We start from the raw sequence: 144179 nt of genomic DNA on the forward strand, positions 1-144179 counted from the left end.
AAGAAATTAGGGAAATGACCCCCTTCACAATAGCCACAAACAGTATAAAGTATCTTGGGGTGAGTCTTACCAAACATGTGAAAGATCTGTATGACAAGAACTTCAAGACTCTGAAGAAGGAAATGGAAGAAGACCTCAAAAAATGGGAAAACCTCCCATGCTCATGGATCGGTAGAATCAATATAGTTAAAATGGCCATTTTGCCTAAAGCACTATACAGATTCAATGCAATACCCATCAAAATCCCAACTCAATTCTTCACAGAGTTAGAAAGAGCAATTATCAAATTCATCCGGAACAACAAAAAACCCAGGATAGCTAAAACTATTCTCAGCAACAAAAGAAAATCTGGGGGAATCAGTATCCCTGACCTCAAGCAATACTACAGAGCAATAGTGTTAAAAACTGCATGGTATTGGTACAGTGACAGGCAGGAGGATCAATGGAACAGGATTGAAGATCCACAAATGAACCCACACACCTATGGCCACTTGATCCTCGACAAAGAGGCTGAAAACATCCAATGGAAAAAAGATAGCCTTTTCAACAAATGGTGCTGGTTCAACTGGAGGTCAGCATGCAGAAGAATGCGAATTGATCCATCCTTGTCTCCTTGTACTAAGCTCAAATCCAAATGGATCAAGGACCTCCACATAAAGCCAGACACTCTGAAGCTAATAGAAAAGAAACTGGGGAAGACCCTTGAGGACATCGGTACAGGGAGAAAGTTTCTGAACAGAACACCAATAGCGTATGCTCTAAGAGCAAGAATTGACAAATGGGACCTCATAAAATTACAAAGTTTCTGTAAGGCAAAGGACACCATCAAGAGGACAAATCGGCAACCAACAAATTGGGAAAAGATCTTCACCAATCCTACATCAGATAGAGGGCTAATATCCAATATATATAAAGAACTCAAGAAGTTAGACTCCAGAAAACCAAACAACCCTATTAAAAAATGGGGTACAGAGTTAAACAAAGAATTCACACCTGAAGAACTTCGGATGGCAGAGAAGCATCTTAAAAAATGTTCAACTTCATTAGTCATTAGGGAAATGCAAATCAAAACAACCCTAAGATTTCATCTTACACCAGTCATAATGGCTAAGATTAAAAATTCAGGAGACAACAGGTGTTGGAGAGGGTGTGGACAAAAAGGAACACTCCTCCACTGCTGGTGGGGTTGCAAATTGGTACAACCACTCTGGAAATCACTCTGGCGGTTCCTCCGAAAACTGGGCACCTCACTTCCAGAAGATCCTGCTATACCACTCCTGGGCATATACCCAGAAGACTCCCCACCATGTAATAAGGATACATGTTCTACTATGTTCATAGCAGCCCTTTTTATAATTGCCAGATGCTGGAAAGAACCCAGGTATCCCTCAACAGAAGAGTGGATGCAAAAAATGTGGTATATATACACAATGGAGTACTATTCAGCCATTAGAAACAATGAATTCATGAAATTCTTAGGCAAATGGATGGAGCTAGAGAATATCATACTAAGTGAGGTAACCCAGACTCAAAAGGTGAATCATGGTATGCACTCACTAATAAGTGGATATTAACCTAGAAATCTGGAATACCCAAAACATAATCCACACATCAAATGAGGTACAAGAAGAAAGGAGGAGTGGCCCCTGGTTCTGGAAAGACTCAGTGAAACAGTATTCAGCAAAACCAGAATGGGGAAGTGGGAAGGGGTGGGTGGGAGGACAGGGGAAGAGAAGGGGGCTTACGGGACTTTCGGGGAGTGGGTGCCTAGAACTAAAAAATGTCTCAAAGCAGAAAATTACTTTTTTAGAATGTTACTTATAATGTTTCTTTTCTTTTTGATTGAAAATAGATGTTTCAATATAATATAAGTTATAATTTATTGATTGTATGGATATAATATCATTATAATAAAATATATTTAGATTATGATTTTTCCTTTCCCCATCTTTTCTATAATTTTTCCTACTTCCCCAACCACACAGATTCACACTCTAATGTTCACTCTCTCAGGATCCAGTCATCTACAATAGATTGATGATGATGATGGTGATGGTGATAGTAATTGTGACAGTGATGGCGACAGTGATGATAATAATAGTGATAGATGTAATTCAAACAAAGAAACAAATATAACAATGCAAATCGACAAAAAGCTCTGCTGGGTACATGTTAGTAGGTACTGTTCTTAGAAAGCTGACTTTGTGGTAAATTCTTTCTTTTGTGAAACAGTGTGCTATATTTCCAAAAAGCACCTTTCAAAATGGACCTGACAGAGGCATCCTGACCACCTGACAGTCAGTGGTCCACATAGCACATGTGTGGGGTTTGTAGTCTGTCTCTTCCTTGAAATCTACTTTGTCCTAGATCTCTAGCCCTCATTTAATGGATCTCACTTATTGATACTAAGGTACGCGAGTCTTGGAAACACATATTTTTTAATCTTTTATAAGATGTTTGCTTTATTTACATTTCAAATGTTATCCCCTTTCCTCATTTCCCCTCATAAAACACCCTATCACATCCCCTGTCCACCTGCTCACCAACCCCCCTCCCACTTTCCTGTCCTGGTATTCCCCTACACTGGGGCATCGAGTCTTCACAGGACCAATGGCCTCTCCTCTCATTGGTGACTGAAAAGGCCATCCTCTGCAGCCAGAGCCATTGGTACTCTAGTGTGCTCTGTGGTTGGTAGTTTGGTCCCTGGGAGCTCTGGGTTTCTGGTTGTTTCATATTGTTGTTTCTCTTATGGGGCTGCAAACACCTTCAGCTCCTTGGGTCCTTTCTCTAGCTGCTCCACTGGGGACCCCATGCTCAATCTATTGGTTGGCTGAGAGCCATGGGAATTTTGATGCCCTTTCTAAGAAGGACAAAAGAATCTACACTTTGTTCTTCATTCTTCTTGAGCTTCATGTTGTCTGTGAATTGTATCTTAGATATTCTGAGTTTTGGGGCTAATATCCACAAATCAGTGATTGCATACTATGTGTATTCTTTTGTGATTGGCTTACCTCATTCAGGATGATATTTTCTAGCTCTATCTATTTGCCTAAGAATTTCATGAATTCTTGTTTTTAATAGCTGTGTAGTCCTTCATTGTATAAATGTACCACATTTTCTGTATCCATTCCTCTGTTGAAGGACATCTGAGTTCTTTCCAGCTTTTGGCTATTATAAATAAGGCTGCCATGAACATAGTGGAGCATGTGTCCTTGTTATATGTTAGAGATTCTTTTGGGAATATGGCCAGGGCTGGTATAGCAGTGTCCTCAGGTCCAATTTTCTGAGCACCCACTAAACTGATTTACCAGTTTACAATCCCAACAGCAATGAAGGAGTATTATTCTTTCTCCACATCCTTGCCAGCATCTATTGTCCCTGAGTTTTTGATCTTAGCCATTCTTACTGATGTGAGGTGGAAACTCAGGGTTGTTTGGATTTGCATTGCCCTGATGATTAAGGATGTTGAACATTTCTTTAGGTGCTTCTCAGCCATTCAATATTCCTCAGTTGAGAACTCTTTGATTAGCTCTGTACCTCATTTTTAATAGGGTTATTTGGTTCTCTTGAGTCTAACTTCTTGAGTACTTTGTATATATTGGATATTAGCCCTCTATCAGATGTAGGATTGGTAAAGATTTTTTTTACCAATCTTTTGGTTGTTGTTTTGTCCTGTTGACAGTGTTCTTTGCCTTACAGAAGTTTTCCAATTTTATGATGTCCCATTTGTCAATTCTTGATCTTAGAGAATAAGTGTTCTGTTCAAGAAATTTTCCGCTGTTTCTATTTTTTGAAATAATTTGAAGAATATTGATATTAGCTCTTCTTTGAAGGTCTGATAGAACTCTGCATTAAACCCATCTGGTCCTGGGCTTTTTTTGGTTGGGAGACTATTAATGACTGCTTCTATTTCTTTAGGGGTTATGGATGGTTTAGATCATTTTTCTGATGCTGATTTAACTTTGGTACCTGGTATCTGTCTAGAAAATTTTCCATTTCATCCAGATTTTCCACTTTTGTTGAGTATAGGCTTTTCTAGTAGGATCTGATGAGTTTTTGGATTTCCTCCATATCTACTGTTATGTCTCCCTTTTTGTTTCTGATTTTGTTGATTTAGATACTGTTTCTGTGCCCTCTGATTAGTATGGCTAAGGATTTATCCATCTTGGTTTTTTTTTTCAAAGAACCATCTCCTGATTTGGTTTATTCTTTGTATAGATCTTTTTGTTTCTACTTGGTTGATTTCAGTCCAGAGTTTCATTATTTCTTACCATCTACTATTCTTGGGTGTATTTGCTTCATTTTATTCTAGAGCCTTCAGATGTTCTGTCAAGCTGTTAGCATATACTCCTTCCAGTTTCTTTTTGGAGGCCCTCAGAGCTTGAGTTTTCCTCTTAGCACTGCTTTCATTGTGTCCCATAAGTTTGGGTATGTTGTGCATTCATTTTCATTAAATTCTAAAAGTCTTTAATTTTTCTTTATTTCTTCCTTGACCAAGTTATCATTGAGTAGAATGTTGTTCAGTTTCCATGTGTATGAGGGCTTTCTGTTGTTTTTGTTTTTATTGAAGACTAGCCTTATTCCATAGTGATCTAATAGGATGCATGAGATTATTTCAGTCTTCTTACATCAGTTGAGGTCCATTTTGTGGCCAATTATATGGTCAGTTTTGGAGAAGGTACTATTATGATGAGAGGAAGGTATATTCTTTTGTTTTAGGATGAAATGTTCTATAGATTTCTGTTAAATCCACTTGGTTCATAACTTCTGTTAGTCTCACTGTGTCTCTGTTTAGTTTATGTTACCATAATCTTTCCATTGATGAGACTGAGGTGTTGAAGTCTCCCACTATTATTGTGTGGGGTGCAAAGTGTTCTTTGAGCTTTAATAAAATTTCTTTTATGAATGTGGTTGCCCTTGTGTTTAGACCATAGATATTCAGGATTGAAAGTTTTTCTTGGTATACTTTTCCTTTGATGAGTATGAAGTGTACTTCCTTATCTTTTTTGGTAACTTTAGGTTGAAAGTCAATTTCATTCAATATTAGAATTGCTATCCCAGTTTGTTTCTTCAAACCATTTGCATGGAAAATTGTTTTCTAGCCTTTTTACTCTGAGGTAGTATCTGTCTTTGTGCCTAAGGTGAGTTTCCTGTATGCAGAAAAATGTTGGATCCTGTTTACATATCCAGTCTGTTTGTCCATGTCTTTTTATTGGGGAATTGAGTCCATGATATTAAGAGTTATTTATGAAAAGTGACTGTAGTTTCCTGTAATTTTTGTTATTAGAGGGGGAGTTATGTTTATATGGCTCTTTTCTTTTTGCTTTGTTAAAAGAAGATTATTTTCTTGCATTTTCTAGGGCGTAGTATCCCTACTTTTGTTGTTATTTTCCATTATTTATCCTTTGAAGAGCTGGCTTTGTGTAAAGATATTGTGCAGCTTTGTCTTTGTCATGGAATACCTTGGTTTCTCCATCTATGGTGATTGAGAGTTTTACTGGGTATAGTAGCCTGGGTTGGCATTTGTGTTCTCTTAGGGTCTGTATGACATCTGCCCTGGCTCTTCTGACTTTCATACTCTCTGGAGAGAAGTCTGGTGTAATTCTGATAGGTCTGCCTATATATATTACTTGATGTTTTCCCCTTACTGCTTTTAATATTCTTTCTTTCTTTGGTGTATTTGATGTTTTGATTATTATGTGACAGGAGGAATTTCTCTTCTTGTCTAATCTATTTGGAGTTCCGTAGGCTCATTATATCTTGATGTGCATCTTTTTCTTTAGGTTAGGGAAGTTTTCTTCTATAATTTTGTTGAAGATATTTACTGGCCCTTTAAGCCAGAAACCTTCACTTTCTTCTAAACCTATAATCCTTAGGTTTGGTCTTCTCATTGTGTCTTGGATTTCCTGGATGTTTCATGTTGGGAGCTTTTTGCATTTTGAAATTTCTTTGACTGTTGAGTTAATGTTTTCTATCATATCTTCTGCACCTGAGATTCTCTCTTCTATCTCTTGTATTCTGTTGGTGATGCTCGGATCTATGACTCCTGATTTATTTCCTAGGTTTTCTATCTCCATATTTGTTTTCCTCCGTGATTTCTTTATTCTTTCTACTTCCATTTTTACATCCTGGATGATTTCATTCTGTTCCTTCACCTGTTTGGTTGTGTTTTTCTGTACTTCTTTAAGGGACTTCTGTGTTTCCTCTTTAAGGGCTTCTACCTGTTTACCTATGTTCTGTTTTTCTTTAAGAGAGTTATTTATGTCCTTCTTGAAGTCCTCTATCAGCATCTTGAGCTGTGATTTTAAATCCAAAGCTTGCTTTTCCAGTTTATTGGGGTATCCAGGACTTGCTCTTGTGGGGAACTGAGTTCAGGTCATGCCATGTTGCCTTGGTTTCTGTTGGTAATGTTCTTGAGCTTGTCTCTCACCATCTGGTTATCTCTGGTGTTAGTTGCCCCTGCTGTTTCTAGTTTTAGCTTGTTCCTCCTATGTGCCTGCAAGCCTATCTCAGCACCCCTGGGAGACCAGCTCTCTCCTGGAGCAGAGGACTCTGGTTATGCAGATGGAGTCCAGAAGTACCCTGTCCCAGTTGCTACCACTCCTGTACTCCTGGCAGGATCTGCCTTGGACAGTCACCAGAGAGAAAATGGTGGTCTCACCTCCAAACCCAGGAGTCAAAACACTCCCTGGAGAGTAGGAACTGTTCCTGGCAGGAACTGTGCACAGGTGGCCGTGGAGCAGCTCAGCTTCTGGGTGCAGACAGAGTCCAGAAGGACCCTGTCCCAGCTGCTTTGCCATACCTGTGCTCCCTGTGCTCCCTGTGTTCCTGGCCAAGCCTGTCTTGAACAGTCACAGTAGAGAAAATCAGAAATACATATTTTGAATATTCTGTGTGGCTTTGATGTTTTATGTCAAGTCAATAATGTCTATTGAGAATCATTGTAATATACAACCCTTTCTGTTCTTTCCTTTTAAAAGACCTGTGAATATGTAAAAGCAATGCAGGCGAATGAAGATTCTAGATCATTCCTAATCAGTCCCTAAATGAACACAGCTGCTGATGATTAGGATAAAAGGGAATTAGTTTCAAATTAAGAAATAATTATTGAAATAATTAAAATAAGAGTCCTTAATATTTAGTAGTTAGTGTCAGCAGCAATGAATAAGAGAGCAGTCCACTCTCCTCTGCTCTACAATTCTTAAGAAAATTAACATTTTTTTCACTTCTTCCTTCAGAGAAAAAGAAGAAAAATAAGAGATAAACTTATTCAGAATTCTGTGTACTTTGCCCTTTCAAAGTAGATGATGTTACTGGAAGAAATATGGGTCCCAACATATTACAATATATAAATATCAGGACCTGCATATCAATGTGCCATGTATCTTTGATCTTTGGGATATTAAAATCCTTGATAAACCACAGACACACACAAAGTTAAAAATAAGAAAAGAATAGTCCTTCTAAGTTATGTCTTGAACTTCCACACAGAAAGAACAATGTCTTACTTGATGTCATTGACAGCTAGCTATTCAATAAAACTACTGACAGCTTTTATTATTATGAGTTAATATTTGATGAAGTTAGCATTTTAGTAACAAGTAATAGGTATTTTATAGGGAAGTACAAATAGTTTTCACCACATACTATTTTAAACATAATGTACTTTTGAGGTATCTCATCTATTTTCATTAGTACTTGGTTATATAATGAACTCAACGAATCTTTTACTGCATTTTATCTATATTTTACTTCATTTAACTTAAGTTTTTATATTAAACTCAAATATTGTAGTTGTTTGAATGAGAATGTTCCTGTAAGCTTACATTTTGAATATCTGTAAACTCTAAACTACTGCTCCAGCCCCTTGCCTGGCTACCTGCTCTCAGGCTTCCTACTATGATGGTCATGGCATCTAACGGTATGAAACTGTTAACCCCCCAACTTCTATAAGTTACCTTGGTCATAGTATGCCTTCACAGCAATAGAAAAGTAATCAATATGTATATGAGGTTAGTTGCTTAATTTTAGAGAATCCACTATGTGCAATGCACTTCCTTGTCAGGTTAAATAGAAGGCACCACCTTCTCTTTCCTTATAACTGTCCTCATTTCTTTACGTTGTTCTTTGATTATTTGAACTGTTTTCATTAAATGTGCATAGTGCTTTTTCTGATTGACAACTCTTTTCTTAGGACAAGAAAACTGAATCTGCAGGTCTAACAGATGGCTGTCATATATTGACACAACAGTTATTTCTATCACCACAATCATGTCTGTATGTACTGCTGCAGATCTGCTTTGTGCTGTGTTTCTAATACTGTAGGAATTTATTGCCCCCTAAATTTTCTAATACTTCTGACAGCTCTAGTTACAACAAGCTCACTTTCAAGCAAACGTCTTCAACTAGGAGAGCCAAACTTAGGTTAACAACGGTATTAATGCAACCTTGTTCATTATTACTGAGAGTTTACTGTATAAAACATTGTCAGAATCTGAGAAATCCAAGAGGAAAAATGTAATTTCGACAGTCTGTTGTGATTAGAAAATGAGTAAAAAACAATGATACAGAGCACAGCACAGGCTGGACCTAAGCTAGCAGACTAGGATATGTAGCACACAGAACATAGGCTGGACCTAAGATAGTAGACTAGGATATGTAGCACACAGAGCACAGGCTTGATCTAAGCTAACAGACTAGGATATAGCATGCAGAGTACAGGCTGGACCTAAGATAGTAGACTAGGATATGTAGCACGCACAGCATGCTGAAGGTAATAGGATATGTGGCACAGTCAAGACAAACTCTAAACACCCGAACCTGGGACACATTACAAGCCATTATTTTCTTCTATTTCATTATGTTCCTGTGTTTCTGTGTGTGCTGTTGTTTTTCACTCTACACAGTTCTGGTTATCCAGAAACTCACTACATACACCAGGCTGAAACTCACTACATACACCAGGCCGAAACTCACTATATACATGAGGCCGAAACTCACTACATACACCAGGATGAAACTTACTACATACACCAGGCTGAAACTCACTACATATACCACGCCAAAACTCACTACATACACCAGGTGGGCTTGAACACAAAGATATTGTGAGGCCTTTGTCTCTTGAGTGAGGAGATTATTGCATGTGACATTTTCGCTTAGTACAGATCCGTTAAAAACTTCTAGGCATTAAGCATAACTAGGTTTTTTTGTGATTGAACAGTAGGCAAAGGCTATTTGAAGGCACTGCTATGTAGGTATGGAGGTTTTTTCTTCTTTCTTTCCCCCTAATAATATCTGTTCAGAAAAGATTTTTCAATTGTATAGCAATAAAGTGACTCAAAGTTTCATGTGAATTTATTGGTACACAACTTCATCACTTCTGTCTTAGATGGATTTGCTGCCCTAATTAATTGGTTTTGGGAAACTAAGCCATCTTCTCTTTTAAACTGGTGCCATCCTTGGCTTTTGATGACAAGACATGTAAATGTCTTCTTACTTTCTTTTCTAGGTAGTATACTTTAAACAATGAAAAACTAGTCCTTTATTTACTTTTATATATATATATGTATATATATATATATATATATATATATATATATATATATATATATATATATATATATATGTACATTATCATTCTCTTCAGACATATCAGAATAGGGCATCGGATCCCATTACAGATGGTTGTGAGCCTCTGGGATTTGAACTCAGGACCTCTGGAAGAGCAGTCCGTGCTCTTAACCACTGAGCCATCTCTCTAGCCCAAATCTAGTCCTTTAATTGTGAGGTGATCTTTGCATAGGCACACCGACTTAATATCAGAAAACTTTTGTGTCCAAACATGTTAACATTCTGAATAGCTATGAAACCTAGAAAAAGGCAGAGGGAAGCCTAATTGTATGAACTAGAAAGAGTTTAGTTCTTGTCTTATGGAGTTAGAAGGAAGAAATGATAAGATTTCAGGTTAGAGTGTTGAGTATGAGTAATTACTGAATGATAAAGACACAGGATGTCTCTATCACTTCCTCCAGCACTCAGTGAACATCACAGAAGAGGGAGTAAAACATGTAGGAGCTGTAGGATGCAGAGAATGTTATGAAGCACTCTCGTCTGTGTACAACATGCCTGTTAAACTCATTTACTCATAGCAGCAGTAGCTACATTCACAAGATTGGAGCTATTAACTTCTGTAGGTGAAGTTCCACTCAGCCCTTAATGAGTACTTGGGAAGGATACAGAAAAGGAGCATATCTATATCTCTATCATCTCTATCTCTATCTCTATCTCTATCTCTATCTCTATCTCTATCTCTATCTCTATCTCCATCTCCATCTCCACCTCCACCTCCACCTCCACCTCCACCTCCACCTCCACCTCCACCTCCACATTCACATCCATATCCATATGTAACACACACACACACACACACACACACACACACACACAAACACACACACACACACACACACACACACACGAATATATGTATTCCTCAGTGGTATAGACACTGTTAAGTTGTCTTTGCTCAAACAAGCAATGCTAATTAAATGTAGGGGGGCACAAAAAAAGCCATTAATTCAGAAAGATACTGAAATAAACTGGAGTTTGGTGGGAGAAGAATGAGATAAGATGATAAGATGGAGGAACAGGGGGAGGGAAGAGGGCTTATGGGACTTGCGGTTAGTGGGGACCCAGAAAAGGGGAAATCATTTGAAATGTAAATAAAAATATATCAATAAAGAAAAAAACGTAAAAAAAGAATATGATGAAAATATTTTTAGATGTGAATGAGATTGCAAAATAATATGTGAATCTAAAATAAATGCAATAAAAAAGATGTGACTATTGCTATTCTCTGTTAGTGATGTTAGAATTAGTCCCAAATACCATGATTCCTAACAAGAAATGACATTTCCCAGCACAGAAGGGAAAAGTAAAGTTCAGCATCACAAATATGAATTGTTAATAGAGATTAGGAGGTCTGAAGTGAGAGGGACCTGGAGGTGTTCTGCCTCACTAGGACACAGGAGTTGTGGAACCTCCTCAGGAGAGAGGGAGGTGCTGAGACTCTTCAAGACACAGAGAGATGCTCCACTTCATCAGAACACATGGAGGTGCTCCACCTCATCAGAACACAGGGAGGGACTGCACCTCATCAGGACAGAGAGAGGGGCTCTACCTCATCAGAACATATGAAGGTGCTCCCAGGACACAGGGAGGGGTTCCACCTCATCAGGACACAGGGAAGGGTTCCACCTCATCAGGACACAGGGAGGGGCTCCACCTCATCAGGACACAGGGAAGGGTTCCACCTCATCAGGACACAGGGAGGGGCTCTACCTCATCAGGACACAGAGAGTGGCTGTACCTCATCAGGACACAGAGAGGTGCTCCACCTCATCAGGACACAGAGAGGTGCTCCACCTCATCAGGACACAGGGAGGTGCTCCATCTCATCAGGACACAGGCAGGGGCTCAACCTCATCAGGACACAGAAAGGTGCTCTACCTCATCAGGACACAGAAAGGTGCTCCACCTCATCAGGACACAGAGAGGTGCTCCACCTCATCAGGACACAGGGAGGTGCTCCACCTCATCAGGACACAGGGAGGTGCTCCATCTCATCAGGACACAGGGAGGTGCTCCACCTCATCAGGACACAGGGAGGTGCTCCACCTCATCAGGACACAGGGAGGTGCTCCACCTCATCAGAACACAGGGAGGGACTGCACCTCATCAGGACAGAGAGAGGGGCTCTACCTCATCAGAACATATGAAGGTGCTCCCAGGACACAGGGAGGGGTTCCACCTCATCAGGACACAGGGAAGGGTTCCACCTCATCAGGACACAGGGAGGGGCTCCACCTCATCAGGACACAGGGAAGGGTTCCACCTCATCAGGACACAGGGAGGGGCTCTACCTCATCAGGACACAGGGAGGGACTCCACCTCATCAGGACACAGGGAGGGACTCCACCTCATCAGGACACAGGGAGGGACTCCACTTCATCAGGACTCAGGTAATGGCTGTACCTCATCAGGACACAGAGAGGTGCTCCACCTCATCAGGACACAGAGAGGTGCACCACCTCATCAGGACACAGGGAGGTGCTCCATCTCATCAGAACACAGGGAGGTGCTCCACCTCATCAGGACACAGGGAGATGCTCCACCTCATCAGGACACAGGGAGGGACTGTACCTCATCAGGACAGAGAGAGGGGCTCTACCTCATCAGAACATATGAAGGAGCTCCCAGGACACAGGGAGGGGTTCCACCTCATCAGGACACAGGGAGGGGCTCCACCTCATCAGGACACAGGGAGGGACTCCACCTCATCAGGACACAGGGAGGGGCTCCACCTCATCAGGACACAGGGAGGGGCTCTACCTCATCAGGACACAGGGAGGGACTCCACCTCATCAGGACTCAGGGAATGGCTGCACCTCATCAGGACATAGAGAGGTGCTCCACCTCATCAGGACACAGGGAGGTGCTCCACCTCATCAGGACACAGGGAGGTGCTCCACCTCATCAGGACACAGGGAGGTGCTCCATCTCATCAGGACACAGGCAGGGGCTCAACCTCATCAGGACACAGAAAGGTTTTCCACCTCATCAGGACGCAGAGAGGTGCTCCACCTCATCAGGACGCAGGGAGGGGCTCCACCTCATCAGGACCAAGGAGGGGCTCCACCTCATCAGGACACAGGGAAGGGTTCCACCTCATCAGGACACAGGGAGGGGCTCAACCTCATCAGGACACAGAAAGGTGCTCCACCTCATCAGGACACAGAAAGGTGCTCCACCTCATCAGGACACAAGGAGGGGCTCCACCTCATCAGGACACATGGAGGTGCTCCACCTCATCAGGACACATGGAGGTGCTCCACCTCACCAGGACTCATGTCCATTGAATAATTCAGTGAGTGAATAAATGAATTAATATATAAATAATAACATTCCACTCATATTTATTTATTTTTCAATGTTCATGTCTATATCTACATTAGTATTTCTTTTAATAATTTCATACATAAACACTGTATTTACATTTCCCTATACACATATTTTATTTGCCCCTCCAACTCCCCCTCAGGACTGCCCCATTTCCACTTCTTGACATTTAATGATTTCTGGTACATTTATACATAAATACAACCTGTTGAATCCATTGAGCATCATTCTTTTTCTCCACTTAAGTCTCAAGGAACATCATGGAAATAGGGACAAGCAGATTTTTCAGAGCAAGAGGATTGGATAGTGTCTCCTGTATATGATAGGAAATTGCATCCATGAAATCTTCACAATTTGGTAATCTAAATAAGACTTGCACATTGACAGCACTAGTTCGTATCCTAACATGGATGTGGTATACCTCATAAAGCCTTATCCTTAGATGAAGCACTGTAGGCAATTAATGGCTGCTAAAAAAGAAACATCTGTCTTCTCCAGGGATAAGCCCCCCTGGTAAGTTACCCTACCCTAAGTGATAATCTCAATATTTTAACAGATATCATCCACTCATATTTTTAAGAGATTCCCTTAAGGAATTGGGCTCTAAATACAACAACAGTAAAATTTAAGAAATAAGAAAAAATTCACAGTTATGCCATGACTAATGTAGAAATGCCTTGTTTGTATTTCAGGATGAGGGACTGAGTGGTTGCAGTTCTAAGGGTGGGAGGCTCTGTGCTGTATGTGAGAATCTGGAGGTTAATTGCTGCCAGTTGACACACGGGATTTATTGATGCTGTTGGAGGATGCAGCTGCTCGGCTCCGCAGAGGAGCCAGCAATTGTCATCCTAAAGTATGAATTCCATGCACTACACATAGGTCTCTGTAAAGCAAGAGTGTATAAAAGTTCCTCTACTGCCACTGAAATTCTGTGATCTTCAGTGTCATTGGTTTTTGTTTTTTATGCTGAGAGAATTTCAGTTTGAAGAAGTTAGAGACATATCTGTCATGTTTGTATCAGAATGTACAGGGACATCTAATCTTATTTAGATTTATTTTTAGACTTAATTAAAAGTTTAAGAATTGAAAAGAATTAAGTACTAGCAAAATTCATTACCATCAGTGGCTCATAGGTGTCTAAATTATGATGTTCAGCATGAAACATTACAAATCCATCTCAGAGAGTACAGAACACTTTTTTTTTTCTGTACTGAGAGCTTGATACTTTCTTTTTTGAGATTATAATAAAATTACATCTCTCTCCTCTTCTTTTCCTCCATCCAATCTCTCCAATACACCCATTTCCTGGATATTTTTTCACTAATTATTATGGAATGGATATTGTCTGGATAATGGTATTTGTATGAGTGTCTTCAGGGCTGAATGTTTGGCAATCAACTGATATGCTCTCCTTGTCTCTGTTGCAGCAGCCTATATAGTGGCTATTGTTTCTTCTATTTTATGTTTGACAAAAATCCCTAGAATAAGCTTGAATATATATATATATATATATATATATATATATATATATATATATATATATATATATATAATTTTTTCCAAAGTCTTTCTCGTGAAAAGTTTGTAGTCTGTCTGACTTGAAAGATCTTGTCCTACTTATGGCAGCCTATAAGCAAACCCTTAGGTCACTTGCTTGGTCAGGTGTCATCTTTATTGCTTACTTATTATTATAAGGACAACTGTTTTCTGTGGTGTGCATCTGTATCCATTTGCTTTTACGTTTTGTTCTGAAGGTCTAAACATGGATGATATCCATAAGAGATGAGCAGAGGATTAGAATTCAAATGTAACTGCTTTTTCCTGTCCAGGGAGAGCAAAAATTTGGGAGTGTAATAATGAACTGGAATACCTAAGCAAAACAAAACCAACAAACCAACAAAACAATAGGTATAAACTACTGCTTTTCTCATATTGGTTTAAGTCAGGGAAGCCAGTCCAAGCCACAAATGGTAAGAATTTTGCTATATCTATCTTACTAGTGGAAGCCAGTCACATAGAAAGCTCATCTTTTCCAAGTCTTTTCAAGTTGCTTCTTTCACTAATATTAATTTTGCAGTGAGTTATATCCTATTATAAAATAGGATCATATTTAAAGGGTAAAATGTCGGCAAATAAAGCATATTATTCTTTTTAGAGATAAGTTATAAGTTTAATGTTCAACTAAAGCTCCTCTCTTAGGAAGAACAACCTATACTAGCTATGAGCTATGCAGGAGCCCACAGCTCTCCAAAACATACCAAGAGCCCCAAGGGATCTGACCATACAAGATATCTAAGCCTTTCCTGGCTAAGCATTTTGGGTACAGGTACCTTGGGACGTATCCCAGCTTGGTTAGAGAACACGTAGTCATGAATGAAGGAACATTTGACTTTATGGATATCCATTAGCCAGATCTCAGTATCAGCCACACAAAGCCTGAGATGGCTGTCATTTCAGGCAGCAAACATAACTTTATTGCTCTTCCCTTTTCACTCTTTGTTTTCACGTTCTGTTTTCAGATAGTCCAATCAGCGTTTCCATAAACCTACCTTCTTCAGAAAATCATCATCACTAGCCTTTCCACAAAGGCACTTGATAGGCTCAGTCCTGGCCCAATCAGCTGTAAGAAGGTAGACAGGATAAGGAACAGACCACTCAAACTAGCAGCAATCTAGCCTTGAGGTGTCCACACATCTACCAAATCCTGGGGGTCCTTCCTCCCTCAACGGGCGATGCATTTATATGCCAAATTAATTTTCTCGGGCATAGTTCTGATTAAGCTATGCTGTAATTTATTTCTGATACTCAGAAAAAGTATTTAATGATTTGCATTTTTTTTCAAATCTCTCCAAAGCAAAGCATTCATGTTAGCTCAGTTTTTTTTTTAAGGATTCATACAACTCTTCACTCCCACCACACAGTTTCCCCACCCTCCTGCATGTCTGCCACATCCCCTGCAGCACACATCAGTGATAACTGTAAACACAAGGAACTATCATTGGCTTGATGGCAAGGCGAGATAATAATACCTCCCTCCAGCTTTCTTCAGAAGGATGTTGTTGACAGGGAAAACACTACTGTTTGTTGAGTACTCTGGGTTTCTCAGAGACAGTCCCTGTATAAATACAAGGTATTATTACTATTATCACCGTGTTTAACATTTGGCTAATAGTAGGAAATTCTTTCATAACCCTAGCTGTAAACCGTAACTGTAATTTTTCCCCTCTTCTTTAAAGCTGTTGCAGAGGCTTTGAACAATGATACTAAAGTAACAATTCAAGTGCATCACTGTGTCTAATGAATAACAGAGTTCTTGATTAATGGCACTTGTTCAACATCACACTGCCAGGACTGTGTGTGTGTGTGTGTGTGTGTGTGTGTGTGTTTTAAAGAAATTTTTGCCTACTGGGATTTTTTTCCTCTATTTAATAAAAAATATAGGCATCATTGGAGCTGATTCTTTAAAGCTGGATTTTTTTTTATTACCTTTTGCTCTATTCAACTGCTGCTGAATTTTTTATTGGACAAGTGTCGTGCTTTTGTCTCATGCTGATGCTGGCTACCAGACTGTCCTCACTCAGGAGATGTGCTGTAGCACCCCAGCAATCAGCTAGCTCACTGCTGCACTAGCACAAAACCTCTTCCCAGGTGGGAGAAGAGAAGGGTTGGGGAAAGGCAAACTTTGCTGAAAGGGACACATAGGTCACAGCTGACAAAAAACACAGCCAGGTGCTGGGATATCTATCACAAAGCCATTGGTGAATTGAAGTTGACTGCAGGCATACTTCACAGTGCTGCTTCAGAGTTTATGTATTTTTCTAACCTTATTTCACAGGGTTGAAGCTATACAGCTTTATACCCCCACCCCCACCCTAATACTCTACTAGTTGGAAATAAATTCCTCCCTTGGCTATATATCAGAGAATGACACTGGCTGTTGGCCCATCTCTATGGGCAAATGCACTGTCTGTATTTCTTTTTCTTTAGTAGCAGAGATAGGGTGCAGGGCCTTCTATGTGTCATGCCAAGAAGGAACAGGCTTGCAGTTCAAGGGGAAGGAAGAAGCCTTCCAACTGAAATGCTGGCTTCAGCCTCTTGTTATATTCGCGTCATGCAAATTGATCAATCCAGTGGTGATTTAAATGGCTAACTGTGTTGTCAGCTATCTCTGTACTCCAGCTTTTCTCTCTCCTGGCAGGAGCATCGGAGACACAGACTTTACAAACAGTAATAATAACCCTACTTCAGCTCTCACATTTTTTGCAGCTGTTATGTCATCATGGTAAATGACCATAATTGACCCCACAATGAAATATTGCCAGCATTCACATGAAGAGGAGCTGCAATCTCACAAGCTAGCAGACATGTGCTTTGCAAATAAAATTTTTGCTGAATTGCTAAAATCTCAGGTACCTTCAGGAACCTTGGTATTTCTGAATTATAATGGAAAACAACTTGTTTCTGAAACAGAAGAATAATGTGTACAGGAAGGTAAACAGACGGTCAGGGATGTCTTAAACAGAGATTTCCAGGATTTTTAGCTCCCCTTGCATTCTTAGGTAGTAAACTAAATACAGGGTGATGGCTCATGAGACTTTCACCTGGGCACAAAGAGTTTGTATCTATTTTTAATCTAGGACACACACACACACACACACACACACTCACACACACACACAAGGCATGGAGAGAGAGATACTCTCACACACACACATTTACACTCACATGTACTTTCACTCTCTCTCTCACACACACACAAGGCATGGAAAGAGAGATACTCTCTCACACACACATTTACACTCACATGCACTCTCACACATGCACACACACACACACACAAGGCATGGAGAAAGAGATACTCTCTCACAAACACATTTACACTCACATGTACTCTCTCTCACACACACACACAAGGCATAGAGAGAGAGATACTCTTTCACACACACATTTACACTCACATGCACTCTCACACATGCACACACACACACAAGGCATGGAGAGAGAGATACTCTCTCACAAACACATTTACACTCACATGCACTCTCTCTCACACACACACAAGGCATAGAGAGAGAGATACTCTTTCACACACACATTTACACTCACATGCACTCTCACACATGCACACACACACACAAGGCATGGAGAGAGAGATACTCTCTCACAAACACATTTACACTCACATGCACTCTCTCACACACCCACACACACAAGGCATAGAGAGAGAGATACTCTTTCACACACACATTTACACTCACATGCACTCTCACACATGCACACACACACTCACACACAGACACACACAAGGCATAGAGAGAGAGATACTCTCTCTCACACACACATTTACACTCACATGCACTCACACACACACACACACTTTCTCACACACACACAAGGCATAGAGAGAGAGATACTCTCTCACACACACATTTACACTCACATGCACTCTCACACACACACACACACACTCACACACACACACACACACAAGGCATGGAGAGAGAGATACTCTCTCACACACACATTTACACTCACATGCACTCTCACACATGCACACATATTATCTCCTCTCCTCTCTATTTCCCTGTCTCTCTGTCTCCCTGTCTATTTCCCTGTCTCTCTATTTCCCTGTCTCTCTGTCTCCCTGTCTCTCTGTCTCCCTGTCTCTCTATTTCCCTGTCTCTCTGTCTCCCTGTCTCTCTCTGTGTCTGTGTCTGTGTCTGTGTCTGTGTCTGTCTCTGTCTGTCTCACCCTCACCCTTTCAAAGGTAGCATTGGCATTTCCTAGCATTCAATAAAAACACAGCACGATAGGAAAAAGGCAACTGCAAGTCAGCCCTGTACCTGTGCCCGTTAATACTGTGCTCAGAAGGAAACTATCCAAATTAGACTCCACAATTTTAAGGTGACTGGCTGAGAAAACAGCACAATTTCAAGATGGTTGTTTGAGTGGGAAAAAAATGGGTGGGTAATTAAATGGAATCTTTTGCTTCTATTTACCGAGAAACCTGCTCGGCTCGGTTACACACTTTTGGATTTGCTTTTATTTACTTTTTACTAAACTGGGCATACTACCTTAAACACATCTCCCATTGGATTAGTACAGATTCCTACAATCTTTCCAAGTTCTGCTGTTTCAGCCATTACTGTCCAGATCTAGTCTCACAGAGGATTCCAAGTGCACATCCAAAGCTTTCTACTATTTCCTGCTCATATTCTAGAAGCAAGCTTGTCTCCAATTCTGCTCCTCTCCCCATCAAGGATGACTTTGGGGAGAATAACAAGCAATGTTGTTATAGTGATGATATAGACAGGAAAGGAAATCCTTTAACTTTCATTATAGATAACTTATAATGGAAAGGGCTTGTTTATTTCTGTGATTCTCAGCAGTAGAGGAACTGAGAAAGCTCCCTGTCTAGCTAGTCTTCACAATTACAAATATAAGTTTCCTTTGGCCCAAAGATCCATATACAGAGGAAGACCTTAAAAAATTACTTATTAACCCAAATAGATTGGTAAATCAACCAAGACAAACACATCTACAAAATTTGCTCCTGATACCACTCTATGTGGGAAAATCAACAATCTATTTATGCAAATTTCATTGGCTTCCATATGCAGCTGAAATCCCAAATTAAAATGTCCAAGCTTTTGTTTGGGTTTTACTCAAATGATAATTTGAAACAAATTGAGAGTAAAGGTAAAGTCACATCACTTTTAAAGACTGTATTTATGCTTCTGTCATTTCTAGCTTTTAGCACAACAAAAGGGAACTAGGAAGGGCAGCAACTGTGTGTTGGGTTAGGGATTGACTTACTACTTCCCAGGCAAGGCTGACTTACATGTCCCTTCCTGAATCAGTGCCTCTTACCTTAGTTAGTTACTAGGGTAACTAGTTAGTAGCTAATTAGTTACATTACAATTTAAAAATGTACAAATTAAACATTTTACTTGATATTTGAAAGTGTCTATTAGTCCAAGTTAGTGGTTATTTTTAATAAATTAATCATACTTGTAAAAGACCTGCTTTATAAGATAAACTCTATCTCATTATCTTTAAGCTTGATATTAACTTTCATTTCAAAGTTGTCTGCATCTGGCACACAATGTCTTTAGAGTTATTCTTTCACCTTGAAGTAATCCAAAGACAACACTAGTCTATATAGGAGTATACATTTGGGATAGTGTGTGCAGACTGTAGAAGGGGAAAGAATGTTTTAGTTTCTTATTTTATAATCTGGATTTTAGAAGAATTTGGTTGAAAGGTCTAAGAAAGTCTAGTCACCTTGGTGGGTTAAGGAAACACACCTCCATGGAAGGCAGGTTACTGTTCAGTTCTTCTGAGCTTAGATTCTAAAATCTTCATGATCAGTTCTTCTGAGCCACGGGCCTCTAACAGTTCATTATCTTAGTATATGCACTTTCATCACCAGGATGGACAATACTTGTTTGTGTTTTATGTGAAGCCTTGAGAAGTTTATGGTTCTATGTCATATCCATTTCTATCAAGGCCAGAGGTATGACTCAATGGTTATGAGCAGTCACTATCTTACACAGAACCTGAGTAAAGTTCTTCCACATTGTGGAACACAACTGCCCATGATGGTCCAGATGATCTGGCACATTCTTCTGACATCTCCAGGCACCCACATACATGTAATACATATAAACTCAGTCAAGAGTTTATATGTATATTTATATGTCAAGAGACATACACATAAAACTAAATGAATAAAGACACAAATAAGCATACATACCATCCTTTGTGGGGGTGAAAATTGCTCTGAGATAAAAGAGAGAAGAGGATGAGGAAGAAATGGTAGTGGCTTAGATCTGGATGTCAGTGGTGAAATGGCTCTTAGACTAGTGGGTAGGCTTTCAATCTACCTGTGGATAGATGATATCTCTGGTGTGTTGGAGTCGCAATATAAGGGGTGGAAATAAAAGATGATGTAAAGTGTCTAAGTTAAATCGATCTGGACAAGTCAGAAGACTGCTGTAACAGATATAACAGGAAATGTCAGGTATCCAGACTTAGATGATATCACATTCTTGTGAAGTAAATTTCCAGAGAAATAGAAATTGAAATAAAAATATTTTAATACTGGTAACAATGGGAAAACATTTGTATGATTAAAGTTTTTACATAATTCTAGACCTCTTATGTAAATTCCTAGTTAGAAAATGCATTTTGGTTGAATATAAATGTGCTATGTTGCCAAGCTGGAGCTGATGGACTGTGAGCTGAAGTGATTTATATAAATTTTGTGTCATCTCCAATATGTGGACATTTTGCTTCTCTTGGACATTGGCTTGTATGGCTATAGGCAAGATGATATATCAAACAACCTAAACTTCAAATTTTCAAATGATGGTTAGGATACAGGATGAAAAAAGAACACAGATCCAGAAAATGTTGTGGGACACTAATCTTCCCTTTTTACATTCTAAAACGTAGATCAAAATAGTCTATTTAAAGTTATGTGGCATCTTTTCGCTTTGAACATCTAGTGTTATTAATACCCAGTGTTCTAAGATAAAATTTTGGTAGTGTAATCCACAAACACAGGCTTTACTTTGGGTATCAACCTGTAGATTTCTTAACTGCACTTTGGTAGGTATTTTGATGTCTGAATCTTGCTTACAACCATCTGTCCCCATCTCTCCCGAAGCTATAAAACAGGCTGGTCAAGGGTTACTGTGTGATCTGTGTTGCTCCAGTGGAGAACACATTAGCATCCAACACACCAGATTCTAGAGCAAAGTGACATTTTCCAGTTTTGATTCTCAGTCTCTTCCCCTGACTGTGAAGCGTGAGTTACACTTTGTCATCTAGCTCTTAAAACATTAACCAGTAAAGGATATTTTTGCTTCATTAGACAAGTTTTTTTTTTAATCTTCTTGTTCCTCCTGAGCTGCATTGCAAAGAACAACCTGTAATAAATTGCTCCCACTTCACAACCAAAAATAAAATCTTTTTAAAATCAAGTACTTTCCTTTCAACTGGGATAATGCCATATTTGGTACAAGACTATGATAATTTATATATCATCCTCAAAATCCCCAAAACACTGGACTCCAGTGGATTTTTACAATTCAGGAAGGATTCTTTCAGGGAAAATAGTCATAAAGTTAGGAAGACCTTTAGGGATGAGGGGCATAGCTGCTCGTTTTCACTGCAACACCCAACTCTACATTCTCACTTTCAATCTTTGGCTTCTCCATGAATTTTGCTTGCTTGTTTGAAACTGGACATTTGATTAATGTTAATGAATGTAGATCTGTATTCCCATTAAACTTGTAAACACAATCACATCCTGGCCTGGATGCACTGTCTTCAATCAGGGTAGCACTGATGATGGTAATATATAACACGGTAGACTCACATTAAGAAAAAATAGTCAAAAGTCAAAATGCAGAGCTAGCTTAATGCAGGCTCCTGCTTCTCTCACCATGAACTACATGTCTTCTCTGCTCCAATCATGTGCCCCATGCTCCTTCTTCATCTTGAGATGAAGCTGAAAGAAAGACCTGGAAAAGCATTGGTAGTCATGTGCAGAAAAGCATTCCTGTGCAGAAAGCTAACTTGCCAGGAGAGGGAAAGGGTAGCGCTGGTATGTGGTGGAGTGCAGCCTGGGAAACGTTAGAATACTGATTCCACAGAAACTTGATTTGCAGGAAGTGGGCAGAGCATGTAAAGGGGGAATCACAAGCAAAGCTTTCATTATTCTCACTGCATGAAGCGTCACTCACCCCCCAATCGCACATCCTGTCTTTTCAGCTTCTCTCTGAACAGATATTTTGAGAAGATATTCTATAGCCACTGTTCTTATACAGATTTGCATGAACTTCCCAAAGATACTTCTTGATGTGATGTTATCTAAAGCCCACGCGTCTTACTGCATTTTTGTGGATTTCTTAGACAGCACATGGTAGGAATCTATTCCATTCTCTAGAATGTATGCTATTGATTTTAAGCTATTAATGCTAGTGAGCTACTGATGAGAGCCAGTGGCTAAATGTTTTTTAGGTTTGTATTCAGGTATACTACATAAAGATTCTATTATCGCAGAGGGCTTAGACTCCTACCATCTCAACTCTTGGTACAAGATAGGATGAGTAACCTTGTATTGTGTTTCTCTCCTTTCTTGATTCACTTACTCTTCTCAGACTTCTCTGGAATCCTCTTCTAAAATAAACTCTGAAAACCTTTTTGTTAGGCTCTGATTTTGAATGAGCCTAGGTTAAGATACTCAGTAACCTTAATACAAGTTTCTTTTTATTATAACAAGCTGGAAAAGATTTATTTCTGGTCTGAGCTAAGTTACTGTGACCTTGGAATAATTAGTTAGTCTCTGAATTTATTCATTTATTGAATGATAGCATGTAGCTGTTGCTAATATTTAGTCAATGTCTAAGAGCCTATGACTAGATGAGAATTAGGCCTGTAGGTTACAGTGAAGAGACCATGTAACACTAGTCTACAAGTACTAATATGTTTATAGGGTCTCATTTCAGTGTCTTGGAGGTCATTTAGACTTGCAAAATGTCCACAAAGATATTAATCTGGTGTTGCTCTTCTACTCACATATCAATAGCTCAGCAGGGTCAACCCTGATTTACATGTGCCTCTTAATTCACAACACTGGATAGTCCATAATTGTGATGGTTTCGCCTGGGATTGTCTAATAAGCTAATTTCCTAGTACATCTGAATCCACCATTTCCAAAGAAGCATTGAATTGTAATTTGTTAAACTTAATTACATACACTTCAAAAATGTCATAATTTTGTGATATTATGAGAATACGTTTTATTTTTCAAAACTCGTTTCATAAGACTATGGAAGGCTCACTCTAATCCTTAAAAACTGGATGGTTTTAAGGTCTTCAAGATTAAGATTTTTACTTATATTTTGTCTTTGTCTTCCCTTATATCACTCACAGACTCAGTCTAGGAGACAATGAATAAGTTTATCCATTCTCTGGCAGGCCTGTCAGCTTCCAAATGCTGCACTGTAGAGCAGCCCCTGACCTCCATGGCCTTTCTGGACACTGGATGAATATCCAGTACTTTCTGCTTGAACATGTCGACTAAGATATACTCTTGCCAAGAAAGGTACAGAGTTCAAATAACTAGATGGCATAACAAATAAGTAAAAAAAAAAATCAAAAAACAAAAAACCTTCCATTTAAAAAATTTGTTAATGATGAAAATAAGAAGGAGTGTTCTGAAGAACAAACTGGAGATGTTGCTGAAAGAAATGATTAGTATTTTAGGACATCTTGAAGAATGGATATGCTCATCATGCATTAATCACAGCAAGGAATAGAAAACAAAAAGTAGACAAAGTATTTATCTCCACCTAATACAGAAGAAAGGGGAGATTATGGAGGTCTGGACAATGAGACAGACAGAGAAAGATGTTAAGAGTAAAGGGTGTGCATATGATCAACATTTTAAAAATCTTCTTCTAAGATGTATTTTATAGTCACACATGGGTGCATGCATGTAGGTGCAGATGGCCATAAACACCTGCATGCTAAATTAACTGCATCTGAAATTACGAGTGCTTATGAGCTACCTCACATGGACTTTTAGAACCAAACTCATAAGGAGCAGTATACACTCTTAACCACTGGGCCATTTCTCCTATGTATCAGAGACTTCAAACAACAATAACTTCCAAGTGTTCTGCTTGTCTCACCTAAAAATTACAGGTATTTATAGAGTCCTCACTAATCGGTGACATTGAAAGGATAATTTGTGGCACACATTTTTTAGAGATGTTTATATTTTCAAAACTTACACTGCCAAATTTGTTAAGGATCTGCTAAAATCAAAATAAATACAGACACAATAAGAAAGGTACACGTGCAGTTAAACAGATGTGCTTTAGAAACTAAACAAAAACAGACATGAAACACTTCTGTAAAGCATGGATCTCCTTGATTTTTTTAATGGTCATTGGATTTAATTCAAAAGAAAATATACTGCTGCTAGGCCCAGGCAGTGCTGGTTTGCCCAACAACAGGCCAACCATAGGCTTAGCATCTCAGGCACTCAGGGAGATGAAAATAGAATTTTTAATAGATTAAAAACCTGTTATTAATAAAACAGGTTTCATTATGATAGGCTTACTCAGCATTTCCCAAAGACTAGAGCAAGCAAGGAAAGATATGTGCTTGTGAAATTTATGCAGCAACTGTGTGGATGTATTCAGCTTCTTTTCTGGTCCTTTCTGTAAGGTATGTCCCAGGAACTATATGAAATTGGAATCCAGTGGATACCATAGAGGTCTGTAAATTGGGGAAATGGAATCAAAATAAGGCAACCTCCTTTCCCCAAGCCAACACAGACTGGACAAACAAGAGAGGTTTCTATCATCACACTTGATAGTTTACAGTAGATGATGAAAATGAGATGTATTCTTTTGTGATATTCTATGTTTACTGAAGAAAAAAGAAATAATTTTTAAATATATAAGTAAATGATAATTTGATCGTTCCTTGTGCATAGGAATTTCATATTCACAGACATAAAACCTAAATATTGGCTGCTGGTGGGATTCCAAGTTGGTACAACCACTCTGAAAATGAGTTTGGTGGATCCTCAGAAAATTGGACATTGTATTACCAGAGGACCCAGCTATACCACTCCTGGGCATATACCCAGAAGATGCTCCAACTTTTAATAAAGACGCATGCTCCATTATGTTCATGGCAGCCATATTTATAATAGCCAGAAGCTAGAAAGAACCCAGATGAACAGAGGAATGGATACAGAAAATGTGGTACATTTACACAGTGGAATACTACTTAGCTATTAAAAATAATGAATGCATGAAATTCTTAGGCAAATGAATGGAACTATAAAATATCATCCTGAGTGAGGTAACCCAATCACAAAAGAACACACATGGTATGCACTCACTGCTAAGTGGATATTAGTCCAGAAGCTTGGAATACCCAAGATACAATTCACAGACCAAACAAAGCTCAAGTAAAGGATGGTCTTGTTGGTCATCAAAAGGAGGAGAAGCCCCTGGTCCTGAAAAGTTTGGATGCCCCAGTATAGGGGAATGCCAGGACAGGGTAGAGGGAGTGAGTGGGTTGGTGAGTAAGGGGAGGGGGGATGGGATAGGGAATTTTTGGAATGGGAACCAGGAAAGGGGAAAACATTTGAAATGTAAATAAATAAAATACCTAATAAAAAGAGGAAAAAAAGACCTTTTATTTCAGTGTGTTTGCATTTCCATATTTCTATATACAAAAATGTTACAAACAATCATTTCCCTTTAAAACAAAAAAGAACTAGTAGAATATAACCCCAAATATATTGCAAAACCTTCCTATTTTTCTATCGAATATTAGGCATTTCCCTTCCAGGGAAAGAATAGTGGGCTAAGGCATCCAATCCAGTATGACTAATCCTATGTCCTTTTGTTACTGAATTTAGCTCCTGAGAAATCCTTTTGTGTGGTAGTTTGGAGAAGCCTGCATATCTCATTCCTTTTGGGGATTGCTCTCTCGGCTTCCTGCTGAGTTACATGTTGGCTGTAAATTGTCCCTTACTGGAATGGCAGTCTTTGAAAACAAGAATGTTCCTTTAAATGATTGAAATAATTATAGGCAATGGTTAAAACTATTAATAACATGTCAGAGGAGTTTACATCATGTACTCTACAAAAAAAATGGTTCCTCCAAAGGCCAAAAGATTGAGTACTAAAATTGCAATGACATTTGATGCTGAGCTTAATCCTCTCAGGAACCAAGGACTGGCTTATTCCATAGCCCACAAAATTTATCACACTCCGGGGTGTAAAGCAAGGCAAAGAACTTTATTTTCAGTGTTATATTTTTTCAGTAAATATGTCAATGTCCCTAAAAGAGTATTAGTTTTAGAGGCCCCAAAGACTGAGTTCCTGAAGACTTTTACATTTCAAGGTAGTTTCAGCTTGCCTATAGATGCTGGACAAAAAAAAAAAATCTCCATTTTTCTGCAGAGTTTTAAATCTACTATTTTACCAGTTTTCCAGGTTGAAATGAACAATATTAATAATAACATTTATATAGGTGTTATGACACTACAGCTATGCCTCTTTCTTCCTAATATTTCTTATTTTGAAGAAAAGGGGGATTTAAAAGTAAGAAATGGGACTCCACTCAAAAGAGATTTGACTAAAATAAGCCTTAAAATTCTATTTATGTATTAGGCTACCACACCCTCACTTAAGTGGCAATTCAGAGACTTAACTGTGAGGTTTTTCAAATATAAAAGAATCATTTCTGGCATTATTTTTCTAAAATGTTTGGTGACATTGTCCAGTCAGGCAATTTGAATCTTGTTTGACATGATCCTGAGGAAGTAAAGGAGAGTTAGCTAGTGAAAAAGTGACCAAGCATCTCTGTTTCTCTGAGCCCTCTGCTGGGATATTGAAGGGAACAGCCATAGCACTTCTCTTGCCATTCAGAATTGAGGTAGGACCACCTGGGGTTTCCAGTTTTAGAATACAACTCTTTGAGCAATTAGCAAAATGTTGAGCATCTGTCTCCCATGATATTTAGGCAAATTAATAATTTTAAGCATTTCTAAAATAAGAAGTGGGTTAGAGGATCTGCCACTATACCATGAGCTTAATTTGTTCTGTTACTTTTTCCCTAAAGGAGTCTCACCTAGGTATGGGCCTACAGCAGTGTGTGTCAGTGAGCTCACTGCCCTGGAATATCTCTTCTAACAGTCAAGCACTCTTACTTAACTACAATCTCTGAGACAACAATTTGTTTTAATGTTCTAGGGTAAAATTCCCTCAACAATATATTTTCTTTCAAGTAATAGCTTCCAGTCACGAGGCTAGGAGCTCTTGAATTCCCCAGGCAGTTTGGCAGTTAAGAAACTCTTCTTGGACATCTCATGCTGTATACCTTACCACATGCAGTCCAAACAGAATTAACTAATAAAGCACAACTGTGACATGTGGCCCTAGAGATTATTAGAAAACTTTAAATGTGATCAACAAGAGCTTTGCCCTAGAGATTCATGTATTTCTTCTGAGTTTTCCACAAGCAGAAATGAAAGAACCTTGTTAAAGTTTCCACATTTCAGATAAAACTCTTTTCATCTATGTTTGATAAGAGATTCCGTTCCTAGAAGATGAAGTTATTTATTTATCCTTTTGAGGCCTTACACTTCTCACTAGGTTCTTTTACAACACAAATAATATAAACCAGAAAGTCTACAAGGGGTTCCGAGAGTAGATCAGATAACCTTACAGTTATCTGATGATGTAGTATCATAGGTATGTAGTAAAATAAGATGTGGTTACAATGGATTTGGATTGGAACTTCAAATTATTTCACACAAACTGTCAAAAAATATGTCACATTAAAATAGGGTATTATTACTTCATTCCCAAAACTTCTGTGAGGATTTGTGCAGGCTTTGTTGCTATGTATCTGGAATTCATTAATCATTTCCTTATGATTTCTTTTTCGGGCCTGCATGGCTCCAGGGAATGAGATATTCTTGGGAATCTGAGCTGTGCTCAGCAGTCAGTCTATGTTCCCGTCCACAGATAGTTTCACAGGTGGACTGCAGAATGCTCAAATGGGGGCGAAATGCCAGGACAAAGAAGCTCTTTCTAACTAGACAAGAAACAGAAGATATGTAAATTGACTACTGTTGACAACCATCTTTGAACCACTTGGAAACCTACAAATGGCTTAATTCACCAGGTCCTATGATTTCAATACATCATCTCCTAGATCATTCAGATAATTTTTACTTGCCCTTTGTTTAAGTCAATGTATAGACAGTTTTCTTTTGGTTGCTTTTGTAGCTAATATGCTAAAGACACATGATATATAATTAAATATAATTTTATGCTGCTTATAAGTTTTTACAGAAATAGCCTGTAAAAAAAATTATCAAGGGCACTGTGTGAAAATCACTCCCAGCACAACAACAAAAATATCTCATTTATCTTGTTATGAAGCTTGGTTACTTTTGAAAATCATATAATCTCAGGAGTTTAAGACAGTGAGTAATCATTCAGCTATCATTCTTTTTTTATTTTATTTTTTCTATATTCTTTGTTTACATTCCAAATGATTTCCCCTTTCCTGGTTCCTCCCTCCCCATATGTCCCATAAGCCTTCTTATCTCCACCCATTCTCCAATCACCTCCCTCCTTTTTCTCTGTCCTGGTACTCCCCTACAATGCTAGATCAATCCTTTCCTGGATCAGGGCCCTCTCCTTATTTCTTCATGGGAGTCATTTGTTATACTAATTGTGTCTTGGGTATTCAGAGCTTCTGGGCTAATTAATATCCACTATTATTGATACAAAGATACTAAATAAAATTTTTGCCAACCAAATCCGAGAACACATCAAAACAATCATCCACCACGATCAAGTAGGCTACATCCCTGGGATGCAGTGATGGTTCAGTATAAGGAAATCCATCAATGCAATCCTCTACATAAACAAACTCAAAGAAAAAAAAACCACATGATCATTTCATTAGATGCTGAAAAAGAATTTGACTGAATTCAGCATCCTTTCATGCTAAAAGTCTTGGAAAGAACAGGAATTCAAGGCCCATACCTAAACATAATTAAAGCAATATACAGCAAATTGGTAGCCAACATCAAATTAAATGGAGAGAAACTTGAAGTTTCTCAGCCTGCTTCTCCTTTGATTATAGGAAGGCAACTAATTTGCTTGAGTTGATTTTATAACCAGCCACTTTGCTGAAGTTGTTTATCAGCTGTAGAAGTTCTCTGGTGGAGTTTTTTGGATCACTTAAGTATACTATTATATCATCTGCAAATAGTGATAATTTGACTTCTTCCTTTCCATTTTGTATCCCTTTGACCTCCTTATGTTGTCTAATTGCTCTAGCTAGGCCTTCAAGAACTTATCCTAAGTAACTTACAAGTTGCTTAGGAAACTTAGCAAATCCCACTAAAATCAGGGACTAGATAAGGTTGGCCTCTCCATATCTTTTCAATATAGTTCTTGAAGACCTAGCTAGAGCAATTAGACAACATAAGGAGGTCAAAGGGATGCAAAATGGAAAGGAAGAAGTCAAATTATCACTATTTGCAGATGATATAATAGTATACTTAAGTGATCCAAAAAACTCCACTAGAGAACTCCTACAGCTGATAAACAACTTCAGCAAAGTGGCTGGTTATAAAATCAACTCAAGCAAATCAGTTGCCTTCCTATACTCAAAGGATAAGCAGACTGAGAAAGAAGTTAGGGAAATTACACTCTTTACAATAGCCACAAACAAGATAAAGTATCTTGGTGTGACTCTAACCAAACAATTGAAAGATCTATACGACAAGAACTTCAGGTCTCTGAAGAAGTAAATCAAAGAAGACCTCAGAAAATGGAAAAATCTGCCATGCTGGTGGATTGGCAGGATTAATATAGTTAAAATGGCCATCTTGCCAAAAGCAATATATAAATTCAATGCAATCCCCATCAAAATCCCAACTCAGTTCTTCACAGAGTTAGAAAAAGCAATTCTCAAATTCATCTGGAATAACAAAAAACCCAAGACAGCTAAAACTATTCTCAACAGTAAAAGAACTTCTGGGGGAATCAGTATCCCAGACCACAAGCAATACTACAGAGCAATAGTGTTAAAAACTGCATGGTATTGGCACAGTGACAGACAAGTGGACCAATGGAATAGAATTGAAGACCCAGAAATGAATCCACACACCTACGGTCACTTGATCTTCAACAAAGGACCTAAAAACATCCAGTGGAAAAAGAGATAGCCTTTTCAACAAATGGTGCTGATTCAACTAGAGGTCAGCATGCAGAAGAATGTGAATTGATCCATTGTCCTAGTACTAAGCTCAACTCCAAGTGGATCAAGGACCTCCACACAAAACCAGACACACTGAAACTAATAGAAAAGAAACTGGGGAAGACCCTTAAGGACATGGGCACAGGGGAAATGTTCCTGAACAGAATACCAATAGCTTATGCTCTAAGATCAAGAATTGACAAATGGTACCTCATAAAATTACAAAGTTTCTGTAAGGCAAAAGACATTGTCAAAAGGGCAAAAAGGCAACCAACAAATTGGGAAAAGATCTTCACCACCTCTACATCAGACAGAGGGCTAATATCCAATATATACAAAGAACTCAAGAGGTTAGACCCCAGGGATCCAAATAACCCTATTAAAAATGGGGTATAGATCTAAACAAAGAATTTTCACCTGAAGAAATTCGGATGGCAGAGAAGCACCTTAAGAAATGCTCAACATCATTAGTCATTAGGGAAATGCAAATCAAAACAACCCTGAGATTTCACCTTATACCAGTCAGAATGGCTAAAGTTAAAAACTCAGGAGACAGCAGGTGTTGATGAGGATGAGGAGAAAGAGGAACACTCCTCCACTGCTGGTGGGATTGCAAGATGGTACAACCACTGTGGAAATCAGCTATCATTCTTAAGGAAGATGTTGCCTATTCAGCAGGCAGTTGTCAGCCAAGTCACCCACCTTCTGCACTCAGCTTTCGTGCAACCTTTTCCCAGTCTCTTTTGGGTGACTGGGGACTGGATACAGACAGAAGATTGCTATTTGGCTGGAACCTGGTAGCCTGGTTTCCGGTTGCCCAGTTTGTGGATCTCACATTCAGATAGCCTCACCTGTGGACACAGCAGGCATCTCTTTAGGAAGCCATGTTAGACTCCCCTTTGCCCAGCTTCTCAGACATACAAAAAGGGGATTTTGTTTGGTTCAACTTCTCTGTCCTCAATCAGCATTTTTCCATTGATCATCTTCACAACAGTGAGTAATTCACTGCTGAAATTCCTTCATTATGTGGTGGGAATTTTATTGCATTTATCAGACAAATTCTGTTTTCTACACTCACCCTCAAGTGTGCAAACTTTTAAGAACATAAACACATATTAGAGAACTTTTATTTAGAACTTATTTTTTAATCTTCAAAAACTATTAAAATATACAAAGCATGTCTATAGGGCTTGTAATTTCGTTGAAATGACAAAGAAACATGAAAAAATAAAAAGCAAAAGCAAACAAAAACATGGCTTGTGTGAGGAGACAACTTAATTAGTAAAACATTTGCCTTTTAAGCATAAGGACCGCAGTCCAAGCCCAGCCCTAGAATCCACACAAAGAAAGTGGGCTAGAAAGAGTGTGCACTCCTAATTCCAAACTTGGGAAGGTAGAGGCAGGCAGACCCCTGGAGCTCACTGGCCAGCTGGCCCAGCCTACTTGGTGGATCCAAGGCCCATGAGAGACTTGTCCTCAACAAATAAATGAATAAATTTTTTTGCGTGTGAATGGGGTTTATTTCATTTTACAGCTTACAGTCTATCATAAGAAGAGAAGAAATCAGAGAAGGCAATCAAGGCAGGAACCTGGAGTCAGGAACTAAAGTAGAGACCATTAAGAACTGCTGCTTATTGGCTTGCTCTCTTTGCTTGTTTAGGTTGCTTTCCAAGTCTACCTGCTTGGTGATTGCACCACCTATAGTGTGCTGGGTCCATTGCATGTCAGTCATAATTCAGGGAAAATATTCCAGAGACCCACCTAGAGGCCAATGAGATAGAGTTATTTTCATCATTGAGGTTCTTTTTACACAACCCTTGTTTTGTCAAATTGAGATAAAAAAATGACCAAGATAGTTGACTCCTTGTTAACATGACAGAAAAGCACATCCCTATTGAACTATAACTTTTTACTTTTCTTACCATCAAGACTTGATGCTAATATTCACATCACAATATAAACTACAGTCCAACTTGTAAAAGCTCAATCATCTTTAAAAATTCAACTGTAGGTAAAGTTGAAAATTTACATGGAAAATATTTCTGATAAAATTCAAGAAATATATAGAAAAACACGTTAAAATTGACTACTTCATGGAAAATGATACAGATAAAATGGTAGACCTGAAAATGTTAATAACTCCACTTTCAATCAACTTAGAATTATTTTTATGCTTACCATTTTATATGTACAATTTTCCAAGATAATCTTTAATTTTAACATGTTTTTCTATATATTTTTTCAATTTTATCAGAAATATTTTCCATGTAAGTCTTCAGCTTTATCACAAAATCTTCATACTTCCACTTTCAATCAACTTAGGAATACTTTTATGCCTAGCATTATTATATCTATATAAAATTGTCCATGATAATCTTCAATTTTACAATAGTTTTCTACATTTTTCTACAATTTTATCAGAAATATTTTCCATGTGAATCTTCAATTCTATCATAAAATGTTTCTACTTCTTTTTTCAATTAATTTAGGAATGTTTTTTATGTCTACTCTACCACTTTTCTCTTTAATTTCCCATGAAAATTGTCAATTTTAATGTGTTTTTCTATAGATCTCTTCTATTTTATCACAAATATTTTCCATGTTAATCTTCAATTTTATTAAAAATGTTTTTACTTCCTTTTTCAATAAAAGAACATGCTTTTCAAAAAATTCAAATTTAAATTGCATCTTTTTAATATCCAATATTTGTTTAAAAGTCTGACGTTTCTCAACTGATACATCTTGGACAATGAAAACCAGGTTATCTCTTATTCCAGGATATGGGAACCAGGGATCAGTTACAGTCAGACTAAAGAAAATCTAAAAATCTATAAATCTAGTAACTTAAGACAGGAACCACAAGCAGGAACTGAATCAGAAGCCATGGAGGAACTCTGCATACTGGAGTGATCCGTCATGTCTTTCTCAGCTTGCCCTTGTTTTTCTTTTCATTCTTTCTTTTTTTATTTCTTCAGAATAAACTGGTATTTAAGGTTTCTTATTTTTTTTCCATTTTTTTTGTTAGATGTATTCTTTAGTTACGTTTCAAATGTCCCCTTTCCTGGTTGCCTCCTGGGAAATCCCCTAACCCATCCCCCTTCCTCTGTTCACCAATCCACCCACTCCCACTTCCCTGTCCTGGTAGTTCCCAACACTGTGGCATCAAGCCTTCTCAGGACCAAGGGTTTCCCCTCCATTTGATGTCCTACAAGGACATCTTCTGCTGCCTATGCATCTGGAGATACGGGTCCCTCCATGTGCTCTCTTGCTTGATGGTTTAGTCCCTGGGAGCTCTGGAGGGTACTGGGTGGCTCATATTGTTGTTCCTCCTATGGTGTTGGAAACCCCTTCAGCTACTTGGGTTCTTTCTCTAACTCCACCATAGGGGACCCTGTGCTCAGTTCAATGTTTATATAAAAGTGTCCCCCCAATAATTGTCATGCACTGGCAGAGCCACCCAGGTGTCAGCTATAATAGGCTCCAGTCAGCAAGCACTTGTTGGCATCCAAAATAGTGTCTGGGTTGTGTAACTGTATATGAGATGAATCCTTATGTGGGACAGTCTCTGGATGGTCTTTTCCTCAGTCTCTGCTCCACACTTTGTCTCTGTATCTCCTTTTGTGGGTATTTTGTTACCCCTTCTAAGAAGGACAAGAGTTTCCATACTTTGTTCTTCCTTCTTCTTGAGCTTCATTTGATCTGTGAATTGTGTCTTGTGTATTCCAAACTTCTGGGCTAATATCCACTTATCAGAGAGTGTATACCGTGTGTGTTCTTATATGATTGGGTTATCTCACTCAGTATGATATTTTTTAGTTCCATCCATTTGACTAAAATTACATGAATTCATCATTTTTAATACCTGAGTAGTATTCCATTGTGTAAATATACCAGATTTTCTGTATCCATTCCTCTGTTGAGGGACATGTGGGTTGTTTCCAGCTTCTGGCTATTATAAATAAGGCTGCTATGAACATAGAGGAACATGTGTCCTTATTACATGCTGGATATATGCCCAGGAGTGGTATAGCAGCGTTCTCAGGTAGTATTATGTCTAATTTTCTGATTTCCAGAGTGGTTGGACCAGCTTGCAATCTCAGCAGCAAAGTATTTCTCTTTCTCCACATCCTCTCCAGCACCTGCTGTGTCCTGAGTTTTTAATCTGAACTATTCTGACTGGTGTGAGGTGAAATCTCAGGGTTGATTTGATTTGCATTTCCCTGATGACTAAGTATGTTGAACTTTTCTTTAGGTGCTTCTCAGCCATTCAATATTTCTTAGTTGCAAATTTTTTTATTTAGCTCTGTACCCCATTTTTATTAGGGTTATTTGGTTCTCTGGAGTCTAACTTCTTCGGTTCTTTGTATATATTGGATATTAGCCCTCTGTCAGATATAGGGTTGGTGAAGATCTTTTCCCAATTTGTTGGTTGCTGTTTTGTCCTCTTGACAGTGTCCTTTGCCTTACATAAGTTTTATAATTTCCTGAGGTTCCATTTGTCAATTCTTGATCTTAGAGCATAAGCTATTGGTGTTCTGTTCAGGAAATTTCCCCCTGTGTCCATGTGCTTGAGGCTCTTCCCCGCCTGCTTTTCTATTAGTTTCAATGTATCTGGTTTTATGTGGATGTCCTTTATACACTTGCACTTGAGCTTTGTACAAGGAGATAAGAATGGATCAATTTGCATTCTTCTGCATGCTAGACAACCGTTGAACCAGCAACATTTGTTGAAAAGGCTATCTTTTTTTCCAGTGGATGGTTGTAGCTCCTTTGTCAAAGATCAAGTGACCATAGGTGTGTGGGTTCATTTCTGGGTCTTCAATTCTATTCCATTGATCTCCCTGCCTGTCACTGTATGAATACCATGCAGTTTTTAACACTATTGCTCTGTAGTACTGCTTGAGGTCCTGGATACTGATTCCACCCAAAGTTCTCTTACTGTTGAGAATAGTTTCAACTATCCTGGGAATTTTTGTTATTCTAGATGAATTTGAGAATTTCTCTTTCTAACATGAAGAATTGTGTTGTAATTTTGATGCAGATTGCATTGAATCTGTAGATTGCTTTATGCAAGATGGTCATTTTTACTTTATTAATTCTGCCAATCCACAAGCATGGGAGGTCTTTCTATCTTCTGAGATCTTCTTTGATTTCTTTCTTCAGAGACTTGAAGTTCTTGTCATACAGATCTTTCATTTGTTTGGTTAGAGACACACCAAGATACTTTATGTTGTTTATGACTATTGTGAAGGTTGTCGTTTCCCTAATTTCTTTCTCAGCCTATCTATCCTTTGAGTATAGGAAGGCTACTGATTTGTTTGAGTTAATTTTATATCCAGCCACTTTGCTGAAGTTGTTTAACAAGTTTAGGAGTTCTCTAATGGAGTTTTTTGGGTTACTTATGTATACTATCATATCATCTGCAAATAGTGATAATTTGACTTCTTCCTTTCCAATTTGTATCCTTTTGACCTCCTTTTGTTGTCTAATTGCTCTAGCTAGAACTTCAAGTACTATTTTGAATAGATATAGAGAGAGGGGGCAGCCTTGTCTCATCCTTGATTTTAGTGGGATTGCTTCAAGTTTCTCTCCATTTAGTTTGATGTTGGCTAGTGTTTTGCTGTATATTGCTTTAATATGTTTAGGTATGGACCTTTAATTCCTGATCTTTTCAAGACTTTTAACATGACAGGATGCTGAATTTTGTCAAATGCTTTTTCAAGCATCTAATGAAATGACCATGTGGTGTTTTTTTTTTTTTTTAGTTTGTTTATGTAGTGGATTACATTGATGCATTACTGTATATTGAACTAGTCCTGCATTCCTGGGATAAAGCTTCCCTGATTGTAGTGAATGATCATTTTGATGTTTTTCAAACTGTAAAACTCAAGACCACTTGGTGTGTGGCACCATCTCCAACAGTGGTCAGAACCTTCTCTCATCAATCATTAATCAAGAAAATGCCTCTACCTGTATGCCAACATGATGGAGGCATTTTCTCTCTCTCTTTATTAATTTGATATTTTGTTTGTTTACATTTCAACTGTTGTTCCCTTTTCGGGTTTCCCCTCAGCAAACACCCTATCCCATACCCCCTTACTCTTCACAGGACAATGGGCCTCCCCTCCCCCTTGATGCCAGAGAAGGCCCCTTCAACTCCTTAGTCATTCCCCTAACTTCTCCATTGGGTCCCTGTGCTCAGTCCAATGGTTGGCTGAAAGCATCCACATCTGTATTGGTCAGGATCTGGCAGAGCCTCTAAGGGACAGCTCCTGTTAGCTAGCACTTCTTAGAATCCACAATTATGTCTAGGTTTGATATCTGTATGTGGAATGGATCCCCAGGTGGGGAAGGCTCTGAATGACCTTTCCTTCTGTCTCTGTTCCACTCTTTGTCCTTATATTTCCTTTAGACAGGAGCCATTCTGGGTTGCAGTTTTGGAGATGGGTATGTGGCCCGTACCTCAACAAGGTGGTCATGTCTAACCTCTGAATATGTTCTTGATAGGCTCTCCCTCCCCTTTGTCTGGTATTTCAGCTAATATCATCCCTGTGGAGTCCTAGGAGGCTTTTACTTTCCTAGCATCTGGGACTTTCTGGTTACTACTCGAGTTCCGCATCCCCCATTGCTACACACTTCTGTTCAATTTCCTGAGTCTCTGCACATCTTCTCCATCTCCTCCACTACCTAATTCTACCCCTCTTTCCCCCTCCCCCTCTTCTCTTTCTCTCAAATCACTCCCACGCTCTACTTCCCTTGATTATTTTGTTCCCCCTTCTCCACAGGACTGAAGCATCCACTCTTTGGTCATCCTTCCTCTTGAGCTTCATGTGGTCTGTGACTTGGTTTGTGGTTATTCCATGCTCTTTGCCTAATATCCACTTCTCAGTAAGTACATACTATGCATGTTCTTTTGTGACTTAGTTAACTCACTCAGGATGATATTTCCTAGATCTATTCATTTGCCTGCAAATTTAGTGAAGTCATTGTTTTTAATAGCTGAGTAGTACTCCATTGTTTAAACCCATTCCTCTGTTGAGGGACATCTGGGTCATTTTCAGCTTCTGGCTATTATACATATATGGCTGCAATGAACATAGTAGAGCATGTGTCCTTATTTCATGCTGAAGCATCTTCTGGGTATATGACCAGGAGTTCTCAGGCGGTACTATGTACAATTTTCTGAGGAACTGCTAGACTGATTTGAGAGTGGCTGAACCTGCTTGGAATCCCACCAACAATGGAGGAGTGTTCCTCTTTCTCTACATTGTTGCCAGCAACTGCTGTCACCTCAGTTTTTGATCTTAGTCATTCTGATTGGTATGAGGTGGAATCTCAGGGTTGTTTATGATTTGCATTTCCCTAACAACTAAGGATGCTGAGCATTTCTTTTGGTGTTTTTGTTTGTTTGTTTTTGTTTGTTTTTGTTTTTTATGGGTTTTTTGTTTTTTTTTTTAAATCATTTGAGTTTCCTCAGTTTAGCTCTGTTCTCCAATTTTTGACATGGTTATTTGGTTCTCAGGAGTCTACCTTCTTGAGGTCTTTTTATATATTGGATATCAGCCCTCTTGTATGTTGATGGACATCTCTTCCTTTAGGTTAGGGAAGTTTTTTTCTATAATTTTGTTGAAGATATTTACTAGCTCTTTAAGTTGGGAATCTTCACTCTCTTCTATACCTATTATCCTTAGCTTGGTCTTCTCATTGTGTCCTGGATTTCCTGAATGTTTTGGGCTAGAAGCTCTTTTAATTTTGCATTTTCTTTGACTGTTGTGTCAATGTTTTCTATGGTGTCTTCTGTCCCTGATATTCTCTCTTCTATCTCTTGTATTCTGTTGGTGATGCTTGTGTCTATGACTCCTGATCTCTTTCCTAGGCTTTCTATCTCCAGAGTTGTTTCCCTTTGTGATTTCTTTATTGTTTCTATTTCCATTTTTAGATCCTGGATGGTTTTATTCTATTTCTTGGCCTGCTTAGTTGTGTTTTCCTATAATTCTTTAAGGGATTTTTGTGTTTCCTCTTTAAAGGCTTCTAACTGTTTACCTGTGCTCTCCTGTATTTATTTTTAACAGATCCAAAACATTAATATTTTATTTATAAAAACTTTTCCTTGTTGTACAGAACATAAAAAATGTTTTTACAATCGCAATGTAACTCACAGCAAGCATGACCAACTCACCAATCACAGCTGTCATGATACAGCAAGAGTCTTACGCAAAACCCTAACAATGTTTGTAATTTTGTTGGAGGGAAATCCCCAGGCTTAGTGGTAGATTATCAAGGAGGCTAAATGGACGAAGTCAGAATGTAGTGGAAACTATTCTTGGGATCTTCCGGTGGGGGTGTCCTGGGGCTTGTATCACAACTATCTTTTTAAAACATCTACCAAATCCATGAGCAATCTAGCAAATACTCAACAGTTCTGTTTCTTGCAGGTTGTTTTGGGTCTTAATCATCTCCGTTGTCATCTGATTCTCTCTTTCTCTTTTCACCCTTTCTATTTTCTTCCTCCTTTCATCCTCATCTTTATTGTCATCTTCTTCATCTTCATCACTTTCTCCATCATTCCAAATTCTTCTTACTCTATGCTGACTTCATCTTCATCATCTTCTCCTTCTTCATCCTCATCTTCATCTTCATCCTCTTCTTCGTCACCACCCTCATCTTCCCCTTTCTTTTCTTCTTTCTCTTCCTCTTCTCCTTCTTCATCCTCTTCCTCTTTATCCACACCATCCACCTTTCCATCTGAGTTAAGAGCTTCCTCTACACTATCCACCTCCACATCTGAATCAGGTGCTTCCTGGTCCTCCTGGTCATAACCATCCAGAGAGAACAGCTGGAGCAGGAGCCTGAAGACAGTTTCTTGGTAGTCACTCTTAGTGACCTCACAGCCAAACAGATCCATGCTTTTGAGACAATCCAACCTTTCCAATGGCTCCAAGGTGCTATTATCTTTCAGATTAGTTCCACTTAAGTTCACATGTATGAGGCGTCAAAGTTCTTCTGTTAGTCTGTCCAGACCTCCCAAGATTCTATTTTCACTGAGCTCAAGCTTTAGCAATTTAGGTAGCTTCAGGAGATCTGAACCTGAGAACAAGTCTACACTTATTAAACTGAGGAACTCTTAAGTTCACAAATTCATCTGTTAACCCCTCAGCTTTTCCACTCATTGCTTTGCAATTGTCCAAGACAAGTTCTTAAACAGCTGCTGGTGTCCTGGTCCTCAGCTCCAAGTGGATCCTCCTCTTCATGTCCATGTTCCCCTTGTCCCCCCTTTCCAAACTTAACTTTCCATGGTGGAGGGAGGGAGGCACTGCTCTCTCCTGTATTTATTTTTTATTAGATATTTTCTTTATTTACATTTCAAATGTTAACCCTTTCCTCGTTTTCCCTCTGAAAGTCCACAATCCCATCCCCCCTCTCCCTGCTCATTAAACCAACCACTCCTGCTTCCATGTATACACATAGAGGGACCAATAGCTCCAGCTGTATATTTAGCAGAGGATGACCTTGTTGGATATCAATAAGAAGAGAATCCCTTGATCCTGTGAAGGCTCAATGCCCCGTGTAGGGGAATGCCAGGACAGGGTGGTTTCTTTAAAAGAGTTATTTATGTCCTTCTTAAAGTCCTCTATCATCATTATGAGATGTGATTTTAATCAGAATCTTCCTTTTCCAGTGTGTTGGGGTATCCAGGGCTCGCTGTGGAAATAGAACTGGGTTATGATGATGTCAAGTAGCCTTGATTTCTGTTGCTTATGTTCTTGCACTTGCCTCTTGATATCTGATTATCTCTGGTGTTAGTTGGTCTTGCTGTCTCTGACTATGTCTTTTCCCTCCACACCCTCACACCCCTGTGTAAGCCTGTGTGTCAGTACTCATGGGAGACTAGCTCTCTCTGGGCAGAATTTTGGTATGGAGAGCTGTGGCACAGGGTCAGCTCTGGGCACAGATGGAAACCAGAAGAATGAACAAAAGTTTAAAAGGTAGATGATTCCTGAACAATTACACCTGAGGTTCATTTCCTACTTCTACATGCATTTACATACACATACATATACCAGGTGTACACATGTTCACACATACATATTAAAAAGGAAAAACAGATCATAAAATAATTTAATGTGTATTTCAAATTAGTTAAAACTTTTTGCAATAGCGCAAAGGTCACTTGTTATTATTTTAATCTAGACAGTAGTTTCAACTGGCTTTGAATGAAACACCTTCTTCCCTTTTTGCCTGACCTTGGACTGGTGGCCCTGAAGTTCTTCTCTTAAGTTTTCCTTAGTTCATCATGCTCCTCCATGGGCCTCTATCTTTGCATCTTCTGGTGTGTTTTTTAAGACAAAGTTCTTCCTCTCTGCTGGGACATGTCAGGTAGTCAGAACTAACTTTGCTAAACACTCCTTCCATTTACTTTCATTATTTCCCAGCTTGATAGTTACAATTCTCCTTTATCAGTCTACATGAATGCCAGACTGTTCCTGAAGTATATTTGCATCTCTTGTTTGGGTATCATGACTTCTTTCTGTACACTAAACATGTGACACCTTTTACTCCCCATCCATAATGGAATGTGGGATCATGAACATCAAACTTTTCTGAAGGCAGGCACACAAACATTATTTAGTTACCTTGCAGTAATATCTTTCAGCAAGAGTATGCCTAACATAAACATTCCTCTAACTCCTAAGCCTGTACTTCCCCAGAGACTTTAGATTTTCAAGCACATTCTTGTTGAAGATCCCATTATCAACATGTAACTTGACAGACCACCTAGGACCTCCATCTGATGGGCCCATCTCACTGGGAGATGCTTTTCAAAGAAATACCAGTGCAGTGCCTGGGCATTCTGAAGCTGTATCTCCCTCTGCTGCTTCCTGAGCATCTGCTGTTTCCTGGCAGGTTTCACAAAGGGCTGCACACCAGGAGAGGAAAGGTAATGATGTGTGTTTGTCTTGCCAGTGCACTCACATTTCAAACTTGTCTACCATTCCAATAAATGAAAGGCATTGTTAAACCATAACAAGGGCTAAATAGAAAGAAATGTTAAACTATACAATGAATGAGAAACTGTCATTAGGTGTAAACTAGACAGTCTGTGTGTGGCTTCGCAGAATGACAGGTAAACAATAAACACTAAGTGTTGTCAAGTAGCTTCAACAAAAAGTGTTTCCATGCATGTGCAAATGGGAGATGTGCTGCTGCCAGCTCCAGATCACAGAAGCTTTCTGGCCAATCACATGGCTAGTGAGTAGAAAGCCTCTACCTGACATGGTGGCCCCTTTCCCTCCTTCCAGCAGAGTGGCAGAAATGCTTTCTGCCTAATTAAATATCCTGTGGTCCTTTACTCTTTTTCCACTCTTCTTTTTCCCTGCTTATTTAAGCAGTTGAGGGAATTGTTGTGAAAATCTGCCCCATTTAGATTATGTTACTGACAAAATGTTCTGAAATCCCAAACTGCAGTTCTAGCATTCCTAGCATTTACTTATAATAAAAAGAAGAGGGTTTGCCATGCACTATACAACTTGTTTTGGTCTTGCAAAAAATAAATAGCCAGGTTATCTGTTTGTTCCCTTTAATCAGAAACCTTAATTCCAATGGTCACCCAGGAATAAATGAGGCCAGATGGATATCAGTTAAAATGTGGTGCAGAGGTGGGCCCTTGGGATAGTGGAGCATGTACATCCCTCTAAAAGTTACATCCATCTTCTTACCTTCAAAGCTCAATGTTGCCCAAATAATATATAGCTCTATACTGATTCTGCCCATGTGTTATATTTGCAAAATAATTTTTATTGTGATATATTAAAATTAATTATATCAGCATGTCAGAACTGATATTCTACCAATCAGAAAAGGTTAAAAGACTGTGTTATGAATACACTAAATGAAATAAAGACCTTCCTACTCAAGCCTGGCACATTGGTTTATGTTTCATCCTAGCATTCAAGAGACTGAAACAGGAAGAGTTTTACTAGTTTGAGGTTAGTCTAGTGAGCTCCCTCTGGGCATGGACTATACAAACACACAAAGAAAAAACTTACTTTGCTCTCTACTTCATGCAAATCATACACTAATCTCCTATTGAAGTCACCAAATGTTTTACTAATAAAGATAATACTTGAATACTTATGTATTTCATTTATTTGTGACCTTTTCAATAACTCTGATAATATGGTATTTTGCTCCTGTGCTTTGGTCACTTTGGTTTATAATAGACTACTTCCATGTGTTGTACATGTGCAGCATCTTTTCATGTAGACTAGTAAGAAACTTTTCTGACTTCATGCTGCAGTCAATGTAATATTCATTCATCCCACTTGGAATCAACTATCCAATAGCATCTGTGTCAAAAGCTAAGTAGGCTCCATTGACTTAACTGTTTGCACTGATCTTAATACTGAGTATCTAGCAAATATAACCTTAGTATTTGGTTCTAAAGATGTATGTTTTCCAAATGAAGAGATATCGTGAGTTAGTTTGTTGTAAGGCATCATGGCAGATCATTCCTACACACTACTATCATTATTGTGATGTTTTGCTTATTGTGGTGAGTCTTTGAAGACGTTGAGGCACTGAAAGACTAGCTGAGGGAGATATGGTGACTTATGGGTGATCGTTTCTAAACTTCATTAATATCCATACAGATTTTTCTTTCCTTAAACAGTTGATAAGAAAAAATGCATTTATGGTATTTTGTGTATTTTATTTATAAAGTCATCATTGTGATCACTATCTGCCACAAATCAGTATGTGTACAGAAACTCACAGCTAATTGTCACCCTCTTGTGAATTTCTTTCAGCTCAATTATATTTTAAGGAATTCATCAGGAGACAAGTGAATGGTTTCCTTAGGTCCTTTTTACAGATTAGGGATTGTAGAAGAAAGTGACTATTGAGGAAAAAGAAATATCAAGCCTGGGATCAGCGGAAGAATTATCAAAGGCTCTGTTGACTAGTGAAAAGGATAGCAATCAAATGAGCATCCACTTCAGATATTTAAGAGAACAATAATGGGAAAAGCTTCTGCTGTGAATTCTTGCCTGCAAAAAGCTTATACTCTAGCTTACAGCATAAGAAAAATGTAATCATTCTCACAAAGAACTCAAAGTGCCCATTTTACTCAGTGGGAAAATGTGACTGAAAAGTTATGGGTAGGAAAAAAGTAACCAAGACTCTCTTCACAAAGTTATAACATTTGATCATCTCCTTCTGTGTTACTATTTTTTCTACTCTTCCATGTACCTACTTCAAATGGTGTGTTGTATTTTCTACTGATATAATATGAATTTCAGTTCTATTTCTTCTATGTCATTTTGTCTAAATTTACTTTTACACAGTTTGAGATCTTGATTAATATTCTTAGAAGACAGATTTTCAAAAAGTGTCAAATACAATGTCTTTTAAACGTCCTTAAATCAGGGTTACTTCTCGTGGGCAAACACAAGAGGTTTTTAGTAACAGCAGCTATGGTAGGCAGGTAGATATGTTCTCTATGTCCTAGTACTTGCTACACAATAAAACTGCTAAATATCTACTAAAATGTTTGTGTTTCCTCTTGAATGTTGTGATAAAAATTTTAAATGATTTTATCAACTCTTAAAACTTTGACGGTGGGCTGAGGCAATACTCAAGAGGAGATCAATTTTCTAACAGGTGGAAAGCTCCCAGTAATTCCATAGTATTAAACAATAATGAAGTAAAATAAAATAAAGTACATAGAATATAACATTCTAAATAAATGCCTGATACAGGAAATTACTATGGCACATGTTGTTTCTGTTAATATCTACATATGACTTTAAGCAAGTTACTCAAAATTTCTAAGATTTTATTTTTTCATCTGAAATTTGGAATACATACTGTCTTCATAGGTATGTTATTAATTCTATATAACCTGTATTAATCTAGACAGTACAATCAACAAGTACCAACCATAAACCTTGGCCCTGTCTCCAAGCATGTCTGTCTCTAATTTATCACATCAATTGTTGATGTGTTCATCCTCTCTGGCTCTTGTCAAGACCTGTAAAAGAGGAGTCAGTAAAGTTTTAATTATTCCCTTCCCATTCTAACCATAAATTTCTCTGGCCTGTTATTGCTGTAAGTTAGCAAAACCTTATCTTGGATCTAGTTATCACCTTTCCTCCTCTCACATCTGGGCAACTTTACTAGTCAGGGTTCCCTAGAGTCACCGATCTTATGGGTAGCCTCTATATAGTAAGGGAATTTGTCAATGACTTATAGTCTGTAGTCCAATTCCCCAACAATGGTCAGAAGAAGCTGTGAATGGAAGTACAAGGATCTAGCAATTGCTCAGTCCCACAAGGCAAGAAGCAAAGAAGAGAGAAAGCAGATCTTCCTTCTTTCAATGTTCTTATGTAGGTCTCCAGTATAAGGTGTGGCCAAGATTAAAGGTATGTGCCACCATGCCTGGATCTGGGACTTGCTTTGTCCCAGATTAACTTGAACTCTGTGATCCACCTGTCTTAATCTTCTGAAATTCATATCAACTATCCCTCAAGATCTCCATGCCAAGATCCAGGTCAAAAAACTTGTATCTTCTAGCCTCCAGATTAAGATTACAGGCAAGGCTTCCAATTCTGGATTATTGTTCATTCCAGATATAGTCAAATTGACAGCCAGGAATGGCCACTACAATCCACCCCTTGTCAACGTGACACAAATAATATCTTATGTCCACGTGGAACAATAACAAGGTGATGAATACGCCTAACATGATATAACTATTCCTCGTACAATTACAAACTCATTTGTAAATTTACAATGGAGCAATGTCCCTTGGGAACATTCTTTTAGTATCTCAAATTAAATTCCAATTGATGTTAAAGAAATTGGAAGAAAAATAAATATGTCCTTAACAAAATAAAACTGAAGCATTCATAGTACTTTATAATCCTTGTTTCTGTAACTGGTTACATAGCCTTAGCTGGTATTCATAACTACCTTCCTCTACTACCCATTCTGCATTTTCTCTACCCTCTGCAAGGACCTCATCAGGTCTTGGCTGTTTTCCTGGACGAGTGACCCGTCCAGTGACCTGATGGGTCTGCATCCTTTGTCATTCTGCTTGGATTAGGCTGTTGTAGTTTCCCATTGACTTTAATCACAGAGCAGGGTAGTACTAAGGGATCTCCTGCACTCCAAACATAGGCCTTCTTACCTCCATTGTGGAGAGGCAATCCAATTTCCCCATGGTAATATCACCCCTCCTAACACTGTTATTCCTTTCTCAGCCTGTTAGTTTTAGGGCATTAGAAGCCCAAAATGATCTGTAGCCAGGTCAGCCTTGGTGAGTGGAAGTCTGTGTTGTTGAGACCAAGAATAATCTCCATCTCAGCCACCATGTTCACTTCGTTCATGTGGCCATTGGGCAATGACAGGGATGGCTGTGGAAAGAGGCTGACTGTCCACAGAATGAGTCATCTTATCCACTTGATTATTGAACTCCTCCTCAGCTGAAGTCACCTTTTATTGAGCATTTACATGGAACACAAATATCTTCATGTCCTTTGCCCATTTTTAGAGATCTATCAGCACACTTCTTCCTCGGTTGTCTTTCTCACCAATTTTCCAATTGTGAACTTTCCAAGTTCCTAACCATCCAACCAATCCATTGGCTACAGCACACGAGTCAGTGAACAATCATACATCTGGTCATTTCTTTTTCCAAACAAACTGTAATACCATATGTACTGCTCAAAGTTCTGCCCACTGTGAAGATTTTCCTTCACCTGTAACTTTCAGGGTTTTCCCAAAAAGGTGTTGTAATGCTGCAGTTGTTCACTTCTGGGTGGTACCTGTATAATGTGCAGAGTCATCAGTAAACCAGGTCCTAATCTTTTCTTCTTCTTCAGTCAACTGATCATAGGGAATACCCCATGAGGCTATAGGTGAATGCTTGGCAGCAGATGGCATTGTAATAAGAGTAGACCATAGGTATTTGAGCAAATTCTTCATGTAACTTGCTTGTACCTTCAGGACCTGCTCTGGCTCAATCATGTATATACCACTTCCATTTGATAAGAGACTGTTGCTGTGCACATCTTAATTTATGATGTAGAGAGCTGGGTCTGATAATATACCCAGCTCATGATGGGTAGTCCAGGTTGCATAGTAACTTGGTGTCCTCTTGTCAAACTTCAGTTTCCACTAAGGCCCAATAGCAGGTCAAGAGCTGTTTTTCAAAGGGACAATAGATGTCTGCATATTATTGTAGAGCTTTGCTCCAAACTCTCAAAGGTCTCTTCTGTGATTTACCTACAGAAGCTTGCCAGAGGCACCAAACAACATCTCTATCTGCCACCAACACCTCAAGTACCATTGGGTCTGCTGGATCATATGATCCAAGTGGTAGAGCAGCCTGCACAGCACCTTGGGCCTGTTAAAGAACCTTTTCCTGTACCAGGACCCACAGCTAGCAGCTTTCCAAGTCAAGTGGTAAATAGACCTGTGCAACACACCCAAGTGAGGAATGTACTATCTCCAGAATCCAAATAGACCCACTAAACATTGTACTTCTTTCTTGGTGATAGGAGGGGCCAGGTGTAATACTATCTTTCACTTTAGAAGGAATATCTCTGCATCCCCTACACCACTGGACTCATAAGAATTTCACTGAGGTAGATGGTCCTTGAATTTGGGTTGGATTTATTTCCCATCCTCTGATACGCATATGTGTTACCAATGAGAGCAAGGTGGTTGCTACTTCTTGCTCACTTGGTCCAATCAGCATAATGTCGTCAATATAGTGCACCAGTTTGATAATCTGTAAAAGAAACAAACAATCAAGATCCCTTCTAAGTTATGACACAGGGCAGGAGAGTTAATATATCCTTGAGGCAAAACTATAAAGGTATACTGTTGGCCTTGCCAACTGAAAGCAAATTGCTTCTGGTGGTTCTTATAGACAGATACTGAGAAGAAGGCATTTGCTGGATCAATAGCTGCATACCAGGTGTCAGGAGATGTGTTAATTTGCTCAAGTAACAAAACTACATCTGGTACAGCAGCTGCAATTAGAGTTACTACCTGATTTAGTTTTCAATAGTCAACTGTCATTTTCCATGATCCATCTGTCTTCTGCACTGGCCAGATAGGAGATTTAAAGGGAGATGTGGTGGGAACTACCACCCCTGCATCTTTCAAGTCCTTGATAGTGGCAGTAATTTCTGCAATTCCTCCAGGAATATGATACTGCTTTTGATTCACTATTTTCTTTGGCAGAGGCAACTCTAAAGGCCTCCATTTAGCCTTTCCAACAATAATAACTCTCACTCCACAGGTCAGGAAACCAATGTGAGAATTCTGCCAATTTCTGAGTATATCTATCCCAATTATACATTCTGGAACTGGGGGAATGACCATAGGATGTTTTCAAGACCTATAGGACCTCGCCAGGTGGTGGTGGCACACGCCTTTAATCCCAGCACTTGGGAGGCAGAGGCAGGCAGATTTCGAAGTTTAAGGCCGGCCTGGTCTACAGAGTGAGTTTCAGGACAGCCAGGGTTATACAGAGAAACCCTGTCTCGAAAAAACAAAACAAAGCAAAACAAAAAAACAAAACAAAACAAAAAGATCTATTGGACCAACTGTGAGACAGACATCAGTCAAAACTCCATTGATCACCTGTCCTGCATAAACCCCTCTAGGTTATCTGGGATAGCAATCAAGAGCTGCATGGAGATGCCCTAGAGTTGCAAAGACTTGCATCACCAAAAGTAATAATATGCAGCAGTTACTAGTAGCATTAACAGTCATTAATAATCTTTTAAATTTACATTCACATTTTGCTACTCTTCTGTGCCCTTTTTATATGTATTTTATATGTATTTTAGTGGTATTCAGGCTGTCTCTTCCTTCCTTAGGCCTAACTGTGTTCCTCTCAGAGCATCACATGTTTAACAAGGACAGTGATGTTTCCATATAAGAGCTCTACAAGTATGAGCACTGCTAAGCAGGCAGGCACTCAAGTAATTTTCCAGTGGAAGTGACATCTCCATCTTGTTCTGTGCTTGTCACTCCCTTCCCTGAGGCCTTGATTATGGAGTCTAGGCTTCTTCTCAGTCTCAAATGTGCACTCAGTGCCTGCTTGTCATCGAGGAAATGCCTCTCATCTGAGAATAATGAACACGACTCCCTGTTCCTCATCTCAATGACTCCTCTGCCTTAACAACTGCCTTATTTGACATTTTGTCCCTCTTTTTATGGCTGGTCCTTTCTACCATAGGAACAGACTCAAGTCTCTGATGGCAACAAAAGAAAAGTTGTTCTTTTCAAATTAAAGATAACAACAAATTCTGTTCCTTCACGGGTCTCTAGGTCATCTTAATTCTATGCCATTACTAGCTCTAGATTTCAATCAAGTAAGTCCATATTTACTATAATTGCATCACTCCATCACATCTACCAAAACTACTACCTGATGGATACATCCAAAATTATCTTCTGTAACCAGATTTATCCAACACATCTGAATACTCTATGAAAATATTTTAACATGTAATATAGTCATATGGCAAGGTGTAGCCTCATACTCTTTTAATTCCATCAATTGCAAATTTGTGTGAGTCCAAGGCCTGCCAGCCAGGACTATACTGTGACTCTGTCTCTGTCTCTGTCTCTGTCTCCACTCTCTCTCCTCCTCCTCTGTCCTCTCTCTCTCTCTCTCTCTCTCTCTCTCTCTCTCTATATATATATATATATATATATATATATATATATATATATATATATATATATATATATGTGTGTGTGTGTGTGTGTGTGTGTGTGTGTGTGTGTGTGTGTGTGAGTGTGTGCATGCATACAGTGAGATAATCATATCTGATATAGTTATATCATTCTTTTTGTAAAAACATGCTTTCTTTGCCTGCTAAAATACAGTTCAAAAATCTCAATGTGCCAAACAAGTCTTTCATAGAGTTTGTCTTCTTTACAACTGTCATTTCTCATGTGTCCATTCTCATGTGCTTGACCTCTATGTGACTCATCCATTTTCTCCTTGTTGAATGCATCCTATTATCTATGAAAGTACCTGTGTACTAACAATTTGTCCTACTCAATGCACATTTCCAACAGCAAGCCAGTCTGTCTTACTTGTCTTTCTGTTCCCATAATAAACTCCCTCATTTACTTTCTATGACTGAGTGCTATTACAGAGGTATGTTCGAACTTTATCTTCTCTGAAACACCATTACTAATACTATAAAAGAAAATGGAGGGAAAAAGAAGAGGAAGAAAGAGGAGGGAGGAAGAAGACTTTCATAACGACAATGTTAGGAACTCAAGAACCTTTCACCACAAGAAAACTAAAATTGAAAATTCATCAATACTTTATGAATGTACACAAAAACAGATTTGAGAAGTGGAAAAGCATTCATTCAAAAATCTAACAAATATCATCAAGATTATTAAGAAATTGTCATCTGAAACATCCTTCTTTCTATCACCCTTACTATCTAAGCTCCATGTAAAATAAGTCAATACCCCAAATAAGCCAATGTTAGACACATGCATCCATGAAAGAGGATATTTTGACTCTCAGTGTGGAAATGTACACACAGTAGCTCTGTTCTAGAAGCCATATGCTGGATATGCATAGAAAAGACTAGTCTGGTTTCGTCCACCCAGTCTTTTTTGCTAAGGAAGGAGGCCTAACCTATCCTGGAAGATGCTTACTTCTCTGTTCACTGTCAATGTAAAAAATGTGGTATCATTATAGGTCCCTGTTTCCAGTTCTAGTACAAAGGTGCTCCCCATAAATAAAGACAAGTGCTAATGATGAGAAAGTACTTAACTCTACCAAAGTGCTTTATTTAAAATAGGAAGTGGAAAAATAGTAGTAGATGAGATGGTACTGTGGGAAAAGATGCTTGTTGCCCAGCATGACAACCTGAGTTAGCCCCAGGCCCTGCATAGTGGAAAAAGAGAACAAACTTCCAAAACCTGTCCTCTAACTATTGTGTGGCCATCATGTATGCGTGTATGTGTCTAAAAGTAGACAAGTATCAATTCCATCAGAGACAAGTTAAAAAGTTAAAATTTAAATAACAAAAAGGATAAAGATCAAGAAGTTAAAACAGTATGAATATCTATGGACCTAGTAACAGAATCTTACATGTAAATCCTAAAAGGATAAGAAGTGAAGGGAAGGACACAGAAATGAATTAGCAGTAATAACCAGAGACATCAGCAGTCTGCTTTCAGGTAAAGAAGTAGCAACTGGTAGAAAGCTAGGAATAAAATAGTGATTCTGAAAATTACTGGAAACCAAAAAGAGCTTACTAACATCTATCTGTATAGCATTCTACTTCTTATTAACAGAATTCACATTTATTTTCATGCACATGTCCCACCCTCCATAATGGAAGCTGTGCTAGACCACTGGACCATAACCAGTATCAGTAAATTTAAAAGGAATAAAATGCATCATTGCTGGAATGGAGTTAGAAGTCAAACAAGATTCTAGGGAAAATAATAAATACATGGAAATTAGGCTGTATACTTCCAAGAAACATATTGAATAAGATATTGGAAGGGAAATTTAACTAAAATATAACTGAATCAGTAATCAGAAGAAAACCATGAAGAACTGTGAACAAAGAAATATCTCAAAGGGTTTTTGATTTGCTTTACTTATTTTATTTTTTTATTTTATTTTATTGAGGTTATCGTTAATGGGATTATTTTTCTGCTTTCTTTTAAAGTTTTGTTTTCTTTGGTCTATAGGAAGTCTAGTGATTTTGATATGTTAATTTTGTACCTCTTAGACCAACAGTAGCAATGGTTAGCTGTACAAGAATAGGCCAGTCAATATTCTCACGCAAACAGGGGGCTTTTCCAAGGACTAGGTACAGTTAAGGGCTTGGGGGGGGGGGGTCAGAGTTCCTGGTAGGTGATTCAATGGACAGCCCCACACAAATGAGTATATGGGCAAAATAAATTAGACTCCATGGGTTATTTAAGCAAAAATGTAAGCAATAAAGTTAAGGACAGAAGAGAGATGAAGGTAGATCTTGGAGGAGTTAGGCTACTAGTATGAGGTGAATATGATCAATACATTGTATGCCATTTACAAAGGATTAATAAAATTATTATAGTTTAAAAACATCTTCGAAGAGGGGCTTCCAGGAGGTCTGCTGGGAGAAGTCAGTGTGCTCTGGTGATCCCAGCAGGGCCGGACAGGAGCCTTCAGGTGTCTGCTTTGGGATCTGAACAGCCTGGGCCACAGCACTCTGTCTCCAGGAACAGCAGCGGGAGACCCTGTGTGCACCCAGAGCACACAGCTTGCTCCAGTGGCACGGAGCTTAGGTTCCAGTCCTGAGGCCTCAGGCGGGAGCCCTCAGATCTCTCCGCTTCTGGATCCAGATCAGCCTGGGCTACAATGGCACATCTCCAGGTCCTGCAAGAGGCAAGAGGGGCTTCCGGGATGCTGGTTGGGAGAAGTCAGTGTGCTCTGGTGAATCCAGCCGGCCCCAGCGGGAGCCTTCAGGTGTCTGCTTCAGGATCTGAACAGCCTGGGCAACAGCACCCTGTCTCCAGGCAGTGCAGGAGGTAAGCTGTGCACCAGAGGCCACCTGGAAAGAGGCAGCTAGCACTGGTGAGTCCAGCATTGAAAAGATCAACTAACACCAGTGAGAACTAGATGGCAAAAGGCAAACGCAGGAACGTCACTAACAGAAAGGCAATATGGCAACATCTGAACCCAATTCGCCTTTACAAGCATGTCCTGGATACCCCGTCACACCAGTAAAACAAGATTTGGATTTAAAATCACTGGTCATGATGCTGGTACAGGAACACATGAAGGACATACTTAAAGAAATTCAGGAGAAAATGGATCAAAAGTTAGAAGCCCTTGCAAGGGAAACACAAAAATCATTGAAAGAAATCCAGGAGAATACAAAAGCCAATAATGAGGAAACACAAAAAAAAAAAAAAAAAAAAAAAACACTTAAAGAAATACAGGAGAACTTTGGTTAACAGGCTGAGGTCATGAAAGAGGAAACACAAAAATCTCTTAAAGAATTACAGGACAGCACAAACAAGCAAGTGAAGGAGCTAAGCAAAACCATCCAGGATCTAAAATCAGAAGTAGAAACAACTAAGAAAACTCAAAGAGAGACAACTTTGGAGATAGAAAGCCTTGGGAAGAAATCAGTGGACATAGATGCAAATATCAGCAACAGAATAGAAGAGATAGAAGAAAGAATCTCAGACGCTGAAGATACCATAGAAACCATGGACTCAACAGTTAAAGAAAATGCAAAAAGCAAAAAGCTTGTAACCCAAAATATCCAGGAAATCCAGGACACAATGAGAAGACAAACCTAAGGATTATAGGCATAGATGAGAGTGAAGATTTACAACTTAGAGGGCCAGCAAATATTTTCAATAAAATTATGGAAGAAAACTTCCCTAACCTAAAGAGAGAGATGCCCATGAATATACAAGAAGCCTACAGAACTCCAAACAGACTGGACCAGAACAGAAATACTTCCCAACACATAATAATCAAAACACCAAATGTACTAAACAAAAAAAGAATATTAAAGGCCAAGTAACATATAAAGGAAGACCTATCAGAATCACAGCAGACTTTTCACCCGAGACTATGAAGGCTAGAAGATCCTGGGCTGATCTCATGCAGACTCAAATAGAACACAAATGCCAGCCAAAACTACTATATCCAGCAAAACTCTCAATCACCGTAGATGGAGAAACTAAGATATTCCATGACAAAACCAAGTTTACCCAATATCTATCCACAAACCCAGCTCTACAAAGGATAATAGGAGGAAATCACCAATACAAGGAGGGAAACTTCACCCTGGAAAAAGCAAGATAGTAACCTTCTTTCATCAAACCCAAAAGAAGTTAACCAATCAAATTTTAAAAAATAACGTAAAAAATGACAGGAAGTAACAATCACTATTCCTTAATATCTCTTAACATCAATGGACTCAATGCCCCAATAAAAAGACATAGACTAACTGACTGGATATGTAAACAGAACCCTACATTTTGCTGCTTACTGGAAACACACCCAAGGGTCAAAGACAAACAATACCTTAGAGTAAAAGGCTGGAAGACAATTTTACAAGCAAATGGTCTCAGGAAACAAGCTGGAGTAGCCATTTTAATATCAGATAAAATTGACTTTCAACACAAAGTCATCAAAAGAGACTCTGAGGGACACTTCCTGCTGGTCAAAGGAAAAATACAATAAGAAGAACTCTCAATCCTGAACATCTATCCTCCAAATGCAAGGGCAACCTCTTTTGTAAAAGAAACTTTATTAAAGCTCAAAGCACACATTGAACCTAACATAATAATTGTGGGTGACTTCAACACTGCACTTTCCTCAATGGACCGATCAGGAAAACAGAAACTAAACAGGGACATAATGAAACTAATTGAAGCTTTGGACCAATTAGATTTAACAGATATATATAGAACATTCTATCCTAAAGCAAAAGAATGTACCTTTTTCTCAGCACCTCATGGTACCTTCTCCAAAATCGACCATATAATTGGTCACAAGACAGACCTCAACAAATATAAGAAGATTGAAATAAACCCATGCTTCCTATCAGATCACTATGGAGTAAAAGTAGTCTTCAATAGCAACAAAAACAACAGAAAACCCACATATACGTGGAAATTGAACAATATTCTACTCAATGATACTTTGGTCAAGGAAGAAATAAAGAAAGAAATTAAAGACTTTTTAGAACACAATGAAAATGAAGACACAACATACTCAAATCTATGGGACACAATGAAAGCAGTGCTAAGAGGAAAACTCATAGGCCTGAGTGCCTCCAAAAAGAAAATGGAGAGAGCATACACTACCAGCTTAATGACACACCTGAAAACCCTGGAACAAAAAGAAGCTATTTTAACCAAGGAGGAGTAGAAGGCAGGAAATCATCAAACTCAGGGCTGAAATCAATCAAGTAGAAACAAAGAGAACCATACAAAGAATCAACAAAACCAGGAGCTGGTTCTTTGAGAAAATCAACAAGATAGATAAACCCTTAGCCAGACTGTGCCAAAGGGCACAGAGAAAGTATCCAAATTAACAAAGTTAGAAATGAAAAGGGAGATATAACAACGGAAACTGAGGAAATCCAAAAAATCATCAGATCCTACTACAAGAGCCTGTACTCAACACAACTGGAGAATCTGGAGGAAATGGACAATTTACTTGACAGGTACCAAATACCAAAATTAAATCAGGACCAAATCTAAACAGTCCAATAATGCCTAACGAAATAGAAGGAGCCATAGAAAGTCTTCCAACCAAAAAAAGCACAGGATCAGATGGTTTCAGTGCAGAATTCTATCAGACCTTCAAAGAAGAGTTAACACCAATACTCTTCAAATTATTCCACAAAATAGAAACAGAAGGAACACTACCCAATTCCTTCTATGAAGCCACAATTACACTGATACCAAAACCACACAACGATCCAACAAAGAAAGAGAACTTCAGACCAATTTCCCTTATGAACATCGATGCAAAAATACTCAATAAAATTCTTGCCAACCGAATCCAAGAACACATCAAAACGATCATCCACCATGATCAAGTAGGCTTTATCCCAGGAATGCAGGGTTGGTTCAATATACGGAAATCCATCAATGCAATCCACTACATAAACAAACTCAAAGAAAAAAACCACATGGTCATTTCATTGGATGCTGAAAAAGCATTTGACAAAATTCAGCATCCTTTCATGCTTAAAGTCTTGGAAAGAACAGGAATTCAAGGCCCATACCTAAACATAGTAAAAGCCATATACAGCAAACCGGTAGCCAGCATCAAACTAAATGGAGAGAAACTTGAAGCAATCCCACTAAAATCAGGACAGGGCTGCCCCCTTTCTCCTTATCTTTTCAATATTGTACTTGAGGTACTAGCTCAGGCAATTCGACAACATAAGGAGGTCAAAGGAATACAAATAGGAAAGGAAGAAGTCAAACTATCATTATTTGCAGATGACATGATATTCTACCTAAGTGACCCAAAATACTCCACTAGAGAACTCCTACAGCTGATAAACAACTTCAGCAAAGTGGCAGGTTATAAAATCAGCTCAAGCAAATCAGTGGCCTTCCTATACTCAAAGGATAAGCAGGCTGAGAAAGAAGTTAGGGAAATGACCCCCTTCAAAATAGCCACAAACAATATAAAGTATCTTGGTGTGACTCTAACCAAACATGTGAAAGATCTGTATGACAAGAACTTCAGGTCTCTGAATAAGGAAATGGAAGAAGACCTCAAAAAATTGGAAAACCTCCCATGCTCATGGATCGGTAGAATCAATATAGTTAAAATGGCCATTTTGCCAAAAGTAATCTACAGAATCAATGCAATACCCATCAAAGTCCCAACTCAATTCTTCACAGAGTTAGAAAAAGCAATTCTCAAATTCATCTGGAATAACAAGAAACCCAGGATAGCTAAAACTATTCTCAACAACAAAAGAAATTCTAGGGGAATCAGTATCCCTGACTTCAAGCAATACTACAGAGCAATAGTGTTAAAAACTGCATGGTATTGGCACAGTGACAGACAAGTGGACCAATGGAATAGAATTGAAGATCCAGAAATGAATCCACACACCTATGGTCACTTGATCTTCGACAAAGGAGCCAAAAACATCCAGTGGAAAAAAGATAGCCTTTTCAAAAAATGGTGCTGGTTCAATTGGAGGTCAGCATGCAGAAGAATGCGAATTGATCCATTCTTATCTCCATGTACTAAACTTCACTCCAAGTGGATCAAGGACCTCCATGTAAAACCAGTCGCACTGAAACTAATAGAAAAGAAACTGGGGAAGACCCTTGAGGACATGGGCACAGGGGGAAAGTTCCTGAACAGATCACCAATAACTTATGCTTTAAGATCAAGAATTGACAAATGGGACCTCTTAAAATTACTAAGTTTCTGTAAGGCTAAGGACACTGTTAAAAGGACAAAACGGAAACCATCAAATTGGGAAAGGTTATTCACCAACCCCACATCTGATGGAGGGCTAATATCCAATATATACAAAGAACTCAAGAAGTTAGATCCCAGGGAAACAAATAACCCTATTAAAAAATGGGGTACAGATCTAAACAAAGAATTTTCACCTGAAGAAATTCAGATGGCCGAGAGGCACCTTAAGAAGTCCTCAACATCATTAGTCATTAGGGAAATGCAGATCAAAACAACCCTGAGATTTCACCTTACACCAGTCAGAATGGCTAAGGTCAAAAACTTAGGAGACAGCAGGTGTTGGCAAGGATGTGGAGAAAGAGGAACACTCCTCCACTGCTGGTGGGGCTGTAAGATGGTACAACCACTGTGGAAATCAGTCTGGCGGTTCCTCAGAAAACTGGACATGAGACTTCCAGAGGACCCTACTATACCTCTCCTGGGCATATACCCAAAGGATTCCCCGGCATGCAATAAAGACACATGCTCCATTATGTTCATAGCAGCCTTATTTATAATAGCCAGAAGCTGGAAAGAACCCAGATGCCCCTCAAAGGAGGAATGGATACAGAAAATGTGGTATATTTACACAATGGAATACTACTCAGCAATTAGAAACAATGAATTCACAAAAATTTTAGGCAAATGGTTTGATCTGGAAAATATCATCCTAACCGAGGTAACCCAATCACAAAAGAATACACATGGAATGCAATCTCTGATAAGTGGATATTAATTAGCCCATAAGCCCTGAATACCCAAGGCACAAATTGTATAACAAATGACTCCCATGAAGAAGTATGGAGAGGGTCCTGATCCTGGAAAGGGTTGATCTAGCAGTGGAAGGGAATATAAGGACAGAGTAAAAGGAGGGAGGTGATTGGAGAATAGATGGAGAGAAGAAGTTTTATGGGATATATGGGGAGGGGGGATCCGGGAAAGGGGAAATCATTTGGAATGTAAACAAAGAATATAGAAAATAAAATATTAAAAAAACATCTTCAATCAACAACCTTAGCTTTTCTTGCTAAAATATTGAGAAAGGAACTGCTTATTGAATACAAAATGTGTAATACAAAAAAGGAAGAAGAAATGAAAATAGAGATACAAGAGTAGAGCTAAACAAAATAAGCTTAGAAAAATCAGTAAAACCACAAGCTGGTTATGTCCAAAGAACAACAAGACTGATGAACCATAATTACATTTATCACAAGAAAAAAATCTTCAGTTACTAAAACTGGGGATGTAAAGGAAAGATAATTATTATACAGAAACAAAGATAGCAGAAGAACTCTAAGGGTAATTTCATATCAACAAATTAAATGAAGTGATCAAATTCCTAGAAAGATAACAATTACTGTGAAATATTAAGTAAAAGAAAGGAAGGAAGGAAGGAAGGAAGGAAGGAAGGAAGGAAGAAAGAAAGAAAGAAAGAAAGAAAGAAAGAAAGAAAGAAAGAAAGAAAGAAAGAAAGAAAGAAAGAAAGAAAGAAAGAAAGAGTAGGCTTCTAACAAGTAAAGAGGTTAAAAGAACTGTGCCAGCTGATGTGTCTTACCAAATATTCAATAAATAATTGTTTTGTTTTTTCTTTTTTTTTATTCGATATATTTTTATTTACATTTCAAATGAATTCCCCTCCACTCCCCGAAAGTCCCATAAGCCCTCTTCCCTTCCCCTGTTCTCCCATCCACCCCTTCCCACTGCCCTGTTCTGGTTTTTCCCTATACTGCTACACTGATTCTTTCCAGAACCAGGGGCCACTAATCCATTCTTCGTGCACATCATTTGATGCGTGGATTATGTTTTGGGTATTCCAATTTTCTAGGCAAATATCCACTTATTGGTGAGTGCATACCATGATTCACCTTTTGAGTCTGGGTTACCTCACTTAGTATGATGTTCTCCAGCTCCATCCATTTGTCTAAGAATTTCATGAATTCATTGTTTCTAATGGCTGAATAGTACTCCATTGTTTATATACACCACATTTTTTGCATCCATTCTTCTGTTGAGGGATACCTGGGTTCTTTCCAGGTTCTGGCTATTATAAATAGGGCTGCTATGAACATAGTGGAGCACATATCCTCATTACCTGCTGGGGAATCATCTGGGTATATGCCCAGGAGTGGTATAGCAGGATCCTCCAGAAGTGACGTGCCCAGTTTTCTGAGGAACCGCCAGACTAATATCCAGAGTGGTTGTACCAATTTGAAACCCCACCAGCAGTGGAGGACTTTTCCTCTTTCTCCAAATCCTCGCCCACACCTGCTGTCTCCTTAGCCATTCTGACTGGTGTAAGGTGAAATCTCAGGGCTGTTTTGATTTGCATTTCCCTAATGATTAATGAAGTTGGGCATTTTTTTTAAGATGCTTCTCAGCAATCTGAAATTCTTCGGGTGAAATTAACCCCATTTTTAATAGGGTTATTTGTCTTTCTGGGGTCTAACTTTTTGAGTTCTTTGTATATATTGGATATTAGCCCTCTATCTGACTTAGGGTTGGTGAAGATCTTTTCCCAATTTGTTGGTTGCCAATTTTTCCATTTGATGGTGTCCTTTGCCTTACAGAAACTTTGTAATTTTATGAGGTCTCATTTGTCAATTCTTGATCTTAGAGCATACACTATTGGTGTTCTGTTCAGCAGCTTTCCCCCTGTACCGATGTCCTCAAGGGTCTTCCCTAATTTCTTTTCTATTAGCTTCAGAGTGTTTGGCTTTATGTGGAGGTCCTTGATCCATTTGGATTTGAGCTTAGTACAAGGAGACAAGGATGGATCAATTCGCATTCTTCTGCATGCTGACCTCCAGTTGAACCAGCACCATTTGTTGAAAAGGCTATCTTTTTTCCACTGGATGTTTTCAGCCTCTTTGTCGAGGATCAAGTGGCCATAGATGTGTGGGTTCATTTATGGATCTTCAATTCTGTTCCATTGATCTGCCTGCCTGTCACTGTACCAATACCATGCAGTTTTTAACACTATTGCCCTGTAGTATTGCTTGAGGTCAGGGATACTGATTCCCCCAGAATTTCTTTTGTTGTTGAGAATAGTTTTAGCTATCCTGGGTTTTTTGTTATTCCAGATGAATTTGAGAATTAAAAACTCCACCAGAGAATTCCTACAGCTGATAAACAACTTCAGTAAAGTGTCAGGTTATAAAATCAACTCAAGAAAATCAGTAGCCTTCCTATAATCAAAGGATAAGCAGGCTGAGAAAGAAATTAGTGAAATAACACCCTTCACAATAGCCACAAACAGTATAAAGTACCTTGGTGTGACTCTAACCAAACAAGTGAAAGATCTGTATGACCAGAACTTCAAGACTCTGAAGAAGGAAATGGAAGAAGACCTCAGAAAATGGAAAAATCTCCCATGCTCATGGATTGGCAGGATTAATGTAGTTAAAATGGACATTTTGCCAAAAGCAATATACAGATTCAACTCAATACCCATCAAAATCCCAACTCAGTTCTTCATAGAGTTAGAAAGAGCAATTCTCAAATTCATCTGGAATAACAATAAATAATTAATGTCAACCATTCAAAAACAATGGTCTTTCTTTAGCATCCAAAAATCAAGTAGTACAATATTACATGGTTGTCTGCAAAATGAAGAAAAATTGACAGAATCAAAAGCCCATTTCTAATAAAAAAAAAAGGTAATTTTCCTATTAGGGTAACTTTCCTATTATAATAAAAAGTACCCACAAATTTCCACTCTTGATGTCATACTTTGTGATGACAGTTGTCTTATTCAGGGTTTCTATTCCTGCACAAACATCATGACCAAAAAAGCAAGTTGGGAAGGAACTTACACTTCCACATTGCTGGTCATCATCAAAGGAAGTCAGGACTGGAACTCAAGCAGGTCAGAAAGCAGGAGCTGATGCAAAGGCCATTGAAGGATGTTTTTTACTGGCTTGCTTCCCCTGCTCTCTTATCGAACCCAAGAGTACCAGCCCAAGGGTTGCACCAGCCACAAGGGGCCCTCCCCCCTTGATCACTAATTGAGAAAATGTCCCACAGCTGGATATCATGGAGGCACTTCTACAACTGAAGCTCCTTGCTCAGTGATAACTCTAGCCTGTGCCAACTTGAAACAAAAAACCAACTAGTACAACTGTCTAAATATTTTTCTTCAAAATTAGTAACAATACAGAGGGGAGCCTCACACCTTTAAAAATTATAGTAGAGGCCCTATCAATAAGGAATGACACTTGTCGAGGACCCTGTTATACCACTCTTGGGCATATACCTAGAAGATTCCCCAACATGCAGTAAGGACACATGCCCGACTATGTTCATAGCAGCCTTATTTATAATAGCCAGAAGCTGGAAAGAACCCAGGTGTCCCTCAATGGAGAAATGGATACAGAAAATGTGATATATTTACACAATAGAATACTACTCAGCAATTAAAAACAATGAATTCATGAAAATTTTAGTCAAATGGTTGAAACTGGAAAGTATCATCCTATGTGAGGTAACCCAATCACAAAAGAACACACATGGAAAGAAGTCACTGATTAGTGGATATTAGCCCAGAAGCTCTGAATACCCAAGATACAATTCACATATCAAATCATTCCCAAGAAAAAGGAAGGAGAGGGCCCTGGTCCTGGTCATGGTCCTGGAATGGCTTGATGCAGCAATATTACAATAATATTATAATATGGTACAAAAGTCCCATCAAGTAATTGAAGACTGGACTCTAAAATGAATGAAATTATTTACAAATAATACATCTGATAATCGACTTATAATTGGGATATATCCATATGCATACATATTCAGTAACACATAAATTAATACAATAGATACAGATGCAGATTTCTGTAAATGAGCTTAACCAAGAGCTGATAAACACAAGAAGACATCAACATTATTAGTTATTAGGTGAATGCAAAAAAACAGAAATCTCAATGAAGCACAGCTTCACAGCTACTGAGACTGCTGTGACTAAAAAGAGATAAGATACAAGGGTTGATTTGCTTCACATTATAAAAATTAATGATATAATTACCAAGTGTCAGGAATTTTGAAAAATTAAGAAATTTCAAATAGCATTCTAACAAAAGAGTATGAGAGTAACTAAAGTTAGGTTTCTAAATACGAGGGTGAAGATTATACTATGTAAAAGTGATCTGATGAACTCGGTCAGTTAGGTAACATAACAGAACTGTACGCATCTACGTAGGGTAGTTACAAACTCTTGAAGACTTTAAAAAACAGAAAAATGTTTTAAAAGCCATATATTAATGATATAAATATATAAAATCAATTAAGCTATATTTATCATAGCATAATGAATAGCATTTTATATTCCTTGTGTGTATCCTTTAAACAGCACAATAAACAGAGAGGCAAAAATAACTTCATGACTATATTATCTCCCATTAGCCACAGAAAGACTGTAAATTGAAAAGGCATTAGCAAAGACGATTGAACCACTATAGGATGTAAGTGGGAAAGCATGTTGTTGACAGCACCCTGTACAGAAGCCATATGTGTATATCTCATGGCTTGGTACCAATTGCAAATGGTTTTTTCAGTAAAGTTAATATAAAGCCAATTTGTATAAAAATTTCTGCTTGCTATTTTGTACTTACCATCCTTAGAAACACTTAAAGGAATAGAATTCTTTGAAAAAGATACTATTTATGAAAATACATTATCAGGACTAAAATCATTGGTAGTAAGTTTCTAAGCAGGATTGCTAGAACACAGGAAGACACTTTAGCTACATAGTTTTCAATTATTTTATTTGTAAGTATGTGTGTGTGGGGTGTGTGTGTGTGCACACTCATGAGCATGCGTGTATTTGTGTGTGGGTGTGCATGTGTTTGTGTGATGCAGGTACTGGCAAAGTCCAGAAAAGGGTGTGAGATTCCCACAATCTAGATTTACAGATAGCCATAAGCTGTCCAACTTCCCTGCTGGAAACTGAACTTAGGTGTTCTGGAAGAGCTGTATAAGATCCTAACCACTGAACTATCTGCCAAGTCCCTTAACTATATATTTTAATACCCATTTATGTTTGATCTGAAACTTAATTTTAAGGTAAATTTGTTTTCCATATTGGATAAATGATATTATTTAAAAAGTTTATGATTATGATAAGAATATTCTCACTTCCCATCATCCCAAATATCATGGAAAAGTTTAGGGGAATATGAACTTCTGGACTATGATGCACAGGGTCACATCTAAAGGGACAAACACAATATGATTGGGGAACAGGGGGAGGGAAGAGGGCTTATGGGACTTTCAGAGAGTGGGGAGCCAGGAAAGGGGAAATCATTTGAAATGTAAATAAAAAATATCTAGAATTAAAAAAAGATTGCATTTGTGATGTACATGACACATCATTTTGTGAATTCATTGATGTCTAGTGGCCTTCTGCATTTGTTCTGGCTAGTTTTGGTTTGAAGTTTGCTATTTCAGATATGAGATTATCTGCACTAGCTTTTGATTATAGCTTCTATTAGATCAGTTGATTTATAACCTTTGACTCAATTCCCAGGTATGTTTTAAAAAAAACAGAGTTGCCATGTGATCCAGCTATTCCACTCATTGTGGGAGTCTAAGTCAACATACTACAGAGGCACATTATAGTCATGCTTCTTACAGGACTGTGCATTTACGCATTCGTGCATTGTGCCATGGAGGCAGAAGGAAAACTAGGGGAAGTGGAAGGGGAGAGGGAGACAAGAGAAAAGGTTGAGGATAAAAGGAGGAAAGGGAGAAAGGAGATGGGATGGAGTAACTATGGGCCAAATATATGGTTTTCAAAGAAATTATTCATAAAACCCAACATTTTGTACAATGAATATATATCAATAAAAATGTCTTAAATCTAATTTCCATTGCTAAAATATAAATCTGGTGAGATAAACATTATAGCTATCACAGAGACCACTATCCATGAAATTGTGTAACTATTTTAGGATTATTATGAAATTCTAGAGATGTACTAAGAACTTTGACTTTTTGATTTTACAATTTCATATTTGAAAACCTATATATATTTATTTATTTCTTATGCTTAGATACAGGTTCTATTCCCTGATTTCCTCCCAGTCCCTTTCCTCACCTTCCCTTCCCTCTGCCCCCCCCCATCCTCGCTTCTCTGTTTCTCTTCTGAAAATGGTAGGCTTGCAATGGTTATCAAGAAACCGTGGCATATAAAAATGCAGAAAGACTAGTTACCTCCTCTTGAATTGAGGCAGGATGAGGGAGGCAACTGTAGAAGAAGTGCTCCAAATGTAGGCAAAGAGTCAGACACAGCCCCTGCTCCCATTATATGGAATCTCACAAACAGATCAAGCTACACAACTGTAACATATATGCAGAGGATCTAAGTGAGTCCTTGCAGGCTCTCTGTCAGTTCAGTCTCTGTGAGCCACTTTGAGCCCATCTTGGTTGATTCTGTGGATTTCCTCGCTGTATCACTTCTCTGTCTGTCTTCTACAATCCCTCTTTCCCTCTTCAGTATTCCCTGAGCTCCACTTAATGTTTGCCTGTGGGTCTTTGCATCTAGTTCTATCAGTTGCTATGTGAAGACTTTCTGATGACTAATCTATGAAAGTAGCAGAATATCATTACAAATCATTTTTTATCCTGGATCTGTAGGCTATCCAGACTCTGAGTCCTGGCTGAGTGTCATGGCATGTGTCTCAATCTCAACCAGTCATTGTTTGTCCAATCCCTCAATTTCTGCACTGCCTTTACCTTACCACAGAACATCTTGAAGACAGGACAAATTGTAGGTCAAAGATTATGTGGCTGGGTGGGTATCCCAATTCCTCTACTGGAGTCTTTCCTGTTTACAGATGGCCAGTTGAGCCTCTGTCTGCCATTGTTAGAAGTCTTAGCTGGGGTCCCTTTTGTAGGGATTACAGGGAGTTAATCATTGCATTGAATTTCTAGCTCATCCAAGAGATGGCCCCTCATTCCAGTTGTCTATCCCAGTACTTGATCTCTCCATCCTTCCCCCACTTCATCCCTCCTGTTCTCAAACCCACTCAACCTCCAGTACAACTGCAAATTATATTACCCGTTACCAGGGAGATCTTTCTTTCCATTTTAAGCCCGCCTTATTACCTCTCCTTTCTGTGTCAGTGGACTGAAACATGATTGTATTTTCCTTACAGCTAATATCTACTTTTAAGTGAGTACATGCCATGTTTACTTTCTGAGTCTGTGTTACCTCACTTAGGATGTTTTTCTAGTTCTATCCATTTCAAATCTCATGTCATTTTTTAACAGCTGAATAATACTCCATTGTGTAAGTATACCATATTTTCTTTATCCATTCTTTGGTTGCAGGACATTTATGCTATTTCCATTTTCTGGCTAATCTGAACAAAATTTCTAAGAATATAGTCGAGAAGGGGTCCTTGTAATAGGATGGAACATCCCTTGTGTGTACAGCCAGGAGTGGTATAGCTGTGTCTCGAGGTAAATCAATTCTAAATTTTCTGAAAAACCATCGTGTTCATTTCTAAAGTGGCTATACAAGTTATGCTTGCTACACATCATCACAAGCATGAACTGTTACTTGTCTTTTTGATTTTGATCATTCTAACAGGTGTAAGATGTAATCTCAGAGTATTTTAATTTGCATTTTGTGATGGCTAAAGATGTTGAATATTTCTTCAAGTGTTTCTGGGCCATTTTGAGATTGCTCTGTTGAGAATTCTCTCTTAGGTCTCTACCCAATATCTGCAATTGAATTATTTGATTGGTGGATGTCTAGTTTCTTGAGTTCTTTATGAACTTTGGATATTAGGTGTCTGTCAGATGTAGAGTAGGTGAAAATCTTTTCCCATTCTGTAGGCTGACATTTTGTACTATAGATGTTTTTCTTTGCATTACAAAAAATTTGGAGTTGTATGAAGTAACATTATTATCAGCCTTAGTGCCTGCACTGTTGGTGTTCTATTCAGAAAGTTGTCTCTTACACCTTTCAGCTTTTTGTGTTCAAAGCTATCCACACTTTCTTTTTTTATCAGGCTTGGTGTATCTGATTTTATGCTGATGTCTTTGATCAACTAGGACTTGAGCTTTATGCAAGGTGATACATGGGACTCTAATTGTATTCTTCTACATGCAAATACCCAGATGCACCAGCAATCATATGTTGAAGGGGCTTTCTTTTTTTTTTTCCATTTTATACTTTTGGCTTCTTCGTCAAAGGTCAAGAATCCATAGCTATTTGTGTTTACTTCTGGGTCTTCAATTACATTGCACTGATCAAATTCTGTTTTGATGCCAATTTCATGTGGTTTTCATTACTACAACTCTGTAGTACAGCTTGAAATTAAGAATGTGGATACCTCTGAACATTCTTTTATTTTACAGGGTTGTTTTTAGCTCTCTTGGGTTTTTTGTTTGTTCACGTGATATTGACTATTTGTTTTTGAAGGTCTATAAAGAATTGTATTGTAATTTTGATGGAGATTGCACTGAATCTCTAGATTGATTTTGGTAAGATAGCTTATTACTGTGTTAATTCCACTCATCCATGAGCATGAGAGATATTTTTCCATCTTATGATATCTTCTCCAATTTGTCTATTCAAAATCTTGAATTTTTTGTTATACAGGTCTTTCACTTGCTTGGTTAGAGTTAAGCCAGGTATCTTTTTTTATTATTCATGGCTATTGTAAAGGATTATTTCTTAGCCCATCTATTGTTTGTATAAAGGAGGGCTACTTATTTCTTTGGTATCCATCCACTTTGCTGAAGGTGTTTACCAGATGTAGGAGTTCTCTGGTAGAATTTTGGGGGTTATTTATATCTGCAGGTAGTGATACTTTCCAGTTTTTATTCCCTTGATCTTCTTTAACTGTCTTAGTCTTCTAGCTAGAACTATAAATACTAGATTTATTGAATAAAATGAGTTGATGTTCTTGCCTTATTTCTGATGTTAATGGAATTGCTTTGAGTTTCTTTACATTTAATTTGTTATTGGCTATATGTCTGCTATGTGTTGCCCTTATCTTGCTTATGTATGTCTCTTGTATTGCTCACTTAATAGTACATGGTTCACAAGTATTTTATTGAGTACTTTTACATGTATGTTCATGAGGGAAATTGGTCTATAGATTTTTTTTCTGTGTGGTTTGGATACCAGGGTGACTACAGCCTCATAAACTGAACTTGGCAGTTTTCCTTTTGGTTCTATTTTGTGAAATAATTTAGAATTACTAATATTAGCTTTTCTTTGAAAGTCTGATAGAGTCCTGTGCTAAAATTCATTCACCCTGGGATTCATAATGTTGGAAGATTTTAATGACTATTTCTCTCTACTTTTTCCTAAGTTGAATAAGAGTTTGAATATTTTGTTGATTTTCCCCAAAGAACAGTTTTGTTTCATTGATTCTTTGTATTGTTTTCTTTGTTTCTATGCTATTTCCTTAGGGATTACAGGTCTATTTAAATTGTTTATCTGATATTAATTTAGCTTAGATAGATGGTATCTGTGAAAAATTGTCCATTTCTTTTAGATTATCCAATTTAGTAGAGTATAAGTTTCTGAAGAATGACCTGATGATACTTTGGATTACCTTGGTTTATGCTGCAAAATTTGTTTCTGATTTTGTTAGTGTGTATATTCTCTCTCTACCTTTTACTAAGTTTGAATAAGAATATTTTGAATATTTTGTTGACTTTTCCCAAAGAACAAAGTTTTGTTTCATTGATTCTTTGTATTGTTTGCTTTGTTTCTATCCTATTGAATTCAACTGTGAGTTTGTTTCCAGCCATGTATTTTTCTTGAGTGTCTTAGCTTCTTTTTGTTCTAGAGCTTTCAGGTGTACACTCAAGTAACTAGTAAGAGAGCTCTCCAATTTCTTTATGAAGGACATTGTTGCTGTGAACTTTTCGTTTAGTACAGATTTCTTTTTTATATTAGATATATTCTTTATTTACATTTCAAATGTTGTTCCTTTTCTTATGTCACCCCCCCTGAAAATCCCATAACCCATCTCCCCTCCCACTATTCCTCAATCAACCCTCTCCTACTTCCCTGTCCTGGTATTCCTCTACACTGCAGTACTGAGCCTTTCTAGGACCAAGGGCCTCTCCTCCCTTTGATGTCCAACAAGACCATCCTCTGCTGCCTATGCATCTGGAGCCACAGGTAACTCCATATGTACTCTTTTGTTGATGGTTTTGTCCCTGGTACAAAACTTGGTGACTCATATTGTTGTTTCTCATATGGCACTGCAAAACACTTCAGCTACTTTTGCCAATTCTTGATTGTAGAACATAAGCTACTGGTTCTCTGTTCAGGAAATATTCCCCTGTGCCCATGGCTTCAAGACTCTTTGGCACTTTTCTTTTCTATTAGTTTCAGTGTGTCTGATTTTTTTGTGGAAGACATTGATCCACTTGGACTCGAACTTATTATAAGGAGATAAGACTAGATCGATTTGCATTCTTCTGCATGCTAGTCATCAGTTGAACCAGCACCATTTGTTGAAAAGGGTATCTTTTTCCACTGAATCATATTAGCTCATTTGTCAAAGATAAAGTGAACATAGGTGTGTGGGTTTACTTCTGGGTCTTCATTTCTATTCCATTGATCTACCTGCCTGTCACTGTACCAATACCATGCAGTTTTTAACACTGTTGCTCTGTAGTACTGCTTGAGGTGCCAGATACTGATCCCCCAGAAGTTCTTTTACTGTTGAGAATAGTTTTAGCTATGCTGGCATTTTTTTTGTTATTCCAGATGAATTTGAGAATTTCTCTTTCAAAGTTTATGAAGAATTGATTTGGAATTTTGATGAGGATTGCATTGAATCTGTAGATTGCTATAGGAAAGATGGACATTTTTATTTTATTAATCCTGCCAATCCACAAGCATGGGAGATCTTTCCATCTTCTGAGGTTTTCTTTGTTTTCTTTCTTCAGAGACTTGAAGTTCGTGTGATACAGATCTTTCACTTCTTTGGTTACGGTCACACCAAGATACTTTATGTTGTTTGTGACTATTGTGAAGGGTATCATTTCCCTAATTTCATTCTCAGCCTGTTTATCCTTTGAGTATAGGAAGACTATTTATTTTTTTGAGTTAATTTTATATATGGCCACTTTGCTGAAGTTGTTTATCAGCTGTAGTTCTCGATTGGAGTTTTATGGGTTGCTTAAGTATACTATCATATCATCTGCAAATGGTGATAATTTGACTTCTTCCTTTCTAATTTGTATCCCTTTGATCTCCTTTTGTTATTTAATTGTTCTAGTGAGAATTTCAAGTACTATACTGAATAGATATATATAGAGAGGGAATCCTTGTCTGGTCCTTGATCTTAGTGGGATTGATTAAAGTGTTTCTCCATTTAGTTTGATGTTAGCTACTGGTTTGCTGTATATTGCTTTTATTAGGTTTAGGTATGGGCCTTGAATTCCTGATCTTTCCAAGATTTTTAACATGAAAGGATGCTGAATATTGTCAAATACTTTTTCAGCATCTAATGAAATGACCATGTTTATTTCTTTCAGTTTGCTTATGTAGTGTATTACATTGATGGATTACTGTATATTGATCCATTCCTCCATTCCTGGAATGAAGCCTACTTGATCGTGGTGAATGATCATTTTGATGTGTCCTTGGATTTGGTTGACAAGAATTTTATTGATTAATATTGCATAGAAATTCATAAGGGAAATTGGTCTGAAGTTCTCTTTCTTTGTTGGATTTTTGTGTGGTTTTGGTATCAGCATAATTTTGGCTTCATAGAATGAGTTGGGAAGGGGTGGTGGTGGCAGCGGCAACAGCAGCAGCAGCTGATCCAGAGGAAGGGCCATCAGCAGTGGAACCAAGGTGTCAGGGTCCAGGCAGGCCCTGCGCCCACGACCACTGACCATCACTGGCCAGCCAGGCTGCAAGCAGTGGCGGATTTACTGCACAGAAGCCACTTCAGAACTCTGCCTCCCGCCAGTCAGTTATGAGAGACTCATCTCCATCTTGGTTCTCGGATGCCAGAGAGATCAGACAGCCTGAGGTATGCAAACATAACCTGCGGGGGACTAAGCCCTACAGGCATTGACCTGCACCCAGGCCCTGGGCTGTTGGGGGGGCATCGGGGTGCCAACCCAGCCAGGAGGTTTTTTGCTGCCATTTTGCTTACAGGATGCCAGAGAGTTCTAGCAGGCAAAGCCAGCTAACAGGTATAGCCCAAGGCTAATATAGCAGGGGTCTAGGCCCTGACAGGCCCTGGACTGCCCCCAAGATCTGGCCTGCTCGGTGGACCATTTGTGTGCCAACCAGGCCAGGAGGTTGTTAGCCCAGCAGACTCTCCCAGCACTCTCAGGGAGCGCGCACACACCGCCATCCTGGCCACCTGACAGACCCAATTAACACTCATAGCCCAAGGGGAACTTTCTTTAGACCTTGGCCTGCCAGGCTTTTGCCTAGACTCAGAGCCTGAGCAGCTAGGCTAGCCTTGTGTGCACCAACCTGGTTGGGAGTTTGGCTGCCCAGCAGAGTGATCAGCACTCGGAAAAGGTCCTGCAGCATATACCATCAGCACTCCCTGAAGGAGCAAACGGGCACCATCTGGTTCACAGACATAATCTGGGGCAAAGCACACTAGGGCTGCAAGGGCACCCAAGAGGAGGACAGTACATCAGCAATCTGCAACAGGGGAAACCCAGCCATCCAGTGTTGCAGAAATAGCCCTAGAGCCTCTCAGAAGGCTCAAACACCAGCCAGAGACAAGACCAACTAATGCCAGAGAACAAGATGGCAAAGGGCAAACGCAGGAACACTACTAACAGAAATCTAGGCAATATGGCAGCATCTGAACCAAACTCTCCAACATCAGCAAGTCCTGCTTATGCCAACACACCAGAGAAACAAGATTTTGATTTAAAATCACTGGTCATGATGATGCTATAAGACCACAAAAAGGACATAAGTGAATCTCTTAAAGAAATACAGGGGAACATGAATAAGCTAGAAACCCATATAATGAAAACACAAAAAACACTTAAAGAAATGCAGGAGAATAAGGCTCAAGAAATAGAAGCCAATAAAGAAGAAACACATGCACACACACATACACACACACACACACAAAAACTTAAAGAAATGCAGTTGGACTTGAGTCAACACGCAGAAGTCATGAAAGAGGCAACACAAAAATCTCTTAAAGAATTAAAGGAAACACAAACAAACAACTGATGGAACTGAGCAAAACCATCCTGGATCTAAAAACAGAAGTAGAAACAATTAAGAAATCACTAAGGTAGACAACTTTGGAGATAGAAAACGTTGAGAAGAAATCAGGGGCCATAGATGCAAATATCAACAACAGAATACAAGAGATAAAGGAAAGAATCTCAGATGCCGAAGATACCATAGAAACCATTGATTCAACAGTCAAAGAAAATGCAAAATGCAAAAAGCTTGTATCCCAGAACATCCAGGAAATCCAGGATGCAATGAGAAGACCAAACCTAAGGATTATAAGTATAGATGAGAGTGAAGATTTAAAACTGAAAGGGCCGACAAATATCTTCAACAAAATTATGGAAGAAAACTTTCCCAACTTAAAGAGAGAGATGCCCATGAATATACAAGAAGCCTACCTAACTCCAAACAGACTGGACCTGAGCAGAAATACCTCCTGTCACATAATAATCAAAACCCCAAATGCACTAAACAAAGAAAGAATATTTAAGGTAGTAAGAGAAAAAGGCCAAGTAACATATGAAGAAAGACCTATCAGAATCACACCAGACTTCTCACCAGAGACCATGAAAGCTACAAGATCCTGGGCAGATCTCATGCAGACTCTAAGAGAACACAAATGTCAGTCAAGACTACTATACCCAAGAAAACTCTCATTCACCATAGATGGCAAAACCAAGATATTCCATGACAAAACCAAATTTACACAATATCTCTCCACAAACCCAGCTCTGCAAAGAATAATAGGAGGAAAACTCCAATACAAGGAGGGAAACTACACCCTGGAAAAAGCAAGATAGTTACCTTCCTTCATCAAACCCAAAAGAAGACAACCACTCAATAAAAATAACATCAAAAATGATAGGAAGTAATAGTCACTATTCCTTAATATCTCTTAACATCAATGGACTCAATTCCCCAATTAAAAAGACATAGACTAACAGACTGGATAAGGAAACAGGACCCTACAATTTGCTGCATACAGGAGACACACCTCAGTGTCAAAGACAAAAACTACCTTAGAGTAAAATGCTGGAAGACAATTTTATAAGCCAATGGTCTTGGGAAACAAGCTGGAGTAGCCATTCTAATATCAGATAAAATTGTCTTTCAACCTAAAGTCATCAAAAGAGACACAGAAGGACACTTCTTGCTGGTCAAAGGAAAAATCCAAGAACTTTCAACTCTGAACATCTATGAGCCAAATAGGGCACCCTCATTCATAAAAGAAACTTTACTAAAGCTCAAAGCACACATTGCACCTAACACAATAATTGTGGGTGACTTCAACACTCCACTCTCCTCAATGGACACATCAGGAAAACAAAAATTAAGCGGGACACAATAAAACTAATTGAAGCTTTGGACCAATTGGGCTTGACTGATATTTATAGAACATTTCACCCTAAAACAAAAGGATATACCTTTTTCTCAGCACCTCGTGGTACCTTCTCCAAAACTGACCATATAATTCATCACAAGACAAACCTCAACAAATATAAAAAAAATCGAAATAATCCCATGCCTCCTATCAGATCACTATGGCATAATAGTGGTTTTCAATAGCAACAAAAACAACAGAAAGCCCACATACACATGGAGGCTGAACAATACTCTACTCAATGACACCTTGGCCAAAGAAGAAATAAGGAAAGAAATCAGAGACTTTTTAGAATTTAATGAAAATGAAGGCACAACATACCCAGATCTTTGGGACACAATGAAAGCAGTGCTAAGAAGAAATCTCATAGCCCTGAGTGCCTAGAAAAAGAAAATGGAGAGAGCATACACTAGCAGCTTAACGACATACCTGAAAGACATGGAACAAAAAGAAGCCAATTCACCACGAGGAGTAGAAGACAGGAAATAATCAAACTCAGGACTGAAATCAATCAAGTGGAAACAAAGAGAGTCATACAAAGAATCAATGAATCCAGGAGCTGGTTCTTTGAGAAAATCAACAAGATAGATAAACCCTTAGCCAGACTGACCAAAAGGCACAGAGAAAGTATCCAAATTAACAAACTTAGAAATGAAAAGGGTGATATAACAACGGAAACTGAGGAAATCCAAAAAATCATCAAATCCTACTACAAAAGCCTATACTCAACACAACTGGAGAATCTGGAGGAAATGAACAATATCCTAGACAGATAACAAATACCAAAATTAAATCAGGACCAAATAGACCATCTAAACAGTCCCGTAACACCTAAAGAAATAGAAGGGGTCATAGAAACTCTACCAACCAAAAAAAGCACAGGACCAGATGGTTTCAATGCAGAATTCTATCAGACCTTCAAAGAAGACTTAACACCAATACTCTTCAAACTATTCCACAAAATAGAAACAGAAGGAACACTACCCAATTCCTTCTATGAAGCCACAATTACGCTGATACCAAAACCACACAAAGATCCAAAAAAGAAAGAGACCTTCAGACCAATTTCCCTTATGAACATTGATGCAAAAATACTCAATAAAATTCTTGCCAACCAAATACAAAAACACATAAAAAACAATCATCCACCATGATCAAGTAGGCTTTATCCCAGGGATGCAGGGTTGGTTCAATATACGGAAATCCATCAACGCAATCCACTACATAAACAAACTCAAAGAAAAAAAAACACATGGTCATTTCATTGGATGCTGAAAAATCATTTGACAAAATTCAGCATCCTTTCATGCTTAAAGTTTTGGAAAGAACAGGAATTCAAGGCCCATACCTAAACATAGTAAAAGCAATATACAGCCAACCGGTAGCAAGCATCAAACTAAATGGAGAGAAACTTGAAGCAATCCCACTAAAATCAGGGGCTAGACAGGGCTACCCACTTTCTACTTATCTTTTCAATATTGTACTTGAGGTACTAGCTTGGGCAATTAGACAACATAGGGAGGTCAAAGGGATACAAATTGGAAAGGAAGAGGTCAAACTATCATTATTTGCAGATGAAATGATAGTCTACCTAAGTGACCCAAAAAAACTCCACTAGAGAACTCCTACAGCTGATAAACAACTTCAGCAAAGTGGCAGGTTATAAAAATCAACTCAAGCAAATTAGTAGCCTTCCTATACTCAAAGGATAAGCATGCTGAGAAAGAAATTCGGGAAATAACACCCTTCACAATAGCCACAAACAGTATAAAGTACCTTGAGGTGACTCTTACCAAATATGTGAAAGATCTGTATGACAAGAACTTCAAGACTCTGAAGAAGGAAATGGAAGAAGACCTCAAAAAATGGGAAAACCTCCCATGTTCATGGATCGGTAGAATCAATATAGTTAAAATGGCCATTTTGCCAAAAGCAATATACAGATTCAATGTAATACCCATCAAAATCCCAACTCAATTCTTCACAGAGTTAGAAAGAGAAATTATCAAATTCATCTGGAACAACAAAAAACCCAGGATAGCTAAAACTATTCTCAGCAAAGAAAATCTGGGGGAATCAGTATCCCTGACCTCAAGCAATACTACAGAGCAATAGTGCTAAAAACTGCATGGTATTGGTACAGTGACAGGCAGGAGGATCAATGGAACAGGATTGAAGATCCAGAAATGAACCCACACACCTATGGCCACTTGATCCTCGACAAAGAGGCTGAAAACATCCAATGGAAAAAAGATAGCCTTTTCAACAAATGGTGCTGGTTCAACTGGAGGTCAGCATGCAGAAGAATGCGAATTGATCCATCCTTGTCTCCTTGTACTAAGCTCAAATCCAAATGGATCAAGGACCTCCACATAAAGCCAGACACTCTGAAGCTAATAGAAAAGAAACTGGGGAAGACCCTTGAGGATATCAGTACAGGGAGAAAGTTTCTGAACAGAACACCAATAGCGTATGCTCTAAGAGCAAGAATTGACAAATGGGACCTCATAAAATTACAAAGTTTCTGTAAGGCAAAGGACACCATCAAGAGGACAAATCGGCAACCAACAAATTGGGAAAAGATCTTCACCAATCCTACATCAGATAGAGGGCTAATATCCAATATATATAAAGAACTCAAGAGGTTAGACTCCAGAAAACCGAACAACCCTATTTAAAAATGGGGTACAGAGTTAAACAAAGAATTTTCACCTGAAGAACTTCGGATGGCAGAGAAGCATCTTAAAAAATGCTCAACTTCATTAGTCATTAGGGAAATGCAAATCAAAACAACCCTGAGATTTCATCTTACACCAGTCAGAATGGCTAAGATTAAAAATTCAGGAGACAGCAGGTGTTGGAGAGGGTGTGGAGAAAGAGGAACACTCCTCCACTGCTGGTGGGGTTGCAAATTGGTACAACCACTCTGGAAATCAGTCTGGCAGTTCCTCCGAAAACTGGGCACCTCACTTCCAGAAGATCCTGCTATACCACTCCTGGGCATATACCCAGAGGATTCCCCACCATGTAATAAGGATACATGCTCTACTATGTTCATAGCAGCCCTATTTATAATTGCCAGATGCTGGAAAGAACCCAGGTATCCCTCAACAGAAGAGTGGATGCAAAAAATGTGGTATATCTACACAATGGAGTACTATTCAGCCATTAGAAACAATGAATTCATGAAATTCTTAGGCAAATGGATGGAGCTAGAGAACATCATACTAAGTGAGGTAACCCAGACTCAAAAGGTGAATCCTGGTGTATGCACTCACTAATAAGTGGATATTAACCTAGAAAACTGGAATACCCAAAACATAATCCACACATCAAATGAGGTACAAGAAGAAAGGAGGAGTGGCCCCTGGTTCTGGAAAGACTCAGTGAAGCAGTATTCGGCAAATCCAGAACGGGGAAGTGGTAAGGGGTCGGTGGGAGGACAGGGGAAGAGAAGGGGGCTTATAGGACTTTCAGGGAGTGGGGGGCTAGAAAAGAGGAAATCATTTGAAATGTAAATAAATTATATTGAATTTAAAAAAATTTAAAAAAATTTAAAAAAAAGAAGGAAATAGAAGAAGACTTCAAAAAATGGCAAAACCTCCCATGCTCATGGATCAGCAGGATGAATATAGTTAAAATGGCCATTTTGCCAAAAGCAATATACAGATTCAACACAATACCTATCAAAATTCCAACTCAATTCTTCACAGAGTTAGAAAGAGCAATTCTCAAATTCATCTGGAATAACAAAAAACCCAGGATAGCTTAAACTATTCTCAAGAACAAAAGAAATTCTGGGGGGAATCAGTATCCATGACCTCAAGCAATACTATAGAGCAATAGTGTTAAAAACTGCATGGTATTGGTACAGTGACAGGTAGGCAGATCAATGGAACAGGATTGAAGATCCAGAAATGAACCCACACACCTATGGCCACTTGATCCTCGACAAAGAGGCTGAAAACATCCAATGGAAAAAAGATAGCCTTGGTGCTGGTTCAACTGGAGGTCAGCATGCAGAAGAATGCGAATTGATCCATCCTTGTCTCCTTGTACTAAGCTCAAATCCAAATGGATCAAGGACCTCCACATAAAGCCAGACACTCTGAAGCTAATAGAAAAGAAACTGGGGAAGACCCTTGAGGACATTGGTACAGGGGGAAAATTTCTGAACAGATCACCAATAGGGTATGCTCTAAGATCAAGAATTGACAAATGGGACCTCATAAAATTACAAAGTTTCTGTAAGGCAAAGGACACCACCAAAAGGACAATTTGGCAACCAACAAATTGGGAAGAGATCTTCACCAATCCTACATCAGATAGAGGGCTAATATTCAATATATATAAAGAACTCAAGAAGTTCAAACCCCAAAAGACAAATTACCCGATTAAAAATGGGGTACAGAGTTAAACAAAGAATTTTCACCTGAAGAACTTCGGATGGCGGAGAAGCATCTTAAAACATGCTCAACTTCATTAGTCATTAGGGAAATGCAAATCAAAACAACACTGAGATTTCACTTTACACTAGTCAGACTGGCTAAGATTAAAAAGTCAGGAGTCAGCAGGTGCTGGCGAGGATGTGGAGAAAGAGGAACACTCCTCCACTGCTGGTGGGGTTGCAAATTGGTACAACCACTCTGGAAATCAGTCTGGCACCTCACTTCCAGAAGATCCTGCTACACCACTCCTGGGCATATACCCAGAGGATTCCCCAGCATGTAATAAGGATACATGCTCCACTATGTTCATAGCAGCCCTATTTATAATACCCAGAAGCTGGAAAGAACCCAGGTATCCCTCAACAGAAGAGTGGATGCAAAAAATGTCGTATATATACACCATGGAGTACTATTCAGCCATTAGAAACAATGAATTCATGAAATTCTTAGGCAAATGGATGGAGCTGGAGAACATCATACTAAGTGAGGTAACTCAGTCTCAAAAGATCAATCATGGTATGTACTCACTAATAAGTGGATAGTAACCTAGAAAACTGGAATACCCAAAACATAATCCACACATCAAACGAGGTACAAGAAGAACAGAGGAGTGGCCCCTTGTTCTGGAAAGACTCAGTGAAGCAATATAGAGCAAAATCAGAACAGGGAAGTGGGAAGGGGTGGGTGGGAGAACAGGGGGAGGAAAGGGGGCTTATGGAACGGAGGAGTGACCCCTTGTTCTGGAAAGACTCAGTGAAGCAGTATATGGCAAAACCAGAACAGGGAAGTGGGAAGGGGTGGGTGGGAGAACAGGGGAAGGGAAGAGGGCTTATGGGAATTTCAGAGAGTGGGGGACTAGAAAAGGGGAAATCATTTGAAATGTAAATAAAAATATATCAGATAATATAAGAATGAGTTGGGAAATGTTCCTTCTGTTTCTATTTTGTGGAATAGTTTGAAGAGTATTGGTGTTATGTCTTCTTTGAAGGTCTGATAGAATTCTACATTAAAAGCATCTGGTCCTGTGCTATTTTTTGGTTGGGAGATTTACTATGACTGCTTCTGTTTTTTGGGGGATTATAGAATTGTTTAAATGGTCTATCTAATCCTGATTTAACTTAGGTATTTGGAGTATGTCTAGGAAATTGTCCATTTCATCCAGATTTTCCAATGGTGTTAAGTATAGGCTTTTGTAGGAGGATCTGATGATTTTTTGAATTTCCTCAGTTTCTGATTTTCTCTTTTCATTTCTTATTTTGTTAATTTGGATACTGTCTCTGTACCCTCTGCTTAGTCTGGCTAATGGTTTATCTATCATGTTGATTTTCTCAGAAAACCAGCTCCTGGTTTTGTTAATTCTTTGTATAGTTCTTTTTGTTTCTACTTGGTTGATTTCAGCCCTGAGTTTGATGATTTCTTGACTTCTATTCATCTTGGGTGTATTAGCTTCTTTCTGTTCTAGCACTTTCAGGTGTGCTGTTAAGCTGCTAGTGTATGCTTTCTCCAGCTTCTTTTTGGAGGCACTCAGAGGTATGAGTTTTCCTCTTAGCTCTGCTTTCATTGTGTTCCATAATTTTGGGTATGCTGTGCCTTCATTTTCATTAAATTCTAAAAAATCTTTGATTTCTTCCTTATTTTGTCCTTGACCAAGGTATCATTTAGTAGAGCATTGTTCAGCTTCTATGTATATGTGGGCTTTCTGTTCTTTTTGTTGCTATTGAAGAACACTCTTACTCCATAGTGATCTGATAGTAGGCATGGAGTTAGTTCAATCTTCTTATATATGTTGATATCTGTTTTGGGACCAATTATGTGGTCAGTTTTGGAGAAGGTACCATGAGATGCTGAGAAGAAGATATATTCTTTTGATTTAAGATGAAATGTTCTTTTTTTTTGTTTGTTTTATTTTTCTTTTTTTTTATTCGATATAATTTATTTACATTTCAAATGATTTCCCCTTTTCTAGTCCCCCCCCTCCCCGAAAGTCCCGTAAGCCCCCTTCTCTTCCCCTGTCCTCCCTCCCACCCCTTCCCAGTTCCCCGTTCTGGTTTTGCCAAATACTGTTTCACTGAGTCTTTCCAGAACCAGGGACCACTCCTGCTTTCTTCTTGTATCTCATTTGATGTGTGGATTATGTTTTGGGTATTCCAGTTTTCTAGGTTAATAACCACTTATTAGTGAGTGCATACCATGATTCACCTTTTGAGTCTGGGTTACCTCACTTAGTATGATGTTCTCTAGCTCCATCCATTTGCCTAAGAATTTCATGAATTCATTGTTTCTAATGGCTGAATAGTACTCCATTGTGTAGATATACCACATTTTTTGTATCCACTCTTCTGTTGAGGGATACCTGGGTTCTTTCCAGCATCTGGCAATTATAAATAGGGCTGCTATGAACATAGTAGAGCATGTATCCTTATTACATGGTGGGGAATCCTCTGGGTATATGCCCAGGAGTGAAATGTTCTATAGATATATGTGAAATCCATTTTGGTCCAAAACTTCTGTTAGTTTCACTGTGTCTCTGTTTAATTTGTGCTTCCCTGATCTGTCCATTGATGACTGGTATGTTGAAATCACCCACAATTATTGTGTGAGGTGTAATGTGTGCTTTGAGCTTTACTAAAGTTTCTTTTATGAATGAGGGAGTCCTTGCATTTGGAACTTAGATGTTCAGAATAGAGAGTTCTTCCTGGTAGATTTTTCCTTTGATAATTATGAAGTGTCCTTTGTGTCTTTTTTGATGAGTTTTTGTTGAAAATCAACTATATCCTATATTAGAATGGCTACTCCATCTTGTTTCCTGGAACCATTTGCTTGGAAATTTTTTTTTACAGTCCTTTACTCTGAGGTAGTGTTTGTCACTGAGGTGTGTTTCCTGCATGCAGCAAAATGTTGGGTCCTATTTACATATCCAGTCTGCTAGTCTATGTGTTTTTATTGGGGAATTGAGTCCATTGATGTTAAGAGATATTAAGGAATAGTTATTGCTGTTTCCTGTTATTTTTGATCTAACATTTATGTTTGTGTTGTTATCTTCTTTTGGGTTTGATGAAAGAAGATTACTATCTTGCTTTTTCTAGTGTGTAGTTTCCCTCCTTGTGTTGGTGTTATCCAGCTATTATCCTTTTAAGGGCTGGATTTGTGGAAAGTTATTGTGTAAATTTGGTTTTATCATAGAATATTTTGGTTTCTCCATCTATGGTTATCAAGTGTTTTGCTGGGTATAGTATTCTAGGCTGCATTTGTGTTCTCTTAGAGTCTGTATGAGAACTGCCTAACATCTTCTGGCTTTCATTGTCTCTGGTGAGCAGTCTGGTGTAATTCTGATAGGTCTTCCTTTATATGTTACTTGGCCTTTTTCTCTTACTGTTTTTAATATTCTTTCTTTACTTAGTACATTTGGTGTTTTTATCATTATGTGACAGGAGGAATTTCTGTTCCGCTCCAGTCTGTTTCAAGTTCTATAGGTTTCTTGTATGTTCATGGGCACCTCTCTCTTTAGGTTAGGAAAGTTTTCTTCTACAATTTTTTGAAGATATTTGCTGGCCCTTTAAGTTGCAAATCTTCACTCTCTTCTATACCTATAATCCTTGGATTTGGTCTTCTCATTGTGTCCTGAATTTCCTGGATGTTTTGGGTCAGGAGCTATTTGCATTTTGAATTTTATTTGACTGGGTGTCAATGCTTCCTATGGTATCTTCTGCAACTGAGATTCTCTCTTCTGTCCCTGGTATTCAGTTATTGATGATTGCATCTATGACTCCTAATTTATTTCCTAGGTTTTCTATCTCCAGAGTTGTCTCCCTTTGTGATTTCTCAGTTGTTTCTACTTCCGTTTTTAGGTCCTGGGTAGTTTTGTTCAGTTTGTTCACTTGTTTGTTTGTCTTTTCCTGTAATTCTATAAGGGATTTTTCTGTTTCCTCTTTAATGGCTTCTGCCTGTTGACCCATAGTCGCCTGTATTTTTTTAAATGGTTTTTGTATTTCTTCTTTATGGGCTTTTACCTGTTGACCCATGTTCTCCTGTATTTCTTTAAGTGATTCTTGTGTTTCCTTTTTAAGGACTTCTACCTGTTGACTCATATTCTCTTGTACATCTTTAAGGAAAGTATTTATGTCCTTCTTGAAATCCTCTATCAGGACCATGAGATGTGATTTTTTCAATCCAGATATTGCTTTTCTGGTGTGTTGGGGTATCCAGGACTTGCTTCTGTGGGAGAACTTGGTTCAGATGGTGCCATGTTGCCTTAGATTCTGTTGGCAATGTTCTTGCCTTTGCCTTTTGCCATTCAGTTATCTCTGGTGTTAGCTGGTATTGTTATCTCTGATTGTGGCTTATCTATCATGTCTGTTCTCCTGGGAGAACTGTTCTCTCTGTGTACACATGTGGGTACTTCTGTGAGAAGTATTCTTGTGGTTGTATTTTGGTATATAGCTCTGTATCCATGATCAACTCTAGGTGTAGGCAGGAATCAGAATGCTCCTGTCCTAGGCTGCTCCTAGGCTATTGTGTTCTCAGGGTTTCTGACAGTTTCCTCTGTGCAGCAGGGCTGGTTCTACCTGTGCTGTCTGGACTTTCTGCACTCCTGAGTGGTTAGCTACCTCTGTGCACCACTTGGATATGGATGCACAATGGCAGAGGGTAGTCCAAGCTGTAGACAGAAAGCGGAGGTCTTCAACCTGAAAGTTCTAAGCATGATCCTCTGAGTGGCTGGCATGGTTCTACTTATTTAGTCAAGCCTCTCTGCACTACTGGGTGGTCAAGCTACTTCCCTACACCACTTGGTTATGGCACACTGTGGGAGAGGATGGGCCAAAGCCAGAGACAGAAACTGGAGGGCTTCTGCTAGAGGGTTCTGGGTGGGCATTAGTACAGCCTTCATTGTGTCCCATTAGATTGGGAATGCTGTGCCTTCATTTTCATTGAGTTCTAGGAAGTCTTTTCTTTCATTTATTTTTTTTTCCTTTACAGTTGTCATTCTATGAGAACTTTTCTGTTTTGATTAATTTGTAGGGTTTTTTTTTTTGTTTCTGTGTTTGTTTAAATACATCTTAAACTATACAAGGAATTATTTAAATTTTCTTAAATATGTTGAGACTTGCTTTGTGACCAAGAATGTGGTCAGTTTTGGAGAGGGCTCTGTGAAATCCTGCAAAGAAAGTATATTCAGCCCAGGAGCTGACCCTATGCCAAGCTACCATACTCAAATCTTGCCTGGAGAGAGCTGGTCTCCCAGGGATGCTGACACTCTTGAGAGCACAGGGAAGACTGCCACTCCTGCCCCAAGGGACCCAACTAGAGCCCTCCAGATGCAGGAACCAAGGAGAAGCATGGGACAAAATCCTTCCAGTTTCTATTTGCACCCCAGAACTGATCCTGTGCCACAGCTCTTAGTACCCAGATCTCACTGGGAGAGAGCTGGTCTCCCAGGAGTGCTGACATAAAGGCTTACAGGAGGGACAAGCCACAGTCAGAGGCAGCAAGACCAGCTAACACCACAGATAACCAAATGGCAAGAGGCAAGTGCAAGAACATAAGCAACAGAAACCAGGGCTACATGGTATCACCAAAACTGAGGTTTCCCATGACAGCAAGTCCTGGAAACCCCACACATTGGAAAAGAAAGAATCTGAATTAAAATCACATCTCATGGTGGTGATAGATGACTTTAAGAAGGATATAAATAACTCACTTAAAGAAATGCAGGAAAACACAGGTTAACATGTAGAATCCCTTAAAGAGGAAACACAAAAATCCCTTAAAGACTTACAGGAAAACACAACCAAATAGGTGAAGGAATTGAATAAAACAATCCAGGATCTAAAAATGGAAATAGAAACAATAAAGAAATCTCACAGATAGACAACCTTGGAGATAGAAAACCTAGGAAAGATATCAGGAGTCATAGATGGAAGTATCACCAATAGAATGAAAGAGATAGAAGAAAGAATCTCAGGGACAGAAGATACCATAGAAAATATTGACACAACAGTCAAATAAAATGCAAATTGAAAAGTGGTCCTAAACTAAAACATCAAGGAAATCCAGGACACAATGAGAAGACCAAACTTAAGGATAATAGATATAGAAGAGAGTGAAGATTCCTAACTTGAAGGGCTAGTAAATATCTTCAACAAAATTATAGAAGACAACTTACCTAAACTGAAGTATGAGATGCCCATCAGCATACAAGAAGCCTACAGAACTCCAAATAGATTAGACTAGTAAAGAAATTTCCCCATCACATAATAGTCAAAAGACCAAATTTACAACACAAAGGAATAAATTAAAAGCAGTAAGGGGAAAAGACAAAGTAATATATAAATGCAGGCTTATCAGATTTACATCAGACTTCTCACCAGAGACTATGAAAGCCAGAAGATCCTGGGCAGGTGTCATACAGATGCTAAGAGAACATAAATGTCAGCCCAGGCTACTATACCCAGCAAAACTCTCAATTACCATAGATAGAGAAACCAAAATATTCCCAGACAAAACCAAGTTTACACAATATTTCTCCACAATTGCAGCCGTACAAAGGATAATAAATGGAAAACAACCCAAGGAGGGAACGACATCCTAGAAAAGCAAGAATGTAATCTCCTTTCAACAAACCCAAAATAAGATAGCCACACATAAATAACTCCACCTCTAACAACAAAATTAACAGGAAGCAATTATCACTATCCCTTAGTATCTCTTAATATTAATTGACTCAATTTCCTAATACAAAGACAAAGACCAGGACAAACATTTTGCTGCATACAGGAATCACACCTCAGTGGCAAAAACAGAAACTATGCCAGAGTAAAATACTGGAAAAAAATTCCAAGCAAATGGTCCCAAGAAACCAGCTGTAGCAGCCATTCTAATATTGAATAAAATTGACTTTCAACCAAAAGTTATCAAAAAAAGATAAGTATGGGCACTTCATACTCATAAAAGGAAAAATATACCCAGATGAACTTTCAGTTCTGAACATCTATGCTCCTAGTGCAATGGCACCCACATTTATTTAGTAAAGAAACTTTGCTAAAGCTCAAAGCACACATAGCACCTCACACAAAAATAATGAGAGACTTCAATATCCCACTCTTATTGATTGACAGATCATGAAAACAGAAAATAAACAGAGACACGGTGAAACTAACAGAAGTTTGAACCAAATGGATTTAACTCCACTCAGAGCAGTTTACACAACAGCTTGAAGACATGCAAGCCAATTGACCTGAGAGACTGAAAGCTTCTTTGGAGTTCTGCTGCACACAGGAAAACAGAAACCACATTCGGTAGACCCCCCTCCCACACACAACCCAGAACATCTTCACACAGGGAAGCAGATTGACTGCTACATTGAAGACCAGAGTCTGAAGGCCTCCCAGGAGATCTACCTCAGCCAGGACAAAAGATCAGCAGCTTTTCTACCCCTCTAAAGAGCCCCAGATGGAAGGTCCCACAAGTGGAGACCTAAGACAACCAAGGGGCAAAAGTGGCAGACTCCAGATCAACAAACACCAGGGATATCCAGATGGCAAAAGGCAAGGACAAGACCAGAAGCAACAGAAGCCATACATGTGGTAATCATCAGAACCCAGGTCTCCTACCACAGCAAACCCTGAATTAAACAACATACCTGAAAATCAGGAAGCTGACCTAAAATCCTATCTCATGAAGATAATAGAGTCCTTTAAGGAGGATACCAATAACTCATTGAAAGAAATATAGGAAACCACAGGTAAACAGGTGACGGAATTGAATAAATCAATCCAAGACCTAAAAGTGGAAGTAGAAACAATAAAGAAAATACAAATGGAGGCAAACCTGGAAACGGAAAACCTAGGAAAGAGGTCAGAAATTATATATGTAAATATCATGAATAGAATACAAGACATAGAAAAGAGAATCTTAGGTATAGAAGATACCTTAGTCAATCTACAGATACAGTGCAGTCCCCATTAAAATCCCAAAACAATTCTTCAAAGACATAGAAAGAGAAATTCTCAAATTTATCTGGAAAGTCAAAAACCCAGAATAGCAAAAACAGTTATTAACATAAAAGAACTTCAGGGGGGAATCACCATTCCTGACATCAAGCTTTACTACAGAGCAATAGTGATAAAAACTTCATGGTATTGGTACAGAGACAGACAGATTGATCAATAGAATAGAAATGAAGACCCAAAAATAAAACAACATACTTATAGATACTTGATCTTTGACAATGACACCAAAAATATACAATGGAAAAAAGAAAGTATCTACAATAAGTGGTGCTGGTCTAACTGGATTTCTGATGTAAAAAAATAAAAATAGACCCATGTTTGTCCCATTCCACAAAGTTCAAGTCCAAGCAGATCAAGGACCTCAACATAAAACCAAATGCCCTGAATCTAATAGAAGAGAAAGTGGTAAACACAAGCAGGATGATATTTTCTGAATCCATCAATTTGCCTGCAAAACTCAGGATGTCATCTTCCTTAATAGCTGAGTAGTATTCCATTGTGTAAATGGACCACATTTTCTGTATCAATTTTTCTGTCATGGGGCATCTGGGTTGTTTCCAGTTTCTGGCTATCACAAATAAGGTTGATGTGAACATAGTGGAACATGTGCCCCTGTGGAATGGTGGGGTATCTTTTGGGTATATTCCCAAGAGTGGTATTGCTGGGTAGATCTACCTCCACTTTTCTAAGGAACCTCCAGATTGATTTCCAGAGTGGTTGTACTCATTTGCAATCCTACCAGTAATGGAGAAGTGTTCCTGTTTCTCCACATCCTCACTAACATGTGTTATCCACTGAGGTTTTGACCTTAGCCATTCTGATGGGTATGAGGTGGAATCGCAGTGTCATTTTGATTTTCAATTCTCTCATCAAGGGCATTGAATACTTCTTTAGGTGCTTCTCAACCATTTAAGATTCCTTTGTTGTGAATCCTCTGTTTAGTTCTATACCCCAGTTTTTGATTGGGTTGTTTGGTTTTTGGTTGTGAGCTTCATGAATTTTTTATATAGACTGGATATTATTAGATGTGGGGTTAGTGAAGATTTTTTTCCCAGTCTGTAGATTGCTGATTTGTCTTATTGACTAAGTCCTTTGACTTTCAGAAACTTCCTACTTCCATGACTTTCCATTTATCAATTCTTGATGTTAGAGCATAAGTCATTGGAGTTCTGTTTAGGAAATTTCTCCCTGTGCCAAAGTGTTCAAGGCTCTTTACCAAGCTAACGACCAAAACCCAAACAACCCAATCAAAAACTGGGGTATAGAACTAAACAGAGGATTCACAACAGAGGAATCTTAAATGGCTGAGAAGCACCTAAAGAAGTATTCAAAGCCCTTGATCAGAGAATTGAAAATCAAAATGACACTGCGATTCCACCTCATACCCATCAGAATGGCTAAGGTCAAAACCTCAGGGGATAACACATGCTAGTGAGGATGTGGAGAAATAGGAACACTTCTCCATTACTGGTAGGATTGCAAATGAGTACAACCACTCTGGAAATCAATCTGGAGGTTCCTCAGAAAAGTGGAGGTAGATCTACCCAGCAATACCACTCTTGGGAATATACCCAAAAGAAACCCCACCGTGCCCCAGGGGCACATGTTCCACTATGTTCACATCAACCTTATTTGTGATAGCCAGATGCCCCATGACAGAAGAATGAATACAGAAAATGTGGTCCATTTATACAATGGAATACTACTCAGCTATTAAGAAAGATGACATCCTGAGTTTTGCAGGCAAATGGATGGATCCAGAAAATATCATCCTGCTTGTGCCAACTCAGACCCAAAAAGACATGCATTATATGTAGTTACTGATAACTGGATATTAGCCAAAAATGTACAGACTACCCAAGATATAGTCCATGGAACACAGAAAGTTCAACAAGCCGAAAGGCTCAAGTGAGAATGACTCAGCCCCACTTGAGAGGGAGAAGAAAGCAGTCACAAGCGGGGAGGAAGGGAGGGATCTGGGAGGGAAAGTGGATGGAGCAGGGTAGAGGAGGGAGAGGGGAACCTGATCTGGTATTAGGTGAGGGAAAAGTACTGAAGCCCTGAGGGCCAGCAGAAAGAATGAAAACAGGAAACCTCTGAAGATAGGAGGTTGGGTGGGACCCTCCAGAATGAACCAGAGACCTGGGAGGTGAGAGACTGTCAGGACTCAAAGGGAGGAACCTTAGATGAAATGGCCAACAGTAGGGAGAGGGAACTTGTAGAGCCCACCTCCAGAAGGAAGACAGGACATTAAATGAGGGAGGGGGTTGACATCCCACAGTCACAACTCTCACCCATAATTGTTCCTGTCTGAAAGAACTACGGGGATGAAAATGGAGAGAAGCCTGAGGAAAATAAGGTTCAGAGACAGGCCCAAACTAGGATCTAGCTGAAGGGTAGGTCCCAAGGCTTGACACTATTACTGAGGTTATGGAGCACTCACAAAAATGCACCTTGTGTGACAGCACTAAGGAAGACCCAACAAGCAGCTCGCAGAGTCAGATGCAGATACTTCCACCCAACCAATGGACAGAAGCTGCTGATTCCTGTGGTTGAGTTAGAGAAATCTGGAAGAGGCTGAGGAGATGGGCAATCCTGTAGAAAGATCATCAGTCTCAATTAATCTGGACCCCCAAGATCTCTCAAAGACTGGACCACCAAACAGGTAGCATACACCAGCTGATATGGGGGCCCCAACACATATACAGTAGAGGATGCCCCTAACCCTCAAGAGAATGGAGACCCCAGGGAGTTTAGAGATCGCGTGGGGTAGGGGTGGAATGTGGGGAGATCCTTGTAGAGACAGGGTGGTGGGGAGGAGGTATGGGTTTAAGGGTGGAACAGTGGGCAAATAGAATCTGGAGTGTACAAAAATAAATAAATTCAAAAAAATAAAAAATAAAAACATGCATTTGTATTTTTCCCATGTTCCACTGGAGAAAACAATCCATTTTGGTTGTCTATGGTTACAATAACAAAGCTGAGTTGCTTACTACAACATAATTTTGTGATTTTATAGTGTTTTTGTACAAGAAGCTGACTTCCCTTCTAGAAATCCAGGGAGAAGATTCTTTCCTTGTGCTTCCCAGTTTGAAAAGTTTTTCATGGTTTAGTTTCTTCCCTTAATAGCAGATCATCTTTTTAAGGATGTGGAGGTTAAATTAGCCACACACTGACTATTCATAGTTTCTCTCTATCTCAAGGCTTGTGATTATAATTAAATCATAATATCACGGGTTCCATGGATTAGAAAACAGAGACCTTTGAGTCGGATCATATCTTTATCTACCATTGACACTTTCTTTGCACTTTTTGAAAAATTATTTGGCTGTATGCAACTTTGGAATAACTCATACACATAACTAACTATAGCTACTATTTAGATCCACACTATCTAAACCCCCAAAGATGTATGTGTTAAAAAACATGAGTCACCAGTTTGACACAACTGAGGAATGATGGAAAGTTCAAGGTTGGGGCCAGGTAAGAGATTTATTCTATTGTGGACATGCTCTCAGGTGGAACTGTGAGACCACTGGTTCTTTCTCTATTCTTTAATCTTCCCAGTGGTAAGATGAGTGGTTTGAGTCTGCAATCTTGTGTCATGATCTTGCTTTACCATACACACAAAGTTAAGCTGCCAATTTATAATGGAACCAAATATTCAAGTTCATCACCCAAATGACCCTTTTAGGTTGATTATCACAGGAATCTGTCATAACCACCAAAAGGCATCTGGTTTGTTGCAAAATGTAAAGATCTACAAAATCTTGTCAACCTAAATACTTTTCTGTAAGCACACATTTAGCAGATCTTGTTAGTGATTTTTATTTAGAAGAGAATAAAAATCATAGCTCCAGTTTGGTGTAAAATAATTTCAAGAGGTCTTTGCTTCTTTAAAACTCTCCAGGACTATCCAGAATGCTCAGGGGCTACGTTCAGGTAGACCCTGGCTTGTGGAAATAGATGTGATACAATTGGGTCACCTTACTAAATAAACATCTAGGACTGACCTGCCCATGAGTACAGACTCATCTAAAGTGGGTGTTCTTTGTGTTCTCTGAGCAAGGCATCTCCTGGAGGAAGAATGTATCTGAGAAAAATCTAATTTGCCTCCATAAAAATGTCTCTTAGGCTTTAAAATTTGTGATATTTAGCATTATGAAAAGAAAAAAAACACATTGATTAGACCCAGCTTATTCTTATCTGATATTTAGGAGTATAATCACTTCTTCTAGATGGTGTTCATGAAAGTTGATGAGCAAATCTGTTCTGGATATGAGATGCAGCCAAAGACTGTTAGAAACAGCAGGTGGGAAAAGAAAAATATTAAGTCCAAAGAACAGAATTTCTCAGTTTGGTCTTGAAGATTCTTCTAGTTTCTGTTGACCTCAGTCATTTTGGAGGCAGCATATCCTCATTCCGTGTAACAAAATGAAGCACAACTCCAATAGAGGCAATTTAAAATTTTACAAAACACATTTTAAAGATCAGCAATCTGGTGTTTAATACAAATATGTGGCCACTCTCCTTTTCTCAAAAAAAAAAAAAAATCTCCCTCCAGAGGCAAAGCTAAACTATCTCACCTCAGATCCTATCTGTTCCTCTTATACAACCTGTTATACTATTACAACATCTTATAGCTCATCAGAATTCATAGTCATTATTGGCAAGCAGATACAGGTGCCCTAAGGAGTTTCCAAGCACAGTAAACTACTTGTTGTGTGCATTAAGGCCAAGCTTTATGTTTATTCTGCTTCCCCATTAAAAAGAAGTAAAATTGCACTCTATCATAGCCAAATAAGTCTACAAGTAAAAGCAAAAACATAGCATCATGCATACTTGCAGATGGGGGATTACAAGTGGAAAAATTTTATATAAGGGATACAAACAATAATGCTCTTCTGGGGAATTTAGAACATATTATTTAAAAAGCTCCATTCCAGAGTCCAGAATATAAATTTTACTACATAATCTATTGTTTATGAAAAAATGGATTAGGCCTATTGATACCTACCTGATATTTAGGAGTATAATGATTTTTTTTGTAGATCTGTTATTGGACTTCATGCCACCACCTTCTCTCCCTGAAGGAGCAGAAGGGCAGTACCAGGTACTGAGATGTCCTGAGCTTAAGATCTCTGGGGGCACAAACCTCTGGGGTCTGCCTACACCCAGGACCTGGGCAGATCAGCGGTTCATCTGTGTGCCAGCTGGTCATGGGTTCTGTGCCCTACGTAGAGATCACAACTTGGAGTGCCTCTTTGCCACCATATTTGCTCCATGACAGAGCAGACGGGGAGCACCAGATTCACTGAGACAACCCAAATATAACATTGCTTGGGGCAAGACACAGCAGGGCTTCAATGGCACACAAAATCAGGGCAGCACATCAGCAATCTATGCAGGGGAAACCTAGTCATCCAATGTTGCATAAATAGCCTTACAGGCTCACAGGAGGTTGAAGCACCAGCCAGTGACAACAAGACCAACTAACACCAGTGAGAACTAGATGGCAAAAGGCAAACGTACGAACATTACTAACAGAAATGAAGACACTATGGCAGCATCTGAACCCAATTCTCCAACAACAGCAAGTCCTGGATACCCCAACACACCAGAAAAAGAAGAATTAGATTTAAAAGCATGATGCTGTTGGAGGAATACATGAAGGACATAAATAAATCGTTAAAGAAATTCAGGAGAAAATGGATCAAAAGTAAGAAGCCCTTACAAGAGAAACACAAAAATCATTTAAAGAAATTTAGGAGAATATGGGTCAAAAGTTAGAAGCCAATAAGGAGGAAATGCAAAAATCACTTAAAGAAATACAGAAGAACTTTGGTCAACAGGCAGATGTCATGAAAGAGATAACACAAAAAACTCTTAAAGACTTACAGGAAAACACACGAGCAAGCAAGTGAAGGAACTGAGCAAAACCATACAGGATCTAAAAACAGAAGTAGAAACAACTAAGAAAGGGAAACAACTTTGGAGATAGAAAATCTTGGGAAGAAATCAGGAGCCATAGATGCAAATATCAACAACAGAATACAAGAGATAAAAGAATCTCAGATACCATAGAAACCATGGACCTAACAGTCAAAGAAAATGCAAAATGCAAAAGGCTTGTGACTCAAAACATCCAGGAAATCCAGGACACAATGAGAAGACCAAACTGAAGGATTATAGGCATAGATGAGAGTAAAGATTTACAACTGAAAGGGCCAGCAAATATCTTCAACAAAATTATGGAAGAAAGCTTCCCTAACCTAAAGAGAGAGATGCCCATGGATATACAAGAAGCCTACAAAACTCCAAACAGACTGGACCTGAGCAGAAATACCTCCCGTCACATAATAATCAAAACCCCAAATGTACTAAACAAAGAAAGAATATTAAAGGCAGTAAGAGAAAAGGGCCAAGTAACATAAAGGAAGACCTATCAGAATTACACCAGACTTCTCACAGGAGACCATGAAAGCTAGAAGATCCTGGGCAGATCTCATGCAGACTCTAAGAGAACACAAATGCTAGCCAAGACTCTCAATCACTATACCCAGCAAAACTCTCAATCACTATAGATGGAGAAAACAAGATAGTCCATGAAAAAAACCACATTTACACAATATCTTTCCACAATCCCAGCCCTCCAAAGGATAATAGGGATAAAACACCAATACAAGGAGGGAAACTACACCCTGGAAAAAGCAAGATAGTAACCTTCTTTCATCACACCCAAAAGATGATAACCACTCAAATATAAAATTAACATAAAAAATGACAGGAAGTAATAATCACTATTCCTTAATATCTCTTAACATCAATGGACTCAATTCCCCAATAAAAAGACATAGACTAACAGACTGGATACTTAAATAGGACCCTACATTTTGCTGCATACATGAAACACACCTCAGTGTCAAAGACAAAACTACCTAGAGTAAAAGGCTGGAAGACAATTTTATAAGCAAATGGTCTCAGGAAACAAGCCAGAGTAGCCATTCTAATATCAGACAAAATTGACTTTCAACCTATAGTCATCAAAAGAGACAAAGAAGGATACTTCTTGCGGTCAAAGGAAAAATCCACCAAGAAGATCTCTCAATTCTGAACATCTATGCTCCAAATGCAAGGGCACCCTCATTCATAAAAGAAACTTTACTAAAGCTCAAAGCACATATTTCACCTAACACAATAATTGTGGGTAACTTCAACACCCCACTCTCCTCAATGGACCGATCAGGAAAAGAGAAACTAAACAGGGACACAATGAAACTAATTGAAGATTTGGACCAATTGGATTTAACAGGTACATAGATAGATAGATAGATAGATAGATAGATAGATAGATAGATAGATAGATGTAGATAGATATAGATATAGATATAGATATAGATATAGATATAGATATAGATATAGATATAACATCCTAAAGCAAAGGAATATACCTTTTTCTCAGCACTGGTACCTTCACCAAAATCAAACATATAATTGGCCACAAGACAGACCTCAACAAATATAAGAAGATCAAAATAATTCCATGCCTGCTATCAGATCACTATGGAGTAAAAGTGGTCTTCAATAGCAACAAAAACAACAGAAAGCCCACATACACATGGAAACTGAACAATAATCTACTCAATGATACCTTGGTCAAGGAAGAAATAAAGAAAGAAATCAGAGACTTTTTAGAATTTAATGAAAATGAAGACAAAACATACCGAAATCTATGGGACACAATGAAAGCAGTGCTAAGAGGAAAACTCATAGCCCTGAGTGCCTCCAAAAAGAAACTGGAGAAAGCATACACTAGAAGCTTAACGGCAAAACTGAAAGCCCTGGAACAAAAAGAAGCTAATTCACCCAGGAGGAAAAGAAGACAGGAAGTTATCAAACTCAGGGCTGAAATTGGTTAAGTAGAAACAAAGAGACACATACAAAGAATCAACAAAACCAGGAGCAGGTTCTTTGAAAAAATCAACACGATAGATAAACCCTTAGCAAGACTAACCAAAGGGCACAGAGACAGTATCCAAATTAACAAAATTAGAAATGAAAAGGGAGATATAACAACAGAAACTGAGGAAATTCAAAAAATCATCAGATCCTACTACAAAAACGGATATTCAACACAACTGGAGAATCTGGAGGAAATGGACAATTTCCTAGACAGATACCAAATACCAAAATTAAATCAGGATCAAATAGATCATCTAAAGAGTTTCATAACCCCTAAAGAAATAGAAGGAATCATAGAAAGCCTTCCAACCAAACAAAGCACGGGACCAGATGGTTTTACTGCAGAATTCTATCAGACCTTCAAAGAAGACTTAACACCAATACTCTTCAAACTATTCCACAAAATAGAAACAGAAGGAACACTACCCAGCTCATTCTATGAAGCCACAATTATGCTGATACCAAAACCACACAAAGATCCATAAAAAGAAAGAAAACTTCAGGCCAATTTCCCTAATGAATATCGATGCAAAATTACTCGATAAAATTCTTGCCCAGCAAATCCAAGAACACATAAAAATGATCATACACCATGATCAAGTAGGCTTCGTCCCAAAGATGCAGGGATGGTTCAATATATGGAAATCCATCAATGCAATCCACTACATAAACAAAGTCAGGGGAAAAAAACCACATGATCATTTCATTAGATGTTGAAAAAGCATTTGACAGAATTCAGCATCCTTTCATGCTAAAAGTCTTGGAAAGAACAGGAATTCAAGGCCCATACCTAAACATAGTAAAAGCAATATACAGCAAACCAGTAGCCAACATCAAACTAAATGGATAGAAACTTGAAGCAATCCCACTAAAATCAGGGACTAGACAAGGTTGCCCCCTCTCTCCATATCTCTTCACTATAGTCCTTGAAGTCCTAGCTAGAGCAATTAGACAACATAAGGAGATCAAAGGGATACAAATGGGAAAGGAAGAAGTCAAACTATCACTATTTGCAGATGATATGATAGTCTACTTAAGAAACGCAAAAACCTCCACGAGAGAACTCCTATAACTGATGAACAACTTCAGCAAAGTGGCTGGTTACAAAATCAGCTCAAGCAAATCAGTAGCCTTCCTATACTCAAAGGATAAGCAGACTGAGAGAGAAATTAGGGAAATGACACCCTTAACAATAGCCACAAAAAACATTAAGTGTCTTGGTGTGACTCTAACCAAACAAGTGAAAGATTTGTCTGACAAGAACTTCAGGTCTCTGAAGAAGGAAATCAAAGAAGACCTAAGAAAATGGAAAATTTTTCTATGCTTATGGATTAGCAGGATTAATAGGGCCAATAATTAAAATGGCCATCTTGCCAAAAGCAATCTACAGATTCAATGCAATATCCATCAAAATCCCAACTTAGTTCTTCATAGAGTTAGAAAGAGCAATTCTCAAATTCATATGGAATAACAAAAACCCAGGATATCTAAAACTATTCTCAACAGTAAAAGAACATCTGGGGGAATCAGTATCCCAGACCTCAAGCAATACTACAGAGCAATAGCGTTAAAAAATTGCATGGTATTGGTACAGTGATAGGCAAGTGGAACAATGGAATATGATTGAAGACCCAGAAATGAACCCACACACCTATGGTCACTTGATTTTCGACAAAGGACCTAAAAACATCCAGTGGAGAAAAGATAGCCTTTTCAAAAAATGGTGCTGGTTCAATTGGAGGTCAGCATGCAGAAGAATGTGAATTGATCCATTCTTATCTCCTTGCACTAAGTTCAACTCCAAGTGGATCAAGGACCTCCACATAAAACCAGACACACTGAAACTAATAGAAAAGAAACTGGGGAAGGCCCTTGAGGACATGGGCACAGGGGAAAATTTCCTGAACAGAGCACCAATAGCTTATGCTCTAAGATCAAGAATTGACAAATGGGACCTCATAAAATTACAAAGTTTATGGTAAGGCAAAATACACTTTCAAAAGGACAAAATGGCAACCAACAAATTGGGAAAGGATCTTCACCAACCCTAAATCCAACAGAGGGCTAATATCCAATATATACAAAGAGCTCAATAAGTTAGACCCCAAAGAACATAATTACCCTATTAAAAATGGGGTACAGATCTAAACAAAGAATTTTCACCTGAAGAAATTCGGATGGCAGAGAGGCACCTTAAGAAGTGCTCAACTTCATTAGTCATTAGGGAAATGCAAATCAAAACAACCATGAGATTTCACCTTACACCAATCAGAATGGCTAAGGTCAAAAACTCAGGAGACAGCAGGTGATGGCAGGGATGTGGAGAAAGAGGAACACTCCTCCACTGCTTGTGGGGCTATAAGATGGTACAACCACTTTGGAAATCAGTCTGGCGGTTCCTCAGAAAACTGGACATGACATTTCCAGAGGACCCTGCTATACCTCTCCTGGGCATATACCCAAAGGATTCCCCAGCATACAATAAAGACACATACTCCATTATATTCATAGCAGCCTTATTTATAATAGCCAGAAGCTGGAAAGAACCCAGATGCCCCTCAAAGGAGGAATGGATACAGAAAATGTGGTATATTTACACAATGGAATACTACTCAGCAATTAGAAACAATGAATTCACAAAATTTTTAAGCAAATAGTTTGATCTGGAAAATATCATCCTAAGTGAGGTAACCCAATCACAAAAGAATACACATGGAATGCAATCTCTGATAAATGGATATTAATTAACCCAGAAGCCCTGAATACCCAAGGCACAAATTGCATAACAAATGACTCCCCTGAAGAAGTATGGAGAGGGTCCTGATCCTGGAAAGGATTGATCTAGCATTGGAGGGGAATATAAGGACAGAGAAAAAGGAGGGAGATGATTGGAGAATGGATGGAGAGAAGGTTTATGGAACATATGGGGAGGGGGGATCCGGGAAAGGGGAAATCATTTGGAATGTAAACAAAGAATATAAAAAATAAAAATATTTAAAAAAAAATGGGTACAGAGCTAAACAAAGAATTTTCTTCTGAAGAACTTCAGATGGCGGAGAAGCACCTTAAGAAATGCTCAACATCATTAATCATTAGGGAAATGCAAATCAAAACATCCCTGAGATTTACCTCACACCACTCAGAATGGCTAAGGTTAAAAACTCAGGAGACAGCAGGTGTTAGAGAGGATGTGGAGAAAGGGGAACACTCCTCCACTGCTGGTGGGATTGCAAGATGGTACAACCACTTCGGAAATCAGTCTGGTGGTTCCTCAGAAAACTGGACATGACATTTCCAGAGGACCCTGCTATACCACTCCTGGGTATATACCCAGAGGATTTCCAGGCATGCAATAAGGACACATGCTCCACTATGTTCACAGCAGCCTTATTTATAATAGCCAGAAGCCGGAAAGAACCCAGATGTCCTTCAATGGAGGAATGGATATAGAAAATGTAGTACATTTACACAATGGAATACTACTCAGCAATGAAAAACAATGAATTCATGAAATTCTTAGGCAAACTGGAAAATATCATCCTAAGTGAGGTAACCCAATCACAAAAGAATACACATGGAATGCAGTCACTGATAATTGGATATTAATTAGCCCAGAAGCTCTGAATGCTCAAGACACAATTAGCATTCAAATGATACCGAAGAAGAGGGAAGGAGGGGGCCCTGGTTCTAAAAAGACTTGATCTAGCTTTGTAGGGGAGTACCAGGACAGAGAAATTGGAGGGGTGACTGGGCAATGGGCAGAGGGAAGAGGGCTTATGAAATCGATGGGGAGGGGGCAATCTAGAAAGGGAAAGCATTTGGAATGTAAACAAAGAATAGAGAAAAGAAAAAAAACAGCAAAGGGTGGAAAAAAGAAAAACTGTTCTTGTGGTGATAGTTTCTGTCATATCACTGAGCAATAATAATATTATTATTATTTGTGAAGTTAAGCCTGGGAAACACTGCAAAGATGTGTGAACAAAAGCAGTGGAAGAATTCAATCAAAGCAACTCAAGGAATTCATAATTTAAAAAGTGATCTCTCCAGAATATACTGAAGGAGTAAAGAAACTGAGGCAAGAACATTCATTTATCAGTTCCTACAGCCATTCTCATTTGTAATTGCAGACACTGGTCTCCAGGGCCAATCTAATGGAAAACATAGAAGGAGACCTACCAGAAGGAATGGTAGACTGAAAATATAAAATTAACCAAATGATGGGTGGTTGGGTGGACCTGGCATGAGGGGAGAGGTGCCAGTAGAGATGCTGGTTTCCTGAAGAGAGGAAAACAGTAAGGTAATTAGAGAGAATTGATCTTGGGGTGTGATGAATCCATTGCAAAATGTGCTAGAACATAGTGATGACATCTAAGAAGAGGACAGCAGGCTTTGAGAGAAGCTCACTGGAATTTTCAAGGTGGAAGTAGATATTTCAGAGTCATCTACCAGAGATAAAATTTGAAACCACCAGAAGAATCATCTCAAGCATTGTATATAGGATAGAATGGACAGCTTGAGTTCAGGAAAAGCACAATGGAAGACATGAAAGAAGAATATAAACTGCATGAAATTACACAAAAAAAGGAACAGAGATTTTTACATGTTGTAAAAGTCAACAAAATTCAACTGAAGACCTCACTGTGGGTATTCCTGCAATGACTGTAATTTACTTCAAACTTTAGATCAACCAACCAGCTATGTTCTAAATTAAACATAGAAATGCAGCCATAGTTGCTAAAGTCTGATTTTCTTGGATGATTTTAATAGCATTAAAATGATAGCTGCTATATTTAGGTGCTTTTGATAAATATGGTCTGAGATTTTGGTAACATAGCTAAGAATGACCACTATATAAAACATGAAATGTTGTCAGGCTTATTGTAAATCTGGAATAACTGACATGAAATCTGAGCATCTAAGGAACAAGAACATTCACAAACTAATCTAATATAAAAAATTTAAGAATAAATAGCATCACTGCTTTTTTTAAATGAAGAGCTAACAAACTATTTCTAAAATTATGATTTAGAAGCTGAGTTTTCTATAGCAGTTTCTCCTGAAATTGCCAAACAATCTACTTGCCTATTTAATCCTAACTCTTAACTATGTTCAACAAATCTGAAGGATTTGAAATACAAAATGTACTATCTACAAACAATGCCACAATAACACATATATAAAAATACTGTCAAATTAATTGAAAGAGGAAGTAGAAACATTTTATGATAGAATTGAAGATTTACATGGAAAATATTTCTGATAAAATTGTAGAAAAATATAGAAAACATGTTAAAATGAAGATTATCATGGAAAATTTTATATAGATAATATTTTCCATATAAATCTTCAATTTTATTATTAAAAGTCTTTACTTCCTTTTTCAATAAAAGAACATGCTTTTCAAAATAAATAAATAAATAAATAAATAAATAAATAAATAATAGTGTCAAATGACTTTATCTATAATAGGAAATAGCCTTCCTCCTAGTCAACATAGATTATCAAATAAAATCTTGGTGCCAGAAATGGCTTACCTGTCCTTAAGCTGTTTGCCAATGAGGTCTCATGGACCTGAAACATAACAAGCTATTGTCATTGCTCTTGGTTACTCCACAATACAGAACTTCTGTTTGTACATTGTTAGGAGCAAGAAACTTTGACAATATAGGTCATAAAAACTAGGGGAGAGCCTACTATTATTCAGCCAAATAGACGTAGTAGTAACCTGACTCCTAATGATTTAATACTATACTCACAGATTAATGCCTCTCATGCCCTCTGTATAAAGACGTTTATGAGCAGTAGATGATGAATAACATGGAAAATTACAAATGATCAATGTACAGGATGCTCAACCCTATACTGGTCACATTTATTCTCCCAAAGATCAGGTATCCTAGAAGATTGAAATGGAGAGATTGTAAAAGCCAACCAAAGGCAGGAAAAGGCCATAGTCAAAAGTGTTTTCAGGATACAACACAACTTGTTATTAAAGGTGTGCCAGTTGCACCTATGAACTCACAGTAGTTGTGATAACACACCCAGAACTCCTGCAAGAACAAGTTAGACAAAATACTAACACAGTGAGGGTAGATGGTCACAGAGTTCCATCACTGGCTGAGGAACTATGGGCAAATGATAATTTCTGGGGATGGGTCCTCAAGGATGTATTCCCTAAGAAGCTATCTACCCTACAGTAGATGCCCTACACCATACATATGTCTACTCTGTGTTGGATAGCTACACTTTTAATTTTTATCCCTCACATTTTTCCATTTTGCTACCTTCTAAATCTCTTTCTTTTTATTATTATTATTATTGTAGCAAATATTAACAGAAAAAATATGACTTTGTACCTAGGAGGAGTGAGTCAGCATGTTCTAAGTGGTCGGCAATGGCCCACAAATGCGCAGGAGGCACTTCCACATTTACTAATCCAGAACCTGCCTGACACATGGAGATAAACAAAGGCAGAGCCTGTGACTGGACAGCTAATCTACTGCTGCCATCTCTTTTCCAGACCAAGGGCTCAGGACGTGGAAGGAGGGTATTAAGGCACTCTCCATTGTAACAATAAAGTCTGCTTCTGCTCCTGCTTCTTCTCACCTGGGTCCAGGAATCTGAGTCTTTGATTCTGTGCCTTCTTACCCCCTACCCCCAAGTATCATTGAGGGGGGGCTCAAAGAAGGCTAGGTCAACATTTGTGAATTCTAAATATTTTCTTCAAGCTCAACTACACAAAAGACAAAGAACAAATAACTTGTCCAGGTAAGTGTAGACCACATTGCCATATTAGCAATTAAACCTGATTCATCATTAACAACAGAAAATTGTCGAGTCAGTGAGATATAGTCTATTTAAAAAAAAAATAAGTCAATCTTAGGCAGTCTAAAAAGGGCCATAGAGAAACTTAGCATGACTCTGAAAACCTGAGCAGGAAGGCTGAAGCCAAAGGGCTGCCGTGAGTTGAAGGCCAGCCTGAGCTACAGAGGAGTGACACGCCATCTGCCTCCATAACAAACAAACAAATGGATACAGAAGTGCCTAAAAAGAAACGTCTAAGCTTTTAAAGAAAGAAGTGAACTGTACCCTCAAAAAAGATGAGTAAGAGTCAAAGCAGCAGCTAAAAAGCATGGCGAACTCTAGAGAGATCAACTGGCAAAGAGAAAGACACAGTATGGAACACAGTTAGTTGGCAGGATGGGTTGTCCCATGTGTTTTTAAGCACTTACAATGCATGGCTCTCACGAGAACGAGACCTTGTCCTAAAGCATTCACACTCAACTCACTTATTCTCCAAAGCAATCACATAGGATGAATCCTATTTTCATTAGTGTTTCACAGTGGAAACAAGCATAAAAAATAAACTTAAGTGGGTTGGTAAAGAAGAGAACTGAAATTTGAACCATATAGCGTGGCTTCAGAGCCCAGACACTATTGCTCTCAGGACAAGGGGCACAGGACAGAGTTATAGTGCAGAAGGATTTGAAGTGTGATTGTAAGACTTGGCAGTTTGCTGTAAATGCACAGGAAATTCTTCCAGGGTTTATCATTGAAAACACAGATGAGGAACCTGGCACTGTTCCACTGGATACTAGAGTGGAAGCTGCTACCATATTATTTTTTTTCCTTTTCAAATGCGCTACATAGTTAACAGACATGCATGTGACCCGCAATCCTAGTGTAGGTGACGGAGCTTGGCTTTTGAACAGCACTTCCTCATTGTGCTAATATTTTGAGCTTACAAGTGGAAACATTACAAAATGGAAACATACTGATTGCCTAGTTTATATCCTTCCTTTCTTCTCTGTGCCTCAAAGCACCCACACTAGCTAGTTCTCCAGATAGCTCACTGGTGGCCTGCTTCCCTGGCCTCTCCCAGGCTTACACAGGCATTGTCTCTTCTCAGCTGCCACAGCCATTTCAAGCCAAGGATGCATGCCATACTTTCATGTAGCAATGTGGGCAACTACTCAGAAAGGCCCTGGGGCTTCCAATTAAAAAATGTTCAATAAACATAAAAATTCAAACATTCGAATAGTAACGTTAAATGCCTGGTGGGTTGTTGATAGGCTTGTTACTAAAGGTTTGCCAAGCTTTTATAAGACCCATAACAAGAAATCACAAAACTCTTCAGATCGCTGTGCAAACATTTGGCTACAACTAAATTTAAGAAAACAGAGAGCAGCATTTCATTGGTCTATTTTTTCCAGATGGCTTTCGTGTTGAAAAATCAGCAACATGTGTTGATAGAACCAACTGACGTTCAGGCATAAATTTGAATATCTCAGGTATATGTCACAACTCCTCTTTGGGTTTAATCTGGAAAGAGAGAGGGAGGGAGGGAAAGAAGATGGGGGAAGGAGAGAGAGAGAGGGAAAGACACAGAGATAGACACAGCGAGAGGGAGACAGGAATCATTATTGTTATTAGCACATTGAACTAAGCACCTGACTGAGTTGTAGGCACTTTAGAAATGTCCAGTCAATTTGAATGCTGATAAAGCAGCTAGGAATAGATACATCTCCAAACATTAGTAATTAGAAGATGTCAGAAGTGGTTCTGATCACACCAAGTTACAACTGAATATCAAATGCCTATAGATGATTAAGGAAATAATTAAATCTTAAATGTTGGCTTTGAAGCTCCCCATACAAGACCCCTTACCTCTCTTCCTTGCACACACATCTTAAGTGGCTGCTAATCCTAATGTTGCTTCTTCATCACTCACCTGGCCACAATGACTGATTGCATTACTCTAGACAAGACTCCAAGTTTTTCCGTTTTAAACAGTAATTTTTGAACTATCAGCCGTGTAAACTTGATTCAGATTTTAACTTGTCACATGGGCCAATGGTCCAGCTGAAATTATTAAAAAAAGGAAAAGGGAAAGAATAAGAAACAGTATCTGAAGTATTTTAAGAAGAGTTCTGAGTAAAAAGATACAGTTTCCATGCTTCTTCGCCGTTCCCTGCTATAAGCAAAAGTGTAAGAGTGGACCTAAAACTTCGCAAATGCTGACTTTGATCCAAGTGAATAAAGGATGTCTCTGTTCATTTCGATTAGAATTATGGCAAAGCAAATATTTAAAGGGGTAAATAAAGAACAATGTTCTCTCAAAAGAAAATGTTGGAATAACTGCAGAAGATTCCCATGAGAATGGTAAGATGTCATCCATGTCCCTAAGAAGAGTGTTTCTATGACTGCCCATCATATTTTATGCCATTTTATAAATGTTTTTTTCTTAGAAGTTTATGGAATAAATTGCAAAAGTTACCACTGAATTTAAAGTGCGGTAAACTTATAAAATTGATTTTTTTAAATCAATAATATACTTGTTTACAAATTAAGATACATTTCTGATTTGCTTCTTCTTGGGATTGATATCTTTGATTAAAACAATCCTATTGACACTGCTTTGAAAGTATTTTCCTCTATTCTCTAGATTAGAAGGACCTTGGTTGGCCACTTGCTGGTTTTACACTGATCCTTATCCATTATATGACAATACAAGACAGTATTGTCTTGCTGTCTATCTCCCTTCCTTCAGTTATTACGGGGGTATTTCTAGGAAATATTTTAGGTTTTGAAAGCGATTCTCTGTTTTCAAGTAAAAAATCTCATGTGTGAACTTTATGCTCTTGATTTGGAAAACTCAGACTTTTATACTTCACATACTACATTAGAAACTTAGAGAGGGGATTACTAGTCTCACACAGGCAGGCAAGGATTGATAAAGCTTAGAAATTAAACAGTCTAAATACTTAAAAGAACTCTAAAATATGTTTCCTCTAAACTGAATCCTTCCATCTTAGAGAAAAGGTTATAAGGTATTTCTAGGGAGAGATGAAACATCTTACCCTGTGTGGGAGCTCCTTAGGCTTAGGAAGTAAACTCAAAGGTTTCAGAAGTTCCCGAAACCAACCAGATTTACCAGGCTCTTCCATCTTCGAGCATATGTAAGCAGTAATAAGAGATGTCATCAGATAAGCTATGCTGTATAGAAGATGTTCACATCAGCTGCAATATCTAAACCGGGAGCATCCTAGCTGCCTGAAAGAGACATACTCCAACCTAATGAGCTGCCTGCAAGTGTGGAAGTGAACAGTAGATTTCTAGGTCTTCTGAGCTGTCACCCATGCTGGAGTGAGCTTTAGTGATGAGCTATAATTTCTACTGCTGTAAGTAATCCAGCACCCATATTGTTATAAGTAACCACAATGAAACTCATTGGTTCAACAAGTTGGACTTTAGGTAACCCAACTTTGATGTGTCATTGGTACTTTGTCTGGAGTCAGCAGATATTTGTTCATTTCTCCCAGAAACAGTTTCACACAACAGGAAGAAATGCCTCTGAAGGAAATGTGAGGTTTAACTTTTCGAACTCATAAAAGATAAAAGCAAACTAATCCCAATGTGTTTGGTGCATTCTGAGACACCTAATAAATTGGTGAATTCTCATCAAGCTTCCCAAGATGAACACTTCACTCTAAGTTTTGAGGGTGTGATTCCTTATCTAGTGACTCCTGCATGTCTCCTGTCACCACCACACAGCTGCATAGACATGAGGGAAGTGACAGAAGATCTCATAAAACAATTTAGAAAGGAACCTGCCTAAGATTCGTGACCTTCTCTGTGCAAATCAGTCATAGTGGGGTTTAGAAAGGGAATGGGCCTGTTCTCCTCACAAAGGCAAGGTTTCAAGAGTCAGACTCCAGAGCTCAGACTAGTGTGTAAAGCTGGTGTATACCTGGATGTCCTCAGGGTAGCAGGGCTTATTTGATACTACAAAGCCAGGCTTCTACTACACTGTGATATGCCCTTTTCTCAGTCTTTGAGACCAGCTGTTTTTCAAACAAGACAGACACAGAGACATGAAAGAGTATTCTTAACTTCAAGTCTCCAAAATACAAAGTTTGTCAGGGTGAGAGAGAGGATTACCAAACAGCAACTTTAAAAAGCATGGTGTCACTCCTTAATGACTGCTAATATGTGACCAGTCTAAAGCCACCTGGTACAGAGGGAGAAATAGGGCTTCTTAACACTTGTCTAAAGGATTTACTTTAATCAGGGAAGAGAATGTATAGAAAGAAAATTAGTCTGATTCTTAAAAAGTAATACTTTATTCTCCGGGGAAAAAATGGAAACCACTCTATAGACCAGACTGGCTTCAAAATTTTGGTGATCCTCCTGCCTCAGTTTTCTGGGTGTTAAGATTACAGACATGAGGCACCACATGTGGCTTCTATACTATTTGGGGGGGGGTGTGAAAATTTCAATTAGCCTATATAATGAGATCAGAAGCAGGATTTTAAATTTAATTTCAAAGTGAAAATTGTGGCTTATCTCTTCATTATCCCAACAGAATATATCCAACCTAATTGTAAAAATATAATGATTTCCTCTATACTATAGGCATTTATTAAGGTCAGCTCCTCAAAGCTAAAATAAAGTGACTATTTAATGAATATTAATACATTTGAAAGTCTGTTTACATATGTGTAGGATTTCAACTATACAGAAACATGCCAACATGAAATACATAAAAGTCCAAAGAAAATGATGACATCATTCTTCCTTCACAATTTTACCACTGGCTCCCATTGATACCGGGTTTTAACAAACATGTCTACCATCTTTCACACCAAGTTTGCATAAGTTTCCCATTATATTTCAAGACATCAATATAGAAACTCACTAAAAGAAGAAACAAATTTTTGAAAAGTTTCCTTAAAATCAGTGATTGTTCCACCACAAACACTAAAGCGGAATAATCATTGATTTTAAGACAGCTTTTCATATGTTCTCTGATTCTGAGACTATGATATAGTATTTTTCAATTTTCCTCTGTTTTGGTGACAATGGGGTTAAATTCATACCCAGTGCCACCATAACCTGATCAAATCCCATGGCTGTCAAGGCAAAGGGCTCTTATTTCATGCTCCTATATTGTTAAATGGTCATGGCATCCAACCATCTCTTAAATATTGCTTTTAGCTTTGATCAGAGAAGTTCCTTTTTGCAATGACCAGCAGTGAATGCAGAAACACAGGTGAGCTCTTGATGCTTAAAATAAATCACTGCTTAGTGTTCAGCCCTAAAAGGGACTATCCATCTCCTCTCAGCACATTTCAGAAAATGAGGAAAGAATGATAGAAAGGACACTGATGTGTTATCTTTTAGACAAGAAGTGGCTATTCTAATAATGAAATCATAGCAGCTGTTTTTGTATATGTTGGGCCTGTCAACATCACGTCCCGGCAAAGGCCCTAGCCTTCCGGAAGGAACTGTTGGCTATGGATGCAAGGCTGCTGGACATGCAGAGTCATTGTCCTCAGTAGTGTGACGTCGTGTGAGTCTCTCATATTCCTGTGGAGGTTCTACATGCAGGCTCACTTAGAAGGCTCTGGACATAAAGGGAAAACAAAACAAAAGAAAATATCCAGGAGGTAGAACAGGATTTGGATGGAGGAAGATGCATGAGGGGAAAGGGACAGAGTAGAAAGATATGATGAAAATGCATTTTAAACAAGATGGCAAGTCTTTGCTTCAAAGAGAGCAAAATGGATTTTATTTGATTAGACTGTGTTAACACAGCTCCAAGCATGAGCACGGGTCAGATTCAACCTGTGTTGGATCTATTTTTCCCCCTACATACACACATCTGCCCACCTGATAATTATTTTTCAATATTAAGATCAAGTTTGGTTTTAATTTCTAAAAATTATGCAGGACATATAATTCTATAGCTTTTGTAGCTGGTTTATTTCGTTTAACATAATGTTCGCTACTTTCATCTAAATTTCTGAAATTCTAGGATTTCATATATATAATATATTTTATTTATCAAGACATCTGCCATTTGGCACCCAAGATAGTTCTATGTCCTAGTTGTTCTAAATAGTTTTACACTAACTATGGTTGTGCATATATCTCTATGGATTTCATTTTCTTTGGATATATATACAGAAGTGGAATTCCTGGACTTTGTGATTGATCCAATATTTGGTTTTGTAAGCAACTTTATGTTGTTCCCTGTAACCTCTATAGTAAGTTACTGTTCTCACCCACAATGGGTGAGGCTTGCGTTTCCTCTGTGTCCTCATCAGCACTTGTTGTTCTTTGTGCGTATTCTGTTACTGCTGTAAATCTGTGCATGGCTGATAATTGTCCAAGTACTACTCATTGAAGATATCTTTCCTTTTTTTGGTATATGTTGCAAATCAATTGGCTATAAATGTATAGGTTTAATTCTGAGTCTTTATTTGATTCTATGAGATTGTACTTAATCTTTATCACAAGTATCAGGCCATCTGAATTACTATAGCTATACAATATGCTTTAAATTCTGGCACTGTGGTATTTCCAGCTTCTTTATTGCTACTGAAAATTGTATTAGGGGTCTTCTGTGCTTTCAAGTGAATCTTAGGGTTATGCTTTAAATTTCTATGAAAAATATTAAGTACAACTTTTTATGTTCTCTTCAGGAAAAAGAAGAATGTAAATGAAGAGTATATTACTGGTAGCTGATAAACTGTAGATGCCAACAGAGCCTGTAGTTGCAAGAAGCAGGTCTCAGCTCTGCTTCCTAGTAGACTCATACACCAGGCAGCCTGACTTAGTCTCAAGCTCTGAAGTGAATTCTGACTCCCAACAGGAGTCCCAAATTAGAAAGCTGAGAGTCAAAAGCAAATCATGCCCAAATTATAGACTCAAAAATCCAGTACCAAAATCCTAGGTCAACCACAGTTGGAAACATTATGTGAAGTAAGACAATTCCAAACTTAAGAACTTAGAAAATAAAATATTTCTAATAACCATTAATGACTATAGTATAGAGATGAAATTCAGATCTGACAAAGCTATTTGGCTAGAGACAGCAAACATCCAAAATATGTTCAAAAGTCCTTAAAATTTCTTTCCATAAAACTGGGTCTGTTTTGCCATTTACACTCTTTTTATGCCTCTAGTCTATTAGTTCAAAATTAGGAATGGTTTTGAAAACTGACTTAAAATGATCTGAACCTAGGGTGGATGGGTCTGCTTGGTTTTCTGGCATGTGTGATGACATCTAGTTTTGGTGTTTATGAAAAATGAACTTCTTTTGAAGTGTGGATCATGCTTCACCTACTCTTTGTCCACCATGAATCAAGAAGGTTATTTCATTCTATCATCGTTTTGCAGCGTGAGAATTCTTGAAGCCTAACCTTGCACCAATACTTTCAGGAGCAACATCAAGAAGAGAATTATTACCAAATTCTCTACAGGGACTAGAGCATAAAAGGAGCCAGAGAAAAGTATTGTCCCATTTCTTATCACTCAGCATTGCAATGAAGATGACATTGGCAGACTGTATGTGGCAGACCAATAACTGGGATAACCATTAGAATCATTTATATTGCATAATAACTGTGGTTTAGTAAAGAAAAACATCAATATTACATAACAGGAAATGTTTCTTTTAAGTATCCTTCCAGTATATATTGCAAAATTCTCCCTTCTATAGTCCAGCTACTGTACTTAAAAGATTGTGTATTGGATTTACAAGTTTCTTTCAAAATTTGGGATTGAAGACATTGCAAAGTTACAAATGTAATAGCATCAATCTGTTGGATTAAATAATCCAGTATAATGATTTTTCTAATCTAGAAAAGATTCCAATTGTTAATCTAATATTCACCCCATTCTTCTGCCCAATGTCCACCGAAGAGTGTCCTAGACACCACTATAGATGAAACGTTCATCCTGACAATGCCTAAAATTGCAGATGACGGTTGTGAGCTTTTCCGCCTGCTTATCTGTCTGCCTTCCATGTGACCCTAAATTAGGCATCAGAAGGTATAGTGTGTAATACAGATTCCAGGCACAATATACCTTCTCGCAATTAGTTGAAAGTGCTGTTTTGTAATTAAAGGGTGAAGTGGGGCATGATGAACATATGGAAAAGGAGACCCTTAATAAGTGATGGAGCCTTCAAAAGAAATTGCTAATTAGTATGCATTTGATGTGCACTATACCAATTTTAAGACTTTGCCTTGAATAAATTGCTATGTTGGGTGTTCGAAGGAGTGGTGAGATTAGCATTTACAAAGGGGGCAATTTTCTGTCTTCTTGACTCTGTTAAATGGAGGAAATAACTTCCAAGACTGGAGCAGTAGTTAGCCCATCAATCATTCTCACAGCTGGAAACTGGGGATCCCAAATGCAGAGATCAGTTAATCCGTCAGCTAATAAGTTCATAGTGGCACCATATGGCGCGGGGCCACTCCACACTGGGAGAAGGACAGAACTGTTTACACAGGCATGCTGCTTTCTCAGGTAGCTCCCTGCTGACAGAAACCTTTGTTCTGAAGGATCAATTTACTTTGCACAGTAAATTGACTGAATTGATCAGTTCAGAGCATATAATTGTTGGCTAATCCTGTGGAATCATGTCCCATCCATGTGAGTCGGACAAAGGGGTGCTGCCGGTGGCTTGGTCTCGGGCTCCATCCTGGGGCTATTCTCATCGGACAGACTGGACACTGATTAAAGAACCAGCAGAGGGTAGAGATGTAGTCAGCATTGACTTCAAAGAGATGAGAAACTGTGCAACGCCCAGAAGGCCATCTCTAGCTGTCTTTACTCAACTGATACCATGACATAACAAAGTAAAAAGAGTCTATCTATGCAATTTAGAACCAGATATTTTCAAAATTCTCTTAAATGAAAAGTGACTGCTCATCTCCAGAGCTAAGTTCCACTACTCATGTCTACTCCCAAAGTTACCTTTTGTTTTCCCAGTGAATGGAACTGAAAGAGAAAAAGAAGCTTAAGGTACAAGTCCAGGAAAGCCTGGGCACTGGAAGCAAAGTGGGAGATGCATTTCTTAGACATTGTGCTCTAGTGGCGGAGACATCCACTGTTCGGCTTGTGCATAGGGTATGGGAAAATTCATCAGAGCCATTCAGAGCAAATTGGAGCAAAATCTTCCCATCCCTAGCACACTGGTGTGAATCCTGGTGCTTTGTTCCACAGTGTTTGATCTGACTTTGTTTTTTCCTTCTCACATACAAAATAAAGGAAGAATAAATAAGATGAAAAAAATTCCACCAATAGAGATAAATGTTGGACATAGTTCCCTTCAACTAAAGGTTTTCTTCAAAAGCTAGTGTCAATAGAATCATTTCACATCAATGGTTTGAAAAGAGACTTGTGTTCAATAGGAACTAAGGCCATTTGGTGTTGCTGAGAGGACATTTGCTTAGTAAATGTCTGGGCACTAATGAACTTTATAGACCTGCCCCGAGAGTTTCTACCAATTAGAGAGCTTTTGATTTATTTTTTTTTTTACTTATTTTATGGAGAATAAATGTCTTGAGATTTGTTTCATAAGGAGAAATTGCAGCAGGTTTGACAGCATGTGGACTCTTAGAAGTTATTTTAATTTTGCTCATTATATAAAGCAACACATGCTTGGTGATATTCTAACCATCAGAGAGAGGGATATGCTCTATGGTAGATAATTCCAAATGATCTAATATTATTTATTTCTAAGTACTCTCAGTGCATTTCCCCAAATTTCTATGGAACTGCATTTTTTCCCTGTTATGGTCTTTTTCTTCAGTCTCTACACCCACAATTCCCAGGATTCCATGGTGTTTTAAAAAGCAAAAATCTAGGAATATTTGTTCTGATTCATTTTAGTAAGCATTGTTATGAAAATAAGATAGAGTATAAGTAGTTCTGTAAATACACTTTCATATTAAACTGGTAAAGTGAAAAAGAAAAGTAGCACATTGTGTCCTAGAAAGATCATAAGCAAGAGTCTCACATGAAAACAGGCACTCTGCCAAATAACTCTTGCCAATGAGGAAAATAAAAAGGCTTTGTGTATTTTAATAAATTTCCTCTCTCAATTGTTACCAGTTTGGAGTGTCCCTCTCTACACATTGCATATGAGGTAAGCTTTAACACCTTGTGAGTCACTCATATGACATGTGTCCATTCTTTGACTAGCCTAAATGAACACCCCAAAGTCAAACGGAATCCCCAGGTAGTGAACTCCAGCATAACATAGATCCCTAGACCTCACCAATTCCCTAGCTCAGCCTCATCTTATTGCTTGCTTCACTGCAGATGTCATTGCAAAGTTTGAAATCAAAGACAAAACTTAGAGTCATTGAGTCATATATGTTATCTATTCATGGTAAAAACTTCTCTAGTTAGTGGTAATCAAAGTTTTATAAATACAGTCACTCATTTTAATGATTTTAAATATATAATCAATTTAGAGAAGTTATGTTTTACCAGAATATTTCCCCAAGCTTTGTAGCCATTTCTCTACCTCATGCACATGTACATCTTCCCCCAATTGTCTTGATAGTTCATAGTAGTTTTCTAGAAATCTACTGGAATTTCTTTAGTCAGAAAATGAAGAGATCATGTCACAATTTTCAGTAACCTGCCACAATATCTAGGACCAATTCCCAACTCATTATCCTAAAGTCTTTACATGAAATCTCCAACAAGTTTAGCCTTTTCATTTTGTTTTAATTAGCAAAGAAGAAAGATGCAAGGGAAAATATAGTCTTGCTTCTCCCCTTTGTCACTGCTGACCTGCTTGTCCCTGGGCCTTTCTTTTAAACACAAAGAAAACTTCTCTGCCACCTAATTATAGATTGTACCCTTCACAAACTATCTCTGGAACACATCATTAATGTGTTTTCTTTTCTCTATAGCCTCAGACTAACGACATGCCTATTCAAGAGCTTTAGAAATATTCTGTTTTTCAGAACTAGCTTTGGGTATGTGGGTTGGTCAGTAGACTTCTTCATAGACTAAGGCAAGACAAAGATCAAGACCTTACTGTTCATTGAGGCTGCAGTATCTGTCTGCCCACCTAAAATGATATTCCCACATTTATAATTTCTATTTCCTAATTTCTTTTCTAACCTCGGCCATGACCTCTAGTCATCACACAATATAATCTGCTGTGGTTGTTGATTCCAGCCCCCAAACATAAGCCATGGCAAGATCGATAGATTTACCTGCTTTGTTCAAGTCTATGTCACAGAAGTTTGAACAGCACCAAGAACATCAGAAATATTGTTTATGTCCCTATGCAAAATATATCTGCAAAATGGAACCTCACATACCAGTGAAAATCTACCATAGACAATTAATTATTTAAAAGCTTATTTCACAACCTTTGTGAATTTGATAATTGATTCTACAGATGCTTAGTTAAAGAATGGAGACTGTCAGTTAGTTGAAGCCACTGCTGTGACTAAGAACAGAGACAATCAGACTGAATTATCAGTGAATTGTAGAAGCTGCTGTGCATAAGAATAGACTCAGAAGCCCCGGCAGTGATGGCACACGCCTTTAATCCCAGCACGTGGGAGGCAGAGGCAGGAGGATTTCTGAGTTCAAGGCCAATCTGGTCTACAAAGTGAGTTCCGGAACAGCCAGTTCTACACACAGAAACCCTATCTTGAAAAACAAATGAAACAAAACAAACAAACAAACAAAAGAACAGACTCAGGAAAATAAGAAAAGTGAAATTTTTTTAGGGGGGGTAATTTTTTGAAGAACTAGTTAAATACCTCATATAGTTAAAAATATGAATACTAATAATAGGCTTGGAATCCTAGTTGTATGTTACTGTGAGATAATGCCTGAAAAATTAAACTTTAAGGAGGAAAGACTTTTTCCCAATCTTTAGGTTGCCAATTGGTTATATTGGCTATGCCCTTTGCCTTACAGAAGCTTTCCAGTTTCATGAGGTCCCATTTATCAATTCTTGATCTTAGAGCCTGAGCCATTGGAATACTGTTTAGGAGATTTTCCCCTTTGCCAATGAGCTTGAGGATCTTTCCTGCTTTCTCTTCTATTAGACTCAGTGTGCCTGGTTTTATGTTGATCCATTTGGACTTGAGCTTTGTGCGAGGTGACAAATATGGATCTATTTTAATTTTTCTACATACAGATTGCCAGTCAAACAAGCACCATTTATTTGAGATACTTCATTTTTTTCCATTGTATGTTACTGGCTTTTTTTTTTTTAACGATCAAGTGTCTATAGGGGTTTGGGTTTACTTTTGGTTCTTCAATTCTATTCCGATGATTGACTGTCTCTGTACTAATGCCATGCAGATTTCTATCACTATTGCTCCATAGTATAGCTTGAGATCAATAAAGAACTTCTCTTCTTGGAGAAGTTCTTTATTGTTAAGAACTGTTCTCACTATTCTGGGTTTTTTACTTTTCCAGATGAATTTGAGAATTGCCTTTTCCATGCCTTTGAAGAATTGTGTTGGGATTTTGATGGAGATTGTGTTGAATCTGTAGATTGCTTTTGGTAGGATGACCATTTTTAGTATGTTAAATCTGCCAGTCCAGGAGCATGGGAAATCTCTCCATTAGATAGGGCATCAAGTGGAGGGATGGAGTTGCCATCCAACGGTCAACAACTCTGACCCAGAATTGTTCCTGTTTGAAAGAACTACAGGAACAAAAATGGAGAAGAATGAAAAGAAGTTCCAGTGACATGTTCAAATTGAGATCCAGCTCAAAAGGAGGCCCCAAGGCCTGACCTGACACTATTACTGATTCTATGGTGTGCTTACAAATGAGTCTATCATAACTGCCCTTCAAAAGAATCAGATGTAGATATTTACACCCAACCAATGGATAGAAGCTGGTGATTCTGTGACTGAATTAGGGAAAAGCTGGAAGAAGCAGAGGAAGAGAGTGACCCCATAGGAAGACCAGCAGTCTCCACTATCCTGGACCCCCGTAATCTCTCAGACACTGAGCCACCAACCAGGCACCATACACCTGCTGATATGAGGATCCCAACACATATACAACAGAGGACCACAGGGTGTGGACTCAGTCAGAGAAGATGCACTTAAACCTTGAGAGACTTGGGATCCCAGGAAGTAGAGAGGTGTGGTGGGGGGTGGGGTTGGGACATCCTCTTGGAGGTGTGGGGTGATAGGGGAAAGCAGGTGTAGGATGTAGAACAGCCAGGGTATGGATCTGGAGGGTGATAAAGTCTTGACTGTAAAAAAAATAAAGAATAAAAAAATTAATAAATGTAAACCATCTGATAAACTTTCAATGGGTTTAGATCACGAAAAGCTATCAACCTGAAGTAAGGCAGGCAGAACACCATGGCATCAGGACTGTATGGTGGTTGGAGCATGGCTTATGATTGATTGGAGCTAGAAAGATAGGAAGGAAATAGGACCCAGTCATATCTTTCAAGGCATTTTCCCATTCCTCTGCTTCCTAGAGTGAGTAGTCCACTGGCCTATTCACAGTGAACTCATCAGTGCTTTCACCCACTGATGTAGCTAATTCCTTTCACATCCAGACACCTCTCAGTGGCACCACCAGCTCTGGAGCAAGCCTTCAAGATATAAACTCTGAAGGGGACAACGAATATCCAAAATATAATAATTCATATAATATGTCATGATGGCTAAAAAACTGATCATTACATTTGGATACAGGAAGATTAAGATATTAAATGTTCTAATCATTATATAGCAAAGGTATCACACATAAATTCTGTAGTTTATGTAGTTATACAAATAAATTACACAAAATTATTTCCCTGTAAAAGCTTATATTCTAAGATGGCTGGAGCCAGTGCTAGCCCAGCTAGTGAAATCTGATTTTGTTCGTCTTCTAATGCCCCAACACCCAATTTGGTGGCATCAACTTGGTGTTTTAATTATGTCTCCATAGAAGCATTACAAAAATTGTTAACTGCTACAAATGAGAGGTTTTATACTTTGCCCACCTGCCACTAATTTTATCTGTATCTAATGAAATCAAAAGCTAGTGAATATACAACGGAATGAAAAGGAGATAAAATTCCCAATTCAACACAAGTCTTGGCATTTGTACTAAACTCGGAAATAGAGAGAATTACAACTCTCTTCCTGCCTCTTTCCCTATCTATATATTCTTTTCCACAAAGCCATGAAAAATATACTCAAGTGTAACCCTTCAAATGAAGAGGTTTGCCATAGCAACTACTGTTTTTCTCATGACTAATCCATATTGGCAACACGATGCATAATGACGGTGTGCAGGTGACAAATCTTAGCCAAAAGGAAGGGGAAATTTTGGGTTATTACTCCTATTGCTATTCAGGATGTCAGTATGCATGGGGTATTTTGTACAACTCCCATCTTCCTGGTATGTGTACATGACTATTCAGAAATGAACAGAGAAGGAGGAAGTTGCTTCTGACTCATTTGTAACAGTAATCTGAATGATCCATGTACGTAAAGGAAACCATGGACTCTGGTAATTTCTTTTCTTTAAGATATTTAGTAGGGAAAGACAACTAGTGTACTTACAAAGACATCATAAAGATCATTGTCATTTACTTGGGGGATATATTTGAAGGGATTATATAATTCCTTGGATAAATGCTAAAACACATATTTAAACTCCTTGGGTTTAACTTATTGTCTAATTTAGATTGCTATAACAAAATACAGTTTTGAAACATATTCATTCTTCATGTTTTTGAATGCTTCAAAGGTCTGGAATTTAAAACTGGAACATTTCGAATCTGGAGAAGATTCTTCTAGTCAACAGATGGCTGCCTTTCACTGTGTGGTGAAATAGCGATGGACTGAGTAGGCTCAGCTCACTTCCTGTTCTTTTAATGGTATTCATCTTGTTATAGATGCTCTACTCTCACAACACAGGTAAATATAACTACCTTTCAAAGCCCCAAACTCTGTGCATTAGAAATTAGCATATGAATATGAGAAGACAAATAATTGTGTTGTTATAGACAGCCCCTTTTAAAAATGTTTTCTTTCTAAAAATGCCTTTAAATGTTGAGTTCTCATATAGAAAACAATGTGTTTTTTATTTGCTATGTGAGAGAGAAAATTTTCACTTTTTATGTGAAAATTTTAGAAAAAAATGTAAACAGCAATATTTTAAAAGGTAAATGTATGCAGGAAAATCAAACCGTATTCTCCATCTTTGTTTAAAAATCAATTCCATTTCATAGAGTATTATTTAACCACAGAATATGTCAGTTTATATAGATGAAGTGTCCTTGTGCATTTGTATTATTGTATTCTTATATTTGAAACCTTTTAAGTATGAAATAACTTAGTTTATATTAGTACTATTTTCCATACCCAGAATGTCTCAAAGGCCTTACTAGGACATTGGTTATGACAGTAAATTTTCTCAGAAAGATTATTTGTTAAGTAAGAATAACTATACTTGTAAAGGGAAAGAAGATGTAGATTGTAAAGTGTAATGCACTTCATTTAAATGCCCTGAAGTCCATCTGTGGGTGGTGACAGATCACTAACATCCACCATACTTTGGTATTGTTTTTCAACTTTATTCTTAATAAAAAAAACTTTTCTTTTTTCTTCTTCTATTTTTCCTTCTTTTTTTAAACATTTATTTATTTATTTTACAATCCATATTTTATTCTACCCCCCATCCACATCCCATACCTCCTCCCCACCCCCCATCTCCATGTAGATGTCCCCAGCCCCCACTCTACCTGATATATGAACTCCCTGGAGCCTCCAGTCCTTGAAAGTTATGTGCATCATCTTTTAATGAACACAGACCGAGCAGTCCTCTACTGTTTGTGTGTTGGAGGCCTCATATCAGCTGGTGTGTGCTGCCTATTTGGTGGTCCATTGTTTGAGAGATCTCGGGGGTCCAGATTAATTGAGATTGCTGGTCTGGCTATTGGGTCACCCTTCTCCTCAAGCTTCTTTCAGTCTTCTTTAATTCAACAACAGGGGTCAGCAGCTTTTGACCATTGTTTGGGTACAATTATCTGCATCTGACTCTAGGAGCTGCTTATTGGGTCTTCCGAAGTGCAGTCATGCTAGGTCCCTTTTTGTGAGCACTCCAGTGCATATAGCTGTTCCTTACAGAGCTGAGATGATCACAATCACTGAGTATCTAGATCCACTGAAACTCTTAAGCAATCGAATTGAGTCCAAAGGGTCCTAATGTACTCTTACTGACCTTTTAAATCACAATACATCTATTGAAAGTTCTATTTCAAAAGCAGTAACAAAAAAATATTATCAAGGAAAAGATGAAGATATAAAATACAATTTTATGAATAATAATAATAATAATAATAATAATAAGGGAAAGAAATGAGATACAAATATTTTGGGTAACCATGAAGAAGAAAATTTCATAACATAAAAATATTTGATAAAATAAGAGATGCAAATATCTCTACTTATTATGAAAAATTCTAAATAAAAACTGTAAGTAAATGATCACTCCATGAGATTATCTATTAATTGAAAGTCTTTTTAAATAGCTACATGCTGTTGACATTCATAAAGGAGCCAAGTAGTGTCTGCATGTGCATGCACATATATATATATATATATATACGCATATACATATATATATATATATATATCCCCACCTACTAGGATATTATAGGTTTTAGCACTGTAAAAACATAGAAGTTATTTCACTAATAATGAATAAATTTGGTGCAGACAAGTTAGTTCCCACCTCAAATTCCCAGGAAGATTCTATTTCCATGTCTCCCATTATTGCAAGATTTTCCCTGTTCTCTCTCTTTCTTTCTCTCTCTCTCTCTCTCTCTCTCTCTCTCTCTCTGTGTGTGTGTGTGTGTGTGTGTGTGTGTGCAGTGTGTATGCATGTATGTATGTCCCAATCAATCTCCCCACCTACCCATTTACCTACTCTTTCACTATATATTTCTTAAGAAAATAACAAGGCAAACATTGTATAGCTGCTGCTGCTGCTGCTGCTGCTGCTGCTTCTTCTTCTTCTTCTTCTTCTTCTTCTTCTTCTTCTTCTTCTTCTTCTCCTCCTCCTCCTCCTCCTCCTCCTCCTCCGCTGCCTCCTCCTCCTCTTTCTCCTCCTCCTTCTCCGCCTCCTCCTTCTTTTTCTTCTTTTTCTTCTTTTTCCCTTCATTTTGGTTAAGAAAAAACACATAGAGCATACATGAAGCAAATGTATAAAAACGCAAATTGGAAACCATAATTTAAAAGCAAAAGGCTAGTAAGATTTTTAAAAATGCCCAAACAAAGCAGTGTGAGAGAAGAACGATTGTGTTTGTTTTGCTTTGGTTATCTACTGTTGGGCATGAGCTCTGCCTTTACGTGTGATTAACATACTCAGTGAGACTCCACTGAGGATAAATAATTAAGAAAATCACATTCTAATCCTCATAGTTCTCTTGTAAAACATATTTTTCTTAAATATCATACTGAGCTCTAAAAAGAAAAACAGGAATTCTTCAAAATCAGCAATCAGGGCAATCCTTGACAGCAGGGTTAAGTACACTATTAATTGAAGATATGTGAAACCAAGGAGTTGTTTTTATAAGTCCTGTTATCAAGATTCAGACCATGTCAAGATTTCTGACTGTGGACTTTTTCAAAATTGGATACTGAAGTTGAGTATGCTGCATGAACCTGACATTTTGGAACATCTGAATCCTGTAGGAAAGTCTAGGGAACCAAACTCTCAGTCTGTGCTGACTACATTTATGGCAACTAGACACAAGCTAGAATCTTCTGAAGGAGGGATCACAACAAAGAGAATGTGTCCATAAGATCTGTCTGTAAGGCATTTTTAAAATTAGTGATTAATGGAGTAGGGCCCAGCCCACTGTAGATGGTCTTCTATAAAACAGCAGGCTGAGCAAGTCGTGAGGACCAAGCCAGTAAGCATCAGCTTGCCTTGGCCTCTCCATCAGCTTCTGTCTCCAGATTTCAGCCCAGCTTGTGTTGTTTTTCTCATGTCCTTCAGTGATGAACTACTACATAGAAGTGTAAGCCAAATAAACCCTTTCTACCCCAGCTTGATTTTAGTCATGGTGTTTCATCACAGCCATAGTAACCCTAACTAGAACATAAGCCAAGCAAAGCAGAATACATTATAGCTCCTTAAAGATCAATATCTCTAGTCATCTCTAAACATAAGCTTTCAATTTGCACTGTGTTGCTGTACCATTGTGGAACACTTGGTGACACATAGGGGAAACCAAGAGAAAAATATAAAATTGGTAAGCTTCCAAAAATAAGGGCACAGAATTGTCTCTCCTCTTCCCTAAAATATATCTGAAGATAGATGTACAAAAAAGCATAAAATACTATATTACATAATTAACCATTAGACAAAGTTACCAGAACACACCCAGACTTGAACATAATAAAACGATTTGAAAGCTACTACAAATCCATTAGGTTCCAAGTATTAAATAGAAAAAATCTTAACTAAAATACAATAATAAGTATTATGAAAAGAGAACAGTTGGAATTTTGTTTTGTTTTTATTAGTCATTAGATTTTTACTGACAGTGATTCTTTCACACAGTACACAGGAGATTTTCCCTACATCCCCCCCTTTAGTCCAATAAAAGGCTCTTTCTCTAGTATTAATAAAGTGTTACAGAAAGAACAATTAGGAAAGCCATCAGGTAAGAATTGCCTTCACAAATTCCAGCCCATATACATGTGGCAGCCTTTGAGACAGTACTCTACTATCTATCCTATCTTAGAGAGCCCAAAGTTCTGTACTGAAATCAATTTTATTATAATTTGCATTTATCAACTATAACTATCTTTTTAGAATTTAGAATATTTTCTTAAATTCTAAACAAATAACTTTAATTGTGAAACGATAACTATCTAGTCTTTAACAGCGTCAGAGACCTATGAAGGATAAATATTACCTGAATCACAGGAAGTGCAAAGCAAGCAGCTTCCAACACTATAGAAATGATGGAGGCTGCTGGCTACCTGGACATGACTGTTCTTGACCAATATGTCTGTCATAGCAATCCTAGGACAAGAAAAGAGAAAAAGCAGAATATATAGCAAAGACTATAGCCAAGCACATATATGCTTATATAAAACATTTTAGATATAATATTTACATATATATTATATAAGCTTTTATATATATATATATATATATATATATATATATATATATATATATATATATATGACATGCTTGCACACACATGTGATCCTAGCATGAGCTGTAGAGACAGTAAGATCATAAGTTCCAAGTCACCTTCAGCTACACAGGAAGTTCAACATGAGATCTTGTCTCAGCAAAACAACATGAACAGAAAAAAATTATATCTATAAATATTAGGGAAAGAAGAATTTATTAAGTTCAAATACAACAAAATAAGTACACATTACAATTACAGCATTCAAGAAGACAGAGCTTTCCTTAAAACAAAGAAAATAATCTATAAATGTACATTATTTTGATCTATGGAAGATATCTCACCCATTTTGACAGAGTCTAGAAAATGATAAAATGTATAATACTTTCAGAAAAACTACCTTTCTAAAAGGTATTGTTAAGAAAAACTAAATAAATATATTTCATTTAGGCTTCTATAACAAACAATCAAAGAGGGGTCATCTTATAAATGATAGAACTCATTTCAAACAATTATGGAGGCAGAGAAATCCAAGAGTAAGATATTCATGGATACAGAACCAGACAAAGTCATCTTTATGGAAGGTATTTCCATTTGTTCACACATAGCAGAAGACATAAATTCACTTTTGGGGGCTGTTAAAATGGGTGCCGCATTCTTAATTTTCTTATTAGTAAAAACTATGTATTGAAAGCTCTCTCATTGGTAAGGAGTTTCAATACATGAATTTTAGAGGAATACAGGTATTCAGACCAGATTGATTACACAACTATACACAATAGTCATAGTCTGTGTAATATACTATGATGAAACAGAAAGCATCTTAAAACTATTACCCAGACTATTTATAAACCAAGGAAGATAGTATTATATTGCACATAATAGACAAATCTGGCTTCAAATTTTAAAACAAACAAAAACAGAATCTGAGATAGAAGGTTATATGTTGTAAGCACATTCCCTGACAGGATTTACCAATTCTAACCTTGCATGTCCTTTCTAATACACTCAATATAAAGAAAGCAAAACTCAAGTGGGCTAATATAGAAATGGATGAATATACAGCAACAACGAGATTAAGGAACTCTGAGGAAACAGAGAGGGGAAGATAAGTGAATATCAAGCAGACAGCATCCAGGACAATGAAGTAAAGTCAAGGCCACAGTACAGTTCATAGTACATTCACAAAGAGAGTAGCGATTCCTCATACTTGAGTAATTCTTTATTTTTTAAAATGATTATGTATAGCTTGATTTTGTTTTAAAATTATCTATCTATCACTTTGCCATTCATAAATACAATTGCGTCAACAATCTTCAAGACTTTATTTTTTTTATTCGATATAATTTATTTACATTTCAAATGATTTCCCCTTTTCTAGCCCCCCCACTCCCCGAAAGTCCCGTAAGCCCCCTTCTCTTCCCCTGTCCTCCCACCCACCCCTTCCCACTTCCCCGTTCTGGTTTTGCTGAATACTGTTTCACTGAGTCTTTCCAGAACCAGGGGCCACTCCTCCTTTCTTCTTGTACCTCATTTGATGTGTGGATTATGTTTTGGGTATTCCAGTTTTCTAGGTTAATATCCACTTATTAGTGAGTGCATACCATGATTCACCTTTTGAGTCTGGGTTACCTCACTTAGTATGATATTCTCTAGCTCCATCCATTTGCCTAAGAATTTCATGAATTCATTGTTTCTAATGGCTGAATAGTACTCCATTGTGTAGATATACCACATTTTTTGCATCCACTCTTCTGTTGAGGGATACCTGGGTTCTTTCCAGCATCTGGCAATTATAAATAGGGCTGCTATGAACATAGTAGAACATGTATCCTTATTACATGGTGGAGACTAGGGAAATGGCTCACTCATTGCTCACCATCCAACCATGAGAACCTAAGCCCAAATCCTTCGCACCTGAGTAACAGCCAGACTCAGCCACAGACACCTCTAACCCCAGAGCTATCAGGATGGGACAGAGAGTCCCGGGCTTTCTGCTTAGCTTAGCCCATCTGTATAAATGAACAAGTTCCAGGTTCAATGAGAGATCCTGTCACGAAAAAAAGTTGTGAAATATAATAGAAGATATTAATTTCTGTATGTGCATGCAGCAAGTGCCACATGCAGACTATACATGCATGCACACACACACACACTCAACATACATATTCAGACACATTAAACAATCTTTGTCAAGAGAATAAGGACATTTCCTTCACATTTTGTCAGTGGGTAAAAAATGAAACTTTGAATAAAGATGGTGGCAAAGGGTAATATCTACTTTTGTGCCAAGTCTTCCATACTCACCCAAGTTCATAAATATAGACAACTTTATTCTAAGTATCCAGACAGATAATTTTTTTCCATGAGTAACACACTAGGAAAATTGTTTGGTGGTAATGTTAGATAAGGGCTTTGTTACAAGAATGAGTTTGGCTCTTTTAGAGACAACCATTGTTTCAAGTAATAAAAAATTTAGAACTGTTCAGAAAGTATTATTCTGTGAAGGCTGTTGAATATCATTCCACATTTTCAGCAGACCTATTTAATGTAAGTTACCATCTATTTTAACATCACGGGTACTCTTAGTCTTTTGTTATGTCCCTGTTTCATCTTTTCAGAAAAGCTGACTTTGCTGTGCATCTTTTCTTTGCATGACATCTTTTCTTTCACTACAACTCTGGTTCACAGATGATTTTGGCCCAGTTGTCTTGCTTGACCCTTAAGACTGGGTAGCAGTTCTCCAGTACTCTCCATAGTTCCAAATTTCCCGGATAGCCAGCTGTGGCCAAGACAGAAGTTTTAACATAGCCAAAAATATGTCTAATCAAAGTAGTTCATTCCTTTTCATGTGGAGAATTGATTAGTTTACAATGTGCTAGTCTATTCAAAAGCAATAGTTTATTTATAAAATTTTAACAGAATCCTAAAATGTGATAGAAAACTATTTTCAGAAATGCAGATGGGAGGGATGGAGCGATGGCTCAGCCATTAAAGGCTCCGCCCACAACCAAATAAAAAGAAAAGAAAAGAAATGAAATGAAATGACATGAAAAGAAAAGAAAAAAAAGGAAATGCAGATGGGGCAGGAGAGATAGCTCAGTGCTAAGAGCCCAGAGTGCTCTTCCAGAGATCCTGAGTTCAATTCCCAGCAACCATATGGTGGCTCTCAACCTCCTGTAATGGGTTCCTGTTTGGTATGCTTGAACACAGTGACAGTGTATTCATATACATAAATTAAATATATTTTTCTAACAAAATAGATTGGTATAAAAGAAAGAAATAAACACAGAAAACCAAATGCAATAATTCCTTCAGTTTTCAGGCCCAAGGCAAGAAGATCTCTAGATTCAAGATCAGCCTTGGTTACACACACACACACACACACACACACACACACACACACCAAGAAAGAGAGATAGGAAGAAGGGGGCGATGAAGAGGAGAGGCAAAGGAAAAGAAAGTGGGAAGTGTTGAAAGAGAAGAGTAAGAAAGAAAGCTAGATTTTTTTTAATGACCATTAATACTGGAACAAATTTTCTCTCCATACTTATTTCTGTTAGTTATGGGAATTGCCAGACTTTCTCTATGAAAGCCCTACTATAAAAATCATGATTCCAAAGTTTCAAAGACAGACTCAAAATTATAGTATATTTTGTTAACTTTCAAAATCACAGAATTAAGTAGAAAATATTTAAGATAGGTAGCAATGTTTACTATCTAATTAAGATTTGGGAAAGTAATTATGAGTGAATTATTAAATTAATCTCATTCAGATCTCTCAAATGATAAATATATGATTATAGGCATAGAAGCCAATATCCCCTTTGACTGACTGGAAGAAAAGCCAATGACTATGTGATTCCTGCAAATGGCTGCATCTCTTGTTCCTTTGCATGCTGAAGTCCCTAGAGGGCAACAGATGCACAGAAAAGGAATAGTGACTAGTTGTGTCGCCATCTTGAGGAGCATTCTCAATAATGAAACTGAGCATGAGCTATGGATTGATTAGGAAGAATTTTACCTGCCTAGAATAATTTCCGAAATTTTATTATAGCAATTTTTTTCATTGTTTAAAAGTGATATATTCTAAACTAATGTAAACCCCACCCAACAGGAGTCAACCCTATATCTTTCACATTTTACATTGTTACACACCCTATCAACCTCTCTCCAAAAAACAAAATCTGCCTTTGGTGCTGGGAAGGAAAAAGTCTCCTGCTTTATATACTTTATGCTAGATTTTTGTTTTGTTTTGTTTTCCTCTTTTGTCAAGTCCAGTCTTCAAAGAACAGCTCCTTCCTAAACAAAGGAGGTCCTTAGCTGACCGAGCATAGCTGGACCGTGACACGCTGTCAGCCTGAAAGGCTCCAGATCTGCGGCGAGCCAACAATAGGGCCCACGACCTTTAGCACGCCTCAGGTCCCCTGATCCATTCCTTTGTGTCTCTCACTTGTAGTTTTGGATATGGTGCCTATAGCTCCTTCAAAGACCCAATGCCATTTTATTTGAGTTTTGTAAAAATTGAATTCCCACTCTTAGATCCTCTTGGTAAAAGTTAACTTACTTTGAAAAAAATGTTCTTCCATCCATTTAAAGACTATCACATATACACAAGTTCAAATGCAATCTTTGATTTCTGAGGATGGGTCTCTAGCTGAATATTCTCAATTCCTTCAAGCTGGAATAGAAAAAAATTACTAAGCCATTCTGACAAGCTAGCTAAAAAAAAAATCTCAGTTTGCATAGTACATAGCAACAAGTGACCTGCTAAATGATGACAAATCCTTCAGATTATGGCTTTAGACCTTTAACCTTTTGACTTTGGGTTGTATCCAGGGAGCAGTCAAAGAGGAAGAATGCAATAAACTGCTTGTAATCTAGTGGTCTCAAAAGAAATTACATCAAAACCAGCTGTTACACCACTAGTCATTAAAGACCGACAACATGTTAACTAAAATACAGCCATTATACTGAAAACGACTTTTTCCCCCACCCACTGCCAAACTGCTCAAGGTCTCTTGCCTTGCTTAACAACATCGAGAAATGCAGATGCAAGAAAGTTAAACCAGGAGGAAGTGAACTACGTTAGATTGAGATGTGACCTCTTCTTTTTGAACATGTCTGAGGGATCTGGCCAATTTTTAACATTGTGCCTTATACTTCTTGGCAGCTGGAATAACTTTCCTTTGGATTGCTTTTTTTAAAAAAAAAAAAAAAGTGTGCATATTTGTGTAAAATTGCACCTGTCTTTTTCCCTCCCTCTCTTCGTAGGAAGAAAGCTGATGTGGGGATATTAATCATAAAGTACAATTCCCCAGGTATCATTTTCCTGCCTGCTTCAACTTGAAATGTCGAAAAACTGAGTTGGAAGTCACACTGGTCTATGTCTGACAACCAATGACATGTCAAATCTATAATATAAAAGCTGGGAACATAGCGCACATCTTTCTGGAAATTGTCACCTAGTCATACCTGCATTTAAAATACAGCCAACAGTGCTGGTAGCCTTCAGAGATGAAAGTCAGAATCAGTGTGGGCAGCACATAGGGGAGGTTGAAAAACATGGAGTGGAAAACACGTTGCTAAGTGACTGTTACAAACAGCCTGTAGGAAACAGAAGCCAAGGGCATCACAATAAGAGCGACTGTCTGTCTGTACCTGGGAAACTGTGCATTGAGCAGGAAAGCAAAAACAGCAGGCCAGCCATGTGCAAACCCAAAAACCACAGTTTCCCAAGAATCTGTTATGTCCTGATTTTCACTCAGGCGAGGTTCAGTAGGTAAGGAAAAACAGCTGTCAGATTCTTAGGCGTCTCATAGTAAACCCTATTTTGATACTTTCAGCTGAATTTCTTTTAAATTCTAAAGCCAGTTTAGTAAAAAGATAAATTTCTAATTTTAGACAAAATAAAAATATCAGGTATGTGCTATCATTAAGCATAAAAGCCTAATTCTGCCTTTGCAGCTTTTCCTTTCCTCCTGAAAACAGGAGTCTGGCATTTTCCCATTGGAAATGTCGGTTACCAGTGCCACCATTGCTGGTTGTTTCACAATTGTCAGCCCACAGCAGACCTCAGCACAAGGCCCAAGTCAACCAAAGCTGAGGTCTGGATTCACAAAACTTGTAGGAATGAATAAAGGGACCACAGTGAGTCCTGGCTCACTTACCTGCTGTGTTTAGGCACAACTGTACCAAAGCTTCCGTTCCATATAACACAGTTGGCAAGGCCAATGCTCTCGAATTTCACAAACTAGTGGCATTTTTATGAAAATACAATAAAACACCATGATTCAAGTGTTCTATATAATGTATAAGCCTATGAAGATAAGGCCTTAATATCTTGCTGCAAACCAAGTCTCCTATATGGTGAGAGGTGAACATGTTTACGGGTTCCCTCTGCATCCATTGTATGGAAGTCTGTTCCCACATGAACCTTCTGACTGCAGCCATCTCTAGTAGAAAGCAAGATATACTCGTTGTTAAGTAATAACGTTAGTCCCTTTTAAAGACATATGCCAGAATTTACTGGTTATAATGATAATTTGCATAATACTCTCATTGGCCCTTTAACTCTTTTCCCATCTTTAACTCACATACATGCAAAAAAGGGTTCTGTGACTTATTTGTGTACCTACAGGCAACTTCATGCCATTTAACCAAGGGACATATTTTTCCAGAAAAAAACTCTCACTTTGGTATAATGTATTTGGATTATTATCTAGGGAGATTTCAAACTGAAATAGTGTATAGTTTACCTTTTATTTTGATACATTCTGCCCAATTCATGTGGATGCTTAATTTGTCTCAAAATGGAGTTCTATAACTCAGAAATAAGCCTGTAGTAACAATGTTCATAGTACTAGGCCATCCCTGATAGAACACATGGCCTCACACCAAATTTAGACTAAGATATTATTAGCCTAATTATTAAAATTTAATAATTTAAGTACCAGGATTTAAGCATTGTCACATTATGTCTGTGTATTGAAAACCTATGACCCATAAACTCATATACTACATTGTCTCCCGACATGAAACTATAAGTCAGAAAAGATAGGAGTCAGACTGTATTTCTGATTCATTTATGTGATCTTAAGGCAGGCAAGAAAAATGGAGAGACTATTTAAATTGAGAACAAATTGATCCAAATTTTTATGACTTGTCATATTAACTAACATTCAGTTAAATTTTATATAAGATTTTCTGACATTAAATTAATTTTACTAAAGATTCACATTTTAGGATATATTTTTAATGATTATTTGGACCAGATGATTACCAAATTTCTGTTTTGCCATTGTCAGAGTTTATCTTTGGATGAACAACAACCAAACCCACATATACATTCACACATGCCCACACTTCAAGACACTGGCCCACAAAAGCAAACAAAACAAAACAACAATAACAAAAAAAAAAAAAAAAAAAAGCTTACCTGTCTCAGTGTCTTCAAACTAGTATCTTATTCTAGGGCATGATCACTATGCACATCAGAAATAGTAAAAAGTTGTGACATATTGTCACAATTGATGACACAATGAAAATGTTCCAATTGATCATAATCAGGGAAACTCGTGAACAAAATAAGTGACCATAATATGCATTTTAAAATATTGCAAAGGTAGATCTTCATGATCCAAGACCAGTAATTAATAAATTGATTAGAGATGCATTCAGTTAATGTTAAATTCCAGTTAGAAAATAAGAAAGGTGCAGAAAGTGCAGAAATAAGTAAATGACATTTACAAACTTCATAGAAAAGCACAGGTCAGACAAAATTCATCTAAGAATGTTCCAACCAGAAAGAAGTTTTAACAAAGAGAAATATACTTATTTTTTATCTCAAAATCATGCCATATAAATTCCTTTAAAAACTATTGCATTTGATTTGTTTATTGAGGGCAGGGGCACATGTACCACTGTGACCATGAGGAAAGCAGAGAATGGACAACTTGCACTGGCTCTCTTTTCCTACCATGAGGGTTCTGGGGATTGAGTTAAGGTCAATGGGCTTAGCAGCAATCTCTTTTACCTGCTGAGCCACCTCCTGAGCTCCACAAATTCCCTTTTAATAGCAAAGAAACAAAAATCACCAAGCAGAAGGGAAAGAAATGGAAGCCCTTCACATATGATTAAAGCTCCTGCCACCAACAGGAACAAAGCAGGACTACACATCACATACCAACAAGGAAAAACCAGCATTACATATCCCATACCAACAGGAAAAACCAGCCAGCACTACACACACCATACCAACAAGGAAAAACTAGCACCATACGTTCCAGACCAACAACAGTGATAAACCCAGCACCACACATCCCAGATGCTATTACCTGAGAAGACAAAGTAGCAAAGGCATTCTTTTTATAAAGAATACATCAATTATATCTGAGGTTTCATGAAGAGACAGATACTGGTCTTAGTCGGTGTTCTATTGCCGTGAAGAGATGTAATGAGGACAGCAACTCTTATAAAAGAAAGAATTTAATTGAGACATGCTTACATTTCAGTGGTTTAGTCCAGTATCGTCATGGCAGAAAGTATGATGGCACACAAGAAGCTGAGAGTTCTACATTATGAACACAGGCAGCAGAAAGAGAGTGGGGGACACTGGGGTTGCTTGAGAATTAAAACCCCAAAGTCCACCTCCAACAACGCCATACCTCTAAGTAGTACCACTCCTGATGGCTAAGCTTTCAAATATATGAGGCAATGAGTGCCATTCTTATTCAAACTGCCACATTCCACCCTCTGGCCTCCACAGGCTTGTAGCCATCTCATAGTGCAAAAATGCCTTTAGTTCAGCTTTAAACACCCACATACTCAATTACAGTCTCAACACTGTTTAAAGAGAAAAAGCTTAAAGTCTCTGATACCCATGGCAATCACTTAACTAACCCTTGAAAACTCAAAATCAAAAAGTACATCGTATACTTCCAACATGCAATAGCACAGAATACACATTACAATTCCAAAATGGAGAAAAGGGAGCATGGAGAGAAAATACTGGACCACATTAAGACCTAAAACCGGCAGGGCAAATTCCAAATTCTGCTTCTCTATGCCTAATGTTAACGTACTCTTCAGATCTTCATCTCAGTTCAACTTTGTTGACTTCAACATGCTTCTCACTCTCGGACTGGTTTCATACCCAGTGTGCAGCTTTTCTCAGCAGGTATTCCACAGCTCTCTCATCTTCACCTTCTTGGGGTTTCCAAGGCAATCCAGTTACACTTACAGCTTCATGCAATTACCTCTCTGAGCCTCCATGCAGCAACACCCCTGAAACAAGCTGGGCTTCAGCATGTTTTCTTAGCTGAGGAGAGAGATTCCACAACCTATTTCTTGTATACTTGACTCTAAAGCCAGAATCATGTGCTGAGTTCTACTGCTTGGTGGGGCTGGAACATGACCCACTTGTTTAAATACATTTTCTACAGCTTCTATTTTCTATGGTTTCTTTACTGTCTAAGTTTGGCTTTCATACTCTAAACTTGCTCTGTAAACCAGGCTGGCCTTGAGCTCAGAAATCTACCTACCTCTGCAAGTGCCACCATACCCAGTCCAGAGATTTTCTTTAACTCATTTCACAAGTTGGAAGCTTAGCATGGTGGGTCTTTCCATGATGTCCCCACTCCCTTTATTCCATTTAGGATCATTCTTTTTTTTATTTATTTATTAGCTCCATTACATTCCCTGGTACTCCACTTCTCCTCAAATTGTACATTTTGTAATTTTCTTGCTTAATTTATTTCTATTTATTAGAGTTCTGCACAAGAGTCACTACTAATAGTTACACAGGTCACTACTAGGCTGCCTTAAAATCTCCTCTGCCAATACCATTAATTCAAAACTCTTCAACTTAGCCTCAGGCAGATTTTTTTAACAAGGTCAGAAACAGCCACATTCTTCACCAAAATATCACAAAAATACTCTCTAGTCCACTTGTTATTATTCTCATCTGACGTCTGTCGAGCTGAGCCATCAGAATTTACATTGCTCTCAGCACCAATGTCTTCCAGTATCCCACTTGTATGCCCTCTAAGCCGGGCTTAAAGTAGTCAACTGATTTTCGAATCCATAATCCAAAGTCCCAGTGTCCACATTCCTCCAACAAGCAACATGATCAGACCTGTCACAGCAATACTCCACTTCTGGTTCTGTCTTTAGTGTCCTATTGTTGTGAAGAGACACCATGATCACAGCAAGTCTTACAAAAGAAAGCATCTAATTGAAACATATTTACAGTTCAGAAACTGTCCTTTTTTATTGCAGGGAGCATGGAAGCATATAGGTAAACATTGTGCCTGAGAAGAAACTGAGAATTCTACATTCAGATCTGTAAGCAGAAGAAACAAAGAGACGCTGGGCCTGTTTAAACACTTGAAACCCAAAAGTCCACCCCAAGTGACACACTTCCTCCAAGAAGCTCACACTTCCTCCAACAAGGCCACACCTCATGGAAGTGCCACCCCATGATGACTAAGCCTTCAAATATATGAGCCTATTGGAGCCACTCTTATTCAAACTATGATACTGAAAAATGTTCTAACTTTTAGTGCCAGGTAGGGGGTTAACAATGTTCTGAAAACATTTACCTATGACAGCAGCTGTTTGAGAGGCTAAGACAGAAGGATTCCAAGTTCAAGAACTATCTGGGCAACTTAATGGCATTTTGTCTCAAAATTAGTAAAGTAAAATTAGTACTGGAGGTGCTTCAATGGGAACATGCTTGTCCATTGTACAAGAAGACACTGAGTTCTCTTCCTAATACTACAAAAAACTAATTTAACAAGATTCAGAAACGTTGGGAATTTAAGAAGCCTTTTAAAAAATAAAATCCACAAAAACATAAATGTATTATGTGATCTACCCCTTTATGTGATTTACCCCTTTGTAGATAGTTTAGATAATTATATGCCAAGTGGGTAAGTAGATAGATAGGTAGATAGATAGATAGATAGATAGATAGATAGATAGATAGATAGATAGATAGATAGATAAAACCAAAACAACATGAAAAGCCCAGGTGATACTGGGAAAAACTTTTATGAGAGTCCTTTGAATTATATTTATTCTTGAATTTTTCTGTAAGTATGAAATTATTTCCAAATAATAAGGTTTTTTTTTCAAAATTTGTCTATAGGAGAAAACACATCTATGAAAAATGTCTAGTTATGCATATCTCAAATTATTTAAAGCATTAATACATATTCTGAAAATATAAGTATTTCATGTCTTAACAAACTTTAAAACACTAAATAAATAAACAATATTCTCTGCTGAAGATTTTCTGTAAACCTTGGCTTTTAGACTGTGATTGTCAGACTCTAGGAAAGGTCTGTAACTTGAAGTATTTCCAGATAGTCCTGGGAATTGAACCCTTTTTTCCTTGGCTGATACCCATCTGCCATGAGACAAAGTGCTGGAGTCACAGATGACAAGTCATCTAAGTTTTGAGCAAGGAGATATAACATTCTGTAAATAAAAGAACACATTCTGGAATCAGTACACAACCAGCAATAGCTGCTGTGTCCCTTTCAGTGCATTTTCCTAATAATCCTACAATGTAGAAGTTACATTTAATATTAGGTTTCAGAGAAGCCATATTACCCATCTAAAGTCATTTATCTTATGTTAGGAGGGTGGCTGAAGCCAAGAGCCTCAGCATCAAGCTGTCAGATCAATTTAAGGCCAAAACCTTGAGACTTCCTTCTTAAACTAGACCTCTCCTTTGGAGGGAGTCACTAGATGAAATGACCCAGTTAACTTTCTGTGTTCATTATCAGAGTTGCTTAAAGACTTGAAGAACCCACTAATACTACTACTATTAATACTACTAATAATAATAATAATTACAATAATACTGGGGTATTCTCTTTAGCTGTCCACCCATTATTTTGTATTTTATAATAAAATAAGTTTCTTATATTTTCCAATAAATACATATACAAAAATTATCTCAGTAAAAGCTAAGTTTACAGTTTACTTTAAATAATTTTACTTTTTTCTTGTTTGAATATTGTCTTAAAATTCTAAAACAGCACGTTAGCCATCCACTTCTGGAGACATTAGAGTGTTGTTATTATTATTATTATTAAGTAGCATTTGCACAGCACTTTATATTGCCAAGTGTTTTGCAATCAGATGTTTCTTTCTGGGCTTTCCTAATGTGGAACAACAGTTGGTTAAATTTTCTGAATAAGCCATAAATGAAAATTATTCCAAATAAGTAGAGTGGAACTCTGTGTTTGAAGACCACTCTTCCAGGTGCTACAATTAGCAATGCCTGTCAAGGGTAAAACTCAAAAAACCACAAACAACAAAATCCCTGCTAGTTCAAAACTGTCGACAGAGCTAGGGAAGAAAGCTGCTGAATCATGTCTATGTGCAAAGAAAAACTGTATCTAACAGCAATTCTGCTGATTAGTTTTTGAAGTTATTTGCACATCAGCCTAATTTTCTTTCCACTTGTAATTTTCAAGTATCTTACTGAGGCCAGTCTTCTAATTCTTATTTTAATGGAAATCCTAAGCAGCTTCTTAGTTTGATATGTATTGCAATAACATTCCAACAAGAGGAATGTGGTTCTGCTACTTTTAATGAAGAATTATGGAACATACAGCAATGCTTGTCTTAGCAACCACTGATGTAGAAATTGACAGCTCTCAGGCAGCATTTTCCTCTGTGCTTCCTACGGTGACTGCTCCAACGAAATGACAGTTTGCTGGATGCAAAGCCACTAGATGTACACAGCTAACTGTCTACAAAAGAAAACTCGGTGGATCTCACAGTCACTCTTTATTTTACCTATCAGTCAAAATAAAGCAGGAGCAGAGTGGTAGAGAAGCCAATGAGAAACAGGTAGATTCAGAAATCTGAATATGTCCAAGAGAAGGCATATCATTAAGGTCTACCTTATAACACCTCAGCCTGATGGGCCAAAATTATAACTGTGTTCTACTAATTAGACATGGGTCAGGACAGGCGGGCGCTGGTGGCACACGCCTGTAATCCCAGCACTCTGGGAGGCAGAGGCAGGTGGATTTCTGAGTTCGAGGCCAGCTTGGTGTACAGAGTGAGTTCCACGACAGCCAGGGCTATACAGAAAAAACAAATCCAAAAAAAATATATATATATTAGACCTGGGTCAAACAGGGCATGAAGACCAAATTCTAGTCCTGGAAGTATTTTGCTTCCCTTCAGCCAACTCATTCAGACTCACTTTTAATCACAAAGAGCTACACCAGTTCTTTTGTTCCTCATTCTTCTCCCACAAATGCTGCCTCCTCAGTTTCCTAGACTCTTTAATCTTTACCTATCTCTTATACATTCTCCTGGATTTCCAGCTCCTGTCCTGTTGGTGTTTGTTCGTTATTCTTTGTGTTCTTTTCATTTCAGTTTTGCTGCATCCATCCATTTATTTATAATGATCATTTACAGGTGTGTGTCATCCATGAAGCTCTAAGTACCGGGAAAGTAGATAGATCAGTCAAATATGTTAACTTTCATCCAAGGCCCCACCACCGAGGCTTGGTAGACCATTTATAAACGCTAATTATCTGCTCAACTTTAGCTCTACCCTGGAGACTTAAGAGCTAGACAGTAAAGTTTTTAGTGTACTTAATATATCAATAAATTACATGCCTTATTTTATAGCATTATATTATGTAAATGATCAATTGACATTTTAATATATTAACAATGTTTTATATAGAAAAACAATGTAAAAAATGCCATGTTGTACTTGTACCCAGAGGATAGGTATGTACAAAGTTTATGAATTCATAGACATAAATACACAATTTTTATATAGGCCCTTATTTTGGAAACTCAATTGTATTCCATAGCATCTTTTCTGAGTTGATACATATAATCCAAGTTTCATCCCAGTGGCAATGGAGTTATTCATAACATGAGCAAAATGTAAGATGTGCTTTTTCACCTTCATGATTATTTAGGTGCATTTTAATGCCCCAGATATTATTGCCTCTATGATTACTGATAGAAATGTACAAGTTACCTTTAGAGCCCTTGGAAATTAAAAGTGCTGGAGCCCCAGTGGGAGATAGTATTTTGGTTTCTAAAACTAGAATTACCACATTATATAGCTCTACTTCTGGGTACACAAATAAAAGAAGTTGAAGAAGAATATTAAGGAAGCATTTGTATGCCCATGTTCATAGAAGCAACGCTCATCTGTTAATTGAAATGGTAAAGCAATCCAATTGTGCACCAATTTCTGGTAACAACATAGATGAGCTTTGAGGGCATTGTGCTAAGTAAAAGAAACAAGACAAAGAGAAAGAGACAAAACTTTTGTTCTTCTACTTGGAGAAACTCCTGAAATATACCAAAATTAAATGTAGAAATATAGAGCAGAATGAAGAGTGAATTCTAAAGGATGAGGGAAAAGAAAGTGTACTGCTCAGTGAACACAGCTTCAGTTTTATCAGATTGAAACACTTAAGATGAATGATGCTAGTTATTGTACACACAGATATGATTCAAAGTTTTTCTTACTCATTTAGTTGCATATTTTAAAATGGCAAGCATGACACAATACATTTTACATGCATATTTTATTCTTATTTTCCAAACCGGAACATTTTGACCACTAATTATGATTAGTAGTCAAGCTAATCATCTCCTCGTGTTTACTACTGGTTTGTATTTCTTCTAATTTACTAATATAGCCTGTGTTTCTGGTGGTCTGACAGATGTGTCACAAAGGGTCAATGTCTTTATCACAAAGAGGTAACTAACATTAGAACTTCCTGTAAGAACTCAAGAGAGTGAAGAAGACTGCTCTTGGGCTGTAGACATGGCTAAGCAGTTGAGAGTACATACTGCTTAACCAGCAGACCATGGCTCCTAGCACTCGGAACCATGTGGATTTCCAGTTCCAGGTACATGGTGTCACGGAATGGCCTCAGTGGGCATCAGGCTCACAGGCACTTACATATACACTTACAAGCAGAACAGTCATTAATATAAAGTAAAGGTAAAGAAAACCAACAGAAAGACTCTTGTTGTTTTAAATAGCTCACTTTTAGGTATTTGTCAGAGTGCAAACCTCCGAAAGCTCTTTCCTGGTTTATGATGACACTGTCACATGTTAAAGTCACAGAGACTCAACTTGTCCATTGTGCCTTTTGTGTCCCTTGTGAAGATAGTTTGGAAGATCAAGGTATTAGACCCTTTTTTTTCTATTTCAAAGTGATTCCTCACCACATTCATTGAAAAATAATTTTGACTAATTTAACTTAATTTCTTTAAAGATTTTTACATTCTTCATGTTAACTATGTAATCTATTTTTCACATATAAATTTTAAACCCATATTTCAGTAAAATTGACATCTTCAGAATTATAATTTAAAATATTATTTTAATGAAATACTTGGCATAGTTATTCCCGAAAGCATGCTTTCTTCCTAAGGCCTTTAATCCTGCAAGATAAGACCATTTCCCTGAAGAGTCTCAGCACACCCAACACAACCCCCTTGTACAACAACTCACTATGGCTTTGTTGATCTCCAAGGTACTAAAATAAATTCGATTTTCCTGCTATGAACACCATTATTCTGAGCTACTGAAAGATTAGTAGGTTAGAACTTGAGTAATGTTGTTTCTAAGCAAAAAAATGGAAAAGCAAAGTTTCAGGATCGATTTTTGTCAGGTACGTGAACACCCGTTCTATAGAATTCAGCTCCTGTTTTGACAGCTTATTGAATACTCTCTCAACTTGCCCCGCCTGGTAATGTCTCCCATTAATTAATACCCATTCTCTGCTCACAGTTTTGATAGAACAGCGGTAGTTGTTAACACAACACTTATAATCACAATTGTTCAGGTATTATTTGTCTGTGTTAAATATAAGCCCTGGATACACACTATGACCTAACAGAGAAAGTAAAATGGAATTAAAAACAAAAAATTAAAAAAACCCTAAATTTTATACTAAGGGTAAAGATTCTATTTACATTTCATTTTCCCCTTTTCTTACAGTGGTATCAAATTTTATAAAGCATTATTATATCTCATATTTTTATTTAAAGAAAACTGGTGAGGATTGAATTTTCAACTTATTTACCAAGTAGTATTTGTTATTTAATGAAATTCCAGAATTTTATACAATGATGTAAATAAAGAGATGTCATATGTTAAAAATGAGTTTTCTCTTTAGGTGTTACTGGAAAATCTTTAAACATTTTTCTAAATCTTGGATGGCACTGGAGCAGTGCTCATCCAAATATATAAAACTAACATGTAAAAGTATTCAAACCCTCAGAAACACTACACTCAATATTCATGGGGGAATTGAGAATAGGGAATGTTATATTTGTTTAAATATGCCTCAAAAAGTTATTTATACAAAAGTTTTGTGGGGAAACAGTGGCACTAGCAGGAAAAACTTGAAAACTTTATGATTTTCTTCAAGTGGCTTAATTTTCTGTAGGTATACTTTTTTGATTGAATAATGGAGACATCATATCCTAACCATTTTTCATGTTATAATATCTTGGTCAAACCTTTATTCATTGTCCAAATAATATTCTACTATTTAAAAACTAAAACTTTGCTCTGAATTTTCTCTATAATCATGTATTTGCTTATTGTAGTTCAAAAAATAAATAATGCAGAGCCAAAACATCTTAACATCTATGGTCATACTAAAAATTAAGAATTAGTAAAATAAGACAAGCTTCTAACAGTGAAAGTATTTGCTCAATTACATAAGTACATGTACATTTCCATAAGTGCTTATACACATAAAACATGTTCTTACACAAGATATAGAGCATAGTGTTATAAATATTGTTGTACATATACATATGTTGCATATATACACATAAATACAGGGTTGGGGAGAAAATGGAATCAACTTGCTCTTCTGCCAGAAATATTTAAACTTTCACGGAACCATTGTAAACATCTTGTGGGTTTTATTTTTCTCACCTTGTTTATTTGGCTAAAAATAGTGTTATCTAACTCTTGTTTTAAAGTCCTTTGGAGTTCTATATTTGCATTATGGATGATTTCCCTTTTGCTATTGATTTACCTGAGACATAAAAGAAATCAAGATTGCATACACACACACAAAAAAAAACAATAACCTCAGTAGTTTTTTTAAAGGAACATAAAACTTTGAGTCTAATGGCTTTGAAATATTGAAGCACAGATAATAATGAACTGAAGAGATTTACAGCATTTTTTAGTATAATCTTTAATTCAGTGCCATGATCATTTAAGAAAAGTGGAAAATAGTGGGAGGAAAACAGAGTTTTTAAAAAAAAAAAAAAAGGAATAGAAAGGCAAGCTACACGTGGTGGCCATGTAGCTACAAACGTGGAATCCCTGACACTGGACAATCGTGCATTTGAAGTTAGTGTGGGCAACATAAGCGAGGTTTGGTTGATTTTGAAAAACTAAGTAAAGATCAAGATAAGGAACTTACCATTTTGTACAAAGAACATACACTGAGGAAGCTGTTAAAGGAAGACATAAAGTAGTCAGGAAAAGTTTGAGAAGAGGAGGGAGATCCGTGAGGGGCAGAGGTAAGAGGAAGGTGGATGATGAACCTAGAGCATGGTATACATACACATATATAGTCACAAGGAAACTCGTTATTTTATACAATGAGCAGCATCCAGTTATCAAAAACTATACAATAAATATTCTTTAATTACTTTTTACAAACCTTCACTTTGTAATAAATGAGAAAAAGATGTACTTGGGTCCCATGCTCCATGAACCCTTGGTGGTCAGCTTTGTGACCACTGCTGCCCAATGCTGACTTGAGTTCAGAAGCCTGATAGCTTAAGACCATAGAAAAATTTCCATGCATGTGTTTGAAGAGAACATTTAAACAGTGGGTTAATTAATTAAGGTAAAATGTTCCACCCAGGAATGAAGATAGGGGAATGAAGAGGAGATTGGTTCGTGGTATTGTATCAAATTTATACTGGGCTTCCTATTGAAACTCCATCAGAAACATCTGATATACAATTGGTCCACTTAACACGGATTTCTACACAGCAAGCCCCTACACTGGTATTGCCTAATTGCACTGACATGGGGGAAAAGTATGTTCCTATGTGTTGGGAACCACAACAAAGCACAAAATTATTTTATTTTTATTTTTTTATCTTAGGAATATTTTAAAGAGTATGTGTCTCTGTGTTTGAATGGTTTCAGCAGAAAGCTCTTATTTTCTTATTTTTATGGTATTAATGTGGCATGCCATTCTTGGCAGGGAACTGTAGGTGTTGCTGCAGTCACATTGCTGGGAAAGCTAGGCTAGGCTGTAATTCTGTGGCTTCTTGCAGTTCTATTTTAGCATTGGCCTCTCCCTCCCACTCAAATTCTGTCCCTTCATGTGTTTGACTATACCGCATCCACCAGGTTTTCCACACTAAATATACTCTTTAAAAGGAGGAGCAGAATTTGCTGGTGAGTCACTGTCTCTGAAGACTCATCTCTCTGGTGGACAGCTCATGGACTGGAATAGTTGCAGCTGGACAGAGGAGTAGAGAGAGCAGGAGTTAGTCCATTGTGTTCTGCAAAAACATCAAAGGCAGAATGGGGGTGGCGGGTTTCAGAGCACACTGAGGCATATGCACATATTGTATTTAATTGTGGTGAAGGAGACTGTCCTCTTAAGATTATACTCTCAGACTCAGAAATTGTATTCATGGCTTTTGTAGGAGGTGAGGTTCTCTGTTTTCTCTCATGTTGGAGTTGTTGTCCTTTGACCAGTTCTCTGAGCATAATTGGTTTCCAGTCCCTTTGTTCTATGAGTGAAAAGGTCAAGGCCTTTTGACATGGCATGAGCATTCAGTGCACCAGGGGAAACTTCACCAGCAGTGCTGGACTTAAAACAACTTCCGAGCAAGCAGAGTCAAACACAGGAAGTGTTGTTCCAACCCCTAGAGGGTACTGGCTTTGTTGATGAGCCAACTTACATCATGTTGAATTGTTGAATTGCTAAGTGCCGCTGCTATCTTGAAAGAACAGATATAGCAATGACTCCAGACCCAGATGAGGAATTTGTAGGCATGAGATAGCAACATCACTCTCCTGAAGTGTCCCCTACAGGAAACTAAATACAGAGTGGCTATTTTCTTAAATAGGAAAAGTTCCATCTCAGGTCCCCATAGTACAATCCATGCTAAATGATTCTCCAAATGAACAAATACTGCCTTGATGAGACAGTAAATTTAGTGAGAGAAATAATCACCCAAAAATGCAGAAAAAAATGTGACTTTTTAATAAACGGTCCAACCAAAAAGTGAATTAGACATTCAATTTCATATACATAAGACCTTTTTACTGTTATTAAGTTAGTTCAGAAAATATTGACCTGTTCAAATGGCATTGGAAACATTTGTATGCACATAGTCTATGTACATTTTAGGCATACTATGAATCAAATGTTACTTTATTCCTATGAAATAATGTTCGAACTTTTTCTCACATATTAATTGAGAAAAAATGATGAACTGTTTTGTATAGGGTCATTTGGGAAACTTAAAAGAGTACCACATTAATTCCCCAAATTGTTGGCTTTCTGAATCTTTTAAATGAGTGAATTCTAATATATACTAGAGTAGGTCTAAGGCTCAAAAATATGAACATCTCATATACCTTTTCTTCGTGTGAAAATAGAGATATTCTGGAACACACACACACACACACACACCAACCTTCTTTTTTTCTTTACTTCTAGACTCATTGTTCTTGCTCCATAGATGAGGTCTTACTATGTTGCCCTTCTTAATTGCCTAAAATACACAATGTAAATCAAGTAGGCCTCTGTCAGAGATCTACCTGTCTACCTGACAGGTGCTAAGTAAGATTAAAGGCATATGCCCCTATGTTAAACAACACCAAACATTTCTATAGCTTCAAAAATAATACAAAACACACAGAATATTAATGCAGTCCAGAAGAGTCCCAAACAAATAAATATGCAGAGAACAGCCCCTTTGCTTTCAGAGTTGGGATACACGGATGGTGGGCCCCTCCCTGCTTATTTGTTAGCTGATTCTTATCTTGAGTTTGACTTTCCTCAACTGTAAGTGGATATGATAAGATCTGCCCTCGCTCAGGAATGCGATGGACATCAAATGGAACTATGAACACAAAGAGCATATAAAGAATTCTGTAAACTGTAAAGTACAGCCTAGATTCTGTTAGAGATTGTAGTCGCGGGACTATTGTTCACATGAAAGAGAATGGAAGGAAGCCAAAGAATCAGTTGCTGTCATAAATTGAGTCCCTAGTTTATATTACAAACCTTGATGAAAATTATGAATGTTGTCGTCAGAACATTTTATAATTGAGAACTTTAGCCAAATTTTCATTATAGTTTCAAGAGATTCACAGACCGCTTGAAGCTTATGTATTCAGAGAGCTCACAATAAGAACACTTGTAAAAGAAGGAAAATGTAGGTAATGTGGAAAGTATGGGAGTCAAAGAGTACAATGGGTGTGTTGGTGAACTGTGCAAGCTGGTGGATAGGAGAGAACAAATAGCCAGTCAGAGATGACTTAAAGTGAAATTAAAAAAAAAAAATAGGCAGGTTGCTGGTTTAGAAATAGTGTCGAAGTGTCCTTGTTTAAGAGTCAGTAAATATCTGTGTTCATGAAGGTTCTGGAAGGACTATCATTGATGGAGTGAAAAACCCAGAAAAGTACAAAGAGAGGGCCAAAGAATGGGAGTGTGTTGAGAAGTGGAAGTGGGGTAAAGATGTTGCTCAGAAGTCTGTCTGGGCTGCAGTCTCTGCAGTTAATGGTAACTAATAGTTCTGTTCCATTTCCAGGTTCTTCTCTAGGCTTCCCAGGAGGCCACTCTGGAAGGGTTTAATGACAATACTTCAGAGAAAATAGGAACCCTGGCTATCAAAACTCCTGTTAATACCATCCTGCAGCTGAGTTAATACTGAACTTCATGTTTGTGTTCCCCATGTACACTTTTATTATCCACTGCTGAGTCTACCTACAGTTACTCCTGCTATACCTGTATTGAAAACCTGAATTTGAGACATGACTTCAGCCTTGTCCAAAGCAACTCCCCTGTCTTCTACATGACTGTCTGCATGTGTCTTTTTTAGCTCTACCATCTAGGCTTCTATGTCCTATGATATGATACATCCTGGTAACTCTATTCTGACTCTGCAGCCCCTCAGACCACATCATGCGAAGTTCAGGAGATATGTGTGCAAGTTTTTACTTGTTATTTATTAATGCCTTTTCTGTTTAATCCTTATTTGAAAAGTATAGAGGACAAGAAACAGACATTTATTAAGAAATTGGTGTTCTGTGGAATTTCTTTTTTTAATTTTTATTGGTTATTTTAGTTGTTTACATCTCACATATTATCCCCTTTAAATTTCCCCTTCCCAAATCCCCTATACCATCCTCCTCCCCATGTTTCTATGAGGGTGCTCCCCAACCCTCCCACTCTTTCCTCACTGCCCTAGAATCCCCCTATACTAGGGCATTTGAGCCTTCATAGGACCAAGGGCCTCCACTCCCACTGATGCCAGATTAAGACATCCTCTGCTACATCATGTGTACTCTTTGGTTTAGTCCCTGGGAGCTCTGGGTGGGAGGGTTTGGTTGATTGACATTGTTGTTCTTCCTATGGTTTGCAAAACCCTTCAGCTGCTTCAGTCTTTCCCCTAACTCTTTCATCGGGGTCCCCATGCTCAGTCCAGTGGTTGGCAGCAAGCATCTGCATCTGTATGGTAAGGCTCTGGCAGAGTCTCTCAGGAGGCAGCTGATAATCAGCAAGCACTTCTTGGCATCAGCAATAGCTGGGGCTTGGTGGCTGCATATGGCATGAATCCCCAGACATATGAGACAGTCTCTGGATGATCTTTCCTTCACTCTCTGCTCCACACTTTGTCCCTTTTTCTTTAGTCAGAAGTATTTCTGGGTTAAATTTTTTGAGAAGGTTGAATGGGCCAATCCCTCAACTGGGGGCAGTGCCTAATCTTTAGATATGGTCTCTACAGGTTCTCTGTCCCATTTGTTGGGTATTTCAGCTAATGCCATCCCTGTTGGGTCTGGGGAGCCTCTTAGGCTTTTGGAGTCAAGGACTTTCTGTTGTCTATCCCCACTTCCCCATTGCTACACACCTCTGTCCACTTTTCTGACACTCTGTACATCTCCCCACATCTCCTCCCACAGCTGATCCTGCCCCCATTTTTCGACTCCCCCTCCTTTCTTCCTCCCAAGTCCCTCCCATTCTCTACCTCCCATGAATATTTTGATCCTCCTCTCTAAGTAGGACTGAAGTATCCACACTTTGGTTTTCCGTCTTCTTGAGCTTCATATGGTCTATAAGTTGTATTGTGGGTATTCCTAGCTTTCTGCCTAATATCCACTTATCACTGAGTACACACCAAGTATGTTCTTTTGTGACTGGGTTACCTCACACAGGATAATATTTTTTAGTTTCATCTATTTGTTTATACATTTCATGAGGTCATTGTTTTCAATAGCTGACTAGTGTGTAAATGCAACACATTTTCTGTACCCATTCCTCTGTTGAGGAACATCTGGGTTGTTTCCAGTTTCTGGCTATTATAAATAGGCTGCTGTGAACATAGTGGTGCATGTGTCCTTGTTGGCATATATATGTTGGAAAATCTTTTGAGTATATGACCAGGAGTGGTATAGCTGGGTGCTCAGGTAGTACTATGTCCAATTTTCTGAGGAACCTCCAGACTGACTTTCAGAGTGGTTGTACCAGTTTGCAATTCCACCAGCAGTGGAGGAGTGTTCCTCTTTCTCTACATCCTCACCAGCATCTGCTGTCATCTGAGTTTTTATCTTAGCCTTTCTGTTGGTGTGAGGTGGAATCTCAATGTTGTTTTGATTTACATTTCTTTGATGCCTTTCTTGAAATGAAAAATCATTGCTTCCCATGTTTCTCTCACTATGATGTTCTGACCAAAGAAGCATAAGATGAACTCTGAAACCATGAACAAAATCAACCTTGTTGCATAGGATGGCTTTTGGAACACCATGATAAACCAGAAATAGTTACTGCCTAGGTTATTATAAAAACATAACAAATAAATATTATGATAGCAATTACCTCTGATAATAAACACTATTACTTAGAAGGTTATGTAATGGTTAATTATATTTAGGACAGGTGAGCAAAAATAATAAAACAGCCCACAAAGGGAAGCTACTTAACATAACTTTGAAAGATAAACATTTGACTTAAGATTATTAATGTTTTTATTTGAATGTCATTTTCAATGGGTATTCTGTTATCTCCAGTTCAAAACCTTCTAAAAGACGTTTTCAGCAGATGCGTTAGAGGATTACTCTTTTTGTAGCTCAAAACCTGTTCAGTATTAGGTATTCTGTGGGTTTCAACATCAGAGCTAATATAAGGAGACTGTGATGTTAAGCAAGGAATTGATAATCTCAGAACAATTTTGAAGGATTTATAAGGGTTCAACAGTGAGAAAGAAGTTCTGCTACAAGAATATTGCAATAGTTGAGTTTGGAGCTGATGGGATTCTAAATTAAGGTTAGAGAAGCAGGGACAGGTGGGAGAGATGCAAAACCGACAGAAGTGGCTTGCTTGCTAACTTACCAGGAGTGCAATAGCAGAGGGAAGGAGATATACCATGTATGTCTTACTGAGCACTGATGGTACTGTCTAGTATAATGATTGATTGTTCTCTTTTCATTTTTTGTTTTTAATATGTTTTTAATTGAAATAGATTACATCACTTCCCTCATCCAGTCACAATCATTCCCTTACTTTCAAGTTGACAGCCACTTTTTCTTTATTATTGTAACATACATACATATGTATGAATGAAAGTATTTATAGGCACAAATATATATGTAAATACATCCTGCCAAGTCTGTTTATTTGTTTGTATGTGTATGATTTCAAGGCTGTCCAATCTGCATTAGACAACCAAAAAGAGGGCTCATGCATGGAAGAGGTTAACTCTCCTTTACTCGGCAGTCATTAGTTGCCTATAGTTTTTTGTCTAATGTTTGGAAATTTTCCTTTTTCCATATCCACATGTCCATTGGTGTTGCCATTGTTCCAATCCTATTTATTCAACCATTTCTAAGGATGACAGTTTTACAGCAGAATCTCCTCTTATTATGGCTCTAAGAACCTTTCAACATCTTTTCACATATACAGGAGCTGTGGTGTAGCTGTTGGGGTAGATGTGTCTGCTGGAGCTGAACTTGCCATGATCTATGGATATCTATACATCTGACAGAGGACTAATAGTCAAGATTCACAAAAGTTAAGAAAGCAAATGACCTAATTAAAAAGTGGACTAGGGACCTAAACAGAGAATTCTCAATAGAAGATAAAAATGTCTAAAAAATACCTCAAAAAAGTGTTCTTCATCCTTAGCAACTAAAGCAATACAAATTAGAACAACTTTGAGATTTGAGTCAGAATGGCCAAGTTCAGCCAAACAACTGACAAAAATGCTGATTGTTATAGAGAGAGGATGCTGATTGTTATAGAGAGGATGCTGATTGTTATAGATGCTGATTGTTATAGAGAGAAGATTCATTGACTATACGAATGCAAACTGGTGCGGCTACTCTGGCAATCAGTATGAAGCATCCTCAGAAAGCAAGCAAACAGACACCAAGACAACAAAAACAAGAACAAAACAACAACAACAAAAATGAAAACTAAATACAAATCTAGCACCCTATTCAGATCTATAACTCCTTGGCATATATCCAATGGACTGTCCATCCTTCTTCAGATACTTGTTCAGTCATGATCATTGTTGCTTTCTTTACAATAGCCAGTGAATGGAAACAGCCTAACTGTTCTGTTCTTCAACAGATGAAGGGATAATGAAGATGTGATACTTATATACAATGAAATACTGTTCAGCTGTAAAGGAAAATGAAATGATGACATTTTCTGGTAAATGGATGGACCTAGAAACTATCTGAGGTAACCTAGAATCAGAAAGACAAATGCCACATATCTCTTTCATCTCTGGCTTGTGGCTTGTAGCTTGTAGGTCCAAATCCTTACATGTGAGGAATTACTATTACACGGAGTAACCACAGAAACTAGGAATATATATAGTGACCATATAAGAAGTGGAAGGAAGACAGAAGGCAGGATGGAAGACAAATAATACCAACATTGTTCGACAAAGCCTCAGGGAATTACATTATTTTATATTCACCCAAAATTCTACACAACACATATATGTACAACACACACACAGATACACACACACACACACACACACACACACACACGGATACACACATACCACACAAACTACATGGGCTGACAATGCTCCTCTCAAGAGCTATAAACTAGCAAAACACACAATACCAGTCAAAAGAAATCTTTTAAATGGCTGATCAGGGTAGTC

The 144179-nt window shown here is 38.1% G+C and overlaps 1 pseudogene; it reads right to left on the reverse strand.

Moving 5' to 3' along the window:
- Positions 1-39234: 39234 nt before the first annotated feature.
- LOC127667013 (acidic leucine-rich nuclear phosphoprotein 32 family member B-like) lies at positions 39235-40043 on the reverse strand (annotated as a pseudogene).
- Between the last annotated feature and the right edge of the window lie 104136 nt (positions 40044-144179).

The sequence above is a fragment of the Apodemus sylvaticus genome, chromosome 16 (assembly GCF_947179515.1).
Source record: "Apodemus sylvaticus chromosome 16, mApoSyl1.1, whole genome shotgun sequence".
Classification (NCBI taxonomy): domain Eukaryota; kingdom Metazoa; phylum Chordata; class Mammalia; order Rodentia; family Muridae; genus Apodemus; species Apodemus sylvaticus.